At 41.0% G+C, this 144,179-nt stretch overlaps 4 protein-coding genes and 1 pseudogene across 6 annotated transcripts in view; 2 read left to right on the plus strand and 3 right to left on the minus strand.

Moving 5' to 3' along the window:
* Positions 1-10,376: 10,376 nt before the first annotated feature.
* On the minus strand, positions 10,377-11,650 carry LOC311203493 (lipid droplet-regulating VLDL assembly factor AUP1-like; annotated as a pseudogene). Its single transcript has one exon. The product of its transcript is annotated as a lipid droplet-regulating VLDL assembly factor AUP1-like (transcript).
* Positions 11,651-14,154: 2,504 nt separating this feature from the next.
* CARM1 (coactivator associated arginine methyltransferase 1) lies at positions 14,155-36,102 on the plus strand (the record flags this gene model as incomplete). Its single annotated transcript, XM_084278490.1, is given in 13 exon segments — positions 14,155-14,470; positions 17,263-17,387; positions 26,821-26,999; positions 29,626-29,641; positions 29,645-29,707; positions 30,532-30,617; positions 31,908-31,929; positions 31,933-31,986; positions 33,454-33,612; positions 33,860-33,874; positions 33,878-33,895; positions 33,899-33,948; positions 36,081-36,102. Coding segments are annotated over 13 exon segments (1,125 nt in total).
* An 8,110-nt stretch (positions 36,103-44,212) lies between these two features.
* On the plus strand, positions 44,213-68,927 carry PUM3 (pumilio RNA binding family member 3). The gene is made up of 18 exons (XM_084278071.1): positions 44,213-44,254; positions 44,804-44,897; positions 46,572-46,754; positions 48,320-48,455; positions 49,166-49,241; positions 50,060-50,153; positions 50,376-50,442; positions 51,007-51,181; positions 53,045-53,148; positions 53,603-53,681; positions 55,380-55,478; positions 56,537-56,590; positions 58,284-58,364; positions 61,524-61,666; positions 62,387-62,609; positions 63,632-63,719; positions 65,351-65,441; positions 68,687-68,927. Exons 2-18 carry the CDS (start codon positions 44,816-44,818, stop codon positions 68,814-68,816), a joined length of 1,905 nt encoding a protein of 634 aa, XP_084134197.1. The 5' UTR covers positions 44,213-44,254; positions 44,804-44,815; the 3' UTR covers positions 68,817-68,927.
* A 15,838-nt stretch (positions 68,928-84,765) lies between these two features.
* Positions 84,766-90,743, minus strand: KCNV2 (potassium voltage-gated channel modifier subfamily V member 2; the record flags this gene model as incomplete). Its single annotated transcript, XM_084278027.1, has 2 exons — positions 84,766-85,041; positions 89,304-90,743. 2 exons carry the CDS (start codon positions 90,741-90,743, stop codon positions 84,766-84,768), a joined length of 1,716 nt encoding a protein of 571 aa, XP_084134153.1.
* Positions 90,744-139,064: 48,321 nt separating this feature from the next.
* Positions 139,065-144,179, minus strand: part of VLDLR (very low density lipoprotein receptor) — a gene marked incomplete at its 5' end in the record, with an annotated part of 25,107 nt that continues 19,992 nt past the window's right edge. Inside the window, 10 exons of one of the 2 annotated variants that reach the window (XM_084278961.1) lie at positions 139,065-139,635; positions 139,967-140,136; positions 140,252-140,329; positions 140,729-140,818; positions 141,701-141,847; positions 142,144-142,285; positions 142,399-142,538; positions 142,932-143,050; positions 143,201-143,425; positions 143,748-143,919. In XM_084278961.1, coding sequence (XP_084135087.1) covers positions 139,600-139,635; positions 139,967-140,136; positions 140,252-140,329; positions 140,729-140,818; positions 141,701-141,847; positions 142,144-142,285; positions 142,399-142,538; positions 142,932-143,050; positions 143,201-143,425; positions 143,748-143,919 — 1,319 coding nt within the window. In that variant the 3' untranslated portion in view covers positions 139,065-139,599. The remainder of the gene's footprint in view (positions 139,636-139,966; positions 140,137-140,251; positions 140,330-140,728; positions 140,819-141,700; positions 141,848-142,143; positions 142,286-142,398; positions 142,539-142,931; positions 143,051-143,200; positions 143,426-143,747; positions 143,920-144,179) is intronic. The other variant, XM_084278960.1, reaches the window with a different exon arrangement.

The raw sequence follows: 144,179 nt of genomic DNA on the forward strand, positions 1-144,179 counted from the left end.
GAACTATTTTCTTTGATTTACACTGGAGGCATACTTATTTGACAGCAGATGTATCAAATTTATCAAATGTTATAAGAGGTGCTTTTCATTGGACAACGAGAAGACACTATTTTGATAAAACTGTGAGCATTCATGGGGGATTTTTGTAATAATGCTGGAGGATTGGGAAGATCTCCTAATTTCTTTCTGTGAACAAGAAGCAAGTTTAAATGACAGAATTGTAACAGAATGTGGTACGTCATAAACGTATCTGACCATCAGTGCAAGCTTCCTTTAAAGTCAACAGTTCCAGATATTATTTACATACCAGTTCCTTTATTTTGATGACTACTGATTCTATATGTGGGGCCACTGAACAGGTACTTTGGGCTGTTGAGTGGTACTGTAGTTGTTAGAAACTGAAACTAAAAAGTAAGTGACTTGATTATTAATTTTAAGTGTACGTGCTACTTATGCTGAACTGGACATACAGGAAAATATTCCGTTTGGATGACTTTCTTCTATTCCAGGTCTTTTCCTACTATTGGTTCAATCTGCTGCTCTTAGAAAAGATGATTTATAGAATGCAAGGAATGTAGCAACCTGCATCATTTTCCTATCAAAAATATTTCCTTGTTGTTGAAGTGGATTTAAATTTTTACAAAAATTAGATAAGGCAGTGTAACTGGCACACCTCACTTGTACTTATTCCCAATTGTGTAGAATTTGAATAGGTGGCTAGATGGACCATTGCCATTTAAGAATGTACATCAGGGATCATTGTACCTCGGCTATTACATGGTGCCTTAAACAGAACTGAAGCTAAGACTTAGTACCTTTTGTTATTCTTGACTCTTAAATTAATTCAACAAGGTGTGCCTGTCATTTTAGATTCCCTAAGAAATATGGACAGGTTACATAGCCTTCAAAAGAATAAAAGGATTTTTTTATTATTGAATGATTTTAATATCCCTATTAGAATGACAACCTATTTTTTTCTCCTTTCTAGCTGGATTTCACTTTATTACAAATAAAATTTGCTTGGGAATTTGAAAAGCAAAACTAGCTTTAATACCAACTTGACATGTTAAAATAGATTGACGATAGTCCCAAGCATGATTATATATTTTCTAAACCCATGCCTACTTTTTATTTTAAAAACGAAAAAGAAATAAATGAGCACGTACATAATGCAGAGCATGTTTTCAATTTCTATATTTTGTGGGGTATCAACCAGATAACCATTTTAATGGTTAAGTAATGACCATTTATGGAGACCACGTTAATTGTTAATATTAATATGGAGAATAATGGAGATCATATTAATTGACATTGAAGAACTCAAATTTTTCTTAAACATTTCATTATGCAGACACATTAATTTGCTACACTAAAATATGGAAATAAATAAGCAAAAAAGTCAAAAAGTGAAGGAGAGCACAAAAAGATCATCTTTACAGAAAAGACTGCGTAAGAAAATTAGGGATTCTTTCATTTTGGCTTATCTAGTGTGTCTGAAAATGACTTTAAAGTCATATATACCAAATGGGAGAAGAGCAGGCAAAACGAATAGCATATTTATAGCAAAAGAGTTGTTGCTAGAGTTTACATACGCTCCAAATACAGCTGCACATCAACTAAAATGTCCTAACATTATCAGTGTACAAAATTAAATTTCAATTCCTTTGCAGACTTGGGAGGTAAACCCATCCTGCTCATTCTATGTAGGCATAATTCCTACTAATGTCAGTAGATGGCTTTTGCCTCAGTAAAAAGTGAAAGTGAGGTTTATGTTCATTATTTCTAAACTCATAACTGCACTGAATCTCATTATATTTTGTTCTCACATACATGGCTCAGTATGTCCTGATTTTTCCTTGGAAATCAGCACATCTGTACCCTTCACCAAAAATGCTAAAACTAAGCTGTGATAAATATTTACTCCCCTTTCATTGTGCATTATAAGATGTTTACAAGTAAAATAAAGTGAAATAAACTTTTTTTATTTTCAGCTTTCTTTAATACTGTAGTACTTGTTTCAAGTTTTGTGTTGAAGGACCTATAATATTTTCTTATTATTGTCCTTTCTTGGTTTAATGTTGGATTTGTTGTTGCTGAGAAAAGAGTACGATTGTAATAGTTAAATCTAGATTGCTAAAAAAAAGTGGGACCTGAGTATCTTTTGCTATTTAGCTCCCCACTCCGCTCAGTTGTTCACTGTTGACAGAGTGCAAATCAAAACTGAACAAAAATCTGAATACAAAAATGGAATGTATTTCATAGCTTCTAAAAACAACGAGTTATCAAAACAAATTGGAACTATCCCAGGATCAGAAAACTGAATGGAGTCTGTATTCCTATGCTTAAATTCTAAACATTTTACCAGATTTTTTTAAAAAGAATGATGTTACTGTAAGATGTATTGTGTACTTACAATTCTGGGGGTCTTCTGTTTTATTTTTGCTGAAATTTTAGTCAAACGCTTAGATAAAACATTTTGCACACTCTTAATAGTTGGGCTTTAGTAATCATTAAACTACAGAGATACAAATACCTCAGTCCATATTCTGTAATGTGTAGCATGTGGCTGCATTGCCACACCAGCTCTGAAGTCTGTTGGTAGGGCTCCAGAGAGGTGCAGCATGCATCTGCAGGGTAGACATTATGAGAATTGACATGGTTTATGTATTTTATCTTATCTGGATGTGCAGTCCAAAATTATTATTTTAGATGCATTTCCACCATTAGCACAAATAGCACAGTGAACAGTGTGGGGAATGGGTGTTGTTGAACTACCTTTTCAAAACACAGGGCCCAATTTTCAAAAGTTTTATATTTATTAAAATTTGTTGGTACATTTTCATCTTTCTCATGGTGAATCAATTTAAAGCTTTTGGGTTTTTCTCCAGTTTTCAATTATTATTTCTGTGGTTTGATCTTGTACTGTAGCATGCTTTAAGCACCTTCTTTAAAAAAAAAATCCCTAAAAATTTGGAAACTATATTTTAAATTATTTACTTATAAAATTATGATTTACAGCATTGATGCCTTCAGTTCAAAAACAATAAAATAAATAATTTTCTGTCATTAGGTATTCTATAGGTCTATATACCAATTTAATTTAAAGCAAAATATTTTTGAAATATCTAAACCATTTCATATGCCTTGTTTTCCCTAGGAGAAGTGATCTAATATCTTTGTCATTCTCACCAATTGCCAACTGCACTGTATAGAAAAAAATTGTATTAGAGATGCACTGCAGTCCAATTTAATTCATAAAAACAAGCATTGATAGCTATAGGAGTGCTGAGGAAAATAGATATATTTGTAATGTTTGCATACAACAATAATTTCAGAGTTTAAAACATTCATTTGAGAGCATTATGAATTTCTGAAAATTGGGCCCTTGTTTCTCTGTCAGGACATCCTCTGTATATGGTTTAAAACAAATCAATAAATGAAAATCTAGTATCTCTGCTAATATGTTTGGTGATTTAAGACAAACAATAAAAAAATTGGAATAGAAGCATAAACACTCAGTGCTTAGTTCTAGTATTAGAAAATTAATTTGATATAATGCCTTGCATTAACCCTTTGAGCATTGTTAGTAACACAATGGGAACAAGCCTTTTTAGATAGTTTTATTAGTCCATTGAGCATATGCTTTGAAATAGCTGATAGTATTGTAGAGAGGGGTTTTTTTCATTCTGTCTAGAGTAAATACTTGCATACTATACAGGAGTGGTTTTGTTATAAGAGGCTCAACAGATGTAGGCAAAATATTTACTACCATTAATGTGTACTGCCTAACAGAAAACTGCACTTCAGCTCCTTTGTTTTCATAATGGCATAAACATATAAAGAAAATAAAACATATGTTTCTACAGATACGAACTTGTCTACTTTAAGATGCCTTCAGAAGATAAAGGTTTAGAAAATATATTGAAATTATTTTGAAGATCTCCTGATATGGGTTAGTATTGCAATCCTTTGGTACTGTAAGAGAATCTTTAAGATGAAAAGAAGGCTTAGTGAAGAAGAATTAATCTTGCAGAATATTTGGTATGTTTGCTTTGAAATTTTTGGAAGTGTTTTTGATAAAGTGATACAAAAAGTGCATGATTATATTGATATTCCTTTTAAAACTCAGTCATTGCAATAATGACTAGGTGTTTATCTACAGGGATGCAGTTTTAATGGCCCTGATTGAATATCAGAACTTAAAAAGCAACCCAGAAATTGCACAAGCCTTTTGCCATTTAAAAAAAACACAACCCTTTGTTCTCAAAAAAGCTACTTACAAGAAAGAACAAGGGAACAAGTGTAGTAGCAAGTGAACATTCTTTGAATTGAGAGCTAGAAGTGCCACTTTACTAAGTGAGAGTAATACAACTTCTACTTGTTTCTTGCAATATCAATCATTCAGCAAACACAAAGTGCAGCTGTACTTATTTCATGCTAGCTGAGGGCAACAAAAAAGGGTCTAATTTTTAAGTTATTTAATGGAATTATGTCAATAGTATAGTGCAAGTAAGTTGTAAACATTTTTAGTCAGTTAATGCAAATCCATGCATAATTAATTAACATAAATGCAATACTCAAAGGGTTTTAACAACTTTTTTTATTCATAATTTACTGTAAATGCTTCTGAGTTTGCATGCCTTGATCATTGCTGCTAGTGATTTTATGTGCCAGTAGACCTGAGTTTAATTTACCAATTTAACTAAAAAATAGAAAAAGCCACTTACAAAGTGACTGCCTAGTGTTAGTTTAAAGTAAAATATGCCTTAGTTTGAAAGTAATCATTTGAACTCTTGTTTTATTCTGATTTTTTTTCCTTTTCTCGTTGAAAAAAAAAATAGAATTTTGGCATTGGAAGCCCTGAGTAGTTAAATATTTGGTAAGAATTGTTCTTGTAGATTGCTCATTAAGGCTGAAATTCACTACAGAAACAAAGGCCCAGAACAAGCCAATGAGCATCAAGTGAGCCTCACTTAAATCTACATCAGGAAAATGTTATTTGTATATTCTTAAGTACTTTCTTGATTATGGTGCAAACATCTTACAGAAGTTTTCAGTTCTTGATTAATTTTGCTCCAAAATAACACGTCTTGGCAAGAGGAATTTAGACTTCAGAGGAACAACGTTGCATGGATCGGTATTTACCAGGAACTCAGTTCGGTTCTTTCTGACACACTGATACCAGCAAGACCCTTTTTTACACAAAGAATACTTAATGGGTTCCCCAAATGAAGTTTCCTTCGATACAATATTAAAGTGATTGCCTTGTATGTAAACATTAAATATCCATCTTAAAATAACCCAAGTAAATGATTTTAAAATATCCTAGGAAAATACCACTTTGTACCAAAGCAAGTTGCCCATTTCCACTCATCTTCACTGAAAATTTGGATATACAGTTAATAACCAATGAGGCTGTTAAAGAAACTTTGAGTGCCTTTCAAAAACTTGGAAAATTGTGCCTGAGGTGGTAAACTTTAATTAGGTTAATTCTAGAGCTACCAATCAGTAATTTTATCATCACTCAGGGCTTTCTTACCTTCTAGGAAACTTCCTTTGTTGCAATTATTTTATACTGTATTTTTTTTAAGTGCCATCATTTAAATTTCACTTAGTAAGTGGCAGATTACATTATTCAGTCCCACAGCACAGAAACACTAGGACATATTCAAGCTTTTATTTTCCAGTTGAATCAATATATTATGTAAATGAGGTAAGCAACTTTTTGTAGATTGTATGTGTGAGATAATGTAATGTTCTTTTCCAGTTTTTGGACTACAGTTGAATATACTTTTTAATTATTTAAAGAAAACATCTTTACAGAATAACGTGATGGTTTTTTTGTATAATGTATTTGATTTTGTAAATATGTATTTCCTGATGTGATTTTTTGTGAGAAATGCTAAATCTTTTAGTATATCATGTCCTCTCAAAACTGGCAGGAGCTAAATAATAGTTTGTGGGCAATTTGTATTGTGTACTGTACAATAACTGGGGAACTTTTATAATTATAAAAATATATATTAACTTTTAGTGTGTTGTTTAAAAAAATGACTGGAACATACTAAAGACAGTAGGATTTTTCTGAATATTTCAGACTTGAACTCAGGCTAGCTTTCTTGTGTTTTTCAAAACAAAATTGTGTCTTGTCTTTTAAAAATCAATAAATTTGTTTTCTTGTTACAAACATATCTGAATTGCTTCAGTTCTTATATAGCCAGATATTCTATATTGTGGTACTACTTTGAGGGAAAAATTATTTCAACTTAGACCTTTTAAGTAAGACTACAGTTTTTCATTTAGCAGCAACAGAACTAAGTGGCAAATCTGTTTCAGAAACTAGCATTTTGAAGTGTCAATTCAGTTGAGTAGCTGTCATGTTCCTAGTGAACAGACCTGATAACATACTTATTAATTTCAGTATTAACAATAATTTCACATTACAGATTGAGCTAGTGTTACAGTTTTGCATAGCTGGGTGCTGGGAGAGAACAGGGGCTTCAGAAAATGGCTGCTGTAAGGAGCTGCTGGAATGCTCTGCAGGCCCCAGACTGTAAACATCAGCCAATTCAAGGCCAAAGTTTCCGCTGACCAGGGTCGAGCCAATCAGCGATAGTCACAGCACCTCTGTGAATCACATATAGGAGAAAAAAACCTGCAGGCAGATGCATTTTGCCACTGGGGAAGGGAGTTAGAAGATTTAACGAGCTGTGCAGACACCAAGGCCAGGAAGGGTGGGGGAGGAGGCGCCCCAGGTGCCTGAGAGGAAAAAATGCCCCTGCAGCCAGCAGAGAAAGCCATGGTAGAGCAGGTGTACCACCCTGCAGCCCATGGAAAAGGCTGAGACCCCACCTGTAGCCCGTGGAGAGGCTCCATGCTGGATGGAGCAGGTGGAGACATAGAGAAGATGCTGTGACCCATGTTGGAGCAAGCCCCTGCCAGCACTTGCAGCCCATGAAGAGAAACAGAGACACAGAGATGAGCAAGAGAGAGATTTGCGCCAGGACAGGTTTGCTGGGGGGAGGCTGGTGACCCCATGGAGGGCTGGGACTGAGAAACATTGTGATTTATTATTGCCCACCATAGCAGTGATCCACAGCAGGGCAGCTGATGAAGAGATAAAGCCCAGTGGGAAAGAACTCATGTTGGAGAAGTTCATGGAGGACTGTCTGCTGTGGGTGGGACCCCATGGTGCAGGATGGGGAGGGTGTGGAATGAATGCCCCCACCCCCCACCCTCCCCTACCCTCCTCACTCCCCCCCCCCCCCCCGACAAAAAGGAAACCAACTTGCAAGGAACTGACCAAAGCCCCCATTTTCCCAATCCCTGCAACCCCAGTGCCATGATGGGGGGGGGGGGGGGAAGAAGGGAGTGAAATTATGACTGGAGTGAAGTATGCTAAGAAGGGAACAAGGGGTGGGGGGGCAGGGGGTAGAGGTGTTTTAAGATCTGGAAAAGGAAAATAGCTCATGAAGAAGTGATGGAGAACCCCATTTTCCCAGTCCTTGCCTACCCCCCTAGGGAGAAAAATCTTGACTAAAGGGAAGTCTGCTGAGAATGGAGGGGTGGGGGGAAGGTTCTACCGAGAACCCCATTTTCCCCAGTCTGTGCCCCCCACCCTGTGCCACAACGGGAGGGAAGAAGGGGGCAAAATCCTGACTAAAGTCTGCTAAGAAGAGAGCGCTGGGGGAAAGGTGTTTTAAGATCTGGTCACGTTGTTTTAAGATCTGGTTGCGCTTCTCATCTGACTGTGGTTTCACTGTGTTGTGTAGTGTAATGTAATAAATTAGATAGTTTCTTTCCTTCACTCTGTGTTGAGTCTGTTTTGCCCATGTCGTTGAGGACAGGATGATCTCTCCCTGTCCTTACCTTGACTCCTAAGCCTCTCAATATGTATTTTCTCCCTGTCCAACTACAAAGGGGAGTAATAGACCAACTTTGGTGGGCATCTGGCCTCCAGCCAGGGCTAAACCACCACAGCTAGTTAACAGCTGTCAGTGAGGGGGCATGCAGACTTTGGCCTCCAGGAATTAGTTGTGTCTGTACATTACCAGCAGAACCTACTCCTGCAAGTTTTGCTCTAAATATTCTGAAGAATGCTAATGCATTGGATGTTTTAGCAACACAAAACACAGACAAAGGCCTGATCTTATTGAGTCTTATACTTTACAGGTCTCTAATATGTTCTTCATATACAGAAATGCAGAATGCTGTTTTAACTGGGGAAGACCCACTGAATAATACCTGTAGAGTATCAAAATGGCTATTGGGTCCCAAGATCCAAAGAGGTACTTCATACAAAACTGTGGTAAAGATATAAAAGCTGTATCCTAAAGCTTATTTTTCTCAGGAAGTCAAGTTCTAAGTTATGGTCCAATGCTTTATTTCAAATAAAGACCAAAAGCTTAACTAGAGTACAATGCAGTCCTGCAATGCATCCTACTTGTTTACAGAATACTGCTGTTGGTTTGCTAATCACAGAATCATAGAATGGTCTGGGTTGGAAGGGACCCAAAAATCATACAGCTCCAATCCCCCTGCCACAGGCAGGGCCACCAACCTCCAGGCATGATCTAGACAAAGTTGCCCAGGGCTCCATCCAACCTGGCCTTGAACGCCTCTAGGGATGGGGCATCCACCACCTCTCAGGGCAGCCTGTTCCAGCACCTCACCACTCCCTCTGTAAAGAACTTCCCCCTAATATCTAATCTAAAGCGTCCTTCCTTTAGTTTTAATCCATTCCCCCTTGTCCTGCCATTCTCTACTCTTTTAAAAAGTTGATTCCCCTCCTGTTTGTACGCTCCCTTCAGGTACTGGAAGGCTGCAATGAGGTCTCTCCGCAGCCTTCTCTTCTCCAAGCTGAACAAGCCCAGCTCCCTCAGCCTCTCTTCGTAGGGGGAGGTGCTCCGGCCCTCTGATCATCTTTGTGGCTCCTCTGAACCCTCTCCAACAGCTCTTGTACTGCAGGCCCCAGATCTGGACACAGCACTCCAGACCATCGCCCACCTCTCTACAACCTCCCTTCAGGTAGTTGTAGGCAATAATAAGGTCTCCCCTCAGCCTCCTCTTCTCCAGGCTAAACATCACCAGCTCCCTCAGCTGCTCCTCATAGAATTTGCCCTCCAGCCCCTTCACCAGCCTGGTTGCCCTTCTCTGAACTCACTTGAAGACCTCACTGTCCTTCTTACGGTGAGGAGCCCAGAACTGGACACAGTATTCGAGGTGCGGCCTCACCAATGCCGAGTACAGGGGCACAATCACCTCCCTAGACCTACTGGCCACACTATTTTTGATACAAGCCATGATGCCATTGGCCTTCGTGGCCACCTGGGCACACTGCTGACTCATATTCAGTCTGCAGTCAATCAAAACTCCAAAGGCCGCCTCTGCCTGACAGCTCTCCAGCCAGTCTCTCCCAAGCCTGTAGCGCTGCATGGGGTTGTTATGTCCCACATGCAGCACTGTACACTTTGCCTTGTTAAACCTCATCCCTTTGGTCTCAGCCCATCGAACCAATCTGTTCAGATCCCTCTGAAGAGCCTCCCTACCCTCAGGCTGATCAACACTTCCTCCCACCTTAGTGTCATCTGCAAACTTACCAAGGAAGCATTCAATCCCTTCATTGAAGTCATTGATAAAGATGTTGAACAAAACTGGACCCACGACTGAGCCCTGGGGGATGCCACTCATGACTGGCCTCCAGTTGGATTTGGTTCCCTTCACCAGCACCCTTTGGGCCCGTCCATCCAGCCAGTTTTTAACCCAGCTGAGGGTCCACCTGTCAAGGCCAGTGGCAGCCAGTTTCTCAGTCAGAATGCTGTGAGAAACCGTGTCAAAGGCTTTACTGAAGTCCAGGTAGACACATCCACAGCCTTCCCCTTGTCCATTAAGCGGGTCACCTTGTCATAGAAGGTGATCAGGTTAGTTTGACAGGATCTACCTTTTGTAAACCCATGTTGACTAGACCTGATCCCCTGGCCATCACTCACGTGCTGCATGATAGCTCCCAAGACGACCCTCTCCCTGATCTTCCCCGGGACTGAGGTCAGACTGACAGGCCTGTAGTTCCCCGGATCCTCCTTCCAGCTGTTCTTACATATGGGTGTCACATCTGCCAGCCTCCAGTCGAGTGGAACTTCCCCAGTCTGCCAGGATTTCTGATAGATGATGGAAAGGGGTTTGGCAAGCACATCTGCTAGCTCTCTCAGCACCCATCTGGCCCCATTGATTTGTAGGTGTCTAACTGGCCAAGTAGGTCGCTAATCATTTCCTCATGAACCTTGGCTGCCGCCGTTTATTTCTGCCGCCAGGGGAGGCCCCGCCCCGGCCTCCGCGAGCACGAGCGCTTCGGGGCCCGTCTCGCCGCCGGCGCCCGCTCAGGGGCTGCCGCTGGCCCGCGCAGCGCCGTGCGTCTCAGCGAACCTCCTCCCTGCGTAGTTGTACGTCGCTCGTTTCCACTCCTGCAAGGACAGACGCCGCTCCACAGGGGGCTTTGCAAATTGCTTTGTAGCTGGCTTCGAGGAAGGTACAGCTACAGAGCGCTGGATGCCAGAAGCAGCCTGGGAGGTAGATGGAACAGGCAGGTCAGTACTTGCCTCTCTACTTTCAGGGAATAAGGGCACCCTCCCCTTCAGCAAGTTGGCAATGGTGGTATCCACACAGTTGGTTTGGGCCAGCTCAATCCTGACGACTTCCAGAGGCACATGGGGCAGCACCTCCTTGACCTGCTGAGCTGTTGCTGTGATCCACATGTCCTCAGGAGCAACACCAGTCAGACTGGAAGGCACCCTGGGCCTGGCTGCCAGGGTCTGGCTTGAGGCTGGGTCAAAGGGGAAAAGCGATATGTGTCTCAGCCTCTTCATGTGTTCATTTTTATCTGCTGCAGTGAGCCATGTGGATACCACACCCAGATCCATAGCCAAAAGCTCCTGAACTTGGAGCGCAAAATCCTCACTCAGTTCTTCAGCTCTTCTGGGGACAGACGGCATCCACCTTGATAAATTGTGAAGGGAACAAAGAAGGTCCAGACCAGCTCTGTAATCCAGGAGGAGTCAGCCACACTCAGTGATCAAAGGCCTCTGAACTTGTAGCACAACTGTCTGTACTACATCCAAGATTGTGAACGGCCAAGAGCTGAAGCAGAGCAAGCTGGCCTGGCTGTTGGTGGCAGCTTCTTCCAGGAACAGCAGCAGCGGTGGGTCTTCTCTGTGGGATGAATAAACCTTCGAGAAATCCACCAGCTCAGCTCGGCTTCCTGTTATTTCCAGCTCCATCCCTGTGAGCAGCAGATGAAGCCAGGGGCACCGTTCAAAGTAGGTGTATTACATGACATCAGAAGTTTGATGATGTTGTGATCAAATTGTGTCATGTGGTTGGTGATATACACCCTTACATTGACGTCATGAAGCTGGGGATCACTTGGCCGCACAAATAAGCCCAGCACTGAGCACACTATACGTACAATGAACTGTTGCAGCACGCTGTCAGGCAGGGCTCAGCTGACCAGAAAGACGTGTATGCCTGTGAAGAAGCGCATGATGAGCAGGCAGAGCCCCACAGGTGCGTAGAGTAGCAGGGCCAGAAGCAGGAACCTGGGAAACCAGTGCAAATCGAAGAGCTGCCCAGGGCTCAGGGCTGCAGGAGTCTCCATCCCCACCGCAGCTGGTGCCTGTAAGGCTGAGCTACACACACAGGTTTCAGTAGTGCCTAGGCAGAGCAGGCGGCCTACGGGGAGTTGTAATACACAACTCAGTCTTGGGCTGCTTTTAAGCTCTTTATCTGCGGAGACACCTTATGGGGAGCTGTGTAGATGGCTCCGACTTGAGTTGTGTTGTAAACAGACTGAAGTGGGCACTTCACAGAACCTGAAAAAACCTGCATGGAGCCTTGCTAAGCCTTGTCTTCCTTCCACAAACATATGTCCTGAGTCCCAATCAAACCACTACTCAAACCGTTTGACAAGCCCTAAGGGTCCCCATTTGGTTTCAATGGGCCAAGACAATGGGAATATGCAAGAGATAGGGCCGAAGATGTCAGGCCCAGCCCTGCATCCTGTCACACACATCAGCAAAATGAACCAAATAAAAGCCCTGGCATTCGGGCTCGTAAGGGGGAGCCGTTCCTCCAACGTTAGGAGGAGACCCTTCCCCCTTAGCCGGCCGGCTTGCTGAGGTAACGTATTGGGAACCCTTACCTGAGAGACGGGGTAAGTGACTATTTGATATGTTTTAAGTGTGTCGTTCTGAGTGACTAACGTATGGGTAATATTTTGCGTGCTTGTGAGCTGTGATCGTGTGTTTTAGGGAAGCTACAGCGGTTGTAATAAGAGTATTTTGTGAGTTGCCTACGGGGAGTGTAACCGTGGGGTTTGTGACTCTGCTGCGGATCATTTTATTGTGTGTTGTGTTGGCAGTAGAGTATTTTGTGGATCTTTGTGATTGTAATCAGTGTGGTCATACTTCCAAACTGCAATAGTGAATTCCCCATTGTATCCAACAATAACCTGCAAGTGACTTACTGAATTTGCATTCTTTTTTAAATAAATTACTATTAATTCTATTTTAAAAACCTGTGGTCCAGTGCCTTTCCGTCACAGTGCCTTAGGGGTGCCCGACACCCACGGCCATCTTCCCCACAGCCACCTGCCCGGCCCGCATGGAGCAGCATACATAGAGGGGCAAAAACCTTTAAAAGGCAACAGCTCTCTTTCAGAAAGGGTATTTAAAGCCAGACAGGGAACTGTGCTACTGTGCTGACAGAACAAACCATCCCAGTCATTAGTGCAAACACAGGCTCAGCAACACGCATGCCACTTCACTACAGTGTGGGGCATAAGTGGCTCACGGGAACACGTGTGTGTGTACTTGGGAGATCATCTCTTTGCACAAGACAGTCTGCTGCAGTTGGGATGGGTACGTTTGCTCCCTTTCCAGCTGGCTAGGCTGGATAGCCCAAGTCACCATTTGAGTCCAGAGATCATTAATGACTGAACATATTCAAATTACATGTAAAAACTCAAGGAGATGGAGTTTAAACTTTATACAGTAAATTTAAACTCAGAGGACTTATCAAATATTCACTAGCCTCCACAGTGCCTCTCTGACACAGAGGCATACAAACAAAAATAACCTGGGGGGGGGTGGGAGGGGGTGGGTGGGTGTTGGTATTTTTTGGTGAGGTGGTGGTTGCTTTTGTTGGATTATCCTTTAACCAGAATGGGAGAACCGGAAAAAAAAAACCAAACCCACAAACCCCCCCCAAAAGCAACAGGAAAACCCACCCAATCGACCCCAAAAAAATCAAAATGCAAACCAGCAGATACCCCCGGGAAAGCTTTCCCAGCGGGACCTGCTGGACATTAGCGCCACACCCTGAACGCCACCCGAGGACAAAGTCAGAACGGGAAACACCAGGGAGGGAAACGACAAATTCCATGGGGTTTAGGGAACCTTCTCCTTACGTCACAGCCACAGACTTGCAGCCCCGTACAAACGACCTTTCCCCGCCGGCTGTAGCAGAAGCCCCGCCGCCGCTCCGCGCGCCCGCTGCCTTCCCGCCACGGCTGGGAGGGGCCGCTGAGCACCCGCTCAGCGCGCCCGGGCGCGGTGAAGTGGCCAAGAACCTCTTGGAAGGTGCGGTGAGCTGTCTCGGCAGGCGTCCGGGCAGCCCCAGTCAGAAAGACCTGCAGCTGGAGGTACAGCCAGGAGAGAAGGACGCAGACATGACTGTGGCAGACGGTTAAGTACCGAGCGCCACCATGCCGCCCCAATCCGCACCCGACCCCAGCTTTCTTCCTCGCGGCGGGCACCGCTTTTCCCCTCCGCCGGGAAGCGGCTGGCCCTGGAGCGGGACTGGCACTTCCCTTTGACAGCTCCCGGGGGGAAGAAGCCCCGTGGCCGGCCGGGCTGGCCGCGCGGTGCAGGGGAAGGGGGGCTAAGGCGCCGGTAGCGGCGGGACCGCGTCTCTCCCGGTGTGGGTCGATTCGGGTCAGGCACCGTCGGCACCGGTTCAGCTGTTAGTTAGGAGGAGGTGGCTGTCCTAGGTGCTCTCCGCGGGCTTGCCGGGCTCTGGGGCCGGCGTTGGAGCCAAACAGCAATAAACTCATGGCGGGGAGCCAGCGGGAGCCGGTGTCGTCTGGGGGGGCCCTGCGAAGCGATGCCTCCCGATTTCCCCGCTCTTCCAAGCTCGCCAGCGGCAAACTGCCTCTTGGCAAGCAGTTGCTTTACCGGAGAAAAAGCTGGCGTTTCGGGATCGCTTTTCCTTTCTGTTCTTGAGTGTTGTCGAGCTTGTAACTTCAGGCAGGGATGTTCAGAAGAGATCTTTCCCCCTTTATCTGAAGAAGGAGGTCTTGATTTCTTCCTACGAAGAGACAAAGAACTGGAAACGGGAGGAGGTAAAGAAGCCACCGTCTACTTGTACGAACAGAACTACGTCTGTTTTCCCTCCTGCTGCTGCCGGGAGGGCAGCGGTGGTGAGAGGGTAGGCGGAGCTCAGCCGTGCCTCGGGGTGCTCCTGGGAAAACCTCAACCCATCCGCAGAAGCAGCGCTTAGCCCTTCCGTAATTCTCTCTGGCTCTGCTGCGTGTAGATAGGCTATCTGAAGGTGATGCCTGTGTGCACACACTTCTAATGAATTTCCCGAGAGCAATCGTTCTTGGTAGCAGAGCTGACATTTTAAAACAAATTTCTTGAATTTGGGTGGTGGGAAGATGAGTTCTCAGTGAGGTGAGATCTCCTCTAGACTCAGCAGGTCTAGACACACAATACCTGTTGTGGCTTTGATTTTTTTTTTTTCCTTCAAAAGTGATCTCAGCAACTTCTGATAGGATTGCTGGAACAGTTGGATTGCAGTCATGCTTGGCTTTCAGTCAGCAATGTAAATGAAACAGTTTGTGATGCTGGTTGATACTGGATATTTGCTTGTGCATTTAAGAAGTCATTTAAGAAAGCATGAGTAACAAAAAAACACTGATCAGTTGAGAATTGCATCTGTGTTGCATTGTATTAATTTGAAGACTGGTCTGTAGGTAGTGTTTGCTTGTTCTCTGACACTCATTGTTGGATGCATGTGAATGAAAAACCTGCTTGAACTGAAGTGAAATACAGAGTTACCAGTTTTGTTGGTTTTATTTTTTTTAATTGGAAGGGCACGCATGAGACACAGCTGAAAACTTTGGAGATACAGAGTGGCTATGTTGTGGGTTTCTTTAGTGCCCAACAACAGTGAAGTGTAGTTTACTAAACACTTATCAAATGAGGTTTGGATAAGTCAGTGCAGCAGTGGTCATCAGTGTATTGCTGTTGCTAAGGAAGATATTCAGTCTGTGCCCTACTAACACAAATCTCTTATTTGGGCGTTCAGTAACTTGATGCTTGATGTGTGTTGGATGAGACAAAAAGAATGCAAACTGCTGGATGACTGACATACAGCTGATATGAGTATTGCTCATGTAGGGTGGTTTTGTAGCATTTGTATCTGATTATTACAATGATCTTACTATTATGGACAGTTTTTCTGTGAAAAGAAAAACTGTTTCTGTGAAAAGAAAAACTGTTTCTTTATGAATCTCGAATAGAATTGACAATGCTGCTGTGCCTTTGTTTCATGGTGGTAATTATTTAAGCAATAAAAGAAATTGGCATAATTTGAAGTGTTGATGTTTTTCCCCCTCCCTTGATAATTGACATTGGAGTGATGACTTTATTTTCTTTTCAAACTTTCTACCCTGTACTGGATATATTTGGAAAAAATACTTAGGTTGTAGTTACTGTGATTCTTTAAGCACATCTTAAAGAGGGGTTGTTTTTTTTCTTTTCTAATTATATGGGAAAAAAGCAAAAAACTAAGTCAATGACACCAAAACAAAATTCAAAAAAACACAATCCACAATCAGGAAACCATCTACTTTCTTCGCCAGTAAGGGAGGAGAGTATTTGTCTGTGGAGAACAAATCATGCATTTTTAAGTGCATATTAAGGTGATAAAATACCCCTTGTGAAACCGTCTAGTCAAAAATCATTCTGCAGACCTGTGATTAGGCTGCAGTCTTACCTTTGTTACATCATCAGTTTAACCAGTTTTTATTCTTTGCTTTCCACTGCTGTATTTGCCTTAAACAGTTCTATTATTGTCTGTAATGTAATAATGTTAACCCAGTATAGAGCTAAGTAAAAAACCAGACCACACTGCTGTTCTGATTTCAGGATATCTGAGTCATTTTTTCTTTCTTGTGGCTGGTGTGGTGCTGTGTTTTGGATTTGGTATGAGAATGGTGTTGATAAACACACTGATGGTTTTGGTTGTTGTTGGGTGGTTGTACACTAAATCAAGGGGGTTTTGGCTTCTCACGCCATGCCAGGTGCAGAGGAAGCTGGGAGAGCACAGCCAGGAGAGCTGACCCAGGCTGGCCACAGGGATATTCCCTGCCACATAACATTGTGCTCCACATATAACTCAGGAAGCTAGCCAGAAGGCAGGATTGCTGCTTGGAAAGAGACTGGGCATCACAGGGGGAATTCCAGAGGTTGTGAGCAATTTATTTGTGCATCACTTGTTTTGTATTATTTCTCATCTTCCTTTGTTATCCTATTAAACTGTCTTTATCTCAACCCACAAGGTTTATTTTTCCCATTCTTTTCCTCATCCCCTTTGGGATGGGATGGATAAGCAAGATAGCTACATGGTGATTTAGATGCCATCTGGGGTTAAACCATGGTAAGTGCATAGCATAGTATATCGTATATAGTGTGTTGCTGGTGCTCAGAATGATTTTAAAGGCAAATGTGTGAGCAGGTTCTGCTGTGGCTTATTGCCTGCTGGAGTTCCCGCTCCTTATGGCAGTGTCAGTAAGAATTCCACCAGCTCAATCCTTTATATTTCTCCTTCATGTGAATGCAGACGGGGGCAATACTGTGTCTGAAGTCAAAGGATACAGCCACTGTTGGGTAAATCAGTCCTGTTAGATTGTTCTTACAGTGCCTTATGTTTTGTTTTGGTTTTTTTTTAATTACTGCTTAACTGTTGCGGATCAGAAAGTATCAGTTTCTGTGGATGGCCATGAATTTTTGAAGAATTTATATAAGTGAAAGTCCCAAGGGAAGTCTATTGTAGTTTACCACATTTTCCTATCATTGCCTATATTTTGTTTAATATCTTTCACATCTTCCTTAAGAGTTGCCTCTCAGAGTTCCAAGTTTTGAAGTCAAGGAGAAAGGATACCAAATTTTTTTGACTGAGCTATTAATGTTATAATTTTGGTTAAAGATCTTAACTATCCTGCAGGAGGTAGTTCTGTGTCCCCAGAAGTAGATGGAAGACCCTTACTGGCTTCTGATATGCTGATCAGCTGTGACAGAAGACAAACTGCGGAGAAGCTGGGTGGGTGGTCGGTAGAGTCTCACAGCATATGGCAGCTCTATAGAAATCCTAGTGCCTTTTGTCTTATTAAGTATTTGTATTATAGGCCATATATTTAGCTTTTTTTTTTTTTCTTAATTGCATGAAAGGGAAACTATGCAGCATTGTTGGACTCAAGAAGAAAGCATTCTATCTGCGCTCTAGACCAAGGGTGCTAATTAGAATTTTAAAGGTTGGAAAATTCATCACTGCTAGTCCAGCTCCATCAACTCAGTGATAGCAAAACATTCATGGTAGTGAGCTTCAGACATTAGTGAACTGAACTGGATGCAAACCATTAATCACAAGCAATAAACTCCACATTCTTTTACTCAGCCTTTGCTTATTTCTCTCCAATGCAGTACCTTGCAATATATTGCATAATATTTTTTTTCCAATCCCATAATGAGTCCAGTTTTAAATCCTAAAACATTAAGAGGTTTAAGAAGTAGAACAAATCACTCACTGGTTGAAATTCAAAAGTATCAGATTTGGTTGTGGTGGACAGGGTATTAATAATATTACGAATGCTTTTGTTCTAATATTTTACATTCACATGCATTGCACAGATAGTACTATCAGCAGCCTCAGTGAGCTGGTGGAGGACAATTACTGCCACTAGTTGTAAATATCAGCACCAATGTCATTTGCCATTTCCTTTTCCACCATGAAAAATCTTTATTTTCCTAGTGGGGTAAAGTCTGTTGCTAGAGCAACTTTGAGTGGACAGCACAGTTAACATTTTGTGTGCATAACTCATAACCTCTCACATGCAGGCCAGGTACAGGCTTTTAGTTGTCCTTTGTCACTTCTACACCTTTAGTGCAGCACAAAAAAAATATGGGAGAATAAACAAAGCATTTCATGTTTTTTATTATCTTGTTCTGAGGGGAAATTGCAGCTCAGACAGTTCTTGAAGCAGAATAGTTTGTGTGAAGGACTAATAATATTGTTGAATGGGGTATGATTAGAAACAGTAATTGTGAAAATTTCTCTTGAATGTTTCATGTCTGTCATACTAACTATTACAGTGGTTAGCTGAGTAGATAAATTCTTAAACATATGGTTCACAGGGGTCTCTTTATTATATCTCAAGGGCCGGGGTCTCTTAGAGGCAACACTTTTTCAAAAGTAATTTTTGAAGGTGTTCTAAACATTCGAATATGTAAATATACTGTATGGTTGTCGTTTCTGTGAAAAATGGTGAGCAGTCATAACCGTGACTAAAACTTTTACTTTCAGAAGGGAAAGAAAATTAAACCACGTGTTGTTTTTCATGGGTTCTGTGCAAAAATGTTTTAGTGTGTTTTTCCTAACTCTTGGACATATGTGTGATCAGCTGAGATAGTATCCACCTAAGAGTGATCAGTTAAGTCTTTCAATCTTATAAAATTGTGTTCTTATGGTTTAATTAGAACATGTCTGAAAAATGCCATTAGTTTTAAAACCTGGGGGCTTTAGGCATTGTTTTTACTAAGCATTCTAAAACTATTTAAGAAGGAAAAAATATAAAAGCACTTAAAGTGCATTTGTAACTAAATATTTTAGGAGAAGTTAACTTCTGAAAAAGTTCTAATACCAAATAGCAGTGACAGGAAAAACCTCCATGTTTTTTCTCACCCACTTATTTAGGTGGACATCAGAATGTGTGAGGAGAAGTGTGAGCATGATCGTTATAATTTTTTGTCAACGTTAGTTGCCTCTAGCTGAGTTTTAATGTGGAAGAGTATGAAAAATGGTGAAGCAGAGGATTTTTCATCCAATACCTAGAAAAAGTTAGCAGTATGTAGATGTTAATTTTTCTTTGCTGATCCAGAATATAAATGTTCCTGGGGGACTTTAGGAGTCCATAGTTCCTCTAAGTCCACACAGTGAGTATGCAGCTGTTCAGTGAAAGTTCCTCCTTGTATATTCTAATGCAGGAATCACTCTTGGAGAATGGCTGGAAAACATCAGTTGTCAACAGTAACACTGTGAAGGAAATGCATTGCTATTGGAAGTTGAGGTAATTGCTTACATCTTGAAGAAGAAAATGTGGATGTTTGACATGTTTATTTCTCTCCAGATAGAGGTAGTTATTAATGTATAAATTCTTTGTGTTTTTCATTCCAGTTTAAATACAGGACTCCATAATCACATAAAATTTAGTTTTATTTGCACTTAAACTGAAAATTACAACAGAAGATCTGCAATGTATATAATTTTAAAATGCAGCTATTACAGCCCAAGAACACCAGTACTTTGCTATTTCCCCACACTGAAAAGAATATCATTCAAAGGAATTCTGATAACTATTGTCCCATTTTGTTTACTTTCATGTCAGTCTACATTAGTGACCCAAATAGTGGGAATCGAGTACATCCTCAGGAAGTTTGCTGACGATACCAAGCTGAATGGTGTGTTTGATAGGCTTGAGGGAAGGGTTACCATCCAGAGGGACCTTGACAGGCTTAAGAGGTGGGCTTATAAGAACCTCATGAAGTTCAAGAAGGCCAAATGCAAGGTTCTACGCAGGAGTTAAGGGAATCCTCAATATCAATACAGACTGCGTAATGAATGGATTGAGAGCAGCCCTAAAAAAGACTTGGGGATACTGGTGAATGCAAATTGGACAAATATGTTTGCAGCCTAGAAAGCCAATCGTAAGCCTGACCTGCACCAAATGAGGTGTGCCCCTCTACTTAGTTCTCATAAGGCCCCACCTGGAGCATACAGCTCTGGGGTAGTCAGTGTAAGAAAGACATGGATCTGTTAGAGCAAGTCCAGAGGTGAGCCACAAAATGATCAGAGAGATGGAAGACCTTCCCTATGAAGACAGGCTTGAGAGAGTTTGTGTTGTTCTGCCCAGAGAAGAGAAGGCTCTGGGCAAACCTATTTTCAACATTTCAATACTTAAAGATGGAGATTATTTTTTTTTATCAGGGCCTGTAGTGACTGGACAAAGAGCAATGGTTTTAAACTGAAAGTGAATAGATTTAGATTAGACATAACGATGACATTTTTTATGATTAGGGTGGTGAGGCACTGAAACAGGTTGCCCAGAGAAGTTGTGACTTCCCCGCTCCTGGAAGTACTCACGGTCCAGTTGGATCGGACTTTGGGCAACTTCCACTGGTCCAATGGAGGACATCCCTGTCCACAACAGGAAGGTTGGGCTAGTCCCTTCCCATTCTATGGTTCCATGAATCCTTGTATTCTTTGGAACTAGTATAGAATAAACATCTCATTCATACACTCTTAATTTATGTAGACATTTAAAAGCCTTAGCAGTTCTATGAAGTGTGGACCAAACGTTGTATTTTAAATTCTGATGTAAGTATAATTAATTCTGAAAGGTCCTGTTAGGTGGTGTCAGAAAAGTGACTTACAATCTTGGATAAATGCAGCTGCTGCTGAGGTGCAAAATCTGACCTGGTGGAGTTGTATAAAGCTACCTGATAGACTAGCTCTACTAATGTGAGCTGCATACCTGTAGTCTTATCTATGACAGTTGATGATTATAACCAATTAAAGATTCTGTCACATTTTTGTTCAGCATCTTGGCTGGGCTGCCAGTCTTGCTGTTTACTTTTGAAAAGTGTGCAGATAGTGTGTATGTCAGTTTAAGTTTATATTACTGTTTGGTTTAAGTACTACACACAAGCATGTTGTTAAGAAATACATAGATTTTCATCTACTTGAGTCCTGTGAGTCTTCCATGTACTGTGAAGAAGTTACTCTGTTTTCTCTGTAAGCCACAACATCCAGTACATTAATAAATTTAATTACAGCAAGATGTTTCAAACACCTAGTCCTTACTCATACCTGAAGGGAACATATAAATAGGAAGGGAGTCAGCTTTATAAAAGGGTAGGCAATGGCAGGACAAGGAGTCCCTGGAGGCAGGTTGGATGGGTCCCTGTGCAACCTTGTCTAGATCATGCCTGGAGGTTGGTGGCCCTGTGTGTGGCAGTGGATTGGAACTGTATGATCCTTGGGGTCACTTCCAACCCAGATTCTATGATTCTATGATTCTAAAAGGCATGTACTTGCACAATTAGAGAGAAAGGCATTGGACTGTATTTCAGCATTAAGGATGCTGTTACGCTGTTTACTGTTTTGGCAGGATTGATATCGAAGTGCTTGCAGGGATTAGCTTTTAAATCTATCTGAAATACTCTGACCTGTTTGCTGACTTTTAGAGACCTTTGGGAGTCAGTTGTTTGGGGGTCTTATTTTCAGAGTTTTGGTTTTGTTCCATGATGAACTTTGCAATTTTCTTTGGTCTCCAGGGAAAACAGACTCTTGATGCTCAAGATGGATCATGGGGTCACAACACCAAAAATTTCATGTATTTTATAGTTGTCCTGGTTTCAGCAAGGATAGACTGAATTTTCTTTCTAGCAGCTGGTATCATGATGTATTTCATCAATTTGTGTGAAAACAGCACAATGCCCTCACTTTCTCACTTTCACTCTTCTGATTCCTCCAACTCACCAGAGTAAAGTGATGTGTAAGTGGTGTAAGTGGTGCTTAGTTGCTGGCTGGGGCTAAACCATGACAACAGTGTTTAATTATATTTATGGGGGAAGTCATATGGAAAAGGCTTGAGTTATTCACAGCTTTGTGTGTTCCGTAACACCAGTTATCAGGCTTACAGAACAATTTGGCCTCTTTTTGTGTCTCTGTTTCACTGATTGAGAGATGGGCCATGTCTGGATATCAAATTGGACCTTCCATGAGGAGAAATGTATGTGAGAAGTATTACAAAGATAGTTTCTCATATGGTTTTTGTCAAAGCAAACCCTTACTATTTTACCAGAGACTTCTGAGTATTTAATTTTCATGAATGCTGCATGAAAAAAGGTAAAGGGTGGCAGACTGATGCAATTCATGTGATGTGAGTGCTTATACCAAATACAAATCTAACTGTATTTTGGCTTAAGGTCGCAATTTTAACTCCCATCACTGTAATCTTGCCCTGCTTTTGAAGTCTTCTGAATGAGAATTACAAGACAGTGCGGCTGTTGAAAACATTTGTCATTGAAAAAATTACAAAATACTGGGTGGATTGTTTTTTCCCTTCACTGCAGCTATGAAATACTGAAACTACTTGACTCCTTTTGTTCAAACACATTGTCCTGACTGTAAGTTGGTGATTTCAGGAATTTATGGAATACTCTGGGAGTGGAAAACTCAGATATACCTCCTCTCCTTTTGCCATAGATTTGCTATTGATTCACAAAGGCACCGAGTCTAAAAACTCTATTGCCATCAACCATTAACTGCTTCTTCTTCATCTGCCAATAAGATTTTTTTCAAAAAGGCACAAAACTTCTGAATATTTAAGAAAGGTGTTTCAATTTAGATTAGCAAAACAGCCAAGCTGTCAAGATGAAAATACAGGTTGGGGGTTTCTGTGTAAGAGACAAATAGTTTGTTTAAGGCCTGTCTTCTAAATAGTAATGCCAATATTTTTGCCTAAGCAGCAAAGTCATTTTGTGGATGGCAGAAATAACTTCCTGTGTTTAAACCCCTCAATTGATGAAGATGCTGTACAGGTTGAAGTAATTTAATAATCCTGTCCAAAATAAAATCATAGAATCACAGAATGTGTTAGGTTGGAAGGGGTCTTTAAAGGTCATCTAGTCCAAACCCCTGCAGTAAGCAGGGACATCTTCACTAGATTGTGTTGCTCAGAGCCCCATCAAGCCTGACCTTCAATATCTCCAAGGATGAGGCCTCCACTACCTCTCTTGGCAATCTGTTCTTGCAATCTACCACAGATTTCCAACCTAAATCTACGTTTTTCAAGTTTAAAACCATTACCCTATTGCTACATGCCCTCATGAACATTTCTTCCCCAGCTTTCCTATAGGCACCTTTCAGGTATTGGAAGACCACTGTATGGTCCCCCTGGAGCCTTTTCTTCTCCAAGCTGAACAAGCGCAATGCTCTCAGCCTGTCTTCACAGGAGAGGTGCTCCAGCCCTTTGATCCTTTTTGTGGCCCTCCTCTGGATGTGCCCCAACAGGTCCATGTCCTTCTTGTGTTATGAGCTCCAAAGCTGGACACAGTATTCCAGGTGAGGTCTCACCAGAGCAGAGTAGAGGGGCAGAATCACCTTGATTTGCTGGCCACACGTATTTTGATGCAGCCCAGGATGCATTTGGTCTTCTGGCCTGCAGATGAACATTGGTGGCTCCTGTCCAGCTTTTCTCATCCACCAGTACTCCCAAGTCCTTTTCCTCAGGGCTGCTTTCAAGCACATCATCTCCTAACCTGTATGGATAACATGGATTGTCCTGATCCAGGTTCAGGACCTTGGACTTGGCTTTGTTGAACTACATGAGGTTCACCTGGGCCCACTTCTCCAGCCTGTCCAGGTCCCTCTGGACCAGGTCATTTCAAACAAGAGGGAGGTAGTTCGGACAAAGATGGAGGTAGTTGGGACAAAGAGTTAGTTTACAGACCCTAGCTCTTAGCTGCCTCTAAATGAATGTTTGTTTGTTTGATTGATTTTTACATCTCTGTTTTGGAGTAATATTGACTGGGAGTAGAAGTTAACAGTATTGTATATGCATTTGATATAACACACTTGTATTCTGTATCTGTTGTCAATTATTTCTGTTAATGCTGTAGAATCTCCCGTACAAAAGACGTGCACGGACTTTGTGGGAGACTGTAGCTGTCCAGTATTTAGTGTCAATTGATTTTTCTTCTGTTCCTATGATAACGAATCAGGTTTGTCAGTGCATGGCAAATTTCAGTTTCAGAGAAATCATCTTTATGTTTAAAAAAATAATTTAAAAAAGGTAAATGTATAAAACTTTCAAACCTGGCACCAATCCTGCTAGATACACACTGCTAATTAAGCAGCTGTAAAAATCACCAAAAAAATAGCTTCCCTAAGACAAGAGATCTTATCCTTGAAATAAAGGAATGTCTTAATCTAGTCTGTCTCAGATATGCATTTATAAATATCTGCTTAAACTAGTGTTCATTGACTTCCTGAGACTCTCGTTACAGACTGAGTTTTTGCCAGGTGCAGAATTGCCTTGATTTGTCAGACCATTGTCAGTGTCTTGTGTGAATAAGCAGAGTTTCTATTCCCTGACTCTCTATGGCCAAAACCTGAAATCAGCTAACGTCCTTTTAAAAATGCCGTTTCTATCTGTGTTGAGCTTTAGAAGGCCAAAAGCACAGGGAACTTTAGTATTCCCAAGTCATAACTATACTGTAAAGGAGATCTTTTCTCTGCAGATATTCAAAACCCACTGGGATACGATCTGTGCAGCCTGCTGTAGGTCACCCTGCTTTAGGAGACGGGTTGGATTAGATGATCTCCAGAGGTCCCTTCCAACCTCTACTGTGCTGTGATTCTGTGAGAAATAATTAGTACTAGCAGTCTTTCTTTGATTTTTCATTGATTCTGCTGTATCTAAAGGTAGGGAAATACATAAATATTGACTTTTTTAAAAAATTGTGTAATATTATTAATAGTAGTAGTAGCAATAATAATGATAATTATAGCAACAAAATAGCAATGAAAAAAAATTCTATTGGTCTGCATGCTACTATTGCCAGTAAAAGTTTTCGGAATACACGCATCTCCATTGTTTGTGATAGAGATGTAACACTCTGCTGCCCTCTAGCCAGCTATGCGAATTCTATGTCTGCAATGGTCTGAAATTAATCAGGCTTCTTAGCTTTATATGTCCATAGTACTGCTGAGCAGTTATTTGACAGTTTATTTAGGTTTGGAATTCACCTGTGAGCAAAATGGTAATTTCATTTCCAAAATGAAATCACACCACATGCCTGCTCACGTCATCTCTGGTTTGAAGAATCTGAAAAACAAAAGATGCCAACCTGTTCTTAGAAATGGATACAAACACTTGTCAGTAAAAGTATTTACCGAATTGATAGCATGTTAGTGTACAATGATTTTGGGGGGGTTTAGTAGTTTTATTATCATATTAGCATGTGGTTTATATTGGCTGGCTGTGGCTGAAAATCGCTAATTGTATCACTCATTCAAGTTTTCATACAGATGTTATATTTATTAGATTAGCTATAAGCAAGGAAGGTCCTGTAATTCCACTGGATAGTGTCTAGAAGGTGTGTAAACCTTCACTTTGCTTGAAAATATTCCAGTATTTCATATAGGACCATAAAACTGATAGGACTTTATGAAGTATTCTGGTCTGGTCCATAAGCTGTTCTGGGTTGGGCTTGCTACTCACTGCCATAGCACATTCACATTTCTGTGAATCAGATAATACCAACATTAGTCTCTTTTTCTCATGTTACAAAGAGTTATAAGTTTCATCACTATTACCTTAGGGCCAGTATGTTTTGGAAAAAGTTTGCTGCCCCAATTGTGCACTTCTATTAACACTCCAATTACACCTATGCAAGTACATCTGTGAGGGAGTGTTTTCTGCTACTTACTGAACTGTGTATACTTGTTTTTCCTGGTATCTCTGGATATGAATTCAAATCTACTGTGTTGTTGTAAAGGATGCTTCATTTTACAAACTCTCCCAGCAGACACCCAGATTTGTGTGAAGTAATTGCTTCTTTGTAAGTTTGCGCCAGAATAACCTAGATTCTACTCATTGTTTAAACATAAGGAATTTAGATACTTCCCTGTACATCTGAGGACACTACAGCCAAATAGGATATGCATCTATGTGGAGATAGAGTCCTTGAAAACGTTGTTCTTTTCCTTATCTTGCTGTATCAGACATTAATTTTTAGGTTCGTTTCTTGCATTCACTAAACATTTTGCTCTGAGGTTCCCTATGTACATAAATAGAAACAGATAAGTCTCCAGTATCCTGGCTCAAAGTGGTGTCCCATTTGAATGCATTGATCCTGCTCCAGCAGGAGAGTTGGACTAGATGATTTCCAGAAGTCCCTTCCAACCCCTACCATTCTGTGATTCTCTGCAATTCTGTGATTTATGTGGATATAGTGCCATGCTCCATTTATGCTTAGAAGCTACCACAAACTCAGCTCTTGAGTTTCTTCATACATTCATGACTATGTAACTCACTCAAGAAGAGATTTTTAAAAATTTGGAGAATTATGTAGACATTTCCTTTGTAACCTTCTATACTGAATTAAAAGGTCCACCTTTTCCTGGTAGATATTTTTTCTTGTAGATATTGATTACAGTTATCTCTTACAGGACAACAGTACTTGTACTGTCACTTGCTGGTCCCACACAATCCACTTCTTTGAGTTTGCTTCTGTGAGACTCAGGCTCAAGAAAGTTCAGCGTAGCAAGAAAAAATATGTTCGCTTTCTATTTTATTCTTTGTAACATACTGAGGGAGATGTTTTATACTATGCAGGGTTTAATGCTAATTAAAGATCTCTGATACAAGATCTGCTTATGAAAGGAATCAACACTTGCTGTATGCTTTTGTTTTTCCTCCAGCTGATGGTGAGAAGCAACAACCTTTCTGACAAGATCACAGTTCTGTCTGGAAAAATAGAGGAGATCTCCCTCCCTGAGAGTGTTGATGTGGTAATTTCTGAATCAATGGGTTATATGCTGTTCAATGAAAGGATGTTGGAAAGTTACCTCCATTCCAAAAAATGGAAGTCAAATGATGAGTGTGTCTCCACAGTTGCCTCCTGAATAGAGAATGGAGAATAAAAAGCTTCTCAAAGAATCAAAAAATACTTGAATTGATAGTCCAGGATTGTCTGGCATTATACCCTAGTTCTACCTCTACCACCTTGCAACATCTAGGGTGCTCAGGGGAACTGACATAAAGATGCAGCCACCATTGCTATTGTACTATGCTGTGACTTCTTGCTGTTTCACAGTGGAGAGAGCTTTGAGTATGCTGTTGTCAGACTGCTGAGTTCTACTTGAGCTTTAATCTTAACCTGCTGTTACTTACACTATGATTCCATCTCTATTGCAACATATCACAACAAATGATGGTGCAATAACTTCAACTGCCAGACAGTGGAATGTAGATGAGAATGGAACTGTTAAATGATGGGTTGTTTGGGATTTTTTTTGTGGAAAAACTCTGATACATTGTCTTTGGTTAAAGTAAGATCAAATTGTTTTGACGTCCTTTCATTGGGCTTCTCTCAAATACTTTATTCTAATACCTGTATGTTCCCTTTGAGTGACGTGACAGATTCACAATGATCTGTATTTCACCCCTCTTGTGTTTGTCAGAGTTTGTCAGGGCCTCATGGTAGTCTTCTTTGTGAAGCAAATATGAGTATCAAATTGAGGAAGCTTTCAACATGAACTCTTGAAAACCAGCTATGAAGTCTCTCTTTAAAAGACTTCTTAAGGAGACCTCTCTTGAGTAAAATTACTGCAGCACAGAAGTTTTTGAAGCATAGGCTGAATGTGCCTTAATGCAGGGAGCTAATGACTTTGCTGTTGCTTCAAACTTGCAAAGCACATTTGATTGGTATTTTTAAAATCAGCCACTGATCTTTACCTTCGGCCCGGTTTCAGAAGAGGGCTTCCTAAAGCTGATAGGTAGGCAGCTCACTTTGCGTTTTGAATTAGTGAATTTAGTTTTAGATTAGTGAAGCTTTTAAAGACACATGTCTAACTTTCCTCTCACTTGTGCAGTGGGGTTGAATCATTGTATGTGGTGATTATTAAACTTAATTATTGTCTAAGAAGTGAGCTGAAAATGTGACATTTTTAACAAGTTACTAATATTTAGTACCAGTTACATTCAGAAACTTTCTGTTCCACATTATCTCCATCTGTGCCCTGTGTCTTAGAGATTGGATGTGGTTTTGGATCCAGTTGGATGATAGTACTTGAGCAAAAGACTGAAAAGAATATCTAGATCTGCAATTGGAACTTTCATCTGGTAAAGATACCAGAACTTTAAAATACCTTCAAAATCCTATGCAAAAATCATGCTGTGTGTTCTAATATTAGATGCAGCAGCTACCATATAGCCTGTTCATTATATAAAGGAAAGGCTACATGTTTCTCACACACATAGAATTACTGTCTTAGATCTGTACAGTAATAACAAGACTGTGCAAGCATGTTTATTCAGACGTATACATTGGCTTGCTGTTGAGATTCAGAGTTGCATATTAATTTGGTTTTACCAGTACTTGCTCCTAAAAGTGCAATGATATATAGTCTGCCACAGAAGAGCAGACTGCTCTTTTTGTTAGTGAAAACCATGCAAAGATGGAAAGATGCAAAGCATAAATAAAATGCAAGTGGTTAAAAATAAAGTGCATTTAGCCTGTGTTTCTCATTGGTGATAAATAATCAACTCGATTATACAGTAAAAGAAACATGAAAAAGGGTAGAGGATCACTTGTGTCAGCTGATTTCCTCTATTCTTACTTGAATTCTTTCCATAGAGGTATCCTCTGCAGAATTTATCAGTATTAAAGGGGTATTGCCAGATGGTTTAGATTTATCCACCTTGAAAAAAGTTAGAATAGTTTAGGCATTGCATAACCTTGTAACAATGAGGACAAACATTTAAAGTTTCTCTTTTTAAGTGCTTCTGAAGACTTGGAAGGCTTAATCATCGTTCTGTATATAGAAGACACCTGTCACAAGGAGTTAAGCTTCCTTTTAATCCCCCTTTGTTATCTGGAAGTAAAGATACCCTTAAGCTTTTCCATCAGTTGATGGTTGTATGCAGGAGGAGCATTACTGCAAGCATGTATATTTTCATTTCAAATTTCATACTGGAAGTAGCTTGAATATACATTAAATGCATATTTGCATAGATTAGCAAGATAAAAATACTATTTTTCCTCCTCATTCAGTTGGTATAGGATGACCTTTATTTTCATCTCTAGTGTGAATAAAAAGAAACAGACCTATAATACAGTTGTCCTCAACACTTTTTTGATTTATACAAAGTCGACCCTCAATTCAGGAATAATTTGAGATTACAACAGTAGATTAAAAGTGCCTCATCCCTTCTGTTTATTCACTGCTTGCTGAGTGGATTCTATCAGAAGCATAGTGTGAAATGTCACCATATGTCCATTCAAAGGGATCATGTCACCTCAGTGCTGCATGGGATGTCTGTGGGTAAGGTAAAGAAAGCAAGCTAAGGTGGGCTGCAGTTTGACCTCGCAGGAGACAGGAGAAAGGGAAAGGTGTTAACCACATTTTACCTACCATGTATAGTTACTATGCCTGGTTCTGATTTGAATCCAGGGGGGGAAAAAAGCATTTGTCACTAGACACTCTATATATCACTGTTTCTAGGTACCAAGAATGCTTTTAGGGGGTGAATGTGTCCAGTCTGCGCCATGCAGCTGTGGATGAGTATTTCCAACAACCTGTTGTGGTAAGTTAATATGTCTGGGGGTTATTTTTTGTGGTTTTCTTTGGCTTTCAGTCAGAGAATGGAGGAATCTGTATGACTGCAGCGCATACCTGCAACCTGTATGAAGTACATGCTTGGCTTTGATTTCTTGGTTGAGATTCTTCCTCTGCTGAAGATTAGAAATGCGTGGCATTGTTCTTAGATGGGTTCACTGGAGGGAAGTGATACAAGCCTTTATGTTAAGAGTTCACTTTGCTTTTGAAAGAGCTTGTGAACCCTTATAGTTTAGAATTCATGCATGTGATTAAATAAGAGAAATGAAGGAAAAAGTTTTCATTTGCTGACTAACTACTCCTAAGATCTTTTCTGGAGAGCAACTTGTAATAAGTCATTTTGCTTCCTATACTTCCTAATTTAATTTTCAAGTATTTCCATAATGTTTTAGTTTGGTTTACCAAACTATGCAGTGCAGAAGAGCTTATTAAAATGTGTGTAGTTTAAAAATAAAACCAACCCCAAATAAACCCACTATTTATTTTTTTACAAGTGATCAATTTTTTGACAAATTTTATTGTTTCTAGGTTGACTAAAACAGTCTTTGATAAGTATGTAAGCTATTAAATATATTAAATCCTGGTAATATTCTAATATCTACAAGTGTTTTAAGTGACACTAAATAATGAAACATTTAAAAGAAGTTTGTTGAGACAAAGGTTGATTTTTTTGTCTTTTTTCCCTCAGTTTTTAAAGAGAAGACTAGTTTATACACTGCCAAGACACAATGATGGTTTGCCACTCTTGTTTTTTAATCTCTCTTTTTTTAAAATTTTTTTTAACCCCTTTAGGATACTTTTGATGTGAGAACTCTGATGGCCCAGACAGTGAAGTACACCATTAACTTTGTAGAAGCTGCTGAGAAAGATTTGCATAGGTCAGCAGATGCCAGCTACAGAGAAGGGTTTGGTGGAAAACATGGAGAAGGGGAGGTGGCATGCCAGAATTAGTGTACCACTCATAACAGACCGGAGCATCCACCTGCATATGATATGTCTAGTATGAGCAAAGATGCCTGTCTGTGAGCCTGTGAAACACCAGAGATCGATTCACAAAATTTTCCTACTGAAAGGTGTAGAATGGGCTCTGGAGGACAGTGTTTACTTCTTAGCATTATAATTTGGGACACATTTAAATCTAGTTAAAAGGCAATTTTTTCTTTTTCTGTGTTGACATCTTAAAAGGCCTTGTCAGATGGTGTCATCACAGCTGCATTGTTGAACTCCTGTCTGTCTCCTTTTTCTGAAACGTTTTCCACTCTAACAGAAGCCAGCTGTACCTCTTCCCTCTAGAGCTCCTTCAAATCTTTAATCAGACAGTCTAACCTACAAGCCTTGTGTCCCAGAATGATAGCAAAGAAGCCTTCTTAGTACATCTGTGAAATAGAATGTACCATATGGGACAACTTGAAGGAGTAGTTCAGGTTCTTGAAAGACACTGTAATTGGGAAAATATCACAGACTGCCTTTGAAACTCTCAACCTTTCTTGTTTCAACATGACTCATAACTAATTGTGTAAATTACATGGTCTAATGAGACAGAATAATTGCTCTAAGAGGGGAATACCTGGAGAATTGTTTTCCAGTTTCAGTTTGATAGTGCTGACTTCCTTCAGTCATTCTCAGATGTGTCATACCTGAATGCTAATTTTATTATGTCTCCACAAGAGTGAGATTTGGGTTCAACTACATAGCCAATATAGTTCTTTCAGACGGGAAAACATTCCAGCTAATATTCCAGCTCTTGCTCAAGCAGCTCCAGTTTTTCCTTCTAGTTCCAATAGTAGATCTGTTTGTCAAGTTTTTAGTGGGACATTTTCCAGTTCAAAACAGGATTTAAATTAAATCCAAGCCCTTCACTAGGAATGGGAAATTTTCACTGGGAAGACTGAATGCCTGTGTTTGTAACAGTTTGAACCAGCGATGCAGTAGCACTTGTGTAGTGGTGTATACTACTGTTGAATACAGCACACAAAAAACCTGATGTTGTTGGTTAATTCTATTGATACAGAGAAAAGGAGCATATCCTTTCAAATACCTAGAAAATCAAATCATAAACTGATTAGTAAGAATGGAAATACATAAAGCAATATAAGGTATGTTTCTGGTGAAATTTACAGTACTTTTTGGAAATTACTTTGGCAGCATGTTGATTTTTTCTCCTGCAGAGTAGAAATTCCTTTTGTTTTCTAAATGATACAGTCTGGACTAATTCATGGCCTAGACTTCTGGTTTGATGTGGCATTTGTAGGATCACTGTAAGTACATTTTCCTTCTTCTTATGAAATACTGGAGGAGAAAAAATTGCCAGGTCTTTATCTGGTGCTGACCTTGTCTGTAATGTAATTCCTTCATAATAAAGAAATAATGCCTTCTGTAGTTAAAAATAAAGGTGATAACCTACTGCTGGCAGTACAACTAATTGGTGGTGATCTTGCTTCTCACTAACGGGGGTCCACATTATCTATGGTAAACCATATCCAGGATTGTTGAGGGTCAAAATGCACTGTTCTGCCCAATTCTGGTCCTTTGTAATATTATATGCTGTTCTGGTTTACATTATCAGTAAAGCAGCAGCAGTGTTTGAACATACATGGGATTTTCCGATTTGGGCTGGCCTCATTCGTGGGCAACATGAGTGGGTTGCAAGTTCCAACTAACAACATGGAAATGGAGAAAATTTCACCAGGCTTTTCACTTTAGCAGCAAGCTTTTTTACCAAAATGGGGACACTCATATAGCAAGCAGGTGAAAATTATATAAACTTGCTCAGGTATTCAATACCTAGAATTCAGCTATCTGTGTTTAGGACTTAGATAAGTTTTGTTGATTTCCCAATTAAACTGATCTAGGTTTAGATGAGGTGATTTTTTTTTCAATAAATTTTAAAATGCACTTCTGTTTATTTGTGTTGATAAATACCTCTTTTGAGACTTTGAAATGAGGATTGTCAAGAATTCAGAACAGTATAGCCATTTTAAAAAATAGACACATGTGCATTTGTATTTACTTTAACAGCTGGTAGCAAATTTTTTAATCCTGAAAATACAACCAGAGATCCCACATCAATTACAACCATAGAGAAAATGGCAAACTTGTAGGAACTGACTCAAATCCTCTGCTGAGGAGGCCTCCATTTTGGAGAAGGCAACTCCTTAATCAGCAGCTTTTTCATGTTTCTACAACTCTGCAAGTTCTTTGTCTTTGTACTTGAAATCTCAGTGGACTGGGCTCACAGCATTACATGTGTTATCCCTTTATTTGCACATACAGCCCCTTTCAGTGTATTACTGAAGATCTCTTGCAAGTGAAAATTGGGTATAGGACCTTCTTAGGGAGTGTTGTTTAAGGATGAAACTACTGTTGCGAAGAATCATGTTCAGGACAAACATTCATTTCCCGTAATTTGCTGGAATTGTCTGAGTGGAGAGAGGAGACAGAACTGAGTATTTTCTATGTGGGAGGAAGAGTCTGAAGAATCTGGTTTTTTGAATCTCCATAACTGGCTTCAGCACACAGATGTCATGGTGACAAGCACAGTGTAAAGAAAAAAAATGAGGCATAGCATCTTGATTTCCCAACATAGGGTAGACTTGCTCTGAGTTTACTTGAAGGCAACTTAAAGTTTATCATAAGCAATTGAGGCCTGGCATACGTAACGGTCTAACAGCTTAAAATTGTTTCTGAAAGGAGAAGACAGGAGATAAAGTCTAGATAGTTTTTCTGGTTTGTTTTAAGGTTACTGTTTGGCTGTCCACTGCACCAACAGAACCACTCACTCACTGGTACCAAGTACGCTGCCTCCTTCAGACACCCCTCTTTGCTGAAGAGGGGGAAATTCTCTCAGGGAAAGTCTTGTTTGTTGCCAATAAGTGGTAAGTGTAAAAGCTTCCCAAGAAAATTTTGTAGTGTGGCTTTTCTTGTTAACAAGTTTATTTCGGGTTATTTCTGTAATTTCTGGTACTGTTACCAACATATATGTTATCACTGATACAGTTACATAGGCACTGTTGACCTTGTGAAAGCTTGGTCACCAAAGGGTCTCCGTGTTCCATGTCAGTTACCTGTGATGTTCCTCCTCACCACTACCTATTTTTTATACTTCTCTTTCTGATGCAGACAAAGTTATGATGTTTAGATTGTGGCTATGGTGGACTAGACAGGATTTAAATCTGGTAATACTCTTGATTTAAAGAATCCATTTTATAGGTAAGAAATTCTTTCGACTAAAATATACCATAATAGAGTGGTAGCATCCTGTATGACAGAAAGCAAAGCACACCTACCCTGGAAGATTAGGTTTCTAGCCTCTTATAGTTTATTTCAACAGTATCAGGGCATCATTGTTCTGTATTAGCAGTGGGTACTCATATAAGGCAATATTCTATTTAGGCTGTGTGACAATGAGCAAGATAAACAAGATATAGTGATATGACAAAATAGCAGATATTCATTTACTTGAACTAATGTATACTTCAAATACTTGTTTCCTGTTGTATGCTGAGATGCACTCAGCTGAGTGCATAACCTGGTGTTACTATTTAATGTGGAAGACCTCTCCTTTTTCTATCAAGCATGAGGGGAGGAAAAAAAACCCAAAACTACCTGCTGCAATTCATTTCAGCTAAGTTGAGGCATCGTTACAGCACGATATTTTGGGAAATGCTGTCAATTACAGATCAAACAAGCAGGAGGCAGGAGCAATCAATTCTTCCAAAACAATAACAACAAAAAGGTTTTGAGAAAAACAGGCTGACTGTGTTCTGTTCTCATTCTTATGCTGCATTTGGCATAAAAATAGGGAAATACAGCTGGTGGAAATTTTTTTTTTGGAGGAACACCTGGGAAATCCTTCTCTCGTTCATTATGTCCTTCCTGTTTCTTTGACTAAAACCCATACAAATGTTCCACAGCAGTCTTACAAACCAAAGTATACTTGTGTCTCATGAAAATGAATAATTTTTCATCTGTGCATGAAATGTATGGCACATAAATCATTTTGGCTTTTGAGTGGGGAGCCCCTTTGATTAAATAAGTAAAAATATCTTTGTAATAAAGACTGGCCATGGAAGACTTCCAATAACGGCAAATAAAATCATGCTCTGGAAGGTTAATTTCCTTAGATTTGACCTGTGACATGGAGCATGCCTAACTTCCTTTTTTGTTTTGGTTTGGTTAATACCAGCTTCAAATCTAAAATATTTTTGTGAGGATTATTACAAGTAAGTTTACAGGCCTTCTAATATCCATGTACTTATTCTAAGCACCCATTCCAGAAGTGTGGGTGATTTTTCAAAGATGAAACAAGTCTCCTCATTTAGAAGCAAAAGAGGCTTTTGTTAAGTGTTTAACTTCCATAAAATTAAGAAATCATGTTGAGAATGCTATCACTCATTTGCAAGAAAGCAGGGGGAAAACACTCAAGTTGTGTCTTACACACAGAAATACTTTAAGTTATATGAAACAGTAGTCTAGCTTGAAAATTGAATGCAAAAATGTCATTGTGCAATTTTCATGGTTTCTAGCCAATTAGCCATATTAAGTTAGATGATTTAGACTCCTGCTCTTTTATACATCAATGCTTAGAGCACTTGGTTGTGAAACCCTGATGAATCACACTAACCTTATTTAACCAGCTTCCCCTGTGAGGCTCCAATACGAGTTTTTTTGTTTATTGATTCTCCCTCATCTTGCCCCTGCCCTCCCATAGTAATTACCAGAACTCTGAGAGTTGAAAAAACAATGGCAAAGAAAACTTCCCAAAAGAAAAATGCTTATTTATCAACATGGGGTAACTTTTGAAGCATCTGTAAGGTTTTCAAAAATTAAAAATCTAATCCAGATTTTCAATTAGGACATGCAAGTGAGTGTGAATAATGGCCCACTATGCCATCGAATCTCAGCTACGTCCCTGCTTCTTAATGTCCCTGATATGATTACTTACCTCTGTAGCACAGGGATCGATAATAGGGAGGGTTGTAAAATAAGCTACAGTGGATTTGGTAGCATCTTACTCTTACTTGAAGAGCTGCAAATCTAGATGAAAACACTTACAATTGAAATTTGAAATCTCAGTGCATTTAATCCAGTAACAGCACAACGGGAACTTACTTCTTGGCTTTATTCCAGTAAGACATCTGATACACACTGGCTGACTGTTGTGCTTACAACTCCCCATTTCATCAAAGTCCTTATTACGTATCAAAAAGCAGTCAATAGTTTTTCTTCCTGAGAAAACTAAAAGCTGTATTAGAATTCCTTAAGTTTAAGGTAGTGCTGTAAGATGTCAAAGAACTGCATGTGTTATTATACCTATATTTTATTCTTTCTTCTATTTTTAGGTATGCTTGGACTATATTGTAATATGGCAACTGAAAACAGAAGTGAGATTCTCTCCAAGCTGAGTAACCAGTGAGACTGGCATTAGTTCAGTTCTTAGTGGGCCTCTAGTGCTTGTGTAAAATAATTTTTTGTAACTATGTATCTGTGATTGTATACGAGTCATGTGAGAAAGGAGTACTCTCCTTCCATCCTTTCTAACTGAAATTTAGCCTGCACTCATATTTACAAATTTGCAGCAGACTCAGTTTTATTCCAGAAAGCTCATTTGGTATAGAGCAGGAATTATTCCTGTTTGGCTTTATGTATTTTACAGTAAGCTTCCCTGCCCATGGCGGGGGGCTGGAACTAGATGATCTTTGAGGCCTCTAACAATGCAAAGTATTCTGTGATTCTATAAGCCCACATTGGTTCACTCTTTTTTGGGTGGTGTGGTGTTTTGGGTTTTTTCTAAATAATCTAGATTATAAACAAAACCTATCTCTTGGCCACCAGGACAGTGAGTTAAGTACTTCAACTTTCTCTCAACAAATGCATTACTTTGTTTGATTTAGAGACTTGAACCTGAAGTCATCTTGTATATACATAATGTCAAACTGTGTGAGGGGATATGTGTAACTTTCTATGTCTTTCTGTAGCTCTGTGAGAAGGACAGATAGTCGGAGCTATGTAGAAATATATTTTTTGTTTCTGTACCTAACAAATGAGGAAGCTTGTATAGTACAGATTCTAATGAGATGTCTCTCCAGACAATGTTAGCCATAAAAAGCACATAATGACTTCTATAGAATTTGTTTCTGTCATTCGAACTGTAGGCCTTAGGTTGAATGAATGAATAAGCTGGAATCTAATGAGAAATGTAAATGTCATTTTACTACCAAAACCACAACTGCAGTGATACCTCAAGGAAGATATAGCCAGACTTTAGCTTTCCACACACTGCTGGAAGGCTGGTTTCAATGAATGTCCCCCTGGAGATGGACCCCTCTCTCAGGAAGTCACATGCATGCTGCATTCGATCAGAAGACAAGCTAAAGACCTCTGCAGAGAGTACTTAGAGGGTTTTCTCCAAATCTACCCTCATTTACAGCTATTTAAAGACGGTTTATGAGATTATGGACACTAATGTACAACTTGTAAAAGTAACATGAACTTGCTGGCTGAGGCCATGAAGCTAATTGAAGTTAGCATCAGAAAATGATTGCCTTGTTATTTCCAGTAGCACTCAATACAGCAGGTGTGACACTTCTATTATAAAAATGTAGTTTTGCACAGTAAGGCTGTTTTGTTACACATATATATTTTAAAAACAGTATTTGATGTGGATTGCTGCCCGAGATTGGTAACAAGTTATTATTCTAATGTGTATGAGCAGTAGAATGAGATTTCTGATGCAGTGTCTGATGACTGGCTGGCTATCTATCCTTCCTGAATTTAGTCTGTACAGTGGTTGGTGGTTTCATGCTTATATAAGAGAAGGAAACAAATCCTGGAATAGCCAGTTCCAAATATCAGGCAGCTGTAGTACAGAGTTTTCTAGTTTGGCAGAGTAACAACAGCAATTTTGAATGGAGTATATGAAATCTGAATTCAGTGTATAGATTTATAATGCCTCCTCTTGATCTACGTGTCTGTCTGATCTCACATTTAATTTTGAAACCTCATCTAATAAGTATCTGTTTTCCATAGGGAAAGACCTTACATTGTGAATTTCCCATGGCAACTTTTTAAGGAGAGGGTAAATAAAGGGGAGGAGGAACAACAGCAGCACACAGCAGTGTCAGGCTGTGTATGTTTATTTCAGAGTAAAAGGTGTATGTATCTACTCAATGCACCTTCAATATCTATACAAAAACTGTTTCCCTACACACTAAGAAGTAAAAGGAATATTTCCAAGTGATTGCTACTTTGAAGTGATTAGAATGATCCAGGAATGGTGTTTGTATTTCTCTCTACCTCAGGAATTCACTTTATTACAGACTGTATGCTAAAATCAAAGAGAAGATTGTACTCTTTGCAGTATGAAATAAAGTCCTGTGGCTGACTTCATGTCTTTACTATCTAATATTTTCTTCTTTCCTGCTTTGAAGTGCTGGTGATTTTGAAATATACAGGAGCCTGCCTTGGAGGACTACAGCGACTGTTTTCACCTTACAGAAACTTACGGGTTTAAACATGAGAATATATTTGCAAAATGTTTTTAAAACAACATGTCAATGAGAACATTGTATTGATACAAATGCTGGTGTTTTGATTTTTTTTTAAACTGAGGCAACATTAATGAATGATAGAGACTGTAGGGAAACTAAAGGTGAATGGTGATGTAGCAAACAGTGATGTAGTTTCACAATTTAAGACTTGAACATATTGGACCACATTATGAAACAACAGCATTTTGTAATTTATTGTGCTAAAAGCTGTCTTTATCCTGATGAAAAACAACACATTGTCTTGCATCCCATAGACTCAAAAAGCAAACTAGGAAAGATATTGAATTTCCTATCAAGGAGCTATAATTTTCATGCTTTGTGGGATCCATGGTCATTTAGAATGTTCATCTTTGAGAAACTACATGAGACAGAAGTGGTTTTAACACTTTGCATGTAATTATTTTCCTTTACCTGCACCCCAGAGAGATGCATTTAAAGTTTTGTAAGAAGCCACTTCTATATAGGGATTCATAATAAACTGCATTTTCAGTAGTTATGACTTTCATTCTGAATGCCTATCTATAGGAGCTCTCCCATCTGAACTGATGATTAAAATATTCCATGCTTAGGAATAGTGTAGGAATTCAGTGTGGTCACTAATACTACAGTGGTTCCTAACAGAAGTAGTGATTTACTGTGTATTGTGTGCACGAGACACAGAGAAATCTTTCTGGTAGCATTCCTCATAATAGTTACCAAAACTGATGTTGAAGAGCAATCTTGATGCAGCTGAATGAAAGTGCTGTAAAACAACAGACTGCTGTTAACTTGCTTAGCTAAGTTTCTATGAGGTGTGGGTTTTTTCCTCAAGATGCAAAAAAAAAAAAAAGGCATTTAGAGGTTGGGGAAAAAAAAAACCCAGATGGTATGCATTTTATATTTTCTTAAGCCTTGGCACATAGTATACAGGTTTTCACACTTCTTGATTAGATAGCAGATATATTTACAACTTTGCAGTGATCCAAGTTGAGAGCTAAAACTGGTGAAGGATACACTGATGAGATGTAGCTGAAGAATGGGTGGAATGGAGGACAGCAGTTCAACAGGAGACTGCAGGCAGAAAGAAAGAGTTTCTTGCTGGAAGCACCCAAGAGGGTATCAAATACCTGACATTATCTGTTCAGGTTCAGCTCACCACGTTTGACCCATACTGATTTTAGTGATAATCAGATTTGTAAATTTACAGAAGAAAAAAAAAAAAAAAGCACCTGAAAGAGAAACCAAAGACAATGGAATGTGAAGTACAAAAATGTCTTTCTCAAAATGGCTACTCCTCCTTAAGTTGACCAGTTATCAGACATGTCACCTTGCAACACTGAACTACAACTTCAGCCTACATTGCATCATTGACTTGAGACTTCAGCCTGCTTTTGCTCATACTTCAGCCCAATACACAGGAGGCTTTTGATGTCCTGTAGCTCACTAGTCAGTTGTCAAATAGCTGGTGGGTCGTGATTCAGAACTACTGTGAACAAAGCACTGCTCAATAGTTTGAAACAAATAGGGCCTTCCCAAGAAGTGTTAGGAATGTAGGGCTTGCTCTGGCAAACTTGTAGATGGAAGAGCACTCCTGATCTTTATATGGAAAACAACACAAGAGAAAAAGGCCAGACTTCACTCACAACAGGCAACTATACTGCTGGACTTAAGAAGATCTCAGAAATTCTCCCAGAAACACTGGTGTTAGGACATGCACATTAAGAATTCTGTTCTTTGGCACACTCCATTCACCCTGGAAATGGTGAGCTAAGAAATAAGAAGAAATGACTCTGCAACTGTTTTGAGTCAACTTTGGAAGAAAAGGAAATCTAAGTCACTTGTGTTGTCGTGTGGCTGGAACTCTTGGCAAGTATATTTAACTATAAACAGCAAGTGAGCAATACCCAGATGCAGCAGGAAGGCTGCTGTATTTTTGTGAAGAGGTGGCCAAACTACTCCCGCTCTGTCACTTCTGACAGGTATTTATACTTTGGAAAATGACCAGAAGTTGAGTCCTTTCTCACACAGCCTAAGTAAGGAAATGAAGCAACATAAACGGAAATTAGTTTGTGGTTCTCAATGTAACCATGTATCCCAGAGCAAGATGCTGTTGTTACTACTGAGTATTCATCATTTCCTTATGATTGCATCTCATCATCTTTTCCAATTCCGTTGACTTTTAACAAACATTGCACTGAATTCTAAGTGACTTATAAAGTTAAAAATGATGATGCAAGAAGCTACAGACAAAAACAAAATAGGCAACAGACAGTGTGGGGCAGTGAAATACCCATGGCTCCACAGCTTCCTTGGCTATGTGTCGTGGTTTTACCCCGGCTGAGAGCTGAGATCCATGCAGCTGCCTGCTCTTTAAAGGAGAAGCGGGGTGGGGGGTGGGGGGCCGCGGCAGGGGTTGGTGGGGCAAGGGAAGGGAAAAGGAAGGGGCAAATAACAACCCCAAAACCAAGAAACTAAGAGCCCGTGGGTTGGGATAAGGATAGTTTACTAAAATAGCAGAAAGATAAAATATAACAATGCTAACAGGACTTTAGAGCAAAAAATATATGAAGCTGTTGATACACAATGCAGTTTCCCACCGAACCCACAGCTCAGGCCGTGCCATCCAGAGCCGTCCCGGAACCCGACCGTCCCCCAAAAACCACGCGTCCTGGAGCCACCCCTGCTCCTCCTCCCATCAGCCCCCCTTTATACTGAGCATGACGTAATTGGCATGGAATACTCTCTTTGGCCAGTTTGGGTCACCTGTCCTGGCTTCGTCCCCTCCTTTCTCACTAATAGGGAAATATGAAGAGCTGAATAAGTCCTTGACTGTCTGACAGCAACTAAAACCATCAGGGTGTTATCAGCACTGCTTTCATTTTAACTCTCAAACACAGCATTCCATCAGCTGCTACAAAAGAAGTTAACTCCATCCTGACCGAAACCAGGGCAATACGGTATAGTCCAGGAAATGGATGGTCACTCACACAAACATTACATGCTGTCACTGCCCTTACAAGTCCAGCACAACAGCAGGAGTAACAGGCCTCTCCATTGCTCATCACTCAGGACCAGCAAGTTCCAGGCCATCTTTAGATGTCCATCTTTGGGAATCCTTATGGGCAGCAAAGTTAACTTGTGCCTACCTACCAGATGCTGGCAAAAAAAGGAATTTTTTTTTCCCCATTATACTTTGTCAGACCAAAGTATATATACCCTCTGTTATATACTTGGTCAGAGCAAAGTATAGCCTATGTTACTGATTAACTTATTGATCATCTTTACTGCAGTACCTAAAAAACAACACAGAGAAGAGGTCTTTGGTGTAGTGGAACTGGAGCAGCACAGACTCAAATGCTTTTGGCTTTGTCTGCAGGTCAAAGGTCTGCATCGTGATGACAAGGATTAAAACATAATATATATATATAGGAAGCATTTACAAAGTCCACTTACAAAGACAGAAGAACTATCCACTTCTCCAAAAATAACGTAAACTATAAAATAAGTCTTAGACAAGGTGCATGTAGCTGTGTTCAGCAACTGAGAAAGTACCTTCAGTACCTTTTGTAAATGAAAATTGTATGATGCTGATTTATCTGACTTCCGTAGTATTAGTCTCCTGCTGCCTTGGCAGTAAGAACAGGTTATGGCTGTGGTTACACCCCATTATTCTAATAGTTTTGCACCTCCCAATGTCTTGCTGAAGGAGGTTTGCTGTCTTCCATAAAAAATAGTTTAATGTCTGTTCTTCCGTCTGTTTTCTCTCTCTTCTGGATGCTGTTTTGATTCCATGGAGATAAAAATTATTAAAGAAACAAAAAGATAAACATGAAAAAAAAATAATTTATGAACACAAGTAACACTGAAGTTCACTATTACCTGTCTGCTGACTTAATAGACATTACGGTATCTGTGCTGATACATGACTCTGAACACCCGTGGGAATATCCTGGAGATGTGTTTAGGTCAAGAATTATCTTCTGCAATTACAGACTCTTCTAAGGTACCTGAAAATCTTTAAGGAACCCTTAACTATATTTTATGAAAGACAGATGCTTGAACCTGTAAGCAGGTTGACCTCAAGTCTCTGGCTGACATTCAAAAACTTTATTGGTTTATTCTCTGGGATACATTTGTTTTATAGCAACCAAGCTGAACATAGCAAGAGATTTTCTAATGTCTTAAGTGTTCACGGTCTTAATTCTTAAAAAGAAACCACCAAAAATCTGGAAAATGTAATTAACATGGAGATTAGACTTACTTCAAGTTTCTACAGAGGTTGTTACAAACATTGAAGCAAAGAGCTTTACCAGTGGAAGCAGGCAAATTTGTGGTATTATGTCCCTTGACTTAAGCCAAGCCCCAAAATACACAGTCTGCCCAGCCCGATCCCTTTTAAAACACACAATTTTCATGTAATTTTGATAAACATGATGTTTAACATTTCACAGAGTGGGCAAACCAAACACCGAAATCCTGCCTATTTTGCAAGTCACTTCCATGTACTTCCCAGGAAACACACAAAACAGTACTATCACTATGTTTTACTCCACTGAGTAATTTATCTACATCACTTCTGCAGTCAAATATACCGTGGGTAGTATTTACTATGCCCTGATTTCCCATCAGAGCTACTGTAATGAAGCGATGCAAAGGGTTAATAAAAAGACCTTTCTGAAACCAACGGTAGTTACATGTAACAAGAGCCCTGAACAAACAACATATCCTTCTTGACTGTTAGCATACTAACAAGAAAGCTATGAATAAGGTCCTTTAGTTCAGCAGAAGAAAGGCCTCAAGGAGAAAACTTTGTAGGTCAGCAGAGCTTCGACAAGGATACTTTGTAGATAGAAGAGGAATTCTTGCTGTGAATGGATGCCCACATTGAAATCGGACCAACCACGAACTTTAATGAACTGAAGAGTGTGATGGGATGAAGCTGTGACCCTTGAGGAAGACAAGGATGAGAAAGATCGGCCCTCAACTCAAATTAGTTGAGACGAGGAAATACCATAAAAGGAGGAAAAGAGGTGGAAATCCCGATTCCCAGAATAGCTACTAATGTGTATTAGATTTCCCACAATTCTGTTGCATATGTGATGCTCGTATATAAACATGCTACACCTACAGCTTGGTGTGCCTTAGGCGTGATCCCCTAAACACCCAGCACTGCAATAAAAGATACCTGCTTAACAGTTACATTGGACCCCAACTGTTAAGTGAGTTACGATGACTCAGTAATCACAATTAATTATCACATTCCTGAACATGGTCCCCTTTTCCACTTGGAAGTGGTGACAGTGTAATACCCGAATATGAAAGAAACACTGGACGCTACCATTTCACACAGCTAGTCTCATCCGCGTCGCCTAGAACTAACGGCTCCTCCTGCTGTTCTCCCAGTAGCCCCCTCCCGGGCAGCGCTCAGGGCCGGGTGCGATGGGGCGCTGGGCTGCCTGGGCAAGTGGAGGTGTCCCGGCAAGTGGCAGAGGAGTTGGAACTAGAGCATCCCCGAGGAGCCTTCCAACCGCAATCATTCTGTGATTCCGCGCCCGTTATTTTTAAGGCAGGATGTTATTTACGCTACGCACCGGCAGGGCCGCGCTCCCGGCCATGGAGGCAGGGCCAGCTGCCAGGCCGGCGGAGGGGTAGGCAGGAGACGAAGCCGGAAGAGCGAGGAGAGAGCAGGCGTCTTCCCTCACCGCGGCCCGCCCTTCCCCCGGCTCCGGGGCGAGTCTGCGGGGGCGGGAACTGTTCCGGCGGGCCTCCAGACTGGCCCAGGCCATTTTGGCGGCAACACCGCGCGCCACCCACCCCTCAGCTGGGGCGGAAGGGACGCGGGGGAAAAGCGTAATGGCCCTCGCCTTTCGCATGACGCTTTGCGTCACTGCCATGCGACTGCCGCTTTCGGGCCAATAGGCAGCCGTGTCCGCCGGAAGGGGGCTGCGGAGTGCAGGGCCGGGCACGGCACGTGCGTGGAGCGCTAGGTAGCTGGAGATGCGTGCGGGGGGAGAGGAGAGGAGAGAAGAAGGGAAGGGAAGGGAGGGGAAGGGAGGGGAAGGGAAGGGAAGGGAAGGGAAGGGAAGGGAAGGGAAGGGAAGGGAAGGGAAGGGAAGGGAAGGGAAGGGAAGGGAAGGGAAGGGAAGGGAAGGGAAGCCGGCGGCGGAGGGGAGCGGCGGCGGCGGCGGCAGAGGGGGGGAGGTTTTCCGCGGACTACCCCTACCTTGCGCCTGCTCCCCGCGCCAGGCTGCGCGCCAGCGGTGTGCCGCGTCCTCTCGGGCGCTGGGGCTCCCTGTTGAGGGGGCTCCGGGGCCTCAGCCGCTCAGGTGCGGTGAAGCGTGGGCTTGCCTCACTCAGCCCCCGTGCTGCCCGGTCCCTGCGCGACATCTTCGGCCTCCGCACCGCCCGGCAAGGCACGGGCGGCCGCCGCTGGCAGGGGCTGAGCTCCGCCGAGCGCGCAAGCCGTGTTCTGGAAGGGCGGCGTTAGCGGGGAAGCCGCGGTGGTCCGGTAACGCTGCCTTCTGCTTCGCTTGCAGCGTTGCCGCGCCATGGAAGCCAGGGGCAAAATGAAGTTCGCGGGGAGAGGTGGAAAAGGACCGCACGGGAAAAGGAGATTTAAAAAACGCAATGGTAAGCGGGCAAAGGCTCCTTTGAAGGAGTCCCGTCGAAGTGGTTATTGTAGTGTGTGGGTGGCTTTAACCTAAATTTTTATCTTTGTACGTCAGGAAGTTACAGGGTTGGTGTACGAGTGAAGAGCAGTGGGTGTTGTCTGCATGTCCGTACAGTAATGCTTCTGACGGCGTGACCTATATGTTCCTCATAGAGGTGCTGGTGAATTATGGGCTGGATGAGGAGGCAGTAAAAAAGATTGAAAGCTGGCTGAACAGCTGGGCCCAGACATTGGTAATTGGTGGCGCAGGATCTAGCCCAAGGCCAGTAACTACCGGTATAGTTTGCAAGTCAGTACTGGGTGTAGTTGATGATCTAGATAATGTGCTGGAGCGTGCCCTCAGCAAGTTTGCACCAGAGGTTGTGCTGTCCCACAGAGGAACCTAAACAAGCGTGAAGAATGGGCTGAGTGAAGCCTCACAAAGTTGATCAAGGGTGAAATCCTCACTGAGAGATGGGATCAATTATAGTACATTCTGGGGGAACGTATTGGTATGTTTTGGGGGAAAGCAGCTTTACAGAAATTATCTGGGACTCCTGGTGATCACAGAGTTAAAAACAAGTCAGTAATGTGCCCTTTTTTGGAAAAACTGGCTAATATGATCCTGGGCTTCATTAGGAGGAGTGCTGCCAGCAGGTTGAGGAGGTGATCCTTGCCCACTTAGCACTGGTAAGGAGTGCTGTGTCTAGTTCTGGGCTCCCTGGCATAAGAGGTGTACCTACTGGAGAGAGACCAGTGAAGAACCATGAGCATAATGAAGCATCTGGAGCATTTCTGCTGTGGACAGTTCACCCTGGAGAAGAGAAAGCTTGAGAGGGATCTTGTCAGTGTCTACAGACACTTGAAGAAAGGGTGCAAAGAAGCAGCCAGAGTCTTCTCAGTGGTGCCCAGTGACATGACCAACGGCAGTGGGCACAATCACAAACAAAGGATTTGTTTGCACATCTGTACACACCTGTGCACGTGCCTCTTTACTCTGAGGGTGACCAAGCACAGATGTGTTGCCCAGGAAGATGGTGGAGTGGGGGTAGTCAGAAGCCACATAGCCCTGGGCACCCAGCTTTGGGTGGCCCTGTGTGAGCAGGAGGGTTGGACCAAATGGACTTCAGACGTCAGCTTCAGTCATTTTATGATTCTAACTTGCATTCAAAACTGTGCTGACTATATGATCAAATAACGTGGAAAAAATAAAGCCAAAATGTTTTAAATAGATTACTGCATTATAAGCCCTTCAGTTCTATTTGAGAGTCAAAACTATGATGTGTGAACTGCTGTGAGTTAGGATTGAGAAGTTAGCACTCAGTGTTTCAGTGTTAGCACTCTTCTGCTTAAAACAGATGGTGTCAAAACAGCTCTGACCATAAATGGTGAAGAGATGATTTGGGAATTGATGATTTTGATGTCAGAGGTGGCAAAGTTCTTAATTTAGAATAATCCTCTCTATACCTTAGCCATTATAGTGCTGTCCAGATAATAATGGCATGTAAGAATTATTGTGTAGTTTTATTATATATATTTATATATTTTAAAAATATGGTTACTGCAAAGTAATTTTTGTTACAGTAATAATTTGTTATTTTGAAGCAACATTAGCTCTAAGGTAACATTTTAATTACTATTTTGATGGCTAATAGTTTCAGGTCCACCAAAGAAACCTTTTAACAAAGTAGGTGAGGAGGGAAAGCCTAAATCCGATTCCAAGAAGCTTGTGAGAGGACCATTAAGACCTGTAAGAGCTAGTGTGAAACAATTCAAGAATAAACAGCCAACAGAAAAGTTTGCAAAGAAGAGGAAGTTCCAGAACAGTGAAGAAGGAGGTGAGCAGATTTTTAAGCCTGGATAACAATGGAAACTAGGTTTTGGGAATCTAACTGTTTATCTGGGTTGTCCTGTTCCCCTCCACCTTGTTACTGTTTTCCAAATTGGTGGTATGACTACCAAGTTTACTTCATGTTTAGTATTTGGTGTGGGAAAATTTGCTGAAACTGACTAACCTTGAGGCCAAAGGCATGAGAATGAACAGTTATGAATTACCTTGAAAGTGAAAAGTAAAGATACAGTAACAAATTTAAATACATGGTATTCCATCTTAAAGCTATGATTATTTTAATGGTAGTATTAAATGACTAGCTTGAGTCTTTGTTTTAACACAAATTTGGAAATTACTTTTTTAGAAATATAGTCCTCTGTTCTAAAATTACAGGCTATAAAGTTTGGAACACAAAAAAAATATGAAAAAAGGTTGATTATATTTTTTTTCTGTGGTCCAAACTATGTAGACACTTTCTTTTAAGAGAAACCATTGATGTCTCTGCCTTTGTTTTATGTTTATGCAGAGAGGCTAAATGAATGTCTGCTTTTATCACTGTTTTTACACAAGAGATTCTGAAGTCCTGCATAAAACCACTGGTTCGAAAGGCAACAGAGCGTGTTAAGTATTTTGCTGTTGCTTTTGTTGCGTGTTTGCAGAATGACTTCACATGACAGATGCATGAGGTGTCTGTAAATTTATTAACAGCACAACATTCATATTAAGGTGCTTTAAGAAAAATAACACAGAACTGCAAACCACACTTTAAATGTTCTTTTGAAGGAAAACTGAAAGCCTCTGTGTATTGCACAGTGATGCTGCTCTCAAAGCAAAGTGTTACTGTTTTTGCATGTCACTGTTGCTTTAGGAGAGTGATAGAAAAAGAAATGGACAGCAAGCTTTGTAAATAAAAGAAAAAAAAAAGGAAAAAACCCCATTTTTTTTGAGAGGTAAGACACTAAATACCAACAAATTGTGCTTTAGTGTCTGAAAATTTAAACCTTGGTCTTTAATGTTCTGTGTAGAGGTAACAGGTAGCATGACTCTTCTGTGAAACCATGTAATATGATGTTTTTTCTCAAGGTGCAAATAAAAATAAACCCAAATACTTAAAGTTTTTCTGTAACTAATTTGTGGTGTTTTCTATAAAGTTACCTTTACTGAGTTTGTTTTGTGGGATTTGGCTGAACAATAAGATAAAGCAAGTTAAAACGTTTCAATTGTTTTCCTTTCTCTGAGATTTCCAACATATATCTACACTTAGGGATCTTCATTTAAGAGAAGGAAAAGTTATGTATTAGTACAGGGTGAACTGAAAACACAAGTTACCTGGTGTAGTCTTAGGTTGCTGTGTGCATTTTGAGACAATTTTCAAGCTTTTAGGAGGGGTGCGATGTATCCTTTGACAGAGCTTTGAGGAAAAATAGAAGTGGAAATTGCTAGCCTAGCTTAGTTTCTAAATATTTACACTTTCATATTAGTTAGCTGTATAACTGCAGGCAAAGCTCCCAAGTTATTAGCAGTTCAAACAAAGGCTCTTCTTTTATTGATGTATTTTATTTTTATCTTCAGGGTCAGAGTCTAAGAAGCCTAAGTGGAATGACTTCAAAAAGAAAAGGAAGGAGTTAAAGCAAACCAGACAACTTAATGATAAAAGTAATTATGAAATAATTGTAAAATCAAAGCAAATATGGGAAAGTGTGAGAAGGTAATAATGCTGTTCTGTTATTGTTGCTTTTGTTCAGTAGGCTTTTAGTCGTAAGTTGCGAGAAGGCTAGACTGCCTTTCTCCTCTTGTAATTATATGAAACTGTATTTCAGTGCAGTTCTGTAGATAATTCAAGCACAGCGTGGTGACATACCCAAGGTGCTGGAAATCTCTGGATTGAGTTCATTTGTATGTTAGACTGAAATTTGTGATGAAATGCTTAAGGAGTTGTCTTAATTTTTTTCAATCCTAAAGCACAGTTTTTACTGATTCATCCTGATTTTGCAGTAGGATCACTGCATGAGTTTCATGTGGAGGTTTCTATACTCTCTCTAGGCAGATGTATTTCTAGAACTGGGGCCCCACATTGGAATGAGAAGTTAATTTTACCTGCTCTAAGTGTCTGTGCTTCGCATTTTTCACTGTAAGATGCTTAGAGATCTTTGGATCTCTGAACAACTCTGGCTACAGATGTGAATTTATGTTCTCTTTAATAATACTGTTACTCAGAAGATAATAAAATATGGAAATCTGGTTGGTTTCTAGGAACCAAATCTTGATTGTATGTATCTGCAGGTTTACTGAATGACAATGTAAATTCATATTAGTAGGAGCTGTTTTATACATTCTTGCTTCTAATTTCAAAGTGTATCATACTACAAAAAAAGCTGCTTCCACGGTTAAGGTTGTTTTACTTCTTTTTGGTTGTAGGAAGAAATGTGATAAGGAGAAGCGAGAAAAGCTAATGAATGAACTACAGAAGCTTCTTCATGGAAAAATTAAGAGTGTAAGAAAAAATAATGCCACTGTCCACAAATTCACAAAAGCTTCTTTAAGGAATGGTGAAGTAGAAACACGTTTTTAATAATATACCACTAACCTAGTCTTCCAGAAGCTACAGGGATATTATTTTTTAACTGTTAGTTGAAAAACAAACACACAAACAAGCCAAAAAACAAAACCAGTTGATAAGCTGCATTTGGCACCTGGATTTTTGGACAGTAGTAGTCCTGGGATGCATTGTCTATCCGTTGGCATTTGTAACAGCTGGAAATTATAAAGCTACCTATTTTGCCAAGCAGGTTTAGTCCAATGAAATTCTGCGTTAACTGAAGTTTTGAACTCCACTCAGAGTTTTGACTATTTACAATTGTTGCTTTGTGGTTTTTGTTTAGAAAAGTTAATGTCCTGATATTTAACTATATTCAACTGTCTACTGAATTCTTGAAATGTATAAATTTGCAGTGAAATACACGTTAGATTTTGAAAGCAATTCTTGGCATTCCATCCCAAAGCAGAGTTGTATTGTCACGCTCATTCTGAGCTTACAGTGAGAGAAAAGGAGATATCATTTCATGTTTCTCTTCTGGTATTGTAACCTTGATGCATGTCCTCAATTGTCAGCAACTGTAGGTGTTGTCTGTACTTGGTTTGGTAAGAGTACTTCTAGGGTGGCAAAAAAAGTTAGAACAATTTGTTATAAACAAGTAACTACTTTGTTAAATTGCACATGAAATAAAACTCTATCAGAGAGCAAATGCATTAAAATTTGGTGCATAATGTTGTTTGAACAGCCTGTGATAATAAAATATCTCTGTCCTGTAGCTGGCATTTGCACATGATTCAACTCGAGTGATCCAGTGCTTTATTCAGTATGGTAATGAGAAGCAAAGGCAAGAGATATTTGAAGAATTGAAAGGTACCTTCTTCCCATTTTAATTTTACCTGTATGCTTCTGAATTGTTCAGAGGCATTACAAGAAGACATATTATTTTCTCTTGAATATTTTTAGCTTACTGCTGAAATGGTGCATCATTCCTAGTGAGTTCATAAAACTTACTTAAATAATAGCATTTTGGTTTGTAAAGTTAATGTAGTACAAAATCCAACCAGCTGAATGTTTTTGGTTTTCTCCTTCTAGATAGCCTCATAGAGCTGAGCAAGTCAAAGTATTCCAGAAATATTGTGAAGAAGTTTCTTATGTATGGGTGAGTATGAAGTGAATTTGCCTGGCTGTGCTGTACTATTTCATTTCCAGTGTGACTGCTGCTTAGTCATAAACAAAAGAATAGATCTCTGGAACAATCTATGTAATAACAAAGAGATAGGACAGTGTCTGGTGTTGATAACAGCAGTTTACCTTTTGCAGAAAGTAAAGCTAAGACTGTACAGATAGGGGAAAACATGCAAAAAAAAAAGAAACTCAAATATATGCTCAAAGTTGATATTTGTCTTATACAAAAAAAAAACCCACCCATCCCCCCAAAAAAACCCTCCCAACCAACAAACCCACAAGGCTTTTAGACTTTTTTTCTGCTTAGTCTTTCAGGAAGACATCCTTTATTCTGTAGATTTTAATCACTGGTTTCTTTTCTTTCCATCAACACACTTTTATGATTTCTTCAGATTTCTGTCTGTCTTGCCATATTTTCATAAATGCCATAAGTTGCACCCAGATGCGTGTATCTTCCGGTGCTTCTGAAAATAAAACTCTTGATAGGTCAGCTTATCCGTAGCTTTAACTCTTGCGATCTCTCTTTGCCATGAAACAGGACAAAACCACAAGTTGCAGAAATAATAAAAAGTTTTAAAGGCCATGTGAAAAAAATGCTCCGTCATGCGGAGGCATCTGCTGTCGTGGAATACGCGTATAATGACAAAGCCATTTTAGAGCAGAGGAATATGCTGACAGAAGAACTGTATGGGAACACTTTCCAGGTTTATAAGGTAATGTTTCAATACATAATAGTCTAAGGAGTTTTAGCATTTATTGTGTTAGAAATACCTTACCTAACTTACCTACTGTTTCTTTCGATGTCAGCTGCCCAAATCTGGTTTAGTTTAGAATCATAGAATGCTTTGGGTTGGAAGGGACCGAAGATCAAAGATTATCTAGTTCCAACCTGCCAACGTGGGCTGGGACACCCTCCACTAGACCAGGTTGTCCAAAGACCCGTCCAGCCTGGCGTTAAACACTTGCAGGAATGGGGCTTCCACAGCCTCTCTAGGCAACCTTTTCCAGTGCGTTTCCACCCTCCTAGTAAAGAATTTCTTCCTAATGTCTACTCTAAACCTACTCTCTCAGCTTGAAATCATTTCCCCTTGTCCTATCACTGCACTCCCTGGTAAACAGCCCTTCTCCCACTTTCCTGTAGGCCCACTTTAAGTATTGGTAGGTCATAATTGGGTCTCTTCAGAGCCTTCTTTTCTTCAGGCTGAACAAGCTCAACTCTCACAGCCTGTCTTCAGAGGAGAGGTGCTCCAGCCCTCTGATGATCTTCGTGGCCCTCCTCTGGACCCGCCGCAACACCTCCATGTCTTTCCTTTACTTAGCATGTTTAAATGTTATGATTATTTGCACATTTCTATTGTAGGTAAATTGTTGTGGGATTTTTCAGTTTAAGCGATGTAAAATGTATTCTGCTCATGCATGAGCTCACTCTGTTCATCAAAGGCAGTCTAATATATCATATAGTTGCAGTTAACGTGTCATAGCGTCTAGTATGAAGTAGTAACCCTTGCTGAGATAAGATTTAGGCTTAATTCCCTGGTAATGCTGTGGGTGGTTTTTGTGTCAGAACTGCCTTGTGTCTTTTGAGAACTGTGTGCAGAATGTGTCCGTATGTATACATGGTGTTCCCTTTAGGCTTAATTTTTGGCTTTGTTTTATTTTCCCATGGAGACTACAGGACTTGTGTCCAAACTCCTGAAACCATTTAGATGTGTGGATCCCTACTAGGCACTGGAAACCTTTTAAATAAGTACAACCTCCTTTCTTTGAGCTTCTGTTTTTACTTCATTCTTTCTGACTTGAAAAGTTGGTTTCCATTACAGGCACAAATAAATTTTATTCGCTTTATTTATTTATTTAAAAATAAAAAAATACTTTATTTAAAACTAAAAAAAAAAATTTTTTTTAAATAAATTTACAATTATTAACTACCTTGGAGTGACTTTTGCAGCCTGGTGTGCAGCACAGCACACTTTTACCCACGAGTTGTGTCAGAATTGTATAATAAATTAACACTCATAGCTGTATTGCTGGTTTTTTTTCTGCACAGGTTTTTGTTTGGTTTAATAAGGCATTTTCCAGCACTAATAAGTATATGGTGTATATATTCATACTCTGCTGTTCCTGAACTGGAATCTCTCGGGCCCTGGTCAACTTATCAGTTCATTTGTTGCAGTGTCATGAGTTTGTTGCTGTGTCATGCATTTGTGACACATTTGTCACATCTGTCATGCAGGCTTTCAGCTTAGCTTGGGACTAACACAATGCCATTTTTATGTACTTTAGCTTTTATCTGACACTCTCATGAAGGACTAACTAATTGGCAAAACCCAGTTCAGATCACAGCTTCTGTTTACAAAGGATGAACATTCAATGTATAGAAACTTGAATATACAGTTTGACATACTCAAAAATAGCTAAGCTTTTTATTTTTAAAATTGTAAAAGCTATTGTATAAAGTTGTTGTTTGTAACAGTGTTATTGAATTTTCATTGGAGAAGAACTAAGGATTACAATTTTCTGTGAACTGAAATGCTTAACTAGGAACAGTCAAATGTCTGATGGTGCGTTTGTTTCAGACACCCATTGTCCCAACGCTGGATAAAGTGTTGCAAGGTCAGCCTGAAAAGAGAGAGGCCATCTTGGATGAAATGAAACAGATTCTTACGCCAATGGCACAAAAGTAAGGACAAAAATTAAAGGTGTGACAATCTAGCATGAACCAGTTTATTTCTGACATACAGATAGTGATACTGGTACCCTGATAAGCTGTAACATTGCTGTGTTGTGTAGTATCGTCTTGTCTAAAGTGTCTTAATGAATATCCTCACTTAATTTGAACTCCACTTATATAAACTCAAGTGTCCCTTGCCCCAGGCAAACAACTGGTAGAAATCCTGCAGTGTGATCTGCTTCCATAGTGCATTATTGGATAAGCTTCTGCAATGGTAATTAGGAGAAAGTATTTTGCTAAGTTTTACAATCTTCCCACATACTGTAGACACTAAACATCTAATCTAGAATGAGTACACACCACACTGCCTAACTTTTTAAATTACAAATGTAATATTGCTAGCTTGTCTTAGAACCATTATTTGTGGGGAATTTCTTGCTTATTTTCCTCTTCCCAAATACAGAGAGGCTGTGATAAAGCACTCACTGGTACATAAAGTATTTTTGGACTTTTTCACCTACGCTCTTCCAAAGCAAAGATCTGTAAGTATATTTTGTTTTGGGGTTTTGTCTTCTTTTGCCTTTAAGTGGAATGTTTCTAATCTGTCATTGAAGTGTTGTAACTAGAGAAAAACTTTTCACATCTGGCAATCCCAGATTGATGATTAAGGACTACTCTTCTACGGAGATTTACAGTCGCAGTGAACTTTCACACCAAAGCATAGTGTCTGTGATACTTGAATTAAAAATACCTAATGGTATGCTTTTTCATCATGCTAAATGCTTCTTAACAGCTGGAGAATAATTAAATCCAGGGACATTGCTTCCAGCAGTTTAGCTTTCCAGTGTGTAGTTTCTTAACCACCTCTGGCCATTGTCCAAAAAACTCGACCAAAATATAATTGAATTGGGCCCTTCTGTCACCAACCAAAACTTTTGTCTTCTGCCTCCTTCTGAACCAAGCATATGGCTTGTATTTCTATGTCTGTATATAATTACTGTTTTAGGCTTACTCCAGCCATTCTTGCTGAACCTATGCCTAAATACACCTGCGTGATATGACTCTATAAGCTGGTATCCTGCTTGACATCGCTTGTCATCAAGCTGTGTCCATCAGCCTCACCCTGCCTCTGCATTTCAGCACCATCTCACTCCAGGCCAGGTGGAGCCTTTTAGAATTCTCTTGCCTAGTTCGACTGGACTAGACTCCTGAAATCTTCTTTGTTACTCTTAACAAATCCAGAGCCAAGGGTAATATGCTTGACTATTCATGGCGTATTCTCAGTCCAGATCTTACCTAATTAAAGGTTCCTATGCATGGTTTCATGTACTGCTTTGTCACAGAATGCTTCTGGATTCACAGCCTATGTGAATCAGGGAAGTAAGGGCATATCTTTTCCTTCTTGCTTGTTCTTTTGTGCAGACATGGTATCATATGGATATTCTTTCCAGGGTTTGGAAACCCCTTTTAATAGATCCGTGCCTGCTGGTGCGTAAAGCTAGTGATGCCAGTTATGTTGTAACTGAGCAGTTTCTAAAGAAATGATAAAATGCTTGGAACCTTTGGGGAGTGCAAAACTAGGCACAGACATGGAGACAGATTTCTTTCACATCAAGCTTCCACCAGTGAGATGGTAACAGCAGTAGTAACTAGAAACCTGTGAGGGTTTGGTTTGGTTTTGTTGGGGTTTTTTTGGCTGATGGTGTTACTTGTCATATGACTTTAGAATCACATTCCTTTGATAAAAAGACTTACCTTTTGGTTGAATCTTGTATATCTGATGTATAACAACACCAGGTGCTTAAATGATTTCTAGTTCTTCGTATTTTCTGACTAATACCCTGTATGTGGAAATAAATTGCACAACCTTCAAAGATGTTCTTCCTAAATCCATGATTGCCTTTGTCTCCTCTAATTTTAGTCTGCGGTCTGAGCACTTTCCCTTGAATTGTCTACAGCGAAACAACTGTCAAGTTGCAGTACAGTTCTGATTTTGTAAGATGAATATGGTGAACAGTGCAGTTTTGGAGGGGAAAAGTTCTAAGTCATTTACTGTCCTTTGGGCTCCATTTGAGGCCATTTTTCAGAGGTTGAGGCAATGACAATAGCTCTGTAGAGCCAGTGATCTCTTTGTAGTGCTGTGGATAAACATGAAATCCTTTCATGTCCTCATCCACCTGCCATGAGATTTCTCAGGCTTATTCTTTCACCTTTTTAGCTTACCACCTTTTCTTCCCCAGGAAATGATAGAAGCTATCAGAGAGGCTGTGATCTACCTAGCACACACTCATGATGGAGCCCGAGTAGCGATGCACTGCTTATGGCATGGCACTCCCAAGGTATTGTTTGGTTTCAGTCTACCTGGTCATCTTTAATAACTGCCTAGTCTGAGACTGTGAGTGTGATGTCTCATGTGGGTCCTTCCGCCAGCGCATACTGTGATGCAGTTAAGTATTTGAGTTCAGGGTTACTGATCGGCAAATAGAAGCAGTAGCTTTTCATGAATCAGAGGCTTTTTATTAGAGCTTACAATGGACCTATGTACTTTTATTTTTAACAGAGTTCTTGTGAGATTATACATAAAGTTTTTCCACTTTCACATTATTGGCCATTCATTCATATTGTATATTTCTTCAAGCAGGTTTAATTGGCAGTAGGGAGAGGATAGTGAAGAAGCATAATGCAGAACAATGGCTTGGCTTTGGCATGCTAAGACTTGGAAAATATTATAGGATCTGTATTTTATTTTTTTCTGCTGATACAGTATCCTGAAATAGTTTTTATATGTGCCATCATCTCTTTGGAAATCCTGTAATGCCTCCTATCTTTATGTATTACAAAAAAAACCCCCAAAAGCTACTTGTGAAAATAGTCTGCTTATTAGAGTGCAGAAAAAGATGAAGTTTCTAGGATCTAGGTGTAGTGATGAGCCTGTAGAAGACCTAAGCAATGACTGCAATACCCACAAGTATAAGCACTGAGGAAATTTTAGGCTGGAAGATCTTGCTGGTAAAAGGGTTTGAAACAGGCTAGAGTCCTTGCTATTATATAAGGTTTAGGTCCTGTTGAAAGTATTTCCTTCCTAATAAAGAGCTGAAGTGCAGTATTCTGTAAGTCATGAACAAGATACAGGTGAACTTATGTGGTGGTTTGAGTCTTTTGTGGGGTTGGTGCACGGGACTTGCAAATATATCACAGAACCTCCCTGGGAGTGCGTCTTTCACAGTTCAGGGTTAACTCTTCATGCTGTTTTTAGGTGTTGACTAATCTTATGAATATAAGACATGGGTGAATTGCGAATGAGAGGTTATGTTTTTGAAGGTGCGTGTAACAATTTTGTTGTTCAGAATCACTGGCATCACAGCTTTATTTGAGTTTCTTGTTTCGTTCTGAATAGGACAGAAAAGTCATTGTGAAAACTATGAAGACTTACGTTGAAAAAATGGCAACGGTGAGTGTTCATTAGCCATTTATTTCATAGCAGTCTCAAGTGACTTGATGAGGCTAATTTGAATATGCTTTGGTACTGAAAACTATTATATCTTAATAAAACTAAGTTTAAAATAGTGGTGATGTGTTAGATAATAGGAAATATGTTGAACTTTATGGAATATGTAGAGACATACTGAGAAGCTTCATTGCAGGCAGTATATGTAGTAGAATCCTCCTTTAAAATAGCTGAATGAATGATGTCCTAAACTTTTTGTTCTGCTGCTTGTTTTTTTTTTTTTTTTGGCCCAACTTTACATTACATCTTCATACAGCTCATTGGTTAATTCTTCTCATTTGGGAGTAAAATATGCGTTACAGAAGAGGAAAAAAGGTTAAGATGTGTTGGGGATGCCACTGGAAAGCCCATTTGAATGTATATATTTCTTATAAGATGCTAAATAACTTTATAGGTCAGGAAGATTCAAAAGTGATTAATACTGAAGGCGTACAGTGGAAGAAGTCTGTGTTTATTTTTTTGCCCAAGAGACATGTACATTTGGAGACTGTACCACCAGTAGAGTAACAGTTGAAAGGAGAATTCACAGTGCTGGACAAATCTGTAACTGTGAAGAAAAGCTCTGAAATTCTTCCCTTAGTGGTTGCTGTATTCTCTTTGCTAATAGTTGGTGTGGTCTCAGTGAGCTCCAAATGTTTTTGATGACAAAACCCTGATGTGCATCCCATATATATATATACATGTGTGTGTATATATGGTACTACTGTACTATAAAATATAAATACAGAAACAGAAAATTTTAAAGGACAAGATTAAGATAACCAGTAGTTGTTTTTTATATATTTCTTAATGGTACAAAAAACATTTTTCTTCCTGCACCATGATGGATTGTCTTGTGTATCCTGCTTCAAAGGTCACTGGTCCCAGTAATGTTTTGTCTTCATGATTTTCTAGTACCAGAATAAATGGATTACTTGTTACATTTTATAAAATATCCATTATATGGAAATCTCAGACATTAGGTAGTTAAGAGCTAAAACAGTACTGGAGCACTGACTAACTGGCTTCACTTTGACACAGAGTCTGATTGGGAATTGGGTAGCGCCCTTCTGGGTATGGTAGAGGCTTGCTCTACAGCAGTGTATTAGAGACTGTGTGTCTCATTGCAGAGACATGATCTCCAAAGATAAGAAATGTGATCTATCTCAGTTTTAAGCAAATCCTGTGATTTCAAAGAAGTAAGGTAAATCCTGTGATTTCAAATGATCATTAAACAATAGGATTACGTTAATAGGTTGGATGTGTTAAAGCAGCATATCAACTTAGAATGGCAGATCAACTTTATCTTTGTTTTAATATCATGCTTCTCTTAACAAGCCTTGCTCTTGGAGAGAGAGCAAGCCTAAATGTTGGGCTTCTCATCCTGTGACAATAGACAGAATTTTCTTCTGGTTCATGTTGGGTCATGTTTCAGACAAACTTTCAGAAACCATAAATCGTAGGGGTTGGAAGGGACCTCGAGAGATCATCGGATCCAACCTCCCTGCCAAAGCAGCTCCCTAACTCATATTGCAAAGATAGGCGTCCAGACGTCTCTTGAATATCTCCAGAGAAGGAGACTCCACCACCTGTTTAAGTCAATTAGTATATTCATAAATCTTGACTGCATGTGTTTTCTGATGTCTCATCTCTGAAGGGTGAATTTTCTCATCTGGTCTTGCTGGCAGCATTTGATTGCATCGATGACACTAAACTTGTGAAACAGTTGATTATATCTGTAAGTAATTGAATTTTTTTTCCTTATGCAGTATACAAAAGAGTGTCAGTGTATAGGAGGGTAAGAGTAGGAATCAATCTAATTTTTCAAACCACTAATTTCTTTCCACTTTTTCTGTCTCATTATATTTGTGTGTCATTAATACTTTTAATTTACTTTTCATAGAAGACCTCAGCATTTTTGTAAGTTCTATTTAGATATTTATTTAAATTAGTTTTTAAGCCAGTTCCATTGCTTACTGAAAATTACCCTTTTTACACGTGTTCACCCTGGCTATGCATGACTGAAATATCTTTAAATCAATGTCTTTGTTATAGAGACTTGTGCTCTGGTAGCAGTTCAGAAGATTAAATGTGTGGAAAACCTTACCCATTTTAACAGTAAATCTAAGATGTCAAGAGTGTCTGTGCCTAGAGTGTCCTTATTGTGTGAATTTATGGTAAAAAAGGGTGTTTAGCTCTTTTATTTTGCAGAAGTAGCATCTCAGAAAGTGATACCTCATGATAAAGTAAACTTTCAGGAACTTTGGAACAGGCCTGAATATATAGTATACCATGATGTCATACAAGAAACAGTACTTGGAGACTTTTGGCTGGGTGCTGAAACTGTTAACTCATGTTAATTCCCAAAAGTTACATTTTTACTTAATATATTGATAATTAAATGATAACTAACATTCTGAATAAAATCATGTTAATTTTTTTTTCTCACTTCCAAAGTGCATACAGATAGATGACTGAAACATGAGAGCACTCAGCTGCTTTCCTTCACCTACATGCAGTTGCAAGAATTACCAGTAGGATGTTATAATCTAGTTTGCTTCTGCTAACTTTCGGGATGTCCCATTTCCACACCTTCCTTCCAAAAACTATCTAATAGGTTTTCGTGAAGTGTTTACATTTAAAATTTGCATGTAAACATAATGACCTTTGAGATGATTTAATCTGTAAATTACTCTGAAGTTATACTTTCACACTGATAAGAGACTTTATAGTGCACAGGTAATTTTCATGCAAGCAGGATAAGTAACATTGATTTACAGGATGTAATGTGCATAGAGTAGAGCTCAGGCTACAGCTTTTATGACTGAGGGGATGAGGTGCATTGGCAGGGAGATAGAAGATGAGGCACTGTGGAGGAGGAATATGGACAGGAGAGGTTTGTGATGAGCCTTGCTTTAAAAAATATGAGCAATTCTTCCATCGAGAAACTTTGTATATGGGGGAATGGGGTTTTTTGTACTGTAGTGTGGACACTTGGCCCTAAATCCATGCCTTTCTGGGTGTGGAGAGATAAAAGCATGCCAGTATGGAGATGGCTTTTGTTTGTGGGTTATATTAGGTGCAACCGCTGCTGGGTTTTGTTTACAGAGTCTGGTATACAGTGTAACAATTTGTGTGCAAGTTCCCAGCAATAAGACCTGACAGATCAGACCTGTCAGGGTACCAGATCATTGAGGTGTTCCTGTACCATGTTACAAGCACTTTACTTTCTGGAGGATTTATTAGTTCAGATACTGTGTTTGGCTTTAACTGAGCTGAGCTTCCAAGGCGTTGTTTAATGCCATTTAATTCCTGAATTGGTGGGTTTTCACCATCTGAGACCAAAGGTAATGGAGTGTTTACTGTTAGGTCGTCCTAGCGAATCAATTTGAGCAGAAGAAGAAAGGCCATCACACATAAGAGAATTGACCCATCTGGGTTTATATGAGGTCAGGAACAGGTGACGAAAATGAAAACCAAACCCAACCAGATAAGATCAAACCCAACTAGGGTTGAAAGCTAGTAACAAAGGGTGAGGTGGAAGCATGTAGAAACCAACATTGAACCGTGCTCTATAATCCAACCCTTAAAATTCCCTTGAAGAGTGAAGAGTCTCTTCTAAGATACCATATACATATACCAATTATCATTCTGCCCATACTAAAATATGTCTGAAGGAATGTAAGGAAAATAAAGATTTGGGAGGGGCAGATAAAGTGGTGTTTGGGCAGGTCTTAAGGTTGGGGGTTTTGTTTTGGGTTGGTTTGAGTGGTTTTTTGATAGTATTATGAAATTGATTACTTATGTAGATAGGCAGAATGGGTGGAGATTTTTAGGTAAGGGATGCTTTTAAGCTTTTTATGTCCTTCAAGGAAAGTCTTTCCTTATCTGTCAGTTCCACAGTCTTAACCCAGAACCAACAAATGCATGGTGCTTTAAAACTTCATGTGATTGGAAAGGTACATTGTGAGCTTAGCACATCTTGGGATTCTGACAGATTTTAGTGGGAAATACCTTTCTTCAATGAGGACTCCATACAGGCAGTGCTAGGGACACATTATCAACAAGAGCCTGTATCTAGAATTTCATCTGGTACTTTCGCACAGTTCTGATACTGAAAGTGACAAATTACTAATTTGCCAGAATCATAGAATCAGTAGGGGAAATACACTTTTGGATTATTTAAAGAAAAATGTGTCTATTATTTTTTTGTGTGAAATGTTACAGTTTGCATATCAATGCATTTCTTTCTCAGCTGTGATAGTGCACAAGTGTATGAGGTGCCCACTCTATAGCTTACAGAATCATTGCTCCCAGCTCAAAAAACCTGGAGGTAGTACTCCTAATAGAAGTCAGCATTATTCTGTTTTCAAAACTTTATTTTTTTTTCTTGGTGAGTGTTCTGCCATCAGTTTAAGATGGACTTTGCCTTCCATGGACACTTGTTGCTGTCTAGGTACTTACGTACACTCCCTTGAAAGTCACTATGTCATCAGTAATTACTCTTAGGTGATGCAGCAGGTGATCCTTTGTATGTCTGGTCGTCTGAGGTTATGACTTACTGCAGTTGTATTTATACACCAGAATACGTGTTGTTCTTTGTACTTGCATGTATTGGTGAAAACAAATCCAGTCCTTTTGTAGTATTTTCTAACTGGTGACATCAGTGCATCTGATGAACACATTTTGAACCTTATGTATTTTTTTCCTCACACTTCTCCAAACTTTTCCTCTGAATAGAGGGATTTCTTTCTTTAATTCCACAAGCAGACGTTAATCTTAGTGATAGTATGTGTTTTTTCTTTACTAACCTTCGCATTTGAAAGGTAATCAGTAGTTACCAATGGCTCAAAAGTACTATTTCATTAACTTTTTTGCTGTTTTTTAATTTTTGCAGGAAATAAATGCTTCTTTGCCCAACATAATAAACAACAAATATGGAAAAAAGGTCTTGTTGTACTTGCTAAGTCCTAGAGACCCTGCACATTTTGTTCCAGAAATCATTACGCTTCTGCAGCAAGGAGATGGAAATGCCAATAGGTAACTTAGATACGACAGTTGTTTTTCCTGAGTCCAGAGGATTTCATGCAGCTTTCTGACATGATTAAATTCAACTTTTCTTCATAAAATATCTAAGTAGTGTAAATACATAAGTGTTACTAAATATGTTAATCTCTAGTTCTTTTTCTGCATTTTTGGTTTAACGTTCATATAATGTTTGGTGGCCAGTGACTTACTGGTGATCAGCAGTTAAATTGCATTTGTAAATGGCAAAAAATACTATGTGTTCTTAATTTAAACTCGTATTTTAAATCTGGCATAATAGAAAAATTGCAATATCCATTATTAGTGTTGCATAAAAATATATCTCTAAATTTATAAATGTTAATTGTAATTCACTCTTTGGTATTCACATTGCATGTCAGATTTATGAAGAAGGATCGATTCTAGATTATTAGACATACATCTCAGTAGTCAAGATAACAAAATTAATAAAAATACACACATTGAATTACCATTGTTAAGGAAAAAACTCAGGTTTACTGGCAGTCAGCTTTAAACACTTTCTCCCTCTGTGGGTCTTAAAACATGTATGTAGTGTGTGTTTAATTATATGTAAAGCAGAGGGAAGAGTAGTGCTTTGTTTTGATCTTCAGTAATTTACAGCTGTCTCAAGTAGCATATATGTTTTGAATTTCTTGTTGCTTGATGTGCCTTGAGAGCAAGTCTTGTACAGTAATGTTCTGACTCCTTAATCAGTAAGAAGAATACTGATGTGCGCCGCAGTGAACTCCTGGAAGCCATTTCCTCACCTTTGCTAGAATATTTGCAGGAACATATGCAAGAAGTAGTGATAGACAAGGCTGCCTTTGTCTTGGTTGCTGACATCTTAAGAACAGCTCATGGTGACATCCAGCCAGTACTAGATGCAATTGCAGACTTAGCGGCTGAAGAGCTGGTTCCAGGTGGCCGTGATGAGCAGGTAATGTAGCAGAGGACAAAGTTTTGATAGCTTGCAGAGCATTTGCTTATTTTATATTACTAAAGTGAAGTCTGCTCACTTTTTCCTTTATATAAGGTGTCATCGCATTGCCCTGATAGTACTCAGATATAAGACATAGTGTCTGTTTTGTGACATTTTCCTTCCATAATTTATTACTATTGCATCTGAGGTGGTGAAGGCTTGAGCCAGCATTTTCTCTGAGTTGTAGGGCAAAGTACTTGATGGTCTTGGATCTTCAGAACTGCTTTAAACACTTTGTGGGAAGGTAGCAGTCTCGCTCTTAATGTTACTATTACGCAGTTAGTAAAATTTTGTAGTACATTTGACACTTTACACAGAGAATGATAAGGTCTCTTAGCTTTCAGGTATGTGTATCTCTATGCAAGGAAAGAGATTAGATAATAGCTGTTCATCTTTAGAGTAATAGTTGATTGTCTTTCTACAGTATGACCTCTTCACACTGTGCTACTCCCCTGCTTTGTTAAGCCCAGTCATATATCACAGACTTGAAGAATCATACAATGCTTTGGGTTTGAAGGGACCTCAAAGATTACCTCGGTTCCAACCCCCCAGCCATGGGCAGGGACACCCTCCATTAAACCAAGTTGCCCAAAGCCCCATCCAACCTGGCCTTGAACATTGCCAGGGAGGGGGCAGCCACAGCTTCTTTGGGCAGCCTGTTCCAGTGCCTCACCAGCCTCATCATAAAAAATTTTGTCCTAATATCTACTAAATCTACCCTCTTTTAGTTTAAGCCCATTACCCTTTCCTTGTCTATCACTGGGATATATATCACATTGTATGTGTCTGTAGACTAGAAAACAAAAAATGCTGCATTCGCTATATTCAGTATGTTCTCCAGGTTTTCACAGTTCTGTTGAATTTGCTGTATTTCCTCTTAAGATATGCATTTGACAGTTTTATATGAACTGCTGATGTTTTCTATGATTTTCTGAGTGTTAAAACATCATTATTAAATAATTTTGGTTTTTCCCTTAAAGTTTCACATTGCAGAACACCCAGCAGGCCATCTAGTTTTGAAATGGTTAATAGAGCAAGATGAAAAAATGAGAGAGAGCGGAAGAGAAGGTATGTTGGGAATTCAGCTTTGATTGGTCATATTGTGATTTCAGAGTAATCAGTTACATGACCTGAAATAAGATTGCTACATTTAGTTCTTTGAATATATTAATATATGGGAAATTTAACAGAGCCTCTAAGGCTAATCCTTCAGTTTTTGCTGTTATGAGTTGTTACATGAACAGAATGACAAAGATGCATTTACGTTTTCTGCAAAGCAAGTACAGGTCTGGTTTTGTGTTTATTTTTCACAGAATCACTGGGTTGGAAAAGACTTTTGAGATCATTGAGTCCAGTACCTGTCCTTTACTAAACCATATTCCTGAGCACCTTGTCCATCCATCTTTTAAATACATCCAAGGATGGTGACTCAACCCCCTCCCTGGGCAGCCTGTTCCAGTGCCCGATAACCCTTTTGGTGAAGGACTCTTTCCTAATGCCTAATCTGAACCTGCCCTGGCACAGCTTGAAACCATTCCCCCTCGTCCTACCACCTGAGTTTTTTTCTCAGAGGTTTACTGTGTATTTGGGACAGGGTTAATATCTGTGCTTGAAGTATCTTGATAGCTTTGCAAAGTTATACAGCAATTTAAAGGATAATAAGAGGAAAAGTAAAGACTTTATAACAGAAAGACTCCTTTCATTAATGCTTGTGAGACAAACTGCAGTCTTTTACTGTGTTCAATAGTGCTGCCAGGTTAATACTTCGTAATTGTTACTGCAATAGTTCCTGCACAAAATAGGACGTCTTTGCTGTTTTGTATCATAGAAGGCAGAGCTTGGACACAGCTGATCTCATCTTAATATAGCTTTTAAATTTACTGCATTACATAACTGTAAAATCTTGTGAGAATTACCAAACCCTAATAGAGATTACTTTTTTCCATACAAAACCCTCAAAATATGAAAGGTTGGGGGGGGGAATGGCATACTATAATCTGGAGATAACTTCTCTGTGTGTAGGGGGCTTTTTTCTTTTTAGAATTATCAGACCTTGTTAAATGCATTTTTTTCTTTTTACTACATTCCAGGTGCCTACTCGTTCCTTTAAAAATAAAAGTTAGTTGGCTTTTATTAAATGTTTCCAAAGAGAGGCTGTTTTGCTACTTTCCCAGTGGATGATTAAAAATGTGCAAAGGGGAAGTTTTATGTAAGTCTTTCAGAGGCTAGCTTAACTGAGGTGATTATAACTACTTCGATTTATTTCTGCTGACATTGCACAATTCCCATTTTAAACACAATCTCTTCCCTTTGATTTCTTTGTTTTCTTCCAAAGAGTGTACTAGTCAGAATAATTGCTTTGAGATTGCGGAATCAGTATTAAAAAACTACCAAATTGTTACTGTGTAGGGAACAAGTAGAGTAAAAACTGATTTGCACTTCAGATGAATTTTTATCTAAAGTTACAGTGAAAAATAGCCTCAGTATTTGCTTGGTACTTGGAATTTGTGGTAGTCTAACATCTTAAATTTTCATTGCATTGAAGAGTCAGTTATTTTGTGAGAGCAAAACTTGGAGAATATTCAGAAGCTAAACATATTTGATGGAATCACAACTGCAGACAAGTTGTAACAAGCATCTTTTTATAAGGATAGTCTAATTTTTTTTTCTTCTCCTTACCCTTTTTCCATATTTTACAGTTTGCTTTGGAAGAACATTGGTGGAACGTGTTGGTATTGAGAATATGAAGACTTGGGCAGAAGTAAATCGAGGTGCCATTATTCTTTGTTGGTATGTCACATGTCTATTTCTGATTGGGTTTCAGTGTTTGTGTCTTAAACAGCTAAGAAAATATTGGTTGAAATTTCTACTGGCAAAATGCCATTTTTCACACAGTATGTTCTGTCATTCATGCCATTGGGAAGTCTGTGATAGAGTAGGGTATTGGAAGAATTTGAAACAGTTTCCATAGATTGTTCCTTGAGCTCAGGCTTTTGCGGTTACTAGGAAGTAGCTCAACATGGGAAAAGCTTAAGATTGAACATAAAATTTATTTTTTACATAGTGCTTGCCATGTCTTGCTTTAACAGTAGAATGTTCTTAAAGGAGCACTCCACAAATAGCTACATTAAAATATTTAACTGAAATACCTGTGACAGGCTGGCTGTAGCATACAAGAATCCAGATTTTTTTTTATGATTATTTTTTTCACTTACGGCTTTGTGTTGATTTCTTAATTGTGGAGCATGAGTATGTCTCATACTGAAATAGAAAAATAGAATAGTCCATAGAAAAGAACAGACCATGCAAAGGCTTATGGTGAGATATCTGACTCAGAACTTCAAAGCAGTAAACTGTGCAACTAGTGAGATCAAAAAGACCCTACAGTAATCAGACTAACATTTTGTTTTGTCAAATGTGAACAGCTGTACTAAACGTTGTTTTTCACTTCATAATACTTGTCAGTTTCAGGTCACAGAAACCCAAGTGTCTATCTTTACCCTGAAATGTGCTGTCTGTTTTCTAAAACTGCTGGTCAGCACTGCGCTGTTGGCTTGCAGTGAGCCAAAAGCAGTAAATAATTCAGACTGACTTAATAATTTTGAAAAATAAAACCTTCTTCCCTTTTTTTCTGCTCCACTTGTCACTCCTAAAGTTACATTAGATTCCTTGCTGTTTGCTTTCCATCACTGCTCTTCATGACTTTAGAGTGAGGCTACTTTGACATTCATGGCCTTTTGCAAGGTGAATCAAAATCTGTTTTCAGTAATAAGAATTTATTTACTTAATCTGAGTTTAATTCTTAACTTTAATCAATTCATAACCATTCAGAGTACTAGTAGAATAGTTGTAATACAGATACAAAACAGGTTTATGGAACATCAAAATAGTCACATGGATCTGGCTGTTAAGATTGCTAAATGCTAACTGCTAAAATGATAACATTTGATAACACTTTTTCTTTGCCTCTCATAACAGGCCTTTAAAATTCAATGAATGATTCAAATGCCTTTCAGTTATGTGATCCTGCACACAGATGTGCAGCAGAGGTTTGTTGTTAAGGCAAGTTCACTGACAGTGTATTAGTGCTTGGGCTTTTTTACCTTAATGAGGCTGAGAAGATTCATTTCACATGCGGTGTTGCTAACTTATATACTGTGCTATTTTGAATATCCAGATAAATTTGCAAAGTAAATTAGTGGAAGTTTTTCCATGTATAACACTTTAGGCTGTCACTCACTACAGTCTCTTAATACATTCTGAAGACTCATAGAAAAAACAGGAAACCAGTAATTGCTTATTAGCAAAATGCAGCACAGTAGCAGTGTGGAATGTCAGTCTTTCCTTTGCTATTACTCATTGTACTATAAGGTGGAGCTTTGACAACTGTGCTTTATTACCAAGCAGAGGAGTTTATCTCCCAGACTGTGATTTATTTATTTTTTTTTTCCCCCCAAAACTGAAACTCACCTAACGGGAAAGACAGAGAAGTATGGTGGAGGAATGTTTATTTGTTTCCTAGAATTTTATCTTGAGGGTTGGTTTTTTTTAAATTAAATTTGAATTCTTTGTAGCTTGAACATCTCTTCATGACATCTTTAGACATGATGCTCTTTTGTTTAGGCAGCTGAGAACATGCAAACAATTTTGTTGCTTTTGTTCCATTTTATGTGACACCTACTTGCTTTAGTAGTTAGTCTCATCTTTGTTCAACATGAAGCCATGGAGTTCTCTAAACCATACAGCAATGATACATTAAATCTGGTCTGGTATAGATAATAGCTGCGGCTTTGGTTTGAGTTTTAAAAATCTTTATTATCAAGAGAATATTCAGATACTTCCTTTGCAATAAAGGAGCTCACATCCCTTAGACCGAGCTAAGACACTAACAGTTCTCATGCAATGTAAGATGGATTTTTGTTTTGCTGTTGGCTTGTGGAAGCCATTTGTCACTTGCATGCAGATCTGAAACTCAGAGTTACCCTGTTGTCAGTCTTTTGGGAGATTTTTGACTATCCAGTCATTTAAGCTTATTCACTAATTATGAGCAGTTCATTGCATGTGCTTGGTTAATTGGATGTTACCCTCTGGACCTTATCCTTTCTTTGCCCTACTTGTTCTTAATTTGTTTTTTATAAAAAAGGTCTGCAGCCTGATTGTGATCTAGTACAAGTGTGAAGAGTCCTAAGGTAATGAGAGGGCTCTTTGCAGACATTACAATCCAGCTTAGCGTAAATCAAGTGTTTCAAGTACTTGAATGTCGTGGATGCCGGTCTGTTTACATCTGCCCTCTCAGTCTTTATGAGTTTGTCAGTGATGTGTTATCTAGAAAAGCTGATTTGTTTTCCAGAAGTGGTGTTTTACAAAGATCAGAGCTGGTAAGGCTCTGCAGTCCTGTGCTAAAAGAATAGTAGTGAGAGTACTTGATGTGTGTTAGATGTACTTCACTGCATCCAGTTTTAGGACACCCATTACCAGAAAGGTATCAACAAGTGGAGTGAGTTTAGTGGAGGGTCACCATCATAGTTGAGGGCGGGATCCCTTTAGCCTGGAAGGAGAGGTTGAGGGACTAGGACTGGTTCAGCTGGGAGAAAGGATGGATTTGGGGCATTCAGCAGCATTCCCAGTAGTGGAGGGTATGGAGGAGAGCTTGAGCTCTTCACAAGAGTGCTTGTGAAGAGGGTGAGAAGCAACAGAGTGAGAGGGTGAAAGGCAGTGGCACAAGCTGAAACAAGGAGGATCTGAAACAAGCTGAAATGTGTGAAGCTCAGGATGGAGGCAAGGAGAAGCCTCTTTACTGTGAGAAATTATGGAAACTGCATCAGTCTATTTCATCTTGTTTTGGTTGTGTTCTCAGTTGGTGTTTCTTGCTTCCTAAAACAGTCATACATCTTTTTCTAATATGCGGTGGTAGAATCTGCCCTGAACCATGTTCTTAATAAGTAGTTATTGCTTCCTTATATGGACAGAGCATTTTCCTATGACCTGCATGCTGACCTTTGACAAACTTGGGTTTTTTTTCCTATTTCTTGTAGCCTTCTTCGGAGCACCGATGAAAAAGTGGCAAATACAGTCAAAAAAGGACTGAAAAAGCTTGTCCCGAAATTGAAGCTGAATAAAAATGTAAAAGGAATAGAAGCGTTACTGGAGAAATTGACTTCCTGATGTAAATAAATCCAAAAAGACAATTTACATCAGTGTAACTGAGAGTTGATAAGGTTTTGCACCATAGTTGTTATAAGAAGGGTTGTATGCATTTGTAAATTAAACAGTTTCTAAAACAGCTTGTCCGTTATACTCATTCTGTTGTGTGCAGTAAATGGTTGTTCTGAAAGATTAACATCTCAAGACCTAAGAGCTAGTGGAAACTTCTAAGCATGTAATCAAGAAGTTAAATCTTTCCTGATAGCAAGACTTCAAAACATCTTTTTTTTGCGCAAGTTAAAACATGTGTTTGTTGTTGTAGTTACCATAGAAACAGAAACATCTGTTTTGGAGATATTCTTATGTAGTGGACAAATACACTAGTTCTTAATTCCTTTCTCTCCCTGTTTCCTCAAAACATCCCCCCCCAAAATACCCAAAACCAAAAAAGGAAACCAGAAAAACAACTCTAGTCCCATTCCTACCCTGTGAAGGAATAACAGAGCCTATCATCCCTCATGAACTATAAGAATAGAATTAAAATACTGTCTCTACCCTATTATGATGTGGAAAAATCAAGCCAATGTTTTATTTTCTCATTTTAAAAGAAAAACAACTTTCTTGGTAAGGCCATTTGTAATATACCCTGTTGGTGCTTAATGCCATACTGATAGACTGATCTAAATAGTGGGCCAAATTAATTAAATCTCTAAGTGTGGGAGTCACTATTCTCTGTTGCTTAGCCTGATATGATGTGGCTCCATTTTTAATAGGAGATAGTTAGCCATTATTTCTGCTAAGATACAGCTTCCTCAACGTACAGCCCAATGAAACTAATTGGAAGTTGGCTGGGGTTAAGTAAACTGTCTTAAATTTCTGTATTGTACCTACCTCAAATCAGTCACCTAAATTACTGTTGTTGGATGTCATGATGATCCACAACCACCAGGAACTGCAGTGCTCAGCACCCATGAAAATCAGATTACCCAGTTTGAAACGCAAGGTTTGCATGCTTAGCAGGAGGTGAAACATGCTGGTTGTCTTTGCAGCACCTGTATATATGTACAGGTGCTGGACATGTTAAGTATGTTTTCTAGATATGTATGTTTTAAGTATAAATCATTTTTCCAAAGCAATTAAATATATTATTTCACATTATTAAGTAATTTCTTGCTGCTTGTTTGTCCCCTCTACGGGGTACATTTTTAGTATTAAAAAAATTTCAAAATAACTAAATAGGCAAATTAAAAACCAACCCAATTATAATTCATGGCTTGTTTAGGTAAATCTAATAAATAGATGAATATGAGGATGAGTGGTTCTAACATTGTTTGTATTTGCTGATTTATTTATATTTTGCTGACTGTGCTTCCCTCTAATTCCACCTAGGCTTATGAGTAGCAATTAATACTGAAAGGTTAATCCTAGTTAGACCTGACTGGCACTGGCATTAAGTGTTCATGCTTGTAAAGACATCCTCTCAGTAACTGAAGGGTGCAGCACATTAGTTTCTGTAACAGGATTTTATTTTGTGACAACTAAACTCATAATTTTAATTAGCAACAGATAATGAATTTAAACGGTACTGAACTGTTTCCAAATAAGCCTCAGTTACTGTTAAAAGCCCAATGAAACAAGCAACAGATTTTGTGATTGAATAATTAGTAGTAGAGTAAAATGGGGGGGGGGGACGACACGACACAATGACAACACACGACATAATAACTCTTCTCAATTTCCAGGTTATTGAGGGAAATAAGCTTATCCTTACAATCTGGCATAGACATATTTCCAATCAAGAGAGTTAAAGGGGGCTATGAAAGTAAGTTCTAAGTGAAAATAGGTATTAATGAACTGAACAGCAAAAAGCTGTGTAAAATGTGTGCATAAGTGAATCTGATTTGATGCTTCGATTGTGCTCTTTAATTCCGGTTGCCTTAACTGAATTACTACCAGGCAGTTTATTTAAAAATTATGTGTAGTAATTGGGAGTGACTGACTTCTAATTTTCCTTGCCAGAATTTTTAAAATGTCATTTGTGATTAAGTAGACATCAGTTAAGGTTATACTAAAGGTAGGGATAGAATGTAAATTTTACCATTGAGGTGTGTCTTTAATGTCAGTTGAAACCAAATTCTTGAAATAGCCTAATGGAAGGAGAGGAAAAAGAGGTTATGGGGGGTACTAAAACCTGTTTCAGTGAAGTACAGAGCTCTTGTTTAAAGTTGTTGTCCAGAGGTGAAGTAACTGTTCCCTTGGCCACCCAGAGCCAGCACCGCTCCTTCATTCTATGTAGCACAAGTTGGAGGGTGAACAGCCAGTGTTTAATCGTTGTAAAAACTAAGGCAGGAAAGGTGGTGGTGATTATTTTATTATTTTAGAAGGCAGAGGACCTGTTACCTTAGTAATAGCATATATTTGTGTGTAATAGTTATTTCCCATTACCTTGGAAATAGGGGTGTATGGATAGGTCCTATTGCAACTTAATACCTCTTGGTTTAGGGTGGAAAAGGCTTTCTCCTTTGCTGCTGGTAGGACTCTAACCCATGTTCTTCAGTGGGACTCAAACCCACGTCCTAGCCAGGTTCCGGAGTTCTCTTACTTAAAGAATGTGTTAATACTCAATTCCAAGGGACTTACTTGGAATCCTTCAGTCTGGGGATCAGAGCCTCTCCTCAGTGCCTCAGCTGGGGGTCCTGTGATCCCACAGATGTGTTGGGCTTCACAAGCAGAGTCCCACCTGGGTTGCCAGAAATTGTCACCGAATACCAGGAATAAGCCTTGTAGCACAGGTTAGCAGTGTTAAAAGGCAGGCATTCTTTATTGCTGTGCTGGATGCTCAGGGGATAGCTCCACCTAACATACATACCACACAGCCAAAAGCTTACAGGCTAGGTAGAATAAAGATGTGCATATTTCTTGGAAGTTATCTGCATATTCTCCCTGTCACACATGCTGTGTGACTTGGGTGAGTGGTCCTCCAGGATCCCTGGTGGTCGTCAGTGGTTACACACCCATGTTCGTGGCCGTGTGCAATATCACCAACCTTATGCAATGTAATTCACCTATCCAGAATGACCTTGCTTCATGCTCAGTGTTCCTTGGCCTCTTATCAGGATAGGGTAGGACTGTGCAAGAAGTACAGCAGCATTGTTTGTTGCCATGGTCAGTTAGCTTAACCCATTACCTGATCCACCATTATCTATTAGCGTGGTTACAAAATTATGCATCAAACAAGCTAATTTCCATTGCGTTGGTTATAGTTGTGCTTTACAGAATATAAAAGTCTTACAGGTTCTCTAATTTGCCCTGTCTTTCCCAGAGCAGTTTGTCAATCTGTACTAACTAGAGTGTGTCTACCTGGATTACATCTTTTATTAGAATAGTGGGACAGTCAGAAAAAGCATATGGGAGGGAGCTGACAGGAGCTCTGGGTATATAGGCATATATGAAGAAGTGCTAGAAGCCTTCAGAAGTCATCAGAAGGTTTTCTCTGTTTGTGAAACAGATACAAACATGATACTTGTAAGGCAAAAAAAAAAAAAAAACAGCAGGGCTTTTAATTTTAAAAGATGTACTGGTTTATAATCATTCCTGATAAAACATTTTTTGTGGAAAAAATGAAGAAGGGAATATGAGAATTGGTTATATATGTTGCATTAGTTAAACTTTCTTCTCCCAGTGAGTGGTTAGAGGAAGAAAATTAGGTCATCTTCATAGCATGGGGTGATAGCACCAGTTTTCATGGCAGTCAAAAATCACTCATGTTTGAAATGCTTTCAGAGGCTGTTTTACAAATTGGTGCCGTCACTTTTTTCCTCTTAAGCATATTTTTTTAATGTTTTTTCTCTGTTTATCTGAAGAGGTAAAATATGTAGAGCCTATTTCAAATTCAAAGTTTTTTGATAGTGGGCAGTGAAAATTTAGATGAAAATTTAAAGACATAGAATCATTAAGGTTTGAAAAGACCTCCACAATCAGCCTCTATTACTAACTAAACCATGTCCCTGAGTAACTCATCCACCCTTTTTTAAACACCTCAAGGAACAGTGACTCCACCACCTCCCTGGGCAGCCTGTTCCAATGTCTAACCACTCTTTCTGAGAAGAAAGTTCTCTTAATTTCTAACCCAAACCTCCCCTGGCACAACTTGTAGCCATTCATTTTCGTCCCATTGCTACTTATCTGTGAGAAGAGCCTGACCCCCAGCTCACCACAACCTCCTTTCTGGTGGTTGTAGAGACCACTAAGGTCTCCCGAGCCTGCTCTTCTCCAGGCTAAACAGTCCCAGTTCTCTCAACCACTCCTTGTAAGACTTGTGTTCCAAACCCTTCACCAGCTTTGTTCCCCTTCTCTGGACACGCTCCAGAGAAGTGTGGGGCCCAAAACTGAGCACAGTATTTGAGATGGAGCCTCACCACAGCTGAGTACAGGGGGATGATCTCCCTGGTCCTGCTGTCTGTGCTACTCCTGATACAAGCCAGGATGCCATTGGCACACTGTTGGCTCATGTTCAGGTGAGTGTTGAATTGGCGCTTTTCAACAACCTTCATGCAGCTCCAATATTTCCCTTTAAAATCTCATCGGTGACAAATGCCAACCATCAAGTTATACTTCCTGTCTTACACAGTGTCATGCACAAATGGGAGGGCCTTTGCTTTCACAGATGATGATTCAGCTTCGCACTGTCTGAGCATCTACCTCCTTAATTTGCTGCTTGGGTCTTCAAAGGGTGCATTGCAACCAGCCCTTCAGATGAGCCGAGTTGCTGACGGAGCAGATGGAATTAGCACTGTAGCAGTGCATCTCAAATTACCTGTTTTCTTCAGCTTTGGATGCGCTCTGAGCATCTGTGGTTGCCATGTTGTTTCCATTAGTCTTGGTATAGTGCACGAAGGTGAAAACTTTGTGTGTGTTGTCTGCTCTTGGGCAGAGATGGCGCTCGGGCTGAAATTGCTGCAGTGTGCAGGCTTTATTTTTTAAGAAGTAACTCACACCGAGTCATAATACAAAGGAAGCTTTTCTTTGTAGCTTTTTTTAACTAGTTTCCTACATAAAGATTCCCATTTTCTGTGAAAATGAGGTAAGCAATGTCAGTTTTATTAAACCAAGCTTACGTTTAGATGCCTTTGAAAAGCCACATCAAAGTGAATTGTAGGATCATGCAAGTGTAATAGCTGCATTGCCACTATATGGGAAAAAGAAGAGTGATGTACTCGATGCCTTGTGTCTCTGTCTTATCCTCCAGCCCCTTGGTAAACCTAATAAATGTGATTTTTTTTTTTTCTTCAATCCAGCAGCCTGCCTGCTGCAATATAAGCGACTAGTCTTTTCTTTCTGCCTCTGAACAGAAAGTGTTGCATTGCTGCCTCCCACTCTATAGAGCAGCTCTGGCATTTATCAGGCTGTTCGCTAAGCTGGTTCACTTCACAAGCTGGTAAGAGGTTTCTGTGTGGCATTGTTGAAGCATTTTCTCTTTGCTAGCTGACTGGATTTCACTAAATAACGGGGAACCTGCTTGAAGACCAGAGCACAAGCTAAGCAGCAGTGTTGCGTGGTAAGGCAGCAAGAAGTCTGACGGGAGCAGACTTTCCTTTTGCAGGTATCAAATTGATCTTTCGGGCTGGCTGAACTCTGTGATCAAACTTGTATTTCAGATTTGTGTGTAAAATGGCACTTGTCTCTCTTCAGTGCATAGAGAGTTAGAGGAATAAGCATCATACTGCATGGAAAAATACACCCAGAAAATACTTTGAGGCATGGCAGGCTTAAAGTGGAATTACCATTGGTTGAGATGTGTGTTTTAATCACTGTGTTCAAGCCTTGACAATACTCCCTATTCATCTAAACCATTCTATTCAACTTACAATTAAGGAAGCTATCTTAAACTTCTATATTCCCTCACTAATTTTTGGATGCTAAGTGATGGTATCTTTGTTTGCTTAAACTGTTCTAGAAATATGTAGACCAAGTATTAAACATTCAGGTTCCTGGGGTTTGTGGAAGACAACTTCCTGATAGAGTTGGTGAGTGAGCCAGTAGGGACGTTGCCCTGCTGGGCCTGTTGTTTGTGAAAAGAGAAGGAGGTGTAGGTGATGTGATGGTCAGAGACCATCTGGGGCATAGCAGTCACAAAATTATAGTGATTCTTGGAGAAGTAAGGAAGGGGGTCAGCAGAACTGTGACCTTTCAGAGAGCAGACTTAGGGGTCTTTAGGAGAATGGCTGGTAAAGTCCCTTGCTCCTGAAGGGCAAAGGAGTCCAGGAAGGCTAGGCACTTCAGGAAGAAAATCTTAGAGGCACAGGAGGAGGCCCCTCTACCCTGCCCCTTCCATGTGCCAAAAGACGAGCCAGTGGTGAAGACAACTAGCTTGCTGAACTGAGAGCTTTGGCAGGAACTCAAGATAAAAGGGAGAGTTTATGGCCTTTGGAAGAAAGGGTAGGCACTTCAGGAGACCACAAGGATGTCCAGATATGCAGGCAGAAAATTAGAAGACCCAAAGCCCAGCTGGAATTTAACCTGGATACTGCCATTAAAGACAATAAAAAATGTTTTATAAATAGATTAACAACAAAAAGAAGACTAAGGAGATTCATCATCCTTAGTTGGATGTGCTGTGTAACACAGTGACAAAGGATGACGAAAATACATAATAATATCTTCTTTGCCTCAGTCTCTAGCACAGTAGGACCAGTTCTCTGAGTACCAAGCCCCCTGAGATGGTAGACAGGGATGGGGAGAAGAATGAAGCCCACAAGGGGAAATGGTTGGTGACCTGCTATACCACTTGAATACACAGGTTTATGGGGCTGGGTGGGATCACAGAATCATAGGGGGTTGGAAGGGACCTTCAGAGATCATTGGGTCCAACCACCTGCCAAAGCAGGTTCCTTAGGACAGGTCGCACAGGTAGGCATCCAGACGGGTCTTGAATATCGCCAGAGATGGAGACTCCACAAACCTCCTGGGCAGCCTATTCCAGTGCTCTGTCACCCCCACTGTGAAAAAGTTCTTCTGCGTATTAGTGCAGATCATCCTGTGCTCCAACTTGAAGACATTGCCCCTTGTCCTGACTCCAAAGACCACTGAAAAGGGGCTGACTATTTCCCCCTGTGTCCCACACTTGAGATATTTATAAACATTAATAAGATCCCTTCTCAGTCTTCTTTTCTCAAGGCTGAACAGCCCCAATTCTTTCAGCCTATCCTCATAGGGGAGATGCTCCACTCCTCTAATCACCTTCGTAGCTCTCCGCTGGACTCTGTCCAGGAGATCCCTGTCCCTTTTATACCAGTGAGCCCAGAACTGGACACAATACTCCAGGTGGGGCCTGACCAGGGCAGAGTAGAGGGGGAGGATCACCTCTTTTGACCTGCTGGCCACACTCCTCTTGATGCACCCCAGGATGCCATTGGCTCTCTTAGCCACAAGGCCACACTGCTGGTTCATGGCCAACCTGTCATCAACCAGGACCCCCAGGTCCTTCTCCACAGAGCTTCTCTCCAACAGGTCATCCCCCAGCCTGTACTGATACAAGTGGTTGTTCCTTCCCAGGTGCAAGACTCTAAACTTGCTTTTGTTGAACCTCATTTTATTTCTTACTGCCCAACTCTCCAGCCTGTCAAGGTCTTGCTGAATGGCACAGTGTTCATGCATGTCAGCCACTCCTCCCAGCTTCCAGGATCCACCCAGTAGTAATGTGGGAGCTGGTGAATGTGTTCTCCAAACCACTTTCCATCGTTTATCAGCAATCCTGGCTAACTGGGGAGGCTCCAGTTGACTGGAGACTAGCCACTGTGATGCCCATTCAAAAGAAGGGCCAGAGGGAGGATTAAGGGAACTACAGCCCTGGGGAAGATTATGGTGCTGGGGAAGATTATGGAGCAGATGATCTTTAGTACCATCCTGTGCAGTCAGCATGGGTTTATGAAAGGCAGGTTCTACTTGAACAACCCGATCTCCTTCTCTGACAAGGTGATATGCTTCATGGATGAAGGGAAGGCTATGGATGTTGTATACTTGGACCCTAGTAAAGCCTTTGACACCATTTCCCACAGCACTCTCCTTGAGGAATTGGCTGCTCATGGCTCAGATAGGTGTATACTTCACTGGGTAAAAACCCAGCTGGATAGCTGAGCCCAAAGAATTGTGCTGAATGAAGTTAACATCCAGTTGGTGGCTGGTCACAAGTGGTGTTCTCCAAGGCTTAGTACTGGGGCCAGCTCAATATCTATCAATTACCTAGATGAGGTGATTGAGTGTGCCTTCAGTAAATTTGTAGATGACACCAAGTTAGGCAGGAGCATTCATCTGCTGGAGGGCAGGAAGCCTGGGATCTGGATATTCTGGATTGATGGGCCAAGGCCAACTTCATGAGGTTCAACAAGACTGAGTCCTGCACTTCAGTCACAACCTCATGCAACACTACAGGTTTGGGGGAAACTGGCTGGAAAGCTGCCTGATGAAAAAGGACCTAGGGGTCTTGGTCAACAGCTGGCTGAATATAAGCCAGCAGTGTGCCCAGGTGGCCAAGAAGGCCAACAGCATCCTGGCTTGTATCAGAAATATTCTGGCCAGCAGGATCAAAGAAGTGATCATCCCCCTCTACTAGGCACTGGCAAGGCTGCACCTCGAGTACTGTGTTCAGTTTTGGGCCCCTCACTATGAGAAAGACATTGAGGTGCTGGACTGTGTCCAAAGGACAGCAACTTTGGTGAAGCATCTAAAGGACAAGTCTTATGAGGAATGGCTGAGGGAACTGAGGTTGTTTAGCCTGGAGAAAAGGAAGCTGGAAGAAGATCTTCTAATTCTCTACAACTACCTGAAAGGAGGCTGTAGACTGGTGGATGTTGGTTTCTTCTACCAAGTAACAAGAACTAGGACAAGAGAACATGGCCTCAAGTTGTTGTGACAGATGCACCCAGCCCAACAAAGCTCATGGAAGAACCTTTCTGCAGCAGTTTGAGTATGCCCACACAACAGGTGACAAGGCTGAGATCTTTGGCCAATGGGAGGACTGCATGGCCATATATGACTACAGGTCAGATTTTAATTGAGTATAAATAGAGTCCCTCAAGAGAACTATTATGAGTTGGTCTCCCTGAGAGGAGCAGGTCTGTGGTTGGAGTCTCTCCATTTGGGTTGGGACACTACCTACAGTTCATCTATACAGATTAAGAGACCTCATCTTAAATGGCTAAGTGATTATGAGCAATTTGGTTCATCAACCCTAAACCCTTAGGACCTCTTAAGTCAGCAGTGCAGTATTAACATCCTGAGCCTGTGGATTGTTAACATCTATTGGAGTGTCCAAGTAGTTTTGGTTAGAGTAGAACTTAGTTTGATTTTGTTTCCATCTTGCAAAAAATAAATCCCATTTTTAGTTTGTTAGCTGGCCTGGTCTGGTTTGTGACCTTCCATGACAGTTGTGCTAGGGGACGTTTAGATTGGATAGTAAGAAAAATGTCTTCACCAAGAGGGTTGCCAATCACTGGAAAAGGCTGCCCAGGGAAGTAGATAAGTCATCATCGCTGGAGGTATTTAAATCATACATAGACGTGGGGTTTAGGGACACGGTGTGCTGGTGGACTTGGCAGTACTAAGTCAACCATTGGACTTGATGTTCTTAAAGGTCTTTTCCAACCAAAACAATCTGATGATTCTGTGATATCCTGATGTCCTCCATATTTTGCCAAGAATCACTCCTCTTTTCTTGCGGTGACTTTTGGGGAACATTTTAGGCATTGGAGCTGTCCTTTAGAAACAAAAGGAATGGGGAATTTAGCCTGCACTGTACTTAATGCAGCATTAGAGTGAAGATTCATTCAGTCCACAGTGATTATGATACAGATTTCATAGTACAGATTAAAAGTCACATTACCAAAAACATTTTTGCTGACAGGACTCCAGGCTTTTAGGTCATAGACTCTGCACCTGAAGAAAGACATAGCAGAGCTCTAGCTAACATCGCAGGTGGCAGGCACCAGGCATTCTCGGGGAAAGGGGGATCCGGCAGCCTTTAACCTCTGGGCGGCAGCAATGAACAGATTGTTATGCCAAGACTGTACTTTACACGAGGAGATCCACTTACCTTCACCTTTCTCTCAGGGCGTTGTGGCTGCCCTATGACAGTGGGACGTGCTGTCACAACCCATCTGCAACTTCTTGAATTTTCCTGTATTGTCTAGAACTTGTTGATTAGGTGGTGTTTTGGTTTTTTCACGTTTCTTTACCCAAATGAAATACATGGATGTTAAGGTATTTGGGAGTTAAATTGGCACGACCCTCAAGACTTGGCTGGAACAGATTTAAGGGTCATGGAGTCCCTTTGATTTCAGTGTGGATCCAACTTATGCCAGAGCTTGGATACAAAAACCAAGACCTGAGAGCTCAGCCTTTCTGTTATATGTGGGCTGTTGTGTTCATGTATAGTCCATGTCTTCACCTCAGTAAGTCAGTTTTGGTTAGGAAAAAAGGAAGTGTAAGTGTCCCACTAGGCAAGGCTGTTCTTACATGCGTAATTGAAAAGTTCCTCTGCTGGCAGACATGTTCAGCAGCAGCACTAGCAGGCTTTAGCCTTAGCTCTTCATGGCTTCTCTTTGCCAGCTGGTAGTAGAAATGCTTTCCAGACAGCTTCCTGTGCCAGAACCAGTGAAGGGAAGTGTTGCATGGGTATGTGGTGGCCTGCAGAATAGTTATGAGTGTAGTGTAAGATTGTCTTTTAAGTATGGTACTGTTTATCTCATTATTAATAAGGGGAAAACACTTCTGCTTCTTGACAGGGCAAATCTGCTTCAGAAGTCAGAATGACAGTACGGAGTCATATTGTAGTGTAGAATTAGACTCTGACAAGTTTTATTTATAAACCTTAACAATCTGTATCTCAGGTGCTACCTGTCAAATGCTTTCATTTTTTCTCAGCATATTTCCATTGAATTACCTAAGTACATAAAAAGCTAGTACCTCTGACCCCTCCCTTTTTCAATCCAAGATAAAGAGTTGGATTGCAGTCAAACGCCATCTAATTTCTCTATTACTGCATAAAGAAGTTAAAAAAGATTCTGTAAATAGCAGATAATCAGGAATCAGATATTTTTACATAACATCAAACAAGAACATTCTAAACAGTTGAAGCTATTTTTGAGCAAGGAGACAATATTTCCTTCCTAGGATTATAGATAGTCATTGTTTTTCTCCAAAAACTTTGAAGTATACCAAGTATATAATCTCTAAATTTATACATATTTAAAGAGTGAATATTACTATCTGCCTTAGAAGCCTGGGAATAGCACCAGATGCCCATTAATCTGAGGCTTACTGTAGCTACGCCTTTAAGTACTATCTTTCCAAATGAGAAAAGCAAACAGCTGCTGACTTGTATTGAGAAAGTGATGTTTTTCTAAGACAAGGATTTGTGCAAAAGCATACTTTAATCAGAATTCTTTCTACAGTCTCATGTAGTGATGAACAGACTCTATCATACCCACCCCTGCTTTTTTCTTTTTCTTTTTTCCCTTTTTGTTATTTCTTCCAGCTTTCTTTTTCATTTTTTCTTTCCTTTTCTTTTTTTTTTTCAGTGATTCCCAGGTCCAAAATGAGCAGAAGAAACAACATGTAGTTATCCTAGAATGAAGACAGGGCATCCAGATAAACTGAATGTTTATTTGTGTACCAGAGACAGTATGTTTGATAAGTCTGTAGTGAAATATAATGATAGAACACTTTCCCTCTAGGACTCATTAATACCTGCAGTTAGTTAAAACAGAAGACTTACTATGGCCATGTTCAGAGAGATGTGTAATTACTCAGTGGTTTGAGAATCATCTATTTCCCCAAAACCTCAGCTATGCTAAATTAACATGTCATAAAACAAGCCCTATCTACTTTAGTTTTAATATTGTTTTCCATCTTCATCATGTTTGAGCGTATTTGCCCTTGATTGTGGTTATTTTGAAATCTTTTTATTGTCAAAGCCCTGTGGCGTTCAAGTAACAAAAACAATTACAGCTCTCCTCTGCATTATTTTTGGATACCATCATGTGTACCATTTGACTGTTTTGTTTGAGTAATTTAGGGCCAGCAATGATAACGTTGCAAATCTTGGGACCGTAGTTCAGAGGGAACCATTCTGTCAACCAAAAACTGGGAAAAACACTGCATGCTGGTTCAAAACCCACTGATCAAGGTTTGCAGAGCTTTCTGCAGGTTGTCAGAAGTTTGTTCTGTGCGGGTATGAACTCATTCTTTCCTCTGAGCCTGCTGGAGGTCCTCCTTGTATGGTATGAGCTTCAGACAGGCTCTTACAGGGAAAGAGGACCTTGTGGGAGGACCTTGCTAGGAGATGTCTATAGAACATGCTTGTACTGATAGACCTTTGGACATTTGGGGCACTGTTGGTATAGTGGTGACTCAACTACCGGCAGCCTTTCCTATTGAAAGGCACAGACTTATGCTTATCACCCCTAAAATAAAGACTACTTAAGCTAAAAGACAGAAAGCTGCATAATCCAGTGAAAAGTCTTTGATTGAAATCCCCAGAAACACTTTCTAGTTTGCTGGAAAATGCCTTACTCCACCAAGGACCAACTCACCTGCTGAATGCAGCAGTGGAGGTGAGCCAAGTACTACAAACCAGAAAGACAGCAACTTTGTGTAGTTTTTTGCTTAATATTTCATGTGTCAGTCGCCAAGATCTGTCCTCCCAACTTCTACGTATCTTGTGTCAGCTCTGGCATTAGGTAGAGCTCTCTAAATTGATCTAGGTCAAGAACCAATAAAAAAATCTAGCCTTGCTCCTCCAAATGGTCATGTCTCTGTGACGAGTTGGTGCATAGAGGAATGAAAATGGTACCAAAGCTTTCATCAGCAAGATAGTGGTACTGGATTGTGGAGGGATGAAGGGGCAAAATGGACTGAGAAAGAAGTGAGTGAGGCAGCTGGTAGGTAAGCTGAGATGCCCAAGGTGGGATGGCCTCAGTGTTCAGAGCACCCAGATGGGACCTAGGGATACTGGTTACAACTTATCCTCCTGAGGGGCACAGAAATTGGTCTCTGTGTTGGGAAGTGTTTTGGCCTGTGGCCAATAGTCTGTAAGGGTACTCCAAGGAAGAGTTTTGCCTTTGTGTGGCTGCAGGGACAGTCTTCCTGTACCAATTCCTTCAACCGAAGATTGCTTGGGCTAGAGGAGAGTGAGTGGGAAGATTTTTCTTCTTTGTCAGGGTACTTTCATAATTCTTTATTGAAGCAGGGCCTGCGACCCACACCTTTCCACCCAGCCAAGTGCTGCAAACACCAAGCTGTACAGTCTTTCCTTTACTGTCATATGGTGGGTCATTATTTACTTAGTGCAAAGTGGAAAAGCTGCAGCTAGAGGAGTGGGAGGGACCCACTCCAAGCTGCATTTGAATAATTAGAGCAGGTCAATGGAATGTGTGCATCAAAATAATGTTGGACAGCTAAGAAAGCACTTGCTGAGGACAATATATTTTGACTCCTGATAAAAAGAGAGAACAGTCCTTTTTCTCTAGCTTGTGTTTTGTCCTTCAGAAAGCCTGTTCCCTTGCATGCCTTGAAGAACATCTACTTGAATGAATCCTGCATGTGAAGCAAGGTGGGTGGAAAGCAAGGCTGGTGATTTGTGTCAAGTCTGTGGCTATGAGGGAGTCCAGCCCCAGCAGACCAAGTGCCCAGGCTTCACTAGGGGGCAAAAAACTGCTGAGCTTGCCATGCAAGGCTGAGCATCTGCATCCCATCTGCATGGTACATGCAAGTTCTGATTCTTTCAGACAAATTAATTTAGGCTGTCCCATATCTTGGAAAGTTGGGTAATAACCAGCATGTAAATCCTTTTAATGAATCTAACACAATCTGCATGTTGAAAAGAAAGCAGAGCAGTGCTTTTGCATGCTGGTAACCTGCCACTTTGCTGAACTGCAGTGGGGGGGTAAAAGAGACCGTTTTCATGTGGTTTCAGGAAGCTCTTTGTCCTGTTGTTGCTGTGCAGAAGAGTCATGCATGCAAATTCACAACAGTCCCCAGAGCCAAAGTAAAGCAGCTATTCTTCTCACTGAGTGCCAGGATTCTGTCTGCTGCATTGTGTGCAGTCCAGAACAGCAACCATCTATCACATTCAACTCCCAGGGCTCAGCTGTACCTTAAAAACACGGTTTAGCTTTTAACAGAGCTGATCAGCACACACAATGTGCTGACTGTCACTCCTAAAGAACAAAATGACAGATGGGCTTATGATATGTTTGTCTGGAGATTGAGAATGAGAAGAGCAACTTGGTTACTAATTACCTTCTCTCCACTGAAATGAGAAATGTCCCCATGCTTGACAAAATTTGCATGGGTGTGGAAAATTAATGAACTTTTCACCCTCGGCTGTCCCAAGAGTGAGCTTCACACCATTGTTCAAATGTGGCTCTGAGATTTGAGTGTGGTCTGTTTGCATTCAGCAGAGCAGCACAGAGGCAATGTGAGAGCTCAAGAATTTCAGAATGTATTTCTGCCTTCAGGCTGTCTTGAAGCAAGACCGCTGCTGAGTAGCAGCCATGGGTCATACCAGTGACTGCTACCACTGCTTCCTTCTGTTGCCCTTTTTCAATTTACACTGCTTGTATCTGGGTATCAGTAAAAGAGCTATCCTTTCAGATCTGTTATTCAGCTTACTATTTCTAAATTGATAGGACTTCTCTTACAAACAAAGAGAATACTCCTGATACACTGCACACTAATACATGAAACTCTGATTCCATTTAGTTGTTGTTATTTGTTGCATAGTTTTTTGTAATGGGTTTCTGATGCAGGAGAAATTTCATCCAGCTGTGTAAGGAAACTCAATAAATCTTAGAAGTAAGGTTCTACTGCGGAAGAGCTAAGGTGTTGGATTTGTGTCCTTAATTGCTTTATGTACCAAACAAAGTATCTTGACTTTGAATTATGTTTAAAATTTATTACAGATAAGTGCTGATAGATCCTCTGTATGAAAAGCCTGTATGTGATATTATCTCTTATGTGTTTTGTTTTGGGTTTTGGTGGTTTGTTTGGGTTTTGGGGGGGGTTTGGTTTGGTTTGGTTTTGGTTTTTTGATGCTGTTCTAACACTTATGTCCTGTGATGGGTCTTGTTATTATTCTACCAATTCACTAAGTAGATATATTAAATCCTGTGAAAATAAATTTAGTTTATCACTTAATTCTACATTTAAAGAAGATTTTGTTTTGGAAATGTTTTCAGAATTGATCAATGACATTAACCAACTCACACTACAGACTTATTCACTAGTTGTTGGCGTTATGAAAGATTATTATGGAGTTGATAGGGAGGGAAGTACTAAACGCAGTGTGTTGCTTGTCTAGGTATGGAAATGGGAATCATTTGCAGGGCTGCATATGAAAAATAAAATTGGATCAGTGAAGCACAGATATCTGACAGTAGAAACAGAATTGGAAAGCTTTAGGAGTATAGATGCTGCTAATATTCAGGTAAATGCTCTAGGCTGTTTTCCTGATTTTGAAGGCTAGTGTAAAATCAATTCAGCAATGTAGTCAGTATATTGGGTGTTCTATTTGTTTAATTTTTGAGACTGCCTTGACAGCATTCAGGTGGCTGACCCTCAATGGCAGCAATTTGCATTCATTTATCTGATTATGGTGGGTCTTTATTGTATTGTGTGCCTATTCAGTAGCAGGGGGTTACATCTTCATGCAGGCCTAATCCAGAGGTTCTGGGTGGTGAAGAATTTCAGACATTTGAGTGCTGCCCTCAACCTATCAAAGCCAAGAAAAATGTATCTATTGTTGTAATCTGAGCCTTTTTTCTTTTGAAACCAACCCCCTTCTAAGAGATTTCACCATCTACTTTTGTCACATTTGGCCCTTTCAGTTTATCCAGTTAGCTTTTCTGATCTGTTTTTCTTCTTTCTCCTTCAGCTTCTCTATTCCCTGCCAATATCCAAAGCACACACTGTATCAGTGCTGTGATGAAGGGTGGGTTGCACCTTCTCCACAGCATTCAGATAATTTCTTCATGGCTCTCCTTGTGAAGTCCACCTTCCCCCTTTCTTTCTTGAGAGCCGTGTACTCATAGGCCTTCAGCTTGCTGTAATAATCTGAGAATTTGTTGTAGAGGATGGAGATGGGCATGCCATTCAGGATTATTCCAAATGCAATGCAGAGGAAAGCAAACAGCCGCCCAAGATGAGTTTCCGGACACATGTCTCCATATCCCACTGTAGAGATGCTGACCTACAGGCAAACCAACATTTAGATTATTAGCTGAGAAGAAACATAAAAACAGGTATGGCAGGGAGTCAGGGACAATTTTGAAGTTATTGGTTTTGCACTTCACATCATAAATCTGAAATACTCTCTGCTGTATTTCCTTCTGTACTGCCCATCTTCTGCAAAAATCCACATCTTAAAAATATCCTTTTCATGCAGTAAAGGAAGACAACTGCAGTTTGACACTATGCAGGGGGACTTTTAAAAGCTCTGCTCAGCAGAGGAGATTTACAAACAATTTCCACACCAGCCTGTCGAGAAAGTAGGTTTTCTTAGCTGTGGTGAGCAGATAGAGGTAGCTTCCTGGTCATGGGAATACAGTGGTAACTGCAGCAATGCTCCCTCACTCGAAACAGGTGCCTCCTGTTTAAATCCAGTGTGCTTATAAAGCCCAGTGTTTTGGGAATCATTCTGTGGGTTGTATTTTTAGTGTTACCTTTGTTTGTCCTATATATTTTAGGAATTAATGAGAAACACATAAAAAGCTTCAGCTAATTGTGAAATGTAGTGCATTTTATAATGTTTGCACTATAAGAAGTGACCCAGGACATTGAAGTTTCTAGGTAAAATCCCCTCTAATGATTATACCTAAAAGGAGCTTTTGCCTGGAAGATTTCACTCTAGTGCATGCTTCACAACATATATATTTATAGCACTAAATTATTGATCTTCTTGCTCAGCTGTATGCCAGAGATTACATTTCAGATTTTTCAGATATTTACAGATATTCCCTGCCTTTGGGGGGGAATGTCCTTGTTTGTTTCAGCAGTCAGGTACACAGGTGGGAATTTTTTGCTGAATTCCCCTTTGAAGAAAGGTTTGGGGGTTGATTAAATTTTTTGTGTGTGTGAGAGTGATGATATTTAGTATATCTGCTTTATATAAATCTGTACATTATCCCATCAAAATTTCAGTTGTTTTTCTTCTCAGCCATCAGCATTTTCTCTTTTTAGGCTGTGGATGTATAAAGCAACTGTATTTTATAGGGACCCAGTACTATATCAAGTACTGCAATACTTTCTTTGTAAAATTTAGTTTCAAAAATCCATGAATGCCACATACGAAATATGTATTCCCCAAACAATCAACATAAAATAACTCCCAATCTGTGCATTTCCACTGCACACATCTTCATTATTTATGTTTCTTCTTTTTTTTTTTTTTTTTATCGTTTAGGAAATGTAACTTACTTTTCTCTGTTGGGTAAAACTTGCAGGCTTCTGCTATCTGGCACTTCCTAGTCTGTGCAAGGGATCTTTTTCAGGCAATTACTTTTATCTGCATTTTTTTTTTTTTCACAGTATCTCAACACACTGTGCATATCTGTGAAACAGTAATCTAAAATTTGGGCAGAAATAAGCAGTAGGACATTTCACTGTAATGCCTTTGTTGTTTTAGAACCGTAAGTCTTTGGAAGGTCACAGTGTGCAGCCTGCTATTCTCTAACATGCTAAATGTTATTTCAAATGAAGAAAGCATTAAGGTATTTGAGACAGCACTGGGTAAGCACTTTTGTAGGATGCACCTGGTGCTTCCTGTGGAATAAAACGGATTAGTCACTTGCTTTAATGGAAATTAAGTCACTGGATTTGAATGATAATACAGGATAAATATCTCCAAAAATAAATACTGAGATAAAGGCAAGATGTTTATCTCTACCAGCCAGGACAAAACCATTATCCTGTGTTAAGATTCTGTTCCACTGGCACAGTCTTACACATTGCCTGTGACAGTTTGAGATGGATACCTCTCCTCCTATGTGTGTGAGAGCATTAATGCTGTCAGTCTTTAATGAAATTTGAGTGATATGGATATTTGATTTTCATTCTTAAAGAGAGAATAGGCTTTTAAAAGAGTTTTATTTCATGGAATTGTAATCTGCATACTGCAGCTCCTCTTTTGGAGACACTTGCTCAACTAAATAGGCCTTATTCACATACTCATCATTGTAAAAGTTTCTTAGGAGTATCTAAATGATTATGTGTCACCAGCTTGCAGAAAAGAGCCCTAAAATGTAAGGCCAATGTCCTTATTCTGTGTATATCACTTAAAGATGACCCATGAAGGTCACATTACAGGACCCTTTATTTTTTCTGCTTTCCCATGCTCCACCTTAAAGGATATTCAGTACATGTGCGGACATAGCTGTGTACATATATAAATTTCTACATGTATCTGTAGGGGCATTTTTTCTGCCACATGCTTTATCACTGCTCACATATACATGGGAAAGCACCAACACCTCATCAGCTATATTCCAGGGCTGCTGTCCAGGAGAAGCGACCTTGATGGGTTGGCGTTGCTGTTCCATGGGCCTCATACACAGCTCGATGCATTCAGTGCTGACAAAACAGCATGAGAAGACCTCCCGACTCCTTTCCAGTCCATTTGCACGGGCTTGCTTCCCCAGGGAAGTGACTGGGGCATAGCTAGACCCAGTGGTCATAAATGCTCCTGCCATAAACATGGTTTATTGAGGCTAGCATCGGATGCTACAAAACGAAATATACGTGATGGCAGACTAGAACAAGCCTTAGAGTCATGGACAGTCAAAATATAAGCCCTTTGCCTTCTCTCAGCACCTGCAATGTCTAACTACCCTCTGATCTAGTCTAGGCTGCTACAGATATGCACAACTTCTGCAGCAAAACAAAGCTGTTGCTTTCCAGCTCTGAAATGCTGCAGGCAGCAGCACAAGCAAGGATCTACTTTACCCTCTCACCACTACCCTTGATAAAACCACCCTGCTCCTGGTTAAAATGCTACTGTAAAAACAATAAATGTGACACCACCATACTTGTGCATGAATATCTCCTGTTATAGATTTAATTACAGCCTGCAGTTCCCTCTCCATTTTCTGCTAGTCTTGATAAACCCAGAAGCGTTTCTTTTGTCTTCACAGCTCACCTTGAAGGACAAAAGTATCATTTTGATCTCACAATAGTTTGATAAGGATTAGTTAGGCTTCTGTAAGTGAATGTCCATCCTTGGGTGTTAATGCAATCTAAGTCCAGAGTTGAACTACTTCCCAAGCCTTTTAGATGTGATTTCCAAGTTTGGGATGCTGGAACAGTTCTGCCAGGACATGCCAGAGGCAGGAGGCATTTAAGCAAAGTGCAGGACTTCAAACCCTTACAGCATTGTGTTCCTGGATAAATCTCTCTGTCTGGGAAAGATGTGAAACCAACAGCCTGTAAAATACGGGCTCAAAAACACCCCTTCACATAACACAGTATACTGCAGGTCAGTGACAGTTCAGACCTCTCAAGGAGACGTGCCCAAATACCTTTGAGCACTAACGCAGGGGCAGTCTCTAGAAACAAGGTCACTCTGTCTTAATTTCTGAGAACTGTCATCTGAAAGCCAGTTACCTTCGCTACGAGTGCTTGGGATGGGCTAAAAATCACACTTTTTCTGGCAGAGGCTGCAAAAAAAAGGTGACATTAACCATCTCTCAGTACTGACTGATGTGGAATTCAAACCAGTGACCTACATGCAGAAGGCAGTTTATCCCGTTATCAGCCCCTTGAGCCATTCTGCTTCTTTTTGTATTTATCTTTCAGCAAGTTGTGCATGGTATAAATAACTGCCAACATTTTGTGTGTGTGCAGACATGCGCCTTAGATGTGCCACCTAAGGAACAGGACACATTCTTCTGTGCAGAACAACTGTTGGTCTTGACGCATTTTTAATGGTGGAGCTCTGGGACAGCTTTGGCTTTGCAAGTTTGAGTGATCAGACTATAGTTAATAAACTGTGGCTTATCTTGCAGTTCTATAATGGGTCACAGTAGATGTGCAAAAAGAACAAGAATGAAAATCTTGTGCCTACCTGCAACCAGTGAGCCTGATGCAAGCTTTTTTATTTTGTTTTGCTTTTTTAAATTTTTTTTCCCAATACTGACAATGGATCGAATGGGGAAATTATTTTCTTTCCTATCTGTTTGCCTACTTCTTCTTTAAAAGTGAAAGTGCTGTCTGCATTTGGTCAGATGGGAATTTCAACGCTGCCTGCTTAAGCCTTGATTTAGGCTTACAACAGAGGTGAATAAGTGCATGTGGGTGCGTGTGAGTGAGTGCATATGTCCTGTAAGCTCTGAAATCAGAGCAGATGTTCTCTGATCTGAGCCTGCTGTTTTCAATACTGTCAACAACTCTAAATAGGAAGGGGAGGGGAAGCAAGGGAGGGTCTTTGATGACACAGCAAGGTGAGATGTGTTTACTTACGGCGGCCCACCACCAAGCATGGGGGATGCTGGTGAAGTTGGTACTGGAGACGTCGTGCTCCACTGTGTAGACCATGGCAGAGAAAGCAAAGATGCCCATGGCAATGAAGAGCAAAAGGCAGCCCACCTGCTGGTAGCACTGGCGCAAAGTAAAGCCGAAGGCACGCAACCCTGTGGAGTGGCGGGCTAGCTTGAGGATGCGAAAGATGCGCATGAGGCGCATGATGCGAAGCACTTGTCCCACCTTGCCCACCCGTCCCACCTTCTCGATATCATGCTCATGCTGAGAACCCCGGCCTCGGGGCTGGTCATCATCAGCAAAGCATTCGAGCAGCAGCTGCAGGTAGAGGGGCAGGATGGCAATGAGGTCTACTGCATTGAGGGCGCTGCTGGCAAATCGTCGTAGGTCTGGGGTAGAGATCAAGCGCAGCACGTACTCTAGTGTGAAGAATGCAATGCACAGGGTCTCAATGTGCTCCAAGACAGGCCGGCTCTCCCCACTCTTCCGGTCTACCTGCTGCATTTCCTCCACTGTGTTGAGTGCCAGGGCCACCACAGAGATGAGCACGAAGAAGCTGGAGGCCACTGCCATCACCTTGGCGGTGACAGAAGAGAAGGGCTTCTCCATGAGGTTCCAGAGGCGCCAGCGCTGGGGACCATAGTAGCGCATGTGGTGGAAGAGTTGCTCATTCTCCTGAGCCTCTGCCTGAGACCGCAGCTCACGCTGGACCTTCAGCTGTTCACTCAGCTCATCACGGCGCTCCTCAAAGCAGATGCGGCAACAGCGAGGTGTGTATTTGAGCCGAACACCCCAGTAGCTCAGCTCCTCCAGGAAGCTACGGGGGCACAGCTCATCCCGCACACGCAGCACCCCTGAGGCATAGAAGTTGTACACCAGCTGGAAGACAGCTGGGTCCCGGTCGAAGAAATACTCATCTACCTGGGCAGCGTAGTCATCACACAGGCCCAGCTGGCAACGGCGGTCAGTGGAAGTAGCCAGGCGTCCCAGGCGGGTCTTGGGATAGATGGCCACTGCCTGATAGGTGAGACGGTAGCTTTGGCCACCGACATTGATGTTCAGCATAGACGAAGTGGAAGTGGTGGCCTGGGCTCCAGAGGAAAGGGCAGGGGAGCAAAGAATGGATGACAAGGTCTTGTTTTCTCTCTCGAACATGTCTCCACTTGGCCATTTTCCTTGTTCTTTCTCTTCCTCTTCCTCATCTTCATCATCCACATAGTAGTTGTAATTCCCCTCAGATCCCAGGAACAGCAGAGGCTGGGAGTTCAATGGAGCAGTAGCAGAAAAGCCACTCTGCTTGTCTACATGCAAGCCTTCATTATCTTTCCACTTTGCCACTTGTGGGAGGATGTTTGGTACTTCCCTCTCTCTGCCTTTATGTTTTAGGAAAGGAAACTGACGCCGCATGTTAAACTGCAACATACTGTTTTTCCTTACTCTTCTCCCTTCTTTGCATTCACCTGGTCAAGGAAGCAACACCAGTCCTTTCCAACACTACAAAGACTCAGAATCCTGGTTTCCTCTCCCTGTCTCAGTAGTATCATGCACAGCAATGCTTCTGCATTTTTCTCCCTACCAGCCACCACTACAGTTGTTGTGAAAGCTCTGTGTGAGATAGATAGACACATGAAGACTGCTGTTGACTGTTTTAATCTTGCTGACAGGAAAGATCTGAGTGCTTAGAGAAGGGGATTTAAGGGCTATTATCCCTTTCCAGACTCATCCCCCTCAGACTGTGACGTGAATGATTATGGATCCATAAATCTATGAAAAATCAGTAGGGGGGAAAAACCCTCTGAAGTTTTATGACTAATAAAAACCCCATATATTTTCCTAATTCAAATATCTCAAAATGAAAATTTAGGGGGGGTGGGGGTGGGAGAGAGAGAGAGAGAGAGAGAGAGAAAACATTACAGATTTCTTTCATCTACATGAGAAAATAATGAATAAGCAGCTGATAAGCAGCTAATTGATTAATGGGTAGGAATTCACTACAATAGTTCTTAAAATGTTTTGCAAAAGTAAGCAAATAAAAGTTTTCCATTTTTATTCCTAGTTAGAAAACCTCCACCTGGTTAAGGGCCAAGGAAAGTCACAGTCTGTGCCTGAAGCTGTGACTGCTCTGGGAGCACCCATGCCTCTCCGGGCATAGAGGAAGTGAAGGGCAGTGGTGTGAAAGGGATTTCCAGCACACCACTTCAAACGCTTCATGAGTTGCTGAGAAACAGAATAAAGCCACTCTTGTTTCTCTTGCAGGACATGCTTAATAGCATAAAGCCACACTAGATACCTAACAGGACAAGATAAATGTTTTCCCTTTGTTTCAATGGAAAGAACATCCTCAGCTCTTGTTGAGCTGGCACCAGCATCTCCAGTAACAATGAGCATCCTGAAAAACATGTTACTTCCCCTCATCACTGGGATTACTTCAGCTGAGCTACAGCTCCTGTAAAGCAGAGGATGCACACAATAAAGGGATGGGTCCTTCAGCATGCTCTTAGGCCCAGGTTACAGCTTCTTAACACCAGCTCAATATTCCACCTATATCTAGGAAGGCACAAGGCATTAGAAAACTGCTAGCTTTGGCAGGAAGGTCTTCCATCTGCAATCCTGTAGCCTGCCTTCCACTTGCACCTCCTCACTCTTTAAGACAAGCTGCTGGGACAGTGTATCCCATTCCTCATGCAGCAATATTTTTCTTTCATTGTCCTCAAACCTGTTCTTCTTCAGGTTTCACTGTTACAGCCTGGATTATTGGCAATTCATATTTAGCTGCACTTAAAAGAGTTTTGCTTCATGAATTTGTCTCCTCTGCCCATTCTCTGTCTTGACGTAAAAAAGGCAAGGATAATAGGGATTATCAGTGTGACAAAAAGACACTTGAGTGCAGGGTTTTAAAAATAAAAATATGAATAATTTATTTTTGAACCACGTGCATTCAATACATCACTACTGCAGGTTTCATGGATACAATGTAGAAATGCACTACTGCTGTTTAAAAGTACAACTACACTTACAACCACAAGAGAGTCACAGAATACACTACTGACAACACAACAGTCACAAAATTCAGTATTACCGCCTGCAATCGAGTCACATCACTCACTGTTACCACCTACAGGCAGTTCACAAGGTTCAATATTACAACCACAGCAGATTCACAGAACACACTATCACAAGCGCACTAAATACTACATGTATGTTAGTTAATTACCTGAGACTACAAACTTAAAGCACTGCAAATATTCACTTACCCATCTCTCTGGTAAGGGTACTCAGTATGTTACCTTAGCCAACATCCTGGCCAAGGGGGAAAAGTCTCCTCACAGAGTTGGAAAAGTGGCTCCCCCATCTCCGACTGAATCCAAGAGGGGTTTATTTCATTTTTTGTCTGATGTACGTGCCAGTGGGCAGGACTGTGTCCTAGTGGACAATGCCATCTTCCATGTTTGTCATTAGCCGTGATCCCCCTTATCTTATGCCCTATCTATTGCATAACTTTGCATTGTAGACCCTCTGGTTGGCCTTTATCTTACTGCTAGACAGCTGAATAGTGGTTTGATTGGGACTCAGGACATATTGTTTGTTGAAGGAATTCCATGGCTCAACCCATATTTTGGTTTGCCATTTAGTGTCATTTTGCAGGACAACTCATGTCTGAGCTATCTACACAGCTCCCCATGGACTATCTCTGCTGAGATGGGGCCTCAAGGTGATTCAAGGCTGAGTCACTGTACAATCCCCCTGATGGCCTAGACATTGCCGAAACCTGCTTGTGGAACTCTGAGCCAAATGATCCTTACAATCGATGCCTTGTGACATATACCAATCTGTTTTGCAGTTGGCTTTGAATATTAAACCATGCTGTGGTGAGTCCTTTGTGAGCAGCCTTAATACAAATTAATGTCCAATTTCAAGGCAGTTTCTATCCCCTAGGCAAATCAATTCAGACATAAGAAAAAAAAATCTGGGATGCTATCCTTTTACTACTAAAAATTCTTAAATGTTTCTTAATCAAGATTCAGACTAGACCATATTCCTCTTGCCAGCCTCTGCTGGACCATTTAATTGGGTTTTTTTTGTTGGGCTTCCTGGTCTCACTTCTGAGAAGTATCCAGTAATGTTTATTGCTCACTATTCAAGAGATCATTTCTCATACTATACTGTAGTAGCAGGAGCTTCTATCCAATGAACTTCATGACTGATGACAAAACCTCATGCTGCTTAAACTTGCCTCCAACTGACAAAATAGGTAAAATAAAATCACTTTTTGTTCTTTACTTTGAGGTGAGACTCAGTTCTGAGTTGCTAGACTCTCTGCCTAGATAGATAGAAAATGAAGTGATGAGAAAAGACTTCCTGCCTCACATCCTGCCATTTTTTTTCCTTAGCTACCTTATTCAGTGTGCTGCATATCATTGTAACTTTCATTAAGAAGAATTGCATAGCACCATCTTTTATGGGGCAGAGCAGACACTGGGATGCTGAAGCTAGTTAGCTAGTTAGTAAGATCCCCCGGGAATCTGCTTTTGAAGATATTGCAATCTATGAATGCTGGCCAGTTTTTAAGAGCCATCTCCTAAGCAGTTGGAGCAGAAGGTTGGCTTGGCTGAGCAGGGATCTTCTAGAATTTAGGCACAAAAGGAAAGTGTACAGGCATTTGAAGCAAGGATAGGTGACACAACAGGATGACAGAGATGCTGTTCGCTGTTGTAGGGGAAAAAATGATTGGCCAGTGTTTGATTAGAGTTCAAGTTGACTGACACTGTGAAGAAAAACAAAAAGGACTTTTTAAAATATGTTAACAGCAAAAGAAGGATCAGAGATAACACTGGTCCACTACGTGATGGGGTCAACTGCCTCACAAATAGGGACACAAAACAGGGAAGTTTAATGGCTTCTTTGCCTCTGCCTTCAACACCAATGATGTGCCCTAGGACCCCAGAGCCCTATGTCAGAAGACCATGACTGGTCAATGCTAAGCTCCCAGCTGACCCTGAACTTGTTCATGACTTGCAGCTACAGCTGGATGCACATACATCTGTTGGGCCCAATGAGATTCATCCCAGGATACTGAAAGCACTGGAGGATTCACAGATTCACAGAACAGTAGGGGTTCTGGAGATCATCTAGTCCAACCCCCTGCTAAAGCACCTTGAACACACTGCACAGCATTATGTCAAGGTGGGCTTTGAATATCTCCAGAGAAGGAGACTCCACATCATCTCTGGGCAGTCTGTGCTCTGTCACCCTCAGAGTAGAGGGTGTTCTTACTTCCAGCTTATGGCCATCACCCCTTTTCTTGTCATTGAACACCACCGAAAAGATCAGCCCCTTCTTCTAGACATCCACCATTTAGATATTTATGAACATTGATGAGATCACCTCTCGGTCTTCTACAGACTAAACAGATGCAATTCTCTCAGCCTTTCTTCATAAGAGAGATGTTCATGTCCGCTCATCATCTTTGTAGCATTCTATTGGACTCTGTGCAGTAGTTCTCTGTCTTTCTTGAAGTGCAGAGCCCAGAACTACACACACTATTCCAGATGTGGCCTCAACAGTGCAGAGTAGAGGGGCTGGATAACTTCCCTCGACTTGCTGGCCACACTCTTCTTAATGTGCCCCCAAGGGTACTATTTGTCTTCTCAGCCACAAGGGCACACTGCTGGCTCCTGGACATCTTGCTGTCCAACAGGACTTGCAGGCCCTGTTCTGCAGAGCTGTTTCCCAGCAAGTCAGCCCCTAAGCTGTACTAATGCCTGGGGTTATTCCGCCCTAGGTGCACTTGACCATGTTGAATTACATTAGGTTTTTCTCTACCCAACTTTCTAGCCTGTCCAGATCTTGCTGAACGTCATTTGTGTATAAGCTGCTCCTCACAGTTTTGCATCATCAGCAAATTTGTTGAGGGTACACTCTGTCACCCCTATATGTTGAATAAGACCGGACCCAGTACTGACCCCACCAGCACAGGCCTCCCACTAGACTCTGCTTATCACAACCCTGAATGACTCTGCCATTCAGCCAGTTCTCAGTCCATCTCATTGTCCACTGATTGATCTAACCTATAAGTTAAATCCTAACTAAGTTTGTAATAAGTTTCCTAAATTTGCTGAAATTAAGGTAGAGAATATCCACTGCTCTCCCTTCATCCACCCAGCCAGCCATGTTATCTTAGAAGGCTATCAGTCAGATTGGTCAGGCATGATTTTCCCCTGGCAAATCCATGTTTACTATTTCTAATAACTTTCTTCTCCTCCACATGCTTAATACTAATATCCCCATCACCTTTCCGAGGATGAAGGTGAGACTAAGTGGCCTGTAGTTTCCTGGGTCCTCCTTTTTGCACTTTTGGAAGTGCCACTGACTTTTCTCCAGTGTCACTCTAGTCTTCAAGAAGGGTAAGAAGGAAGACTTGGTAGTTACGGTCTTGTGAGTATCACTTCAGTGTCTGGAAAATTATGGAGAAAGTTATTCTGGGAATTATTGAAAAACATTTGAGAGGCAATGCAGCCATTGGTCATAGCCAGTATGGGTTCACAAGAGGAAAGTCCTGCTTAACCACCTTAATTTCCTTTTATGACACGATTACCTTTCTAGTGGACCAAGGGAAGCCAGTACATATGGTGTTTTGTTGGGTTAGGGTTTTTTTCACTTTTACAAAGCTTTTGATATTGTCTTTCACAGTATCCTTCTGGACAAAGTCTTCAGTACACAGCTAGACAAGTCCATAACACACCAGGTGAGCAGTTGGCTGATAGATTGGACTCAAATAGTTTTAGCAAATGGGGTTACACCAGGCTGGTGACCAATCACCAGTGATATTCCCCAGTGCTCCATTATAGGGCCAGTACTCTTCAATGCTTTTATAAATGATCTGGATGCAGGAATCAAATGTACATCAAGTACATTTGTCACTGATACTAAACTAGAAGGACCTGTGAACTCCCTTGGGAGTAGAGAAGCCTTACAAAGAAATCTGGATAGATGGGGATATTCACCAAGTGTTGAAATTTAACAAAAGCAAGTGCAGGACTGTCTACCTGGGACAGGGTAATTGTGGTTATACATACAAACTGGAGGAAGAGAGGTTGGAGAGCAGGCACATGGAAGGAGATCTGGGGGTTGTGGTTGATGACTAGTTGACTATAAGTAAGCAGTGTGCCCTGACAGCCAAAAGTGCCGATGTGTCCTGGGTGCATCAAGCACGGCATCACTAGCCAGTCCAAAAGTGGCAGTCATCCCACTCTGCACTACATTGGCACAGCTCCACATGGAGTAGTGTGTGGAGTTTTGGGCACCTCAATATAAGAAGGACATCAAACAATTAGACTGTGTCCAGAGGAGGATGACCAAGATGGTGAAAGGCTTCAAGGACAGGACTTACAGCTAAAGTCACTTGATTCACTCAGCTTGGAGAAGAGAAGGCTGAGGAGTGACCTCATTGCAGTCTACAACTTCCTTAAGGGAGGCTACAGGGGGCGGGTCCTGAATGGAATGAAGCTGCATCAGGGGGAAGATCAGGTTGAGCATTAGGAAAAGGACCTGTGACTGAGAGGGTGGTCAGTCACTAGAACACCCTCCCCAGGGCAGGGCCACAGCATCAAGCCTGTCCAAGGAGTATCTGGACAACATCCTTTAGTCATATGGGTTAGTTTTACATAGTCTTGCAAGGAGCAGGGCATTGGAGTTAATGACCCTTATTGGTCCCTTCCAACTGGAAATATTTTATGATTTTATGATTTTATGCTATTATGGGTAGAAGAAGCATGAAAACCTGGGTGTCAGTAATAGTGGATAATGCTGTCCAATCAACCAGACAGTGCTCTGAGAAAATAATTTTCACAAGAAAAAAATGCATAATTAAACCAGAAGAAGGTTATGAGAAGATGAGTCTGTAAGCTTTCATCTTAAGGAATACTGACTTTTCCTAGAATATGGAGCTGAATAACTACAATGCTTTTTTGCTGAGCAAATCAACTTCAGAGTTCCACATGCTTGCTTTGAGTTAGTTTTAAAAATTGAGAACTTTTACATTAAAATTGGCTTAAAGAATTTATATGGTTCTGCAAGGCCTCAGTGGATTAGTTCCTACATCACTAGAGGAACTGTTCATACATTAGTAGTTTTTTAAGATCAAGAAAGGCCTGTAAGATCATCTATTCTGACCTACTTGAATGATGACCCTAGAATTTCACTAAGCATTTCTGCTATTGTACTAAAAAGTGCAGTTCATACTACTTTAACATCTTGGAGACTTGAAATTTAATGCTCAGTTACTGTATTGCATTGAAAAATTACTTGGGGCTTTGTTTCAAATGGTCTAGCCAGGTTTTCTTGTTAACCTCCAGTGACCTCTCAAGTTATGTTGACAGTGTGGAAAATACTGCTAATGGTGATTATTTATAATAGAATCATTATTAATATCCTGTTTATCATATTAGGGCTCACAAAAAGCACAATAGGGTTGAAGGGAAACTGACTGCAGTGTCTGCTAAAACTATGAGGGATGACTCAGGGAATAGGAAAATTAGGATGCTGTTGTGTCTGCCTCTCCACATACCAGTTTTTTACAAAGAGTGATTGTCCGAACAAAAACAATAAGAAAAAAAAAACTCAAAAATGCTCATCTAGAGATTTGCCAGAATGCCAGAACTGCTCAGAACTGAAGCAAGCTTCACTCTACCCTTCATCTCCATCCAGCTCAGTTAGTTATACTCAAATGCAGGCAGCAGTAAGCAAGAGGATCCTTCCTTCTCCGTGATTTCGGGCATCTTTGCACCCTGCTACCCTGGCAGACTTTCTCAACCTTCAGAGTGCCATGGTGCTGCTGAACAAATGCTTCCCGGCTTGTTGTTTTCTCTATTTCTGTCCATTTTTGGGTGTTTTGGTTTTTTTTTTCCACTTGCCAACCCTGCTGCAGTCACCCAGAAAGTGCTTAGAAAGGGTAGACGTGTGGGAACGAAGGATGATTGAGGGTTGGATTAATCAGTGTCACCAATCACTCACATCTCTCCCTGCTCACACGTTATGGGGAAGCTCGTGTGCCTGTGCACTCCTCCGCACTGTGCATCAGTGTTCCCTGCACCTACAAGGAAAGAGAATGCAGAGAAAGAATGTATGCAGGTCAAAGGAGGTGATCCTCCCCATGGAGGATCTGCCCTGGTCAGGCCCCATCTGGAGTATTGTATCCAGTTCTGGGCTCCCTGGTATAAAAATTACAGGAATCTCCTGGAGAGAGTCCAGAGGAGGGCTACGAAGATGATTAAAGGAGTGGAAAGCCAATGGTATCCTGGGCTCCATCAGAAGAGGCGTGGCCAGCAGGGACAGGGAGGTGATTGTCCCTCTCTACTCTGCCCTCGTGAGGCCGCATCTGGAATACTGTGTCCAGATCTGGGACCCCCAATACAAGAAAGATGTAGAACTGTTGGAGAGGGTTCAGAGGAGGGCCACAAAGATGATTACAGGGCTGGAGCACCCCCCCCCGCCCCGCTATGAGGAGAGGCTGAGGGAGCTGAGCTTGTTCAGCCTGGAGAAGAGAAGGCTGTGGGGGGACCTCATTGCAGCCTGCCAGTACCTGAAGGGAACATACAAACAGGAGGGGAATCAACTTTTTAAAAGGGTAGACACTGGCAGGACAAGGGGGAATGGAAGGTTTAGATTAGATATTAGGGGGAAGTTCTTTACAGAGAGAGCGGTGAGGTGCTGGAACAGGCTGCCCAGAGAGGTGGTGGATGCCCCATCCCTGGAGGCGTTCAAGACCAGGTTGGCCTGGGCAACCTTGTGTAGATCCAGGTCTGGAGGTTGGTGTCGTGTCTGTGGCATGGGGCTTGGAGCTGTATGATCCTTGGGGTCCCTTCTAACCCATGCTATTCTATGATTCTATGATCTGCCCTACAAGGAAAGGATGAAAGAACTAGGGCTGTTCAGCCTTGAGAAAATACTGAGAGGGGATCTTAATAATGTTTATAAATATCTTAAGTGTGGGACACAGGGGCAAATGGCCAGCCCCTTTTCAGTGGTCTGTGGAGTCAGGACAAGGGCCAATGGCTGCAAGTTAGAGTATAGGCAGTTCTGCACCAACATGTGGAAGAACTTTTACACAGTGAGGGTGACAGAGCACTGGGACAGGCTGCCCAGGGAGTTTGTGGAGGTTGTGGAGGTTGTGTTGAATATCTCCTTCTCTGGAGATATTCAAGGCCTGTCTGGATGCCTACCTGTACAATATGAGCTAGGGAGCCTTCTTTGGCAGAGGGTTTGGACCTGATGATCTCTCAAGGTCCCTTCCAACCCCTACGATTCTGTGATTCTGTGGTTCTGTATAACCACCAGACATAGACAAGAGGCAGAGGCACAGACTGCAAAACCTGACTGGGGATAAGCTTTCAGCTTGGCACCTGAGCAGTTAGGCTGCATCAGCCAGGGCAAAATCGGTGATGTATGTCCAAGGGCTGCAGCAATGTACGCAAGCCCAGGGATTTAGGAGAAGTTACAGGAGCTACCATCACCGTGTATCAATGTGTCCTTGCCTGTAACTCATTCTACCTCTGCTATTCCATGCTTTCTCTTCCATCTCCCAGTGAATTTCCGCTGTTTATTGTAAAGTGCATTTTTTAAAACAGATAAAACTTCAATGTTTACTGTAGCTGATCCCTAGATGCTTGTGCAGGCAAATATCCTGTCACCTAAAAGCATAGTCAGTCAGAATTACACACAAAGAAGACAACAGGAGCTGATCAGCCAAAGTCCAGAGCCATTCACACCATCTCTTAGACCTGCTCAATGTGAAGTACATTGGCAACTGTGTATGTACCAGCTCTTTCTGGGCACTGGGCACATTGAAGGTATATGATTCTGGCTACAAAGCTGAAAGGTCCCTAAATTCTGCCCTAAACCACACATCTGAAACTGTCAGAGGACTACAAGGTTACATGGATGATGTTGAAAAATAGCAGAATAAAACACAGCTTTATAAATAGAAGGGGGTATGAAGAGCCCAAGTATCTGGACAGCAACAATAAATGGTATTATAATGATCTAATGCCTGTTTCACTAAATCTTGAGCCCAGTTGTGTGTTGTTTGGGGAGTATGGTTTGGTTAAGATCTTGCAAGATCTGTGAGAGGGAAAACCAGGAAATACTGATTCACTGATTTAAAGAAGCCATGCTGCAACAAGAGATGAAGCAAGGCATGGGAGACACATGGGAGGATCAGACAAGAGAAAACAAACCCTAGTTTTCCCTGTGTGTTGGCTCTAGGTGCAAACCAAGGACACTAGCCCATGCAGTATTAGAGGCCAAGATCCAAGATCCTGGATTGATTTGTCTTAATTTGGATCTGCTTTGGGCAATTGCTTTACAGCAGTCACTGCATGAAAGAAGAAACAGGAAAGTCTTCAGAAGAAGATACGCACATGCTAACTATCTTTCCTGTGGAATCCCAGCAAGAGGCAAGCAAGCCTTTGCACAGGTATGGCTAGCAGTAAAACAGCAGTGCTCCTTAATCTGTGCAGGCAATGGGTCACCTCACACACATGTTCAGACACCAACACAGTATATCAAAGGCTGCCAGTGATGGGATCTATGGGCATAAAGCGCTCTTAGGAAAAGAAAACAGAAATTGCCTCTCTGCCTACCAGGTATCTCCCAACACATGCAAGCGATAGTCCCACAGTGGACAGGACAGAGCTAATATGGAAGATGGGGTAGCATAAATATTAGATAGGATAAAACCGCATTACAGAGAGGCTCCCCACATAGTCTTGGGTGTCCTATTTATGATCAGAATGTGCATGAGCCTGAGGGCGCAGACATGGTCAAAGTTACCAAAGTACATGAGATCAACGGCACAAGCTGAGCTATAGAGGCTATAGGTACACAAGGTCTGAACCCACAGCAAATGCAAAATAACGCAACTTTCACTTAGCCCTCTTGCTCTGCAAGCTTAAATAAATCCTGTGCCTTGTGTTTGCTATATACTATGGGTATAGATGGAGACCACAGCTCTGCTTACGTGGAATGATTTGTTAATAACTTGCCTATAAGCCTCAGTCTTAGCATGCTCATTGGCGATACCTTTGATGTTCTGTCGACTAGGTATACAGAAACAGCTTTGTGTCATGTGGGTCATGTGAATAGAAAACCTGGGTAAATAGGTATATCAGGCACATTCTTCAGCAAGTCAATGCATTACAGCAGCAAACATGCATATGAAAGAGACACATACCAAAAAAAGAACAGCATCATATTTCTTTAATGTGAAGAATTAATAACTACTTCTTTTTTCTTTTTTCTTCCCTCCCTCCCCCCCAGGTAGGATGCTGTAGAACAAAGTGATTTAACCTGGAAACAAACAGCAGAAGAATTAACCAGTGTTTTCTGTATTGCACATTGCTGTGTCTTCCACTGGGCTTTGATGACTGTATGGCGTGCAGTGGCTCATTCATAAACATTAGCAGCTCTTCAGACCCAAGCATCTGGTCCCAGCCCTGCTGTGAACACAAATAAACATTGGAAAACACACAACTGCCACGGCAGGAACAAGTTTTACTTAACAAGTGGGAATGAATATCAGCTGTATGTAAAGAAACGGCAAATAAACTGGAAGCAGCGACCCAACAAATGACAGTTAAATATATCTAAGTGTCTGGGTAGGTGGCCTGTGCGATTGACAGGTTTCATGTTTTCTGAGTATTATTCTTTTATGTAGAGAAATGCTTTTCTTGCTGACAATGTTCAGCTGACAGTTTTGGTTTGAGATTTTTTTTTATATTGCCAAAAGGAAGTATGGATGGGTTCATACAAAATGTTTGCACCTCCTTCCTCTCCCAGGAATTAAATCTTGCAGGATTTTTTTCTTGTTCTGCTGTTTTCTTATTGATGATGTTAGAAATGACAAAAGGTCCTAAAAACAGAACTTAAGGTAGACAAGTAGTGAAGCAGTAATTTATTATACATTCTTGCAAGAACGGGTGACCCAACAAAGTAGGCACACTTTTGGTCAGTGCCTGCAGCCTTTTTATACCATACATCTATACATATTCATCACCTGTCCCGCTTTGTATTAAGATGAGTTCAAAGAGGTGGTCTCCATAAACTCCTCCCAATTGCGTCTGCGCATTGTCCTGTGGTAGTGGTCGTCGGGGGTCTCAGCGATGAAGGCTCCGAGTCTTCCTCAGGTTGAACCTTTCACCTCCTTCCTCTGTTTGACTATGGATTTTACAGGCTCAACCCAGGCGCCCCATCCACAGCAGTACACAGTATAATACACATGGCATGTCTGGGACATTCCCACTTCCATTGGTGAAGTAAATTAAAATGTATGAGTCCTTTTGTCTGGGACAACTGCTTACTGGCAAGTAGTTGTCTTTATCTTAACTTTCCCGGCAACTGACATGGCCCTGGGCTGAAGGAAGTCAAAGCTCCATACAGGTTTCAGATTGCACGTTAATTTTGTGAAAGGTTTGTTCACTCCTGATCAAAATTATTAGATTTATCGAGACCCCACATCGTTTTTCCTGTTTGACTTGATGTACAATCAACATGATTGAAGCCTGTTCGTTGAGCCTGATTTCCTTAAATTCCAGCCCATGTCCTCAGTCACGATTTAACCCCTTATCTCATTGTCCAGGATCATCTGCATCTTTTAGCAGAGCTATGTACTCAAATTGAACCCTTGAGAACAATATTCCCCCTTATTTTCCTAAATCCTTTAAGCCAGTAAATAATACAATAACATTTTTCAGTTTGCAAAAGCAACATTTCTTAGCACTTTCCACAATGAGAAAGGCACTTTTGACAAGTAACATATAGTGCTCTTTTTCTTCTTAAATGTAGTATGAAGGACCCAGCACAAATAGTGCCACCACCCCTAGTGAAAGACGTCTCAACCTCAGTAGTGATGAAGTCACAAAGTAGAAGCCCCAGATGAAAGTCTCTCATGAGGAACAGCAATCCCTCAGTCCACAGAGCTGTTCTTGGCCTGCTAAGCAGTGTGGCACATATTTCCTTCTCAGGCTTAAGGATTTTATGGTGGGTTGGACACCCACTGGTCCCATAAAAGGCAAAGAGCCTCTGGAGTCTGTAAGATGTATCATCCATTCCAGTCGCTACTTCTTCCCATTTACCTGTTCATATCTTATCCCTACGAAGAACCAGAGACCCATGTCACAAATCTCATCCTGGCATAGTTTATGATGATCCATACACCACGATTGGGGCAGGGGGAGTGTGGAGGGAAGAAGAGGTACATTTGACCTTGGATTCCTTTTGGTGATACAATGGTGAGTCAGTCAAAAGGCAATCTGATAGATACATGTGCTGTGGCCTCTGGATAGCCATCAAACAGTCATTTCTGCCAAGCTATGCACTGTGTCACACACTCTACTGAGAACTGTTTATTCTTTATATAGACTTTATTGACACCAGCCAGCAACAGGAAAAAAGAAGACTGCCCATTCCAGTACATTGCACACAACAGTACCATATGTATCCAGGAATATTCTTCAAAACCACTGACAGTATTCTCCAAGTTGGGTGCCATGAGAAACACATCCAGTTCAGTAATTTTTTGCTGTAATTCCTTCTTGTTTCCTTGAGTGTGACTGCTCTTCCTGAGACTTGTCTATCCCAGCACTCCAAGTGATAGCAAATTAGCACAAATCACCTGTTTTCTGAACCTTTGCTTGTTACTGAATTACCTTCATGTGCAGGTCTCATGCTACGCTATCTCAGGAATCTCAAAGAACAGCCTGCCAGGTCCGTAGTGGATGAGAGACCTCTTCCACCTCAGCATATCCTCACAGGAATATGCAGCTTCACACCAGAGCCCAAGCAGTACCTTTAAGGAGAGGATAAAGGATGTCACACTCCTTGAAGGGAATTTTCTGACTCCACACTTATGAGTTCATAATCCATAGTGGATTTTTGAAGGCTACGCTGTTGTGAAATTTTTTTTGCTTCATGCATATCACACCTCTTCCTGTCAGTTTGGGACTGGAGCTGCATGGCCTCTGCTTTTCTGACATCTATTTCTGAATCTGGGTCTGGCTTCCTTCTCTGCTCATCTTGTACCTGCCTTGTACTCCCTTAGTTCTGTCTGTCCACCTGCTCAACAGCAGCAGTTCTTTCTATAAAATCAGTGAAACCAGCACTCTTCAGTTTTGAGTCAGTTGTGTATGAATCTCATGAAGACTTTCCTACCCATGGCATGCTGGAGGGCTCATTTCTTAATTTCACTATAAGAGTTTAGTAAGTACTGTCACTATGAAGTTCGTGGCATTCTGCTTTTAGCTTACAAATAGAAATACTTAACTGCAAAATTACCAGAGTTTCCTAACACACAAGAGCCATTAGTTAAAAATAAACAAGCTACTCCTGGGACTTTTCAGAACACATTAGATAACTTTCTGCAGTGGAAGGAAATAATCCTTTCCTTACGGAGATGCTTCACTCAGACCTAACTGCAATATTAAATTCCAGGAGAAATTTTCCAAACACAAATATACATTCATAATAAAGTGTTCTATCTACAAAGTTGTATACCAAAGAGCACATCTGCTGAGGGCCAGAGAAAGCTTTCGCAGCCTGGATTTTAGCCAGATATTGTGTGTGTGTGTGTGTGTACGTGTTTGTACACAGACGTATTTATGCATATGCGTGAAAATCTGTCAGCAAGATTGCTATCCCTATCCCAACCATGTGCCATTTGTAAATCACTTTAGTACAGTGAGCTTGTCAGGCATTTCATTAATACAGAGTTGAGTTGTTTTAACAGGTTATCTTTTATTGTTCCACTCTCTCAACACTCACTGCAGAGTACTGGCTTGACTTACATGCTAAACTTTTCTAGAGAAGTAGAATTCAGCTTCAAACTGTTGTTCCTCTGCTCAATGGAATGCAATACTCAAAACTTCTCTTTCTTTAGTATTTGTCAGGAATTGTCATTTGGGAAGTAAAGAAGACAAAGAAAAGATCTTTTGCTGATATTGCCTCTGAAGAAATAATGAATATACCTTTGACTTTTTTATTTTTACTTCTGGAAAAAAAAAGAGGTTCTTTCCTACCCTTAAAGGATGGCAAGAGAAATAAACAGGTAGAGTTGCATGACTGTTTAAAGTTTTTGAATGTGATAGAGTATCATAAGTGTGTTTCCCTTAATCACTAGCTTTGTCAAATACTATTTAGAAAATCATCCTGAAAATTGGTTCTTTTAGAAAATACACTCCACTCTGTGTTACACTGTTTTAAAACCAAATTATGAATCCCTATTGTCCTGGTTTTGTCTAGGATAGAGTTAATTTTCACAAGGTTAGCTGAGCTGCCAAGGGTGTTTTCCATGCCATGTGATATCATGCTCACCATAAATATGGGCTAGTCAAGGAGGGGTGGCAGTTTGACTGTGGGTTGAGTGTCTGGTCTGTTATTAGGGGTTGGTAAATTGCCTTGTGTTACCACAGTTTTGCATTCTAAGTCCTGTTATTGTTTCCCACTCCCTGTGCTGTCCCAGTAAGCTGTTCTTATCCAAACCCCGCAGTTTGCCTTTGTCTGCCTATTCTCCTCCCCACCCCACCAGAGGAGGGGTGGGTGAGCAGCTGTGTGGTGCTCAGCTGCCTGTTGGGGCTGCACCACACCACCTATTCAGGAACTATGAACGCTAATTTTCCTATTATAACAGGTTAATTGCATGATGCTTTATGTCAGACTAGAGTTGCTGTGTGATCTAAGACCTTTGTACACATGATGATTATTTTCATGTTTGCTTGGAAGACAGTATTTATCAAATATTCTGCAGAAACTTGACATAATGCATTGCTACTGCAGATGACTGTAGATTAGATCACTGAATTCACAGGTGAGGGAAAACAAAATTTGGTGTAGCTAGTTGAGGAGAGTTTCTCCATCTTTTTTTCATCAGACTTAACATCTGTCCATTCTTTGCATCTGTTGAGACAGAATCCATGATGAGATCTATGCTCTACCTCCTTCCACGGGCAGGATCCCCAGAGAACTACTTTTAACAGCTACATACAAAAGTCCACATGGAGCCTCACTGTACCAATAGTGACAGCAGCTGAATGGTGTTGTCTTAGTCTGCTCCTCTCTTGTCTGGGTGTGGTTCATAGAATCATAAAACATGTTGGGTTGGAAGAGACCTCAAAAATCATTCAGTTCCAACCCCTCTGCCATGAGCAGGGATAGTCTCCACTATACCAGGTTGCCCAAAGCCCCATCCAACGTGGCCTTGAAGACCTTCAGGGACAGGGTGTCCACAATCTCTCATGGCAACCTGGTCCAGTGCCTCACCACCTTCACTATGAAGAATTTATTCCTAGAACATAATCTAAATCTACTCTTCTAGTTTAAATACATTGCCCCTTGTTCCATCGCTCCATCTGCTTGTAAACAGACCCTCTTAATATTTCCTGTAGGCCCCTTCAGGTACTGGAAGGCTGCAATAAGGTCTCACCGAAGCCTTCTCTTCTCCAGGCTGAACAAGCCCAACTCTGTCAGCTTGTTTTCATAGGAGAGGTGCTCCAGCCCTATGATCATCTTCCTGGCCCTCCTCTGGACTCAATACGTTTCTTGTATGGGGGCCCCCAGAGCTGGATGCAGTACTCCAGGTGAGTGAAGCAGAGGGGCAGAATGACTTCTCTTAATCTGCTGGGCACACTTTTGATGCAACCCAGGACATTGTGTGGAAAATGCTGGGAAATGTTGCTTTTGCAAACTGAGATGTATTTTTTTATGCTGACTTGGGAAGTGGAAGACTCAGACTGCCTCATCAGAAATCCTATGTCAGGAATAGGAAGATAAAGGACATTTGTCAATCTGGATATGAAACAGGTAGCACAAAAGATAAGGGGGAACAGTGTTAATGAAGTTTTGCTGTTGGTTGTGTTAAAAGAATTATGGTAAAATCTATCTCTCAAATAAGGATTCAATAAGAAACTGAGGAATACAGAGCTCTGCTAAAAGATGCAGATGAAACTTATATCCATACATCGGACAATGAAAACATATAAGTGGTTAAATTGTGACTCAGGACATGGGGTGGAATCGTCCATTAGTAAAGATAACAAATCTTTTCAGAGACTACAAAATTAACATGTGCAATCTGAAACTTGAATCCAGCTTTCACTTCCTTCAGCCCTAGGCCCATATCATTTGCTGGGACAGTTAAGATAAATGCAAGTACTTGCCAGTAAGCATTTGTCCCAGACAAAAGGAATATTTAAGCTCATGCATATTAATTTTCTTCACTAATGGGAAGCAGGAACCTGCCAAATATGCAATGTGTATTATATTATGTACTGTTGTGAATAAGGCACCTTCCTTAAGCCTGTAAACCTTTGAAATAACTAATCCATAGTTAAGCAGGGTAAGGAGGTGAAAATTTCAACCTGAGGAAGACTTTGAGCCTTCATCACTGAGACCCCCGGTGACCACTACCATGGCACAATGCGCAGATGCAATTGGGAGGAGTTTATGGAAATTACCTCTTGGAACTCATTTTAATATGAAGCGGGACAGGTGGTGAATATGTATAGGTGTATGAGGTAACCTAATGATTTTGGACGGGGATATGGTATAAAAATGCTGCAGGCTCTGACCAAAAGTGTGCCTACTTTGTGGGTCACCCTCTCTTGCAAGAACGTATAATAAATTACTGCTTCACTAACAATGGTTGGCCTTCTGGGATGCAAGCTCATGTTCAGCTTCTAATCATCAACACCCCCAAGCCCTTCTCCTCAGGGCTGCTCTCAAGCCATTCTCCACCCAGCCTGTAGTTGTGCTTGGGATTGCTCCAAGCTATGTGCAAGACCTTGCACTTGGCTTTGTTTAACTTCATGTGGTCTGCATGAGCTCACCTCTCAAGCCTTTCAACATCACTCTGGATGGCATTCCTTCCCTCCAGCATGTTGACTGCATCACATAGCTTGGTGGTGTCAGAGAATTTGTTAAGGGTGCACTCAATCCCACTGTCCATGTTCCCAACAAAGATGTTAAACAGTGCCGGTCCCAGTACTGACCCCTGCGAAATGCCACTCGTCACTAGTTTTGATTTGGACATTGAGCTGTAGGCCACAACTCTTGGAGTGCAACCATCCAGCCAATTCCTTACCATCAAGTGGTTCCATCTGCCAAATCTGTCTCTCGACAATTTAGAAACAAGTATATGGTGTGGGCCAGTGTCAAATGCTTTGCACAAATCCAGGTAGATTAAATCAGTCACTCTTTCCTTATCAACCAGTGCTGTAAACCATCATAGAAGGCCACCAAATCTTTCAGGCATGATTTCCTCCTAATGAAGCTCTGCTGTCTGTCATAAATCACCTCCATAATTTCCCTGTGCCTGAACATAGTTTCCAGGGGTATCTCCTCTTGACTTTGCCACGCACACAGGTGAGACTGACTGGCCTGTAGTTCCATGGGTCTTGCTTTTATCTCTTTTTAAAAATTGGGGGTTACTTTTCCCCTTTTACAGTCAGTAAGAACTTCACCAGTGTGGCACGGGGCTTGAGGACAAAGCCTCAAGCACTGCTAGTGCTAGAAATGTCAAAGGTCCTAAAAACAGGACTCAAGGTATGTATGTTAGTGAAGCAGTAATTTATTATACGTTCTTGCAAGAGTGGGTGACCCACAAAGTAGGCACACTTTTGGTCAGAGCCTGCAGCCTTTTTATACCATATCCCTGTCATACATCTATACATATTCATCATCTGTCCCACTTCGTATTAAGATGATTTCTAAGAAGTGGTTTCCATAAACTCCTCCCAGTTGCATCTGCGCATTGTCCCGTGGTAGTCATCGAGGGTCTCAGTGATGAAGACTCTCGAAGTCTTCCTCAGGTTGAACCTTTCACCTCCTTCCTCTGTTTAACTATGGATTTTACAGGCTCAACCAAGGCGCCCCTTCCACAACAGTACACAATATAATACATATCGCATGTCTGGGAGATTCCCCCCTTCCACTGGTGAAGAAAATTAAAATGTATGAGTCCTCTTGTCTGGGACAACTGCTTACTGGCAAGTAGTTGTCTTTATCTTAACTTTCCCGGCAACTGACAGGGCATAGGGCTGAAGAAAGTCAAAGCTCCATACAGGTTTCAGATTGCACATGTTAATTTTGTAGCTTCTGAAAACGTTTGTACTAATGGTCGATTCCACCCCGGTAGACTCCACAAGTCTTGCCTGTTTGTTGAACTTTATTTCCTTCAGTCGCATTTTAACCCTTATTTGAGAGAGAGATTTTTGCCATAGCAAAACCATATTAACAGTGCCTCTCTTAATTTATGGGCTCAGCCTGAGTCCTCCGCTTCACAAGTCAGCATAAAAATATATGACAACCAATTTCAGTCTGCAAAAGCAACATTTTCCCAGCATTTTCCCCACTAGGTTAATAGATACTGTTATGGAGCCTTTAGGCCATAAACCCTGGGGAAATGAGACAGAGGAGGTAACATTGCTGCAGGCCCCCTGCTGGGGCAGGCGCCAGAAGAGGCCTTAAGAGTCCTGTCCTCAAAGAAAAGGTGTGCCTGCTGTCTGGAGAGGTATTAATTAGCATGATAAACTGGCGTGACAGTAGATCGCTGACCAACCAGATGCAGCCCCGCGAGCAGTGTATGTACGAAAGGACCAATCTGTTTAAAGCACACCATCTTCTGAGCATATTTAAAGGAATGATTTTATACAATAAATCGACTTTTGCTTGCATCAAGCTGTGTCCCGTCTCTCCGTTGCGGCAAATAGGTGCCCCGTGTGAGGATTTTGAACCGGCTGAGCTCAGCGGCATGCTGCGACTCCCACAGAACATTTAATGAGCTGTTGAAAGTAAAACAGCAGCCGGCAGGCAATCACCCCTCCGGAAGAGAGAGGTGAGCTGTGAGAAATACGGGGAATCAAGTGTCTTCCCCCGAGAGAGACGTATATATGACCTTATGAAAGGTCTTCTTAAAAAGCTCGACATTGATTACATTGATCCAAGTTGGGCCCGTTATTCCGACTCCAGCAAGGGGTGCCCGAACAGGGAGACCTCTCTCTCTTGTCGCCAGGACCCCGAACAAGGGCATAGAGGACTGAAATTGGAGAGCTGTGAGTTTCGGAAATCAGTTGATCGTCGTATTAGGCTGCCCCAGCCTGGCGTCCTCCGAGGCGCGTCCTCTGAGACGGGAGTCCTCTGAAACAAGTGCGGTGCTCCCAGTAATTTAATGGGATCTCGCCACAAAAAGTCTCAGGACCGCCCGCCCCACTACGGGCGCCCCGAAGACTACGGATACGAAGAATCACCGACTACGGCACAGGTCAGTTGCCTCCATGGACAAGGAACATAAGGACAGGAATAAGAATCCTACGGAGAGAGACAAGAATCCGCTTTGCCCATCATCGCATCAGGGACTCATTTTGCCTCAATACCCACCGCTGCCACCCATATTACCTGGCGAACTCAGCGGCGCATCACTGTCCCCTGAGACCCGAGACACTCTGCAGAGACTGCTCGTCGGAGCCTGGGCACGTAAGGTGGCGTCAGAACGAGAAAAATGGCTAAATCCAGGTATTTTGATTCAAACTGAAAGGAACTTTATACTGGGGAAAAGTTTATGTGGGAACGAGCGGGTGGTGGAAAGAATTAATAGTTGGCCGGTGTGAGATGGACGGAGCATGGAGACGGCGCGGCGGGTCCTGGCGCTCGGTTGGGTCCTAGTGCTCAAGACGGGTTCTAAGGCTCGCCGGCGTGGTCGCGCTGTGGTTCGCCGTGGGGGCAGGGGAGGGGGTGAAGCAGCGGTGCGGCTTCGGGTGCCGTAGAACCACCGCAGAAGTCAGAGGATCGCCAACCCCCACCCCATCCACCCCTCCATACGGAGTGGATGTGACAATTCGCGTCTTGCAATGTTATTTGTCTGATAGATTGGTTTGCAGCGTTTGTTCGTATGTGATGCAGTCAGAGATGCGTTTATCCACCGAGAGCAAGGCTGGTTACTAAGCAAAAGGGGTTTTGATAGCGAACATTGAAAGTGGGCAGCTCATTTTTAAAATTAACCTGGGAAACAGAAATCCCTCTTTGGGCTGATTAATAGCTATTACTCGAGAAAAAATTGCCCACCTATAAGATTTAATACAGGAGCAACTGACTAAAGGACATATGAAGCCTTCCACAAGTTTGTGGAACATGCAAAAATTTTAAAATATTGGTTTTTTTTCAAAAGGTATTATTGGGTAGTGCTTCCACAAGGCATAAAAAATTCACCAACTGTGTGCCAGGCTGGGCACTTGCTCCAGTACGGAAAGCGCATTCTGATCTAATCTTTTATCATTACATGGATTAGATATTGATTGCAGGAAAAAGCTTGGACGTTGAAAGTTTGATTCATGAGTTAACAGGGCATTTGAAAAGCAAGGGGTTACAGATTGCTCCAAGGAAAATTCAAAGGAAGCCAGTGTGAAAATATTTGGATATTCAAAAGTTGCTTGGAGATATTAACTAGATTAGATTACTCGTCATTCGCAGCCACACTGAGATAACTGACTAGCTCAAGGTCTAGCAGACAGAAATTAGAGAGCAGACAGGCTGGTAGCACCGGCATGGGCTGCTCCCTCGGCAGACCGCTTTGCCACAAGCTCGGAAGTCAAATGAATTCTTTCATCAATCTGCTAAGGTGTTTTAACGACAATACCACTTATCAGTTACTGAGGCTAAAGGGCTTGTTCTGGATTGTCAGCAGTTCACCAGTGGCCTTGCCGCTGGTCTGAATCCTTGTGGCACAGGCCCACTAGAGGTTTTGGGGAAAAAAAAAAAAAGCGAGACTTTTTCTTTGGCAATATGGGCTACCGCACAAACGGGGCAAGCTAGTAAACATATCCAATGCCATCTACCCCGTGAAATCAAAATGGACAACAGGACGACAGCCCAGGATATATAGCACAAACAACAGGAACCTTTTTCCAATTGTGGGACATTACCTGTGTTACAGGGACACCACATCTGCCTACAGGCCAAGCCATGGTAGAACGTATGAATCAAACTCTCAAGTGTTCTTGTTTCACAAACAAAAAGGGGGAGAGAAGGACATCTCTCCCAACTGATCGATAAAACAAAGCTCTTTGTTTTTTGAACTGTTTATGTCTGCCACAGAACAGTTTGGTGCCTCCAATGGTGAAACACGCAGTAGGTTTAAAAGGAGATCTGAAAAGAAAAAAAAAAAGAGTCAAAGGTTAATGTCAGGTGTTAGTAAAAAATGAAATTACAGGTACTAACTTGGGCAAGGAGATCTGCCTGTGTCATTACAGATAGGGGAACCAAGTGGATATGGCCGTGGATCCAGAAAAAAAGCAATCCCCTGTGAACCAGGAGATCCTGATCCCAGTAACTGAAGTCAGGTGTTCCAAGTGCAGCCACAATGGATGGTGGGTTTTGCTGCAGGACATATTGAACTATCTAACAGTCTTTTAAATATGCATGTGTTTAGTGGTGAATGAAAATTAGGGAAATAGTGATTTCTGCACAGCCTAAGGTCACAGATTGCAATCCTTGCCTGCACCAAAACATGAGGCTGGTGTTACCTGAACTCCTGACACTCCTGATTGGCAAAGCAAACAAATGCAACAGCAAAGGTATCAAGGCACTTAGCTACAGATGTAGATTATGTAAGACATGCAGCAACTGATTTTTGTTGCTGGCTCACAGACATGGTTGTGAAAATTTTGAAAGGCATGAACGGCATGAATGTGTCCACTCTCAGTCAGTTCATGTGAGCATTCAGAAATTAATAGATCAAACACAAAAGATACAAGAAAATGGATTCTTTGGATTGCACAATTGGTTTCATGAGTGGGGAATTTCAGGATGGATATTGTCAATGGTCAATTCTGGAATATCGGTTTTGGTAATTACAGTACTTACCCTACTGTTATTGCCATGCTTATTGAGCTTTCTGCAAAGGGCCCTTACAGGAATCTCTACAATGCAGTGTTTGTAACACAAAATGCTAAAAGGGAGAAACTGTCAGGAAGAACAGTTGGCCTGCCGGCGGCCTGGCTGTCCTCACAAAGACATAGGCCCTGACAATATCCTTGAATTTCCATGAAACAGGAAAGTTATTCATGCTGAGAGGTATTTGGTAATCACATCTTCAAAACACAGCAGCCTTGAAGGCAGATGTACATACTGCCTTAAACCAAGAAGGAGTTGTAGGGAAGTATTTGGAAGTAAGTGAACATGTCATGAACTATCCATAATAAATGGTCAACACAGCAGGTGTGCAGATAACTTTTAGACAAAGGTAAACAAACAATGTGAACAGTGTGTGTAGCCAATTAGCAGTTTTTAGCTGGCCACATTTTACAGTATGGCTTTTCGTTCATGGGATGGCTTTTAGATTTAGTTAAATAAAGACTTAGTTTTTTTAGTTATTTTTGCCTTAGTGCGGTTTTTTTTGCCTTGTGTGTTACAGTGCTTGTAAAAGATAATAGCATGCCTAATGAAGAAGGTTCTTTTTGTTTAACAGGAAGGAGGAGATATAGCATGGGGCTTGAAGGACAAAGCCTCAAGCACTGCTAGGTTAATAGGTAATGTGATGGAGCCTTTAGGCCATAAACCATGGGGAAACTAAACAGCGGTAGCAACATTGGAACGTTACAGGCTGGTGAGTCTCATCTCTGTGCCTGGGAAGATCATGGAACAGATCCTTCTGGGTAACATGTTGGAGCACATGAGGGATGAGCACGTGATCCAGGACAGCCAGCATGGCTTCATCAAGGGAAGGTTGTGCCTCACCAATCTGGTGACCTTCTATGATGGAGTGACAGCATCAGTAGATAAAGGGAAGGCAACCGATGCCATCTATCTGGACTTGTGCAAGGCCTTTGACACAGTGCCCCACCACATCCTTATCTGTAAATTGGAGACATGTGGATTTGATGGGTGGACCATCCAGTGGATAAGAAACTGGTTGACAGAACATAGACAAAGTGTGGTGGTCAGTGGGTCCTTGTCCAGGTGGAGGCCGGTGACAAGCGGTGTCCCCCAGGGGTCTGTCTTGGGACCGGTGCTCTTTAACATCTTTATCAATGACATCAATGATGGCACTGAGTGCACCCTCAGCAAGTATGCGGATGACACCAAGCTGAGTGGTGTGGTTGACACAACAGAAGGAAAGGAAGCCATCCAGAGGGATCTTGAGAGGCTGGAAAGGTGGGCCCAGGTGAACCTAATGAGGTTCAACACTGCGAAGTGTAAGGTCTTGCACTTGGGCCAGAGGAATCCCAGACATAGATACAGACTGGGAGAAGAGCTCCTTGAGAGTAGCCCTGCTGAGAAGGACTTGGGGATTCTGGTGGGTGAGAAACTTAACATGAGCCAGCAGTGTGCTCTTGCAGCTCACAAGGCCAATGGTATCCTGGGCTCCATCAGAAGAAGTGTGGCCAGCAGGGACCAGGGGGGTGATTGTCCTTCTCTATTCTGTCCCATCTGGAGTCCTGTGTCCAGGTCTGGGGCCCGCAATACAATATAATGGGCAGGACAAGGGGGGGTGGATTAAAACTAAAGGAAGGAAGGTTTAATTTAGATATTAGGGGGAAGTTCTTTACAGAGAGGTGCTGGAACAGGCTGCCCAGAGTGGTGGTGGATGCCCCGTCCCTGGAAGTGTTCAAGGCCAGGTTGGATGGGGCCCTGGACAACCTTGTGTAGATCCAGGACTGGGGGTTGGTGTCCCTGCCTGTGGCAGGGGGGTATGAGCTCTGTGATCGTTGGTGTCCCTTCCAACCCATGGCATTCTATGATTCTATGATTGCTGCAGGCCCCCTGCTGGGCCAGGTGCCAGAAGAGGCCTTAAGAGTCCTGTCCTCAAAGAAAAGGTGTGCCTGCTGTCTGGAGAGGTATTAATTAGCATGATAAACTGGCGTGACAGTAGATCGCTGACCAACTAGATGCAGCCCCGCGAGCAGTGTATGTACGAAAGGACCAATCTGTTTAAAGCACACCATCTTCTGAGCATATTTAAAGGAATGATTTTATACAATAAATCGACTTTTGCTTGCATCAAGCTGTGTCCCGTCTCTCTGTAGTGGCACACCAGACTGTCATGACTTCTCAAATATGATGAAGAGTGGCTTAGCCACTTAGCCACTATTTACAGCACTTCCTTCAGGACCCACAAATGCATCTCATCAAGTCCCATGGACGTGTGCACCTTCAGGTTCCTTAGATGGTCTTTAACAATCTTGAACACTATAGTGGGTGATTCTTTATTCTTTCAGTGCCTGCCTTTGCCTTCTGTGTCCTGACTAGTGTGACAGTGGTGAAGACAGAGGGAAAATATTTGTTGAGTGCCTCAGCCATCTCCATATCCTGGGTGTCTTTGCATCTCCTGTTTCATTCTGGATGGGAACTATATTTTCACTCATCTTTTATCACTGACATGACTGTAGAAACTGTTGTTACCTTGCCATCCCTCAACAGATTTAATTCTACCAGGGCTTTATCTTTCCTAACTTACCTGCCCTTGCTTCCACCCTCTGTAGGCTTCCTTTTGTGTTTGTGTTTGCCCAGGAACTCTTTGTTTGTCCATGCAGGCCTCTGGGCATTATAGCCTGACTTTCTCTGTTTGGTTGCATTGCTCCTGAGCTTGGAGGAGGTGATCCTTGAATCCTAAGCAGCTTTATTGGGAATCTTTTCCCTGCAGGGCTTTGTCCCATGGTACTCTACTAAGCAGGTCCCTGAAGAGGCCAGAGTCTGCTCTCCTAAATCCAGGGTAGCTAGTTTGCAGTGTGCCCTCCTTCCTGCTATAAGGTTCTGGAACACCATTTCATGTCACTGCGGCCAGGGCTGCCCATGAGCATTGCATCCTTTACCAGCTCCTCCTTTTTGGTGAGAACAAGGTCCAGCACCTCTCCTCACTGGCTCCTCTATCATTTGGAGAAGGAAGTTATCATCAGTGCATTCCAGGGACTTTCTGGGTTGCTTATGCCCAGCTGTGTTTTCCTGCCCATTGATACTGAGGTGACTGAAGTTCCCTAGGAAGACTGGTGCTTGTGAATGTGAGACTGCTCCTATCCGTTTATAGAGAGCCTCTTCCATTCCATCTCCCTGGCCAGGTGGCCTGTAGCAGACCCCCACTACAGGGTTCCCTGTCCTTGCACTCCCTTAAATCCTCTATGCATGTTTCCTACATACCCCTACGCACTCTTTGTGGCAGGCGAGATACTAGTATTGCAGTGGGATTGCAGCAGTTTACTTCAGCCTATGATCATGCCTAATGCTTTTGAAGCACTAAGGTCAATCCCACAAGACAGCTCAAACGTGATACTAAAGTAAAGGTTCAGGAAAATGTTAAGAGGAGAGATCCTCTAATTTTTTTTATTTCTCATTGTGATTTTGCTTGTCTTTTGTTTCAACTGAAAATCAGTCCACACTGGTATCAGGGTGGAATAATATCTAAAGAATATATCTGCTACCTGTGAAACTGGAGTTTAGTGAGAGTTCTTCAGAGCTGCTACATTATCGTGATGTGTCCTGCTTCACGGTGAGCAGGGATTGCAGAAGTAAAGGATCTAGGCAGCTTAAAAATCTCTATCAGCAGACTTGCAGTTTACCCCTGTAAACAGTCTCAGAAGAGTAAATGGAAGTGAAGCAAGCTGAATCCCTGTAACCCCAATACGATCAGGAGGAAGGGAGGGAAAGGGGAAGGGGGGGAGACAGACCTTCCCAGACCAAGGTGGCACAGTGTGGCCTGAGGCAGTGAAAAGGAGAATGAGAAATACAGCCGGGGAAATACACAGTTTGTTCACAAATGAGCGAGCTTGGGAGAAAATAATCGGACATAACTAACTGATAACAGCTAACATAGGATCTTGCAGTGCATTGAACAGTGATTTGTATGGGACATAGAACCCCTTGAAAGAGTCCAGTACAGGGCCACCAAGATGATTACGGGAGTGGAACACCTTCCTTATGAGGAAAGACTGAGGGACCTGGACCTCTTTAGCTTGCAGGAGACTGAGAGGGAACCTTATTTATGTTTGTAAATATGTAAATGGTGAGAGTCAGGAGGACAGAGCTAGGCTTTTTTTAACGATGGCCAGTGATAGCACAAGGGGCAATGGGTGCAAGCTGGAGCATAGGAAGTTCAATGTGAATGTAAGGAGAAACTTTTTCACTGTGAAGGTGACAGAGCACTGGAACAGGCTGCCCAGAGAGGTTGTTGAGTCTTCTCTGGAGACATTCAAAACCTGCCTGGATGCATTTCTGTGTGACCTAGTCCAGGTGATCCTGCTCTGGCAGGGGGATTGGACTAGATGATCTTTCGAGGTCCCTTCCAACTCCTACTGTTCTATGATTCTGTGATTTGTGTAAGTTGTCAGCACCTGTGCTTGAAATCTATTTGCACACCTGGAAAGCAAAGATGAAGTGTAATTATGCTGCATGTTTAATTTTTTGATGTGGGTTTTTGTGTTGCCTGCAGGATTTCAGCCTCTGTTGAAGTTCATGGCCAGGAGGTCACCTCTAGCATGATACTTGGCTTCTGATTATTCAGTCATTTGTCATGGGTGAGGCACTTTCTAGAATAGACAAGTGGGATATTTTCCTGCCTTAGAGACCATATATTCCAATAGATATTTTCATGTCCTGTTGCTCAGTGATTTCCTTAATATGTACAGAACAGCTTGCTTTCTCAGTGACTTGCTAAAATCATCTGCTAGGACAAGGAGGTCCTGAAGCACAGTCCTCTGTCACCATTCTGCTTCATTAACAGTATTATGTTGTATCTTACTTTGTAAGCAAACATATCATCACTAACACAGACACATCAGCACAAGCAGCATTAATATCACCAGGGAAGAAACCTTGAATTGCTCTCTTTTGTGGTTGAAAGCAGTATGGAAGCCTAGACTTTAGACCTGGTGACAAGAAGCTGCTCCTACTCAGTGCACCAGGGGCACAGCAGAGGAAGGCAGCCAGCAGCACAGGAATGACAATTTGCAGCCAGAAAATACTGGACTGAACACCAGAGAAAGGGAAGGTGGTGAACTGAAGAACACCAAAAATTACTGAAAGCAATATGGTTCATCCAGAATTAATTAAGGTTGGAGTTTACAGCAAGAGGTGAGGGGTTAATGCACACATGGGAGAAGGCTTACAGTGGGAGTAAAGCAGTAGTTTCATAAGCAGCAGCCAAAGCTCATCTGTTAGCTTCACAAATGCTGGGACTGTCGAGTTTGTAGACCTTGGGAAGAAAGCTTAATTTTAAAAGTATGGGAGATGTTTAAAGAGAAAGTTGCTCTCTGAATTGTTTCCTAGTCTTCCCCCCTCCCGCCCATACTTTTGCAGAGGCTATTATTCTCTGTTCTGTCTCTTCCTCCATGTCTCCCCATTGAGATGAACCAATGTGTTCACACAGAGTCTGATGGAGGCAGGACGACACATGGTAGTCATAAAGCATCACAGGGCAACTCTAAACTCGCCATACATGCACTGGAGCAACATGCTAGACTTCAAATAAAGTATTTTTCTTACAATTAAATTAGCATTTGCACTGTTACTTGAGGTTCTGGCAGTTCAGATATTCCCACTACTTTGCCACAATCTCATTTCTTGCTCCTGTCTGTGGCCACAGCCCCTCCTGTAACCTACAAACAATGACTATATAACACCTTTGGGGCAACATGTTACCCTTTGGAGAAAGGAGGAGACCTGGACATACATAACAGTGTCCTGGTTCACCTTTTTCCTTTTTCTTATTGTTAGATACTGCAGCTTGGTTTGGTTTATTATGAACTGTGTTGTAACTTAAATCTTGATCTTAAATTAACCCTACAATATATCTGTATCTCAAGGATTCGTTACACCTTCTTTCTGTATTGCTTCTTCTTTTTTGTTTTTCTCCTCTGATATGAGCAACTGAATACCCATTTTAGGTTGGCATAAGTCCAGGACTAATCTGTAATGATTGCAGAAAAGACATTATAACCAATATGATAAGTGAAGCAGTGTATGAGGAATAGTCTTTACTTGACTTCAGCCTAATTCATAAATTAAACCACACACACTCCCATAATACATTTAACAGCAGATGGTATAAATCTGTCTGCTTAATTTAAGAGTCTTAAGTTACAAAGCACTAAGGAGGGAGTTCAGAATGCAAGGGCGTGCAGGGTGAGCAGAGGAAGTTGTTCTTCCTCAGCTGCACCACCACCACTGTATTCCCCCAGGAGCAACTGCATGGGACTGCAGCCTTTTGCTCCACAGGGAGCACCACTATCATGGCCAAAATCCACACCCTGCCCCCCCATCTCTGCTGTTAAGTGTCTCTGGGAGGCCGACACCATATTTGTGTGGCTATCCCTGTATTCCTGAGGACCCCTCAGCTTTGGTTGCTGCTTATCAGATAAGCAGGGGTAGCTTAGTCACTAAACCAGAGTGCAAAGGGAAGAACAGCAGCATGAACCAGGTTAGCATGGGTGGGATGAGCTAATTAATGTAGCAATGGGAAGCAGGTAGGTTAGATGGCTTCCCAAGTCTTAGCTGAATTTTAAGCTGAGGAGAGGTATAGCTGTGCCCCTCTACTCAGCTGTGGTATCAGAAGCAAGTCCGATCCTCTGTCCAAATAAAGCAATGTAAACTAATATGACATTGTGGATACTAGAAGGGAATGCAGTGTTAGCTGCAGATCTAACAAGTCATACTGATGGGAGTATCTGGGTAATGGGGTTTTAGTTCATTTAAGGTGAATTGATGCCTTGCTACTCAGACAGTATTAGACATGTCGTAAAATAGATGCTAATACGTCACTGACAGACATCACTTTTTAGCCTTTTGCATATGCAAAGTCCCAGTAGAGTCCCACCTTAAAAACCAGTGCTGACAAAAAAGTACAGCAAAGGAAGGATTTAGGCATTGCATGTTGTCTCTAGTTTGAAGTGAGTACCCCGTGTTCAGCCTGCGGATGCAACACCCTGGGACCTGTTAAGGTTACTCACATAAGCAGTGCAAACAGGATTCAATGGCTCATACATGCTGATAATTATGACTGACAAACCAAAAGGTGGTTTGTGGTTGTTTGGTTTTTTTCCTGTTGTGGCTGGTGACTGGAGGTATGAATAGGCAAATGGCTTAGATGGATAGAAAGGTTGGCTCTTTATAGCATAAAATTCCAGTTCAACTGAAGAATTCTCTGCACTTCAGTGTAATGCTTGCACAGCACATTTATTTACCTGTGACATCAAAATTTTATTTTTAATGAAGCAGACTTGGTCTCTCGAGGATGAACAATACTACCCCGTGGTTTTTAGAACATTTCCAGGGATAATCCTGTATTGTCAAAACTCCAATATATTTCTGGAGGCAAGGAGCTCCTAATAAGAGCCTTGAAAGAGAAAATTTCCCTCAGGGTAGTTAGGATTGCAGTGTTTGGGGATATACTGACAGAATCTCAGCAAAGTGCTAAATAGAAATATTACAGTTGTCATTTTTCATCAATAATGCCCTGAAGGGAAATTCTATTTATCAGGCCTGTTCACAGGAGAGTTTTTGTCCTGTCTAATGAACTGAAAAAAATGGATTTGTTTCTGTATTTTAATTTGTTGTGTTAGCTGTAAAGTTAAATTATATTAATTGTTTACTGTGTTTCTGAGAGCTGGAGTACCTTAGGTAATTTATCTAAAGTCAAATTATATTAATTGTTTACTGTGTTTCTGAGAGCTGGAGTACCTTAGGTAATTAATCACCATGGAGTTATTGCGCTTTCTGTGCAATAAGTGTAATATTTAGTATGTTGATGAGACCAGTCATGGTCTTGTTCCCTGCCTGCCTGAATTCAGCAAGATGGTTAAAAAACATGACCTTGCAGTTTCTCCAGCTGCAAGTGGCATGTGAAGACCTGAGGTCAAATGCAGATAGAAAACAGCCAGCTTTGAACATGACTTGGCACGGCTAGTTTGTGGGGCAGGTCTGCATCTTGGCAATTTAGCTGAGCAATGGCTCAGTCAGGTTGCTGGGTGTGAGGCCTAGGGTGTCCTGGCAGACTGAAAAGAGAAATTCAGATTGCTCTGTTGCTAGCCCCCTTCTCTCAGCTTCGGTGGACGTCTGCCCCCAAACCATTGCTGTCCATTGAGTGCAGATGAAGCTCTGTGTTGTGCTGCCAGTCACCATGGATGGGCTTGACAGGGATGGTCTTGCCACAGCTGTCACCACTTGCTCCGTGTGTTACTCATGGGGGACAATCTGCCCTAAGTCTTAAGGTCCAGCCTGCTGCTTTCTTCAGGTAGCAGCTCCTTCCTGCTGCATGTACAACTGTCTGCACACACACGTGTGTATATATATAATAGATGGAGACAGACTGTACCTACAATTCATGCATGCTCTGACTGATGGTGTGCATGCACCTAAAGTAAATCAGCCTAACATTCCCCAGGCAGTCTAAATGTGGGGCAAGGCAGCTCATGTGCTCTCATGTAGACCTTTGTTCCTCTTCCTTGGGAGTTGCTCAGTCAGCAGCAGCTCTCAGCCTGGGGAGGAGAGGGCTGAAGTTGGGGGTAATGACAAGATTGTGCATGGTGAGACACTCAGAGATTTTTCCAGAGCTGTAGGCAGCAAATGAAACTGCTGAGGTTCTCCTTTGCACAACAGCTTGTGAGGCTGTGAAGCCCCTCACTCAAAGATGCTGTGGGTGCTAAAATTTTCATGGTTCACAAATTGGACTACATGAATTCTTGGGAGAAAACTTGAAAGACTGTTATAAAGTAAGACTGCATTTAAATGAGAAAGTCCTTGACTTTCTTATCAGTCAAGATTAGTTGAGTATTCTGGCAAAGTATCACTATATGATGTCCTTAAATTCTCCCTAAGCATCCACAGATGGCCACTGCCAGGCATCAGAGAGTGGGTTAGATGGATCTCTCATGTTCCCTGGCACAACTGATACTGTCTCCTTGCTTTATGACCTTGTTCATCTGCAATATCCATTGTCTGTAATATTCTTATAGACAGAAAGTTATTCTGTTCTGTATTTACAAAATCAAGGGGATTTGGGTAAATGTTTGAGGCTCCTAGATACGAGACATACAAATAACAATGTTGAGAGAAACTTTAAGCAACTGAGGGCTGCAGTGCATGTGTTTTTCTGTAATTGGTAGTCATGAAATGGTGTGAGCTCTGTTTCTGTCCTAATGACTTTTGAATGTACAGTATGCTCCGATCCTGTACTCTGCCACAGTGTTGTGTGAAGGGTTATAAAGAGTTGGTTTAAACAGAAAGCAGACCATACTCCTCTGCTAAGGAAACATTCTATAGCCTGCAACAACTTAAAATTGTAGTAAGGGTGGCATAACCTGCAGCTGCTATTGGTTGAGAAATGGGAAGGTAAGGAAACCCCTTTGCCTTTGCATTGTAAAGCTGATTAGTGCCAGAGGATTGCACCCTGAGGTGCCCACCCTATGGGCCCACCTGTGTCTCTATAACTAGAGAATGTAGCTGTGAGTATATGGCTTGTCCTTACCACAGCATTTTCCACTTGTTGCACTAAGAACACAGTTCTCCCACAAGATTTTCAAACACTTACATGATCAGGTAAAACATCTGCACGTAGGTAAAACCAAAGACAGGCAGCAGTCCAGATAAATGAAGCACAGTGTGTCTTGCATTATCCTAGTGTGCCATATTGTCAGTTACTGTAACCAATTCAACAGGCAAGATGAAGTATTCTCATAGGAGCTGGCTATCATGAGAGTCCAGATGGCCCTTCTTCCTTCTGCAGCATATAACCTAAATATGTAACAACTTATTCACTATCGCACTGAGAATCTGTTACTGGAATGACACTACGAAATGAACTGCTGGAGGAACAGAAGAGAGTTTGTGGACTTTTATACATAATGTTCCCCTCAGAATTTCATGCTTAAAAGAAACAAAGAAAAGAAAAAAAAAAGTGTTCTATTTCAGCATGCCTCATAGTAGGAACTAAATAATTCACAGGAGGATGTGCCTTCATCGCTTCACACCTGAAAAATAACAAAGGCCATTGTCCAGGAACAAAATTGCTCTAGATCAAATAGCCAGAATATCTTCCTCCACTCATGCCATAAGTCATCTTTATCCACCTAAACCTATTCAAATTATGGCTTAAGGAGCAAAATAAGCTTCAGATTTTTTTGACTGACAGGATATGGGAAAAAAGGCAGAAGATGTTTCAAAAAGCAATACTGCAAAAAATGCTCAGTGCCTTCCGTTGCAGGTGCCTCAGGGTAAGAGAGAATCAGAAGTGCTTTCAATTTACTGTACTTGATTTCACTTCTGAGAGTAACAATCTGTTCAGGAACTCAAACTGTGATGGTGGAAGTATGTCTGGTTTTGGTTTTGCATTCAGAAACTATTTGGAGAAGAGAACAATACAATACTCACCTAGAAGTCAGTATCCCGCTACAGTTACCTGCTTGGCACCGGACTCAAAATGCATTAACGCTTAAGGTAAACTGTTTCTACATGATAACTCATGTCTTCTTTGCCAAAATGTGAAATTTGTCAATATAATTTGGAATCAGGAGAGTTAATACTAATGGGGTGTGTAGGGCATAAGGTAGCTTGAAGAACCTTTATGGCTCATATATCTCTGAACAATGTTTAGGTATATTATTAAAAATTAATAAGGAACTGGTTAAAAAGAACAAGATTTACAGGAAGTGTTGATGTATTGGTCAGAGGAGCTCAGTTGATATCTTTCCCTCAACTCTCCTGTCTCTGAGAAAGAAATTTGTTGGCTATGAATCATGTGGTGGGAAGCCTTTGAATGTGTGTACATTCTTTAGCTCCCTTGAGAACTGCATGGATATGCAGAGTTTGACATTATGAGTCTTTCTTCAGTTGCAGCATCCAAGTGTGAAGCAACAGTTCCATAGACGAGAGGTTAGTACAGTAATTATGGCATATTTTATAGGCCTTTTTGTCTTGGGGCAGATAAATGACTGTGAGTCATTCAGATCTGGTTTCTGTGAAGTATAAAAATATGATGCCATTGGACCCTATTAATGAACTGCTGAGAGCCACACTCCACAGTAATCAACATTCTCTATTTTTCCAGGGAGTAAATCAGTACTATTCCGTTAAGTTTAATGGGCTCGATGTAATTTACACCAACTGAGGATATCATCCAGTAAACTCCACAGTGCATGGATTGCTTCATTCATCACAGAATCACAGCTGTCTTCAGCTGGTAGAGAGCACCTATTCAGCTCCTTAACACTGCCCAATAAAGCAGAGTAAAACAGGAAATGCATAGGAATATGAGGTCCATGCGGGGCTGTATGGTGCATGTATGTTTTCAGAACATCATATGGTGCTTGTGGTTCAGTCACTGCTTTTCAGGATGGGTGAAAACAGTTTAACATCTCTGTAGGATCTTCAGTTGTATATAATTCAATAGTCTATCTAACATAATTACAGGACAGTGTAGGTACTGGGTTAGTCCATTTGTGTGTTCTTTGAAGCCTGACAGAAGTTTAGCAGAGAGTGTAAGCTATATTTGAATGTATTGCGGCCATTTTTCTTCCAGTTATAAACCTGAAATGAAGGATGATGTTAAGACTCCACCTGAACAAAGCAGGCATTTCCCACAGGGCCTTTTGTCCTTTGGCAACTTTTTCACGGTTTTCCTAATGGTGAATGTAATGTAGTAATACTCAGAAAAGAAAAAAGGAGTAATACAAAATCTATATAAATTATTATTTCTACTGAATTAGGATTCTTCTACCTTATGTAGTATATATTTCTATATATAGTATATATAGTGTGACTCCTACTGTAACGATCATCAGTACTACCCTGAAGGAGAAAGCCTAAACAGAATTGAGAGACCTTCTAATAGGCAATTTAATCATCTCTGAAAAAATACAAATATAAACATTGGCTAAACAAAAATTGGCCTTTTTTCTTCCACTCTCCCTAAGTTCCAGAAACAGGATCCTAATAGAGTTGTTGACACTTCTGCATGCAATCTCACCTTTCCAGGACAGTCAGTACTGGCTGCTTTGCGCATCTGTGGTAATAGGAAGATACTACCTGGACTGTTGGCACCTGAAGTAGGCAGAAATGGGCAAATTGAGCCTCCTCAGCTATGTCCTCGGTATTGATTTCATGGAATACATATGAGGTAACTATTGGGAAGTTTGTTAAAAGAATGAGAAGAGGTTTGGGCTGTAGGGAGGAAGTAACTGGGTTTTTTTTTCATTGCCCTTTGTTTTTTTTTTTTTTTAAGGTGTCTAATGATGGAAGAGTTTTGAAGGCTGAGATTTTTGAGCAGAAGAAAAAGGTGAATCCTGAGAAAGGAATGAGGTGAGTGTAAGACCTGTGGAGTTTCCTACTAAGCAGTTATTGGGTCAAAGAATGAAGAGGTAGAGCAGTTAGTACCTTTGAAATCAAACTTGTCAAAGGAGGACCTATAAGAATTTTACAGATGACAGTAGCAGGAGAGACAGGAAACATATAAAGAATCCATTAAGAAAATACATGGCTTACAGTGTCTGTGACCTTAGTATATCCCCAGAAAGTTTAACAAAAATTCTTAAGTTCTTAAGTCTAAATAACTTCAGTAGGTGGCCAGTCCTCAAGGAGCAAATCTATTCTAAGCTCCAGAGTTTCCATCACAAAGGTGAAGAGAGGGTCTTGCTACATCTGCAGATAGGAGTCCCAGATTGAACAACAGGTGATAGTGACAGGTTATCAAAGTACCCAGAAATTAGCTTTCTACCAGTTCTGCTCATTTAAATACAGCTGCATGAGTCCAGAGATGGCAAGTTTGTTATACGATTGTGCTCTGGACCTACTTGTGTGAAAAATGCTTTTCAACTTTTGTTTCTGATGATTCTTTCTATGCCATGTCTGCTTTTGTTCCCATTTTTTTCCTGTTACACTTTCACCAAATATGTGCCTATAGATTCTTTAAAAAATAGTAGAACCCTGCAAAATTCAGGTCCACTATAGTCATCATCACATTTTTGCTGGGGGAAGGCAGGTTGAAGAAATCCTGACACAGATACCCAGGTCTCCCTCTCTACCCCTTTTTCAGGATGAAGTCTTTTAGTACTGCTTAGGGCTCTGGATTTTGGAATGAGGTCTGACAGGTTTAGCATTGTGGGTGTAAAAATTATGACATGCAGTCCATTTGATAAATCTACATGGCTTTTATGTTAATAAAATAAGGATTTTCTTAAAGAGTGTTATGATTTTATATTTTGCCTGAATTTATTTGTTTATTAAATTACACTCTGTTCCAAATGGGCTAGAAATTCTTTAGGGTAGAATAATGTTTCCTGTTCCTATCGATTATTTGGTACACGGCAGCCCTTATTTTTATGGCGACTTTGGGCTATGATAAAATACCAATAACATCAAAATAAAGGTCATTCTTGTATTCACCAGTTAATACTGGAGATGTGGCACAGATTTCAAATCATTATTATTATTTTTGCACAGCAGCAAAATTTGATTGATTGGTTGATTGACTTTACTAACTATATAAATATGTGGTAAGTGAACCTGCTCGGTAAGTTTAAAAATAGATCTGTACAAATGCTTTGTAGTATTTCTGTGCTTTCTTTGGCAACCACAGACTGTGACCTTATACTGAGAGTCAATCATAAAATTCATCAACACCCCACATGGTCTTGCAGGTGTTGCATCTATAAAACAAGATCTCCAATATCAAAAGAGTCGTTATTCATCAGCTGTTACACCGTGGAAGCACCTAGCTAAGGAATAGTGGCTCGATGTTCCTTCTTAAGACTGATAAAACTTTAACTAGGGATGTTTTGACACATTTCAGTTCTGTACATAAATAGCTGTGAAACTATGATCTGCAGAGGAGGATGAACAACTTAGAGGATTCATTTTAAGCTCTGGAAATCTCTGCTTCTTTTTTTCTGCTCCAGTTTTCACTATGGTCAGTAGTGGAGCAAAAAGTATTACTATTGCTATTATCGTGTCTTGGCCGCCACTGTGAAAAATGAATTAGCAGTCTCATTTCTATTATTTGTGAATGTGCTTCAACACTACAGCTTTTATCAGAAGGCATACTAATGGGCACTCACAGCAGACACCCCAGTGGTCTGGCTGCCAAATCACATTGGAGCAGTGATGAAGTTTGCAACAAAGGAAATGATTAGTTTTTACAGCTATAGCTTGGGGTGTTTTTTTTTTTTTTACCAGTCTTAAATTCTTTTCTGAGGAAATTTTCCTTTTAGACATGAAATTATAGCCTGCAGAAAACATCTGCTAGGAAATTGACTAATTCAAGTCTGTACTTCCTGTTGTGTCAGTCAGACTGGAGATGGGAGAGTATGGAAAGTATAACTGATAGGCTGGAGTACAGTAGAAGTAATTAATGATAGTAAAGGTTTCTGAAAGGCCTGGATTTACATAGACAAGCCATGGGTTAGCAATAGGGCAAAAAAGTCACTCTTAGTATCCTGACAAAGGTTAATTCATTAAGTCACAAAAACTTTAAAAGCTGTCTTGGGTGTATGAGCATGTCACACAGTGTGATTTTTCCCAGTCAGCTGCATGCCAGACAGAACAACAGAAGACCGAACAGCCACTGAAGGCTGTTTATTATTACTTTCCCTGCTGGCTAAGTGTAATATTCCTTGGGTCTAATTGAAGGAACCATGGCATTGGTTTTAAATCTTGCTACTTGCATTGTGTTTTCCACTCTGGGGACCTCTGGTCTTCCCTGAGCAGCCATGGGAAACAGAAATGCCCTTCCTGAGCCCTGTGCCCTTCCCAAGTCCCTTGCTGGCAGCTAAAAAGCAGCATGGAGAGCCCTAAGCCCCACAGGTGCCCTCCCAGTGAGTTACACAGGTGGTGACATCTCCTGCCTCTGTCTAGTGGTTACCCAGGCTCCAATCCCTTCTCTACATCTCTGCAATGTTCCAGTGTTGTTTTAAGGGAACCTAATGAAGTCACCTGAAATGATACTTGCTGTATGGAGTCAGTCATGGGAGTCTATGTTCCATATCCTCTTGGACACATCACTGTGATGCTCAGTCTACCACATACTGCCATCATGTTTGTGTCTTTAATGGCATTCTTGTCTGGCTGTTCAGGAATTGGTCTTTTTCACTGGGTATCTTGGTAATTAAGATAATCATGCTTGAAGATTTATGACTCATGAGTTCTAATCACTGGTTCTGACATTTCCCAGGATGCTGCTTGAAAGGGTCATAGCCACCAAAGCCCCCAAAGCTGAGGCTTTGGGTAGCCATTCTGTGATGAACCAAAGATCTACATGTTGCCTTTGAACTTTTCCTTGTGATGGGTTCATTTGTTTCTTTCTTTCTGTAGCGAAATTAGGTGGGTAAATCAATGTAAGCATATGTATTTGAGGTGTAAATCAGACTTACTTTGGTTAAACTTATTTACACTTCAGCCAGTTTGGATCAGGTTTAAACACAGCCAAAATAAATACCAATACCAGGAACCACAGATAGTTTTGCACTGGTTTAGCTGTATTGGCAGGTTTTTGTACTCAGAAACCCATCACACTGACTTCCCCACCTGTTAGGGGACACCCACCTTGCTCTGTGTGGAGGAGAACACAACCACAGCCTACTGGAGGGAGTCAGCTTTCCAGTAGGAAAACAATCCATGGAGTTTCTATGTCAATGTTCTATTTACCATCTTTATTCGAGCAGAAAGCTGCCTGAAGAGGCTGTTTCTTATTGAGCTCTGTGGCATGGTGCTTGGCCATAGTCATTGCCAGTCACAGGACTTAAAAACTTCCTGTTAAACAAGTAAAAATGTCAGTTTAGCAACATGGTCCCCTTTCAGCTTGTCTCAGGCGGACATAATCACAAGAGAATCGTGCTGGGTCACAACAAGCACTTGGATAAAATTCTACAAGTATAGAACATACTATATGTAGTATATATCCTATGCTAATTTGATAAAATACTCATCTAATGCCTTTAAAACTTATTCCATGATTAAAATAGTAGAAAGTGAACTAAGATTGCCTCCTTATTTCAGCTAGCTGTTGAGGATTCCTATGGAAACATAGGAAAAAAAATATTTCACAGGAAAGAAGCTGTATATATTAGTATCTATACAGATAAAACATTTGTAAAAACACGTTCCGTGGTGGAAAAGGAGTTGAAAATAGTCTAGTGAGGATCCATTCCCTAATGTAAAGTTCTACAGCTTAATACACAAGTGTAAGAGCTAGTTGTTCAGAGGAGTTATTACAGTCTGCCCAGTGACATAAGGGACAGCCATGAGCCTGGGAGAAGTTATTAACATGAAAGACAGTGGAAATGCTAAAGTGTGAATGTATTATCTCCTGATTTTCTGTCCCCTTTCCCAAGGAGGAAAAGAGGTCATTTATCAGTATAAAAGAATAAATGAAAAAGGGCCAAAGAGAGAAATACCTAGTTCCAGTTGGTCTAACCACAACAATTCATTCACTTGTATAATTGTCTCTCCTTTAGTGGGAAACTCAGCATAACTTCTGAGTGTGACATAACCACTCTGTGTGTGTGTGTGGGGGGGGACGGGACAGGACAGAGAACATAGCATTGCCTTTTAAGTAGATTTTCTTGCATTAACTTTGTTGGATTAACATAACAAAAATGGCGGTCATAGGCCCGAAAAGCATAGTCTCTATTTCTTTATTGGCCTGCTCTCTGACAGCATGGTATTTCACTGTCTGCTGGTTGGGTGACTGACAGACTGAGCTTTGTCATGTTCCCCTCTGTGGCAGACACGGCACCATGTCATAAGCAAAGCATCCATGATGTCATGGATGGTGGATGTAAGGCACAGAAAAGGAAAGCTGTAAAACAGCTGTTGATGCAGATTTCCTTGCTCCTGCTGGTTGCTTACATTTTATATGTATTATTTTTCTTCCATTAAATGTTTACTCTCTGTTACATCATAACAAAATTTAAATCATATCCCTTCCTTAAACCATTCACATGCTTTTCTGTTTCACGGATCTTGATATTCAAGTTTAGACTTCTTTTGGAAACCCTGAAGTAACATGGTACTTTGTGCTTATTTAGCCAACGTGTCCTCAAAATCAGCTTATGTCTCAACAACACTAGATGGAAAACAGCACATATGATTACATCAGGAGATAAAACATTGCTTCCCATTACTTGACTTCTTTTTTTTTTAAGTAACATGGATAACTCTACCCAAATATTAAAAATTCTGAAGATGCCCTCTTTCACTCAAGGCAGGTTGAATTTTAGAATGGGACTATTTAAATAGGTCATGTGTTTTCTTTGAATTATTTCAAGTAAGAGAATTCCTTCCAGCATTCAACACTGTGTGCTAACAATAGATGTCAGCCAAAAAACCACAGAGGAAAACATATTTTTGTTTCTTAAAGGCAGATGGAGACTTCCCACAAAGCTGAGGGATATTCTAACTCAGGGTGTCACGTTAAAGCTTCACTGTTTTATTGAACTGATAGAATTGTGGCAAAGCCCACCAACTCCAGAAGATTGTTATGCAATAAATATACACTCCAAACCTTTACAGCATCATAGACGTTTCCCACTCATGCTAAGACTGCGTTGTATCCTGCACAGAGCAGTCAACAAGCTACTTAGCAATTAAGATGGAAAACTTTTGCTGTAAAATTTAACCAACTCCTCTTAATAATGTCTTCAATTACCATTTAGGCTATTCTGATCCTAAAGACTTCTCTTCTGTAAAATACATTTTGTTGAACTTAGTTGTTATTTTCAGGCTATTACAGTGTCTGTAAAGCTGCTAATTGGAAGCAAACAGGTTCCAACCCCAGGGTTCCTGGTTTTCTGCAGGCGTTTGAGGAATGACTACGCTCCTAGACTGTGGGCAAACATACCACACCGTAGCATCTCAGACATGGAAAATTATATTTTTATGCTGTTATGTCAATATAATAAATGTGATATCTAACCTAAGCAAGATCCATTAAAAAAAAATAAAAATTCCTAATACATTAAATGTCTTTTTGTAATCCATGACATTCCACTCTTCCCTTCATCCAGAGCAAACAATTTTGATTTTGTTGAAAGCAAGGCAAACTTTCTTGAACATTCAGAAAAACGATTTTTGTTCCACCTAAAGTGTGAACAATGCTACACATGATATTGATTGTTAATGCCTGGGCACAGTCATGCAAACATAGTAGTACGTGCCTCTCCTTTTTAGTCGCCTGAAGTGAATTTTAATTAATTGGCTCTACAATGGAAGAGACAACAATGGCCGAATCTACAGCTTGCTTTACATAGAGCAAGATGCTCTGTTGTGCCTCTTGTTCCATCACTTGTCTGTACACAAAAGATAGAAGGAGCTGGTCAGGGTTTAGTGCTGTTCAACTACCATTTGGTAAGCCCATTAAATTACTGCACAAAGCAGAAAACAATGCAGATTCAACTTTAATGCATAAATAGATCTCCAGGTTTAAAAACAGTTAACAAAAGAGCCTCCATGGAGTGATTAAGATTTATTTGGGTGGTGGAGTGCACAGCTGCTGCAGGAAGGCAGGAGGGAGGGAGAGAGGGATGGGAGGCCGCACACATCCTCAGGGCTTGCCTGTGCTTGGCACAGATCCTGACTTTGAGGGAAGGAACTGAGAAACCATACAACCTTTGTGCTTCTCTGCTTCCTCAGGACTGGCTGAATCCCACAGCACGGACCAGATCAGCCCCAAAGAAGTCAGCCAAGGGTTTGCCAGACTGCAAATGGTTAACTGGTTAAATGCCATCTTCTGCCCCGTTCCCCTCCCCCCCCCCCCCCCCATTTGATCAGTTGTTCTGCAGACAGATCCGTGGTCCTTTTGCATTACTGCTGCAGGGCAAAGGCATAGAGGTTAGGTGAGCAGTGGACTCCCACCTTGCTGAATGCTCTGCACCGTTTTCTGAAGTGGAAAAAGCCTTGGACTCCCTTGCTGTCATCAACAACACAGGTATGATCTAGCCTGCAACTGACCTAAGAAGCCTGTTAAAAAGGCAGAGTAGCACTAGAGAAATCAAAAAAGCAAGCATCATGAGAGCAGTATTAACACAGAAGGAAAATACATGATTGAGACTATTTTAAAAATGACCAGTTGTGGTGGAAATGTGCCTGCTCTCAGGAACTGAGCAGTGCAGGATTTAAATTAAGATAAGCAGAATGAAAATAATTATCTTCCAAATCAGGGAGCCATTCCCATATTCAGCAGCGTAGCTTTAGCAAAGACCTAACAAATGGCTGATTTTTAATTGCTGGTTTGGGTTTTTTTTTCATGACATCAGATAGTTTTCTAATAGCAGGTTTTATTCAATTGTCTGCTTTTAATGCAGCAACAGATGTACTGCTACAGTACATCCAACTTCTACACTGGTGTCCTTTGTTTCTAAGAAAAATGGTATGGTGGTACAGGCTGCATTAATTTGATTTTTACTGTTTGTGTTTGGGATGAAGGAGCTAATCAGCCCAAAAGATGGGGTTTTTTTCCCCTTCAAGTTACACTTTTTATAAGATCTCCACTCCTTTAGGACAAAGATTGTGACTTTTACATTATTGTAGTGCTAAACTATCACAGAGATGCATCATGATTTTTTTTTTAAAGATGAATCTTTATTTTTTTAAAATTTTCTTCTTGGCATAGTCTTAAAAACTGAACAGAAACATCTGAATGTCAGAAACACTACATCCTTAAGGCCTCTGTTTGATGCTTCTGAAAACGTATTTATGTATGTTGAGTATGTTAATGCATGACAAATGCAGTAGACGTAAATGTCAGACTTCTAAACAACATAAAGCAAATCCAGATTATTCTTGAACTTCCCATGTAACCTGATCAGTCTTGGAGCTACTGACCAAGGCTGTGAATAAACAGAAAGTTTAAGTCTTAAGCATGTAAACTTACACTCAAAAGCCTCAGTGAGTCAGGTCCTGAAGCACACTTACTTTCATTGAAAGCAGTATTTTAGTTGTGCTAAAGAATAACAGTTTCTTAACCACTGGTTTTGTGGCCCTATACCAGGAAATCTTAGTGACTCGTGGCTAAAAGGAGCTAGCAGCTTAACAATAGGTTGATCAAGAACAATAGTGAAGTCTGATCTACATTGCAAACTGTGAGATACACTAATAAAATCCAACCCAAACAACAACTTCAAAATTCTTGAAGGTATGAGTGATGCAAACCTGAGCAGACTGCCCTGAGGCCATGGCAACTCCATCCCCTCTGTCTTCAAAACTTGTCCAGAGAAGGCCCTGAGCAATGTGATTTAGCTTTGAAACAAGCCTTGCTACGAGGAGTCTGTACTAATCCTCCAAGGATTTTTCCATGATTGTCTATTTGAAATCCATTAATGGCATTATAGTGTGTTTACTCTTCCTGTTACTTTCAAACTTGCTGCTCATATCTCAGACTAGTGTATCTTGAAGAATGAACATATAAACAATTTACGTGGTTTATGATGTTTGAACCTCATATAGATGTAACTTCTGTTTTCTCTCTCCTTACACACAACCTGCCTGATGCAAAATCTTGCAACTAACAGTGAATTAAATGTCCTTATGGTGCACATCACTACACTGCCTACTGGAAAAACCACAGCAGCAGCAGAACCCACCTCAGGTCTCTGCTAGAATTTCATTAAATGATAGCAGTGAGCAATTATATTAGAATTTCATCATATGCAATTATATTAAGAGTTTCATTAAATGATAGCAGTGATTTCAGTGAGTCAAATCTCCTTATACATGTGTGCATGAGGGCATGTGTACTCTCCTAGACAGTCACCCCCTGACTTGCTACAAGTGGAAAAAGTGACGCGCAGGAAAGAGATTTGCCGCAAACGCGAGAGGAAGAAACACCAGAACAACTGGAATACACTTTCCACAAGAGCTATTTAATAGCCTTTTGTATGTGCCTAATCTGAAGGCAGTTGCGACTTCTTACGAAGCACAGGACTGTATTGTATAGTCTTACTTCTAAGGTCCATGAAGCTTAACCAATCAAACATGATGCACAGAAACTCTAGAGTGCTAGGGAATCCTGTGACAATGCCTCTTTGTAGCTAACTCTGTCAGCTTCTGTGCTTAAGAAGATCGATCGCTGAGGGGTTTGACAAGATGATCTCCAGAGGTCCCTTCCAACCCCTGCCATTCTGTGAGTGAAACATTTGCTTCTGCGCCAGGCTGAAGATCTCTGTGACTTCTGCACATTTCTTTCTTCTCTTGAAAACATTGTAAAAAGTAAATCTGACTGTTGGTATGCTTACCTGTGTACTTCTTTTAAAAGAAAACTGTTAAGTTCCAAGCAAGTCAAGCTATACATGTGTCAAACTGCAAAGACACCAATTTGGTTTCCCTCCTTTTTGTACCAAATAAAAAGCACAAAGCATGTGTAATGTATATTCCCTGCTACTCACTGGTTATGGTCATCTTAATCCTCATCATTTTAGTAGTTAGAGAATGGCAATACTTCTTTGCTCTCCTCTATGTACTTAGTACAGCTTGTAAGTAACAGACTATACCAAAGAGACAAGTGACTGTGGCAGTACTTTCAGCTGTCTGTAGAAGGCCTCATCAACTTCCCCATGCTGATCAGGTGGCCTGTAACAGACACCTACAACAGCCATCTATATTAGCCTGCCCCTTAATCTTTACTCACAAGCTCTCCACTTGCTCTTCACTGCCCCTAGGTAGAGCTCAATAAATTCCAGTTGTTCTCTCATGTAAAGAGCAACTCCACCACCTTGCCTTGTTGACCTATCTTTGCTGAAAAGGACATAGCCAACCATGACACTGTTCCAGTCACATGAGCTATCTCACCATGTCTCAGTAATCATTGTGCCCCTGTCAGACCATTCTTTCCACATTTGGAAGTCCTTCAAGACAGCAGCTTCATCTTTGAGTATATTCAGTGGTTCTGCACCCAACACCTATTTTTGTTTAGTTTGACTCTAGGGAAGCCTGTCTAGAAAAAAGGGGGTGGGGGGGTGGGGAGCGAGTAGGGAGGGTGGGAAAGGACCTGGAAACAGCTTAGATTTTCTACAGAGGATATCTGCACAGCAAAAAAAGTTTCTTCTAAATATTTTGGTTTTAGTCATTTGTCTTGATTTAGTGTTTAGTATTTCCTATGCTCAAGCAATTTATCACAGACCATAGTGTCTTTAAGTTAGCCTTCAGTGTCTATCCAGGTTGTGGTACTTGTTTTCCCACCCCCACGTGTGACATAGCACACTCTTCATTTCTTGAGAGGTGCATCCCATCAGGGTAGTGCAAAGGATAATTAAGACCATCATCAGTTCCACAGGAAATCTTTATTTTGGATGTGATTGCACTGCCTCTTTGTCCCTGTCCTACTCTAGAATTTTCCACCTGATATAGGTGAATTGCAGAGATTTTTCATAAGGAAAATGTAAAACCCAGTGAGCCAAAAACATTAAGTCAGCTTCTGTATTTCAAGAAAGCCAATCTCTTCAAGTACCTTCTTCCAGTAAGTGACAATACCACTCTTGTGAGCCAACTCAAAATAGGAAAGCAAGAACACTTCTTCACAGACATGCTGTAGCATATCTACAGAAGGAACTGGCAGTCCTTCACTTGCATCCAGGTTGATGGAGTAATGAGTACTTCTGTAGATGCAAGCTGTGGTCCTTTATCATCCTGTTTCTTACAGCCTGAGTCCTTTTCTGTTTCCCTAATCCAAGATGATTCAGCCCTTACACAGGAATGGATAAAATCGATCTTCACTATTGATCTGATGGGCAAAAAGGTATGCCCTTTTAAAATTAAAGCAAATACAAATTGGGTTGGGAAAAGACACACTTGCAGCTGGCTGTAGAGGAATGGGGTACAAGAAGAAAAGTAGTAAATCGCATTAGCAATTCCAATTCTCTTGTGTCCATTTTCCTCTGGTTTTGCCAGCACTGTAGATCTTTTTACATTTCTCAAATGTAGATCAAATAGGAGACAAAAAGAAAAAGAACATGGGAGCAGAGGGATGGTATTAAGAGAAATTCAAGTATCTGTAAGGGAAAGAGTTTCAAAACTAGCTTTTGCACTCACACTGACTACCAGACACTGAACGGAAGTAGCCAGGATTTAGAACCAGAACGCTTTGCTTTCATCTGGGAAATAAAAAAAAGTTATGCCATTACCTTGTTAGTTATTGAAGTAGTATTCAAAAGGCATATTTATGTATCTATTCACAGCAAGTTCTTCAAAAGAAATATGAAGCCAGCTTAGTAACCTGTTCATTGTAGGTTTCAGTGATGTCTCATTGCTCTGGGAGCCCATGAGACTGCAGCAGAGGAGCTGAGACAAGCATGATCTTAGAATTCACTTAGTGGGCACCAGCACAGCCACAGGCAGCTGCTGCAGGAATGCTCAGTGCAGCAATACTACCTTCATTAGAAGCCAAAAGAGTCACATGGCAAAGCAATAGAAGTCAAACACATGCAGATGGCAGAAGAAAAAAAACTGTTCAAAGATAGTAAGGCATTTGTCTATGCAAGTTGGATCTGTTTTACAGAAGGAATCCCTGACTATGCTCCAAGCCTGCTGTAAGACATAAACAATGATTTCATAATACAAAAAGTGAAGAGGGGCAGGGCAAAATAAGTCTAGTGAGATTAAGAGCCAAACATCTGCAACTAGGTACAGGCTATCTCATATCACCTCCCACTACTGCCTGCTATTCCCCACTACTTGTTTCTGCTGTTTGAAGGCATATTAGTTTTCATAGAAGTTTCATCTGGTAAAGGGTTAATTCTCCTTTAGGCTACAGAAAACACTTCTGAGTGCTAAGGGTTATTATTCTGTTAACTTTGTTCAGCGCATTGGGCTGAAGTCCAAAAAGAAGTTAAGAGTCCACAGTTTCTGTAATAACTGAGGGTCCTAAAACAGATTTAAGTTGATACTTCAACTGAATATTAATCTCAGGAAGAATTGTCTTTGTTTACTCCATATACCATTTAGCATGATACTTACTAGTGACAGCAGTGAACAGATAGAGCTGTTCATCTTCTGTACAAAGGCTGAAAAGGCAGAGCACTTTGCCTCTATTTACCTGCCATGCAAATTTATAATCTTGCTGAAAATTGTTTCAACACAAATACTTTATAGTATCCAGAGTTAAACATCAAACTGGAGAAGTTATATTTTATCCAATAACTATCAATCCACACATATTAGGCTGATATGAAAGCTACTTTATCACAGAAAGTATTCAACAAAATAGATTAATATTCTTAGCCAGAAACTTTGGAGGTCTCCTTGCATCCTAATATTTGCAAGACTTGCATTCCAGATACTGAAAATGTTTACAGACAGATTTGCCAGGGATAGCTGGCTAGAAGCTTCAGCTCCCCAAAGAGTAGTGAGCTTGCTAGAAACAACTCATTTTAAATCTGCAGAAGTTGGCAGCTGTCCTTATCTGTCAAGAAAGGAGTCCACAACACACAGGAGGCCATTAAGACAGCAGACCCCAGCTGTTACTGCAGTGAGAACAAGCATTAGAATTAAGCCCAGGAACTGATCCAAGTTCTGACTCAATGATTTTTATTGTTACTATTTTAGAGATGTGATCTTTGAGAATGATTTAACAAGTTAAAGCATAGCCAGATTTTCAACTTCTTCAAAATTATGTCTTAGATCTGAACCTGCATCCCATCAGGAGTAATTTCTTCACCTTGAAGGGGAAAGGATTAACAACAGTGAAGCAGCACCTCTTGCTACTGTAGTTATGGCCTTGATTGTTGCCCCAAGTTCCTGTAGTGTTAGGGGAGAAACCCAGAAAAGTAACTTGTCGTTAGGGAAACTACTGATGGCTAGGTAAGCTACCTGTGACTCAGTTGGAGACTATCAGGTAGTTATGTCACAAAGGTCAGAAGCTTCTGCTTGCTTTATTCCAAACTTGATCAGAACAATATGCTTGAAGATCACAGAACCTGCAAGTTAATTCAGTCTTAATCCTTCTCTATTGCATGAATGAGTTAGATATGTACTGTGGATATGAACATACTTGGTGCTACTAATTTATTTTTCACTCTTATAGTAACTCAAGAGAAAGCCTTCACTGCTTCAATTGAGCCATTACCAAGGTATTGAGTTCCCACAGAGAAGGGACACTAGCTCATTGATGCTCATTGCAGGGAACCTGTCTTTACACATAGAAGAACGGGGTTTTCAGGAGCAAGACTGCTGGAGCAGGCTGCCATGATTAGGTAACAAGTCATGCTTCTACTATTCCTTTATAGCTACAAAATTTCCACTTGCACTGACATTGCCATGAAGAATAACTGCTAACTGCTTGACACCACTATGAACTTGTGCATAACATCCTTTGCAAGGACCTTACACTTACCTGGCAGACAACACTTTGACCTGTGTCCACACAGCATCTATCAGTGCTACCTCTGAAGAGCTTGCAATAAAAGGGGAGTCATTTCAGCAACTGTCAACCTTAATTTAGGAATACAGATGGACTCCTATGAAAGGATACCCAGTCAGTCTAGTACAGCATTAATCTCAAGAACAGTTCTCAGTCATCTGTTAGGTCATTACTGCCTTATCAGTCTGCAGTACTGCTGAATCAATTTAAACACATCATATTCTGGATGGCAGTAGTAGTGCAGCCCACTAGATCTTCCAACTTGGGAAATGCTCTGTTTAACTTCAGTGCTAACATAATAGAAACCAATACTTCAATTACTTGATTTTTTTTATTTATTTATTCCCCTTCTCTGCATTTACAGTGGTTTCTTAAAGAGCATTCATACTTGTACCCCTCTAGGAGGTGACAGACAAGATTGTTTCAGTCATACATAGAAAATACTTATGTTTACAAATGTTTGGCAATCATAGTAACCCGTTTTTTCCTATTGCCATTGCCCCAATCATTGAAAAAGACAGTGTACAATAATTTACATTTGAAGTATTTCAAAGTGCTTAACAGTGATTTTCCAAGAATATTTACAAGTGACCTATACATATATGTTACAGATGTTACAAGTTGTGGCTGGAATATGGCTTTCTATGGAAAGTGCTCTGTATTTTGGTCAGTGTTGTTAATGACTGACCAATCCAAGGGTTACAGATAAAACAGTAACCACTAAAAAGCTGAATTGTTGCGGACAGGTATTTACAGAGTCGTTAAGCTGTATAAAATAGCTATTTACATAAGTTCCATACATACAGAAAGTATCTTCTTTCTTCCAAGAATGGAGGAAGTCTTTCAGCCACAAACCTGGTTACTATCCCCAAGGAGTGTAAAACACAAGTAAACCAGAAGTGATTGTTGATCCCGTGCTCACATCATATCATCATCTGTGCTTACAACAGATATCTGCACAAAATAAGGACAAGTTAGTTACAACTGTACTAACATTATTCTATAAAACAATGCATATTATCACTAAGTAGCAGTTTGTAACAGGTTAGTTCTGCAGGCCAGAGGCCATATTCAGCATTGATTACTCCATCCCAGGTATAACAGGACTTGCATACCACAGCTTTAACTTTGACAAGTTCTCAGCTCATTCAGCTTAGTGGTTTGGCTGCAGCCAGCAGCTTCAAGAGCAGAGACCTCTCCTAAACTCAAGTCAGATATCATTTAGCAATGTTTGTGTCCATTCTGAGGATTAACTTGAGTATGACATGTCAACAGGTTTACTTACTGCTGGGTAAGTGTGCCCCACTGAACCACTGTGTCTTCCAATATCAATTGTGAGGTCCTCTTCTGTAGTTTTCAGATAGACGGGATTATCAAAATTCATGCTCTTCATGTTCTTGCGCTGCCAGTTACGCCACATGAAGTAACCAGCCACTGCAGCCACCATAAGCAATACTTTAAGGAAGAGACACAAGACTGTCAGTACAGAGTAAGGGCAAGTCAAGCTCAGAGCTAGGAGTGGCTTGTCCCACCACACAAGGCCCCAAAGGCTAGTGAATGGTGTACTCACAGAAAGGAAGAATAATCCAAGCTACTGATGTTCCCCCAGCTGCAGCTGCTTCAGATGCTGTACCACTAATGTTGACTCCTGCACAAGAATTTGAAGCAGTGAGCTCACTTACTGACAGGCTGTCAGATTTTGTCATGTGCAAGCACCTCCCAAGCCCAGAAGCTGCTATCATACATTAGTGTCTCAGTAACACACTGCAAGAATACCCTAACAGGCTTTGTCCTGTATTAGCAGAGAGGTTTTTTTTTTTTTTTTGCTTGCCTTCTGAGTGCTCCTGGGATTTCATGGAACCTATAGGTTCCACACTGTCACAAACTGAATTAGTTCACTTATCACATGCTCCAGCTCTTGCACTACACACGACCTGGCTTGTGTTCTCTAGTTGCATGCATAGGAGAAGAATTTCATGTAGGCAAGTGAATGAGTTTGCATTTAATTTCTCTAATGTTTAGCAGTCTGAGTTATTTGGACCAGTACCTCCAGGAACTAGTCCAACAGTTGGAGATTTTTCTGTTGTGCTGGTATCTTTAGCCTCAGTGTAAGCCACAGTTGTTCCAGTACCTGAAACTAATTATAGATCAAGAACCCAGTTAATCCTAAAGTTCTGCAATGGCTTAGCTATGCAGGCCATGGTAGTGAATGTTTAGCAGATGGCAGAATGATCATGCAGCTTGTTAGCTTTGAAACACTGACATTGTTTTGCTAGCACACCCTCAGCTGAGGGTTTTTGATCAAAAATAATTCCAAGAACAAGGCTAGGCTAGACAGTTAATCAGGCATGAATTACAGCTATTTGGAGTCATGGCAATAGTAAGCCACCCCATCCTTTGCTTCAGCTTTCTCAAGTGAGATTTTAGTGCCACAAATTTACTGGTTAGGTACAGTCATCAATACTTACAGCAACCCTTTAGAGCAGACAACTGAGGGCAGCTTCCTTGCATCCAGTGCTCTAACTAGGGTGGTCAGAATCAATGTGCAATGTAGTAAATGGCAGCTCAGTTTCTAGTTCCACTGGACTGGACAAACATGCCTGTCATAGTCAGTGCTCAGAGCAGTAGCAGCATGTTTGTTCAGACCATAAAAGGAGGTCCATACATATTTCCTTACCCAGCAAAATTAGGCTATGAGCTCTTCAACACTATTTATACATTGTAGAGCCCTGTTAGGTTTATGCCCCTTGTTTTATAAGAAAGAAGCTTTAAGTTTTGTGGGTGTGCTCGCTGTCCACAGAAAAGAGGGACAAGCTGTTGCTGCAAATGATGATGCAGAAGCCAAGCATGGACTTTGAAAAGTACCTGCAGACTTTGAGGATCAGCTTAACACATGCTAGAAGACCATCCCCTTCAAGAATAACTTATGCAAAGCCTATCCTGCCATTATTTCCCTCTAACAGATTCAATACCCCTACTCCTCCATCCATCCTTGAAAAGTTTTCAGTTGTTACCATACCTGCACATTTCAGACCATCTTCCCACAAAAAGTATCCAACAGGACATGTACAGGTGTACTTTGGAGAGCGTTCATTTATCTGCGGAGCAGGCAGGCATAGGTAACTACAGCCTCCATTTACCATATTCTCTTCACACCAGTTCCTGCCTGTTGGTACAGGAGATGACAGGAGTGAGCCTTCATACTCCAGGTGTATAGCATAACTATTTGCTCAATAATTGCTCAAGAAGTGTTACTAGCCTCCGCAGCTTATAGATATGCAGCTGCTCTGTCTAAGAACGAGCAATAGCAACTAGACCTTTTCAGTGGGGCTAACCTGTGTTATAAGCTCTAAGCACACTTAAGTAGAAGTGGACATCTATACATGGAAGGGATGCTACCACTCAAGCAGGGTAGGCTTCTCAAGTATATGCTGGCATAACTGTAAATGTATTAGGAGTTACCTGAAGGCTGAACAAGTTCATGATACACAATAATGTCCTGTGCATCATTCAGGTTGTTCACTAACGTAACCAATTCAGCTCCACTAAATTTATTGGCACCATAGACTGCTTCATTCTCTCCATCAATCCAGTACACACGGTCCTAGAAGACAGTCATTGCATCCCATTACCTCTGTGTTGCTATCAGCACAATTTACTAGCCATGTACTAGCAAGAAGAGTCTCTTTGACAATTGCTACAGGAAGTCATTCTTACTTCAAATATTGTTAGAGCAAGAGGATGAGGGAGGAACATATGAGACTTCAGCACAACTCTGCGGTCTTGGCCATTCAAGTCCACGCTTGACAATGTATGTAGCTTAGAATCAACCCAGTAGAGACGACTTTTTACAAGATCTAGGAGGAAAAAAACCCAAATTTTTAATATCCACATGTAAAAAACGTCCAAAGCCTCCTGCAGTTCAAACACCCACAGGTTCAAGAACAGTTTAGTGTTGACCTAGTTTCTTCTGTCCAGGATGCAGAATGTTGCTGTAGTGCTGCCTAATTGGCCTGTGCCTCAACTACAGCAGTACAAGGAAAGCTTGTACATCAGCATCTGAAGAGTGGTATATATGCCTGTTGCAGTGTTTCCAGGTATACAGGAACTTCCAATTCTCAAAAAGTGAAGATAGTTCTCTGAAGAGAGTTATTTGCCTTGACTCTTAAAAGCCAAGCTACCTTGGCTTTTGTAGCAAACAAATTGCTAAAGCTCCAAAAATACCTCTGGCAGAGATGAGTTCAACATACCTAGAGCAATTCCATTAGGCCACTGGATTTCTGTTGTCACAAGCTGTTGTCTGTCAAATCCATTCATTCCTGCTTTTTCAATTTTTGCTGGCTCACCCCAGTCTGACCAGTACATAAAGCTGTGAAGCAAAATTTATGTTGTATGATGCACTACAGTATTCTGTAGTATCATTAATTATGACCAATAATTAAGAAAGGCTATCTGAGTTAGTTATCAGGACATGGATTAACTGGTAGGTCCACTCAAGAGAACTGGGACAAATACTCACCCAGAGAGAGGATCTACAGCAATAGAAGCTGGTTCTCTCAGTTCAGAGAGAAATAAAACCTTTCTTTTTGTGCCATCTAGGGTAGCCACTGAAATGGTCTTTGCAGTTGAGTCAGACCAGTAGATGTTCTTATAAACCCAGTCAACAGCAATTCCTGCAGGGCTGTGTATGTTGTCCAGGATTCTGACATGTCTTCCAACTTTATCACGGGTATCAATAGAGGCACTGGAAGACAAGAATTACTTGCTTTCAACCCCTTCCCTCCATAGATACTGCTACTTGATATGCCTCAGTGAATGCTGCACGCAGGTATCAAACAGACAGTGTAGAAGATGCACTTCCTAATAACTGCTGCTACAACTGTACAAAAGGCATTCTATGTAAGTGCAATATGCATACATATTGCTAATTTTGGGAACTTACACCTACTGTACTTTGACTTCAGGACATCAGGAATCTAGTTAGTCTTCAAAGCCTTAAGTATCTTGGCTAAAGTGTGGGACGGTTTAGAAAAGCAGACGAGGGTTAAGAGGCTGAGTCCATTTACCTGTAGATGGATTTGTGGCTGAAGTCTGCCCAGTAAAGCTTTTGCTCAGCAATATCAGCATCTAGAGCTACAGTGTTTCTTAGCTGCTCTACTAGCTGTATGTATTCTTTCCTCTCAAGGCCGATCTTTCTGATATCCCGACGGTTGGTGAAAATGAGACATGGTTCTTTCCCTGTGAAAGAGAAAAAGTGTTATGTGTACTTCTAGACAGGCAGTCAGATACTGTTTTTTTATGATAACTCCTAAACTTGTCATATTTAGTATGTGTCATCCCACAGTTACTAGTGAGGTCTTGGATACACCATATCTCATCCTTTTCTCCCTCCACTACTTTAAGGGGAGGGTCCTCCTACCGAAGGAGGAGGCATGCAGCTTATATCAGGCAGCTTTAAGTACTATACCATAGCAAAGTGTTCAGACCTGAACACTCCT

This window comes from Gallinula chloropus (genome assembly GCF_964237585.1).
Source record: "Gallinula chloropus genome assembly, chromosome: Z".
In the NCBI taxonomy this organism is placed as follows: Eukaryota; Metazoa; Chordata; class Aves; order Gruiformes; family Rallidae; genus Gallinula; species Gallinula chloropus.

Coding starts and splice junctions, on each gene's coding strand:
- PUM3 (XM_084278071.1), top strand. CDS start 44,816: ATGGAAGCCAGGGGCAAAATGAAGTTCGCGGGGAGAGGTGGAAAAGGA. Junction 58,365..61,523: donor TGAAACAGTTGATTATATCT/GTAAGTAATTGA, acceptor TAATTTTTGCAG/GAAATAAATGCTTCTTTGCC. Junction 62,610..63,631: donor CAGGTGGCCGTGATGAGCAG/GTAATGTAGCAG, acceptor TTTCCCTTAAAG/TTTCACATTGCAGAACACCC.